The sequence below is a fragment of the Phacochoerus africanus genome, chromosome 11, assembly GCF_016906955.1.
Source record: "Phacochoerus africanus isolate WHEZ1 chromosome 11, ROS_Pafr_v1, whole genome shotgun sequence".
Classification (NCBI taxonomy): domain Eukaryota; kingdom Metazoa; phylum Chordata; class Mammalia; order Artiodactyla; family Suidae; genus Phacochoerus; species Phacochoerus africanus.
This window is the reverse complement of record NC_062554.1, coordinates 9,183,738-9,325,940: the sequence shown is the minus strand read 5'-3', so window position 1 is coordinate 9,325,940 and position 142,203 is coordinate 9,183,738. Positions and strand designations below refer to the sequence as shown.

Sequence of the window (142,203 nt, the reverse complement as noted above, 5' to 3'; positions counted from 1 at the left end):
CAAGCACCTGGTAGTTTCTCCCTTCATGTTGGTGTGCGTTAGGTTTGCCGAGGGTGGATCATGCAAGGCCAAGTTAGTAAAGCAAGAGAGATTTATTACGGCATCAGGGGGGCACAGGCAGAGCTCAAGATGGCACCAGCCCTGACCCTGAGAAGGTGCTGGGCTTATCAATGATCCGTGGCAGGAATTTATAGTGGGAATTTGTGGCAGGAACGACAAAGAAGGAGGAGGGGAAGGTCAAGGGCAGGGTAGGGGGGTCGAGTCCCAGGACCAAGGGCAGTGAATCCTTGAAAGTGGTGGTTTTCCGCAGGCCATTATTTCTTTCCGGCAGAGGGTGGGCAAAGGGGGTCTCCAAGGGGAACAGCCACGTTGGGGGGTTGGGGGTTTGTCTCCATCCTCCCAGGAACCTGTCCATGTGCTTTAGCCTCACGGCTCTCCTTCCATCCTTTCAGTTCCTTAAATACGTCCCACCCCCTCCCACCCCAGGGCCCTTACTCCTGCCGTCCCTCTGCCAGAAGTGTTCCTGCCCCAGCTTGGGGTTGCTGTCTCCTTCACGTCTTGGTTTTTTTTTTTTTTTTTTGTCTTTTCACTTTTTCTAGGGCCGCTCCCACGGCACATGGAGGTTCCCAGGCTAGGGGGGGTGAATCAGAGCTGTAGCCGATGGCCTATGCCACAGCCACAGCAATGCGGGATCCGAGCCACGTCTGTGACCTACTCCACAGCTCATGGCAACGTTGGATCCTTAACCCACTGAGCAAGGCACCAGGGATCGAACCCACAACCTCATGGTTCCTAGTGGGATTTGTTAACCACTGAGCCACAACGGGAACTCCACTCACGACTTGGTTTAAATGGCAGCTTCTCTCTGCTGTTCCCTTTCCTTCCATCCTGGACGTTTCCTCCACAGCCCTGAAGGGGCTACTTACATTGAGAGAATCTCAGTGGGTGGTGTTGAAATCAATCGTTTTTACTTTTATCTATGCCTTAGACAGTGAGGGCAAGAAACGCAGTTATCTAATTCACCAACCTGTACCTGGCACCTAGAAGGTGCGTTTATCAAATAAAGGAATGCGGAACTGAGGCTTTCTCCTCCCCGAAGGAGGTGCCTTGTCCGCTGAGGTTTCTTTCCCTTCAGGCTGAACACCCCACACCCGAGCCTGGTCTTTGTTAACACGGCCAGATTGGGCTCAGTGGAGCATTGCTGTCTTGAAAAGGTTTCTTGATGAGTTAAGGTCAGAGACTCACAGTACACAGCATTCTGAAGGCTCTGAGAAGTTCTGCTGTAAAGAGTCCATCTGCTGGGGTCTTTTTGTTGTTGTTTTGTTTTTTGTCTTTTTAGGGCCGCACCCACGGCATATGGAGGTTCCCAGGGTAGGGGTCCAGTCGGAGCTGTAGCCACTGGCCTGCACCACAGCCACAGCAATGTCAGATCTGAGCTGTGTCTGCGACCTGCACCACAGCTCATGGCAAGGCTGGATCCTTAACCCACTGAGCGAGGCCAGGGATCAAACCTGTGTCCTCATGGATGCTAGCCGGGTTCATTTCCACTGAGCCACAATGGGGACTCCTTGAGCCCATCTGCTGTAAAGAGGTCTTTTCAAACCCACTGTCCCCCACCCACCTTGTTTGCCTAAATACTGGGATACAATTTAGAAACTAGGCAACCTCTGAACTCCGGCGGAGGCCAGGTTCCACATAGAATTGCTGCAGAGTCAGCGACTGAAGTAGAAACTGAAAGCCAGGGCTTTGGACCAAAGAGGCTCCCAGGGCCTGCATGAACTCTCCATACCCTGGTGATGGGGAATGCACTGGTCCTGGTGGCAGGCTGAGAAATGACCCCCAAAGATGACCACATCCTGACTCCCGGAAATGGTGAATGCCACCTTTTATAGCAAAAGGGACTTTGCCCATGTGATTAAAGTAAGGAGTTTGCAGAGTTTTCCACTGTGGCGCAACGGGATCTGCAGCATCTCGGGAGCACTGGGATGCAGGTTCGATCCCCAGCCCGGCACAGTGGGTTAAGGATCTGGCGTTGCCACAGCTGTGGCTTAGGTCTCAACTACAGCTAGGATCTGATCCCCGGCCCGGGGACTCCATATGCTGTGGAGTGGCCAAAATATAAAAATAAATACATAAAAATAAAGGAAGGAGGGTGCTGTTATCCTGGATTGGTCTGCATTATCTGGGCAGGCTCGATGTAATTACAACAGTCCTTATGAGAGAGCTGCGGGTGGGTGAGAGGTGCAGGGGAAGGCGATGTGGGGATGGAAGCAGAGGCTGCAGTGATGAGCGCTGCACACGGAGGAAGGGGCTACAAGCCAAGGAACACAGGCAGCCACGAGAAGCTGCAAAGAGGCGTTCCCATCGTGGTGCTGCACAAACAAATCTGACTAGGAACTGTGAGGTTGTGGGTTCAATCCCTGGCCTTGCTCAGTGGGTTAAGGATCTGCTGTTGCCATGAGCCATGGTGTAGGTTGCAGACGTGGCTCAGATCTGGCATGGTTGCGCCTGTGGTGTAGGCTAGCAGCTGTAGCTCCTATTCAACCCCTAGCCTGGGAACCTCCATATGCTGTGGGTGTGGTCCTAAAAAGACAAAAAAAAAAAAAAAGAAGAAGAAGCTGAAAAGAGTAAGATAACGGATTCTCCCCTCAGCGCCTCCAGGAGGAATTAGCCTTGTGGAGGCCCCTGACTGAAGCCTAGGGAGACTGGTTTCTGACTTCTAGAACTGTAAGAGAATAGCTTTGTGTTAAGTGGATACATCTCTGGTAATTTGTTACCGTTCTGATCAGAGACCAGAGGAGACCAGTGCAGCACCTCATTGGGGTTCAGTTACATCTTCATTCCCAACTTTTTCTTTTCTCTGACTATCCCAGTCAGGCTTGGCACAACCCTTAGCCCATAGTCTGTGCTCCGAGAGCCAGCCTGCTCCTCTCTCTGCACAGAATGACTCTGTCCCTTAGGGACCTGACCCAGCCTCCCAGACCCCCTTCAGCATCCCCTCCGCTCCAGGAGGCCTGCTCTGACCCCACCAACCCACCGGATGAAGCAGAGGCCCACAGCCCTCAGAGCAGCGAACCCTGTCTTCTGGGAAGCATAGCCGCCCTCGTCCACTCTCGTGCCCCACCAAGCAGAGCATGGGAAGAGGTTTCGATGGTGGAGTGGATGGAGGGTGTTTGAGGGGGAAGCCCCTGGGGTGGAAGAGGGCTTGGCCCTATGGTCCTCCAGAGAAATCCCGGTGGTGGCAGAAGCTGGGGGCGGGGGGGGGGGGGGGGGGCCCTCAGCTTGTGCCCATTTTGTGAAGCCAACACATGACACTGCATCCCAGGGAGTTTCCCACAAGCCCCTCAAGTGTACTGGGTCTGCCTGATGCACACGGACGTCAGCGTACACCAGACCTTGCTCCTCCTGCATTGCTGCTGCCATTGGCACTGCCCCCGCCCCAATCCTGGCCTCTTCCTTCCCTCTCGCTCGCCATGTCCAGTGATTTAGAAAGTCCTGCCATGTCTGCGTCCCTCCATCCCTCAAATCCATCTTCTTTTCCCCACCTCTGCTGCCCCTCCTGCAGGCCAGACCATCAGAACACCTCTGCTGGACGCTGCTACAGCCTCCTCCCACATCTTTCTGCTCCAACTAGCCCCTTCTCCACACAGCAGCATCCAGAGGGAGCTGCTAAAACCCCCAGCTGAATATGTTGCTCTCCTGGCCCAGGCAGAGCAGATGACAGCTGAGGTGTGGGTCTCCTGTGTGTAGCCAATCAGCAGCCCTGCTCCCCGTCCTGCTCCTGTGTTTCCTAAGAGACCACACTCTGACAGCAGATGGCCCCTAGCCATGCCCCCCTCATTGAATTGAGGTACCCAGTTCCCCGGGTACCTCAATTCAGCTGTAGCCTCCTTCCTCTGTGGCCACCACTGTGACCCAAAGCGACCCTGCCCTGCAAAGCCAGCAGAGGCCTTCTAAGGCCCTCATAGGCTGGCAAGCATAGTAAACTTGTGATGACAAGCAGAATAAATGGTTCCTGCATGAAATACCATTTACTGCAGTAAAACATTTGAAAAGGAATTTTTTTTTTTTTTTTTTAGGTCCGCTCCCACAGCATACGGAGGTTCCCAGGCTAAGGGTCGAATCAGAGCTATAGCCATAAGCCTATACCACAGCCACAGCAATGCAGGATCCAAGATATGTCTGCGACCTACACCACACCCCACGGCAACGCCGGATCCTTAACCCACTAAACAAGGCCAAGGATCAAACCCGAGTCCTCATGGATGCTAGTTGGGTTTGTTACCACTGAGCCACAATGGGAACTCCTGAAAAGGATTTTTATAATTGCTACTTTTGTGAAGAATAAAGTGTTCGTTTTGTTTCATAACCTGACCTTAACTTTATTATAACCAAAGAAGAATTCGTTTGGGATGCCCATGACTCATTGGCATAATTCTGCATTTGTAGACGTTTAGTTAAACATTTCTTCATTTTGATGTTGATGTTTTTTTCTGCTCACATTTTGGAGCCAATCTGGTTTTCTTCTCAGGGCTTAAATATTTGTGTAAGCTTTTGAAAAGCTCATGGGCCCCAAGCCTTGAGGCCATAAGACTATTTAAGGTCCTTAGGTCTCTGCAGAGGCCTGGATCCCCAAAACGCTTAGGGCTGAGTGCACACCAGAGCGGGGTGGCTGGGGTGAGAGAGGTCGGGGCTTCTCCTGTGCTCAGGCATCGTAGCCGCCGCTGCTGTCCCATAGAGGATCTGGGGGTGAGGAAGGGGGAAGGAGGTTTGCATGTGGGGAGATCCTGGGCATTTTGAGCAGAGCACCCCTTCCCACCTTTACCTCACACCGCTTCTGCTTTCCCTGCCCCCTCCCACCATGTGTTGCTGGCTTAGACCTAGCTCTATTTTTTTTATTATTATTTAATCTTTTCTTTCTTTCTTTCTTTCTTTTTTTCGTCTTTTTGCCTTTTCTAGGGCTGCTCCCGCAGCACATGGAGGTTCCCAGGCTAGGGGTTGAATCAGAGCTGTAGCCGCCGGCCTATGCCAGAGCCACAGTGACACGGGATCCGAGCCGCGTCTGCAACCCACACCACAGCTCACGGCAACGCTGGATCCTTAACCCACTGAGCAAGGCCAGGGATCGAACCCCCAACCTCATGGTTCCTAGTTGGATTCGTTAACCACTGAGCCACGACAGAAATTCCTTTTCTTTTCTTTTTTATGGCCACACCTGCAGCACATGGAAGTTCCCAGGCCAGGAGTGAGATTGGAGCTGCAGCTGCCGGCCTACCCACAGCCACAGCAACATCAAATCTGAGCAGCACCTGTGACCTACACAATAGCTTGTGGCAACGCTGGCTCCTTAACCCACTGAGTGAGGCCAGGGATTGAACCCACATGCTCATGGATATTATTTGGGTTCTTAACCCACTGAGTCACAATGGGACCTCTGAGGCCCAGCTGTATTGAAGCTTGGCTCCTGCAAGAACTTAAGGCCCTGAGCCGAGTGAAGGGACCCCACCTTGGCCTCCTTCCCAGTTGGCCCACTGGTCCAACCTCACAGGGCTGTCTGATAGAAAGAGAGGAGACTTTGGGGTCAGAAAGGCCTGGCTCAGCTTTGAATTTGTTCCATGATTTGGGGCAGATCGCTTGCCTTCTCATTTCCTGATTTCCTCACTTGCAAACTGCACTACCCAATACTGACTTAGTGTAAGGATCCAGTGTGAAGCTGCTGGCACAATCCTTGGCTCTGTAGGCACTTGGTAAAGACTAGTTTCCTCCCCTCCAGCCGTTTCTGACCCCATAGCCTCACCAATCATCGAGCTTGGCACCCATATCCTGGCTTCCTGACCTTTCTAGGTGGTTCTTGCCACTAGGGCACCCGGATGCCAGTCCTACTTGAGGAAGGGGATGAGAGGTTTTTTTTGCCACATAGACGATGGGTGCTGGGCACAGTGGTCGGTGCTTCAAGTAGGTGACACTACCACTCTTTAAGCCCTGCCTGACAGAACTAGTTCTCTTTTTCCCAACAGGCTCTGCACCCCCTTCCCTGCCCTCAGTATCCCCAGTGGAATAAAAATGTGGATCCTTTTGGCAAAGTTACAAGCCACCGTCCTTCATAGTATCAAGAGGAAATTGATTCTAACTAAAAACTAGTTTTTCTGACCATTGACTCAACTGTTTAAGCTCCGCAGGAAGGCATGTCTTTTAAAGTAAAAATAATGCAATCACTTAATCCCAGCATCATCATAAAAGATTCTGAGTCAGCAAACCAGCTAAATGGATTGTAGCTAATGCATTTTTCTTATAGAAAGCAGATGGCCTATAGCCAGCCTCCATCAAAACTGCAGTTATCCTGGAGTTCCCGTTGTAGTGCAGCAGAAACAAATCCAACTAGTAACCAGGAGGTTGCAGGTTCGACTCCTGGCCCCACTCAGTGGGTTAAGGATCCGGCGCTGCCATGAGCTGTGGTGTAGGTCACAGATGTGGCTTGGATCCCACATGGCTGTGGCTCTGGCATAGGCTGGCCACAGTAGTTCTTTGGTTTTTTTGTTTGTTTGTTTGTTTGTTGGTGTAGTTATCTATTTTATTTATTTTTCTTTTTTTTTAATTACTCAGATGAATTTATCACATCTGTAGTTGTATAATGATCATAACAATCTGATTTCACAGGATTTCCATCCCACAGCCCAAGCACATCCCCCCACCCCCCCAAACTGTCTCCTCCGGAGACCATAAGTTTTTCAATGTCTGTGAGTCAGCATCTGTTCCGCAAAGAAGTTCCGTCTGTCCTTTTTTCAGATTCCACATATCAGTGAAAGCACTGGATGTTGGTGTCTCATTGTCTGGCTGACTTCACTTAGCATGATAATTTCTAGGTCCACCCACATTGCTAAAAATGCTGGTATTTCATTCTTTTTGATGGCTGAGTAATATTCCATTGTGTATATGTACCACATCTTCTGGATCCACTCCTCTGTCGATGGACATTTAGGTTGTTTCCATGTCTTGGCTATTGTAAATAGTGCTGCAATGAACATTGGAGTACATGTGTCTTTGCAAGTCATGGTTTTCTCTGGGTAGATGCCCAGGAGTGGGATTGCTGGATCAAATGGTGGTTCTATGTTTAGTTTTCTGAGGAATCTCCATATTGCTTTCCACAGTGGTTGCACCAATTTACAATCCCACCAACAGTGTACTAGGGTTCCTTTTTCTCCACACTCTCTCCAGCACTTATTGTTTGTAGACTTTTGGATGATGGCCATTCTGGCTGGTGTAAGGTGGTACCTCATCGTGGTTTTGATTTGCATTTCTGTAATAATGAGTGATGCTGAACTTCATGTGTTTCTCGGCCATCTGTATGTCTTTTTTGGAGAACTGTCTGTTTAGATCTTCCGCCCATTTTTTGATGGGGTTGTTTGTTTTTTTGGTATGGAGCTGCAGAAGTTGTTTATAAATTTTGGAGATTAATCCCTTGTCAGTTGATTCATTTGCAAAGATTTTCTCCCATTTTGTGGGTTGTCTTTTTGTGTTTAGGGTTTCCTTTGCTGTGCAGAAACTTTGAAGTTTGATTAGGTCCCATTTGTTTCTTTTTGTTTTTATTGTCAATACTCTAAGAGGTGGATCTGAGAAGATGTTGCTGTCGTTTATGTCAGAGAGTGTTTGGCCTATGTTTTCCTCTAACAGTTTGATAGTGTCTGGTCTTATATCTAGGTCTTTAATCTATTTTGAGTTTATTTTTGTGTATGGTGTTAGGGAGTGTTGTATTTTCATTCTTTTCCATGTGGCTGTCCAGTTTTCCCAGCACCACTTATTGAACAAGCTGTCCTTTCTCCATTGTATAGTCTTGCTTCTTTTGTCATAGATTAGTTGGCTGTAAGTGCATGGGTTTAATTCTGGGCTTTCTATCCTGTTCCACTGATCTATATGTCTGTCTTTGTGCCAGTACCATGTAGTTTTGACGACTGTTGCTTTGTAGTATAGTCTGAAGTCCGGGAGCCTGATTCCTCCAGCTCCATTTTTCTTTTTCAGGATGTCTTTGGCTATTCTGGGTCTTTTGTACTTCCAAACAAACTTTAAAATATTTTGTTCAAGTTCTGTGAAAAACGTCCTTGGTAATTTGATAGGGATTGCATTGAATCTGTAGATTGCCTTGGGTAGTATAGTCATTTTGATAATATTAACTCTTCCAATCCACGAGCATGGTATATCTTCCCATCTATTTGTGTCATCTTTGATTTCTTTCATCAGTGTCAAATAGTTTTCAGAGTACAGGTCTTTTGTTTCTTTAGGTAGGTTTACTCCTAGGTATTTTATGCTTTTGGATGCGATGGTAAACAGGATTGCTTCCCTAATTTCCTTTTCTGCTTTTTCATTGTTAGTATATAGAAACGCTGTCGATTTCTGTGTATTGATTTTGTATCCTGCAACTTTGCCAAATTTGTGGATAAGCTCTAACAGTTTTCTGGTAGAGTCTTTAGGATTCTCTAGGTATAGTATCATGTCATCTGCAAATAGTGATAGTTTTACTTCTTCCTTTCCAATTTGGATTCCTTTTTCTTCTCTGATTGCTGTGGCTAGGACTTCCAGAACTATATTGAAGAGTAGTGACGAGAGAGGACATCCTTGTCTTGTTCCTGATCTCAGCAGGAATTCTTTCAGCTTTTCACCATTGAGAATGATGTTCACTGTGGGTTTGTCATATATGGCCTTTATCATGTTGAGGTAGGTTCCCGTTATGCCCACTTTCTGAAGGGTTTTTATCAGAAATGGGTGCTGGATTTTGTCAAAGGCTTTTTCTGCATCTATTGAGAGGATCATATGGTTTTTATTCTTCAGTTTGTTAATGTGGTGTATCACACTGATGGATTTGCAGCTATTGAAGAACCCTTGCATCCCTGGGATAAATCCCACTTGATCATGATGTACAATCCTTTTAATGTATTGTTGGATGTGGTTTGCTAGTATTTTGTGAGGATTTTTGCATCAGTGTTCATCAGTGATATTGGCCTGTAGTTTTCTTTTTTTGTGGAGTCTTTGTCTGGTTTTGGTACCAGGGTGACAGTGGCCTCATAGAATGAGTTTGGGAGTATCCCTTCTTCTACAATTTTTTGAAATAGTTTCAGAAGGAGAGTTGTTAGCTCTTCTCTAACTGTTTGATAGAATTCGCCTGTGAAGCCATCTGGTCCTGAACTTTTGTTTGTTGGAAGTTTTTTCATCACAGTTTCAATTTCAGTTCTTGTTATGGGTCCATTCATCTTTTCTATTTCATCTTTGTATAGTCTTGGAAGATTGTACTTTTCTAAGAATTTGTCCATTTCTTCTAGATTTTCCATTTTATTGGCATATAGTTGCATATCGTCGTCTCTTATGATCCTTTGTATTTCTGTGGTGTCCATTGTTACTTCTCCTTTTTCATTTCTAATTTTATTCATTTGAGTCCTCTCTCTTTTTTGCTTGATAAGTCTGGCTAGGGGTTTATCAATTTTGTTAATCTTTTCAAAGAACCAGCTTTTCGTTTCATAGATCTTTTCTATGGTTTTCCTTGTTTCTATTTCATTGATTTCTGCTCTGATCTTTATGATTTATGTCCTTCTACTAACTTTATGTCTTGTCTGTTCCTCTCTCTAAAGCTGCTTTAGATGTAAAGTTAGCTTGTTTATTTGGACTTTTTCTTGTTTCCTGAGGTGGGCTTGTATTGCTATAAACTTTCCTCTTAGAACGGCTTTTGCTGCATCCCATAGGTTTTGCAGTGTTGTATCTTCATTGTCATTTGCTGCTAGGTATTTTTTAATTTCCTCTTTGATTTCTTCAGTGATCCATTGGTTGTTTAGTAGCATGTTGTTGAGTCTCCACGTGTTTGTGTTTTTTGCAGTTTTTTTCTTGTTGTTGATTTCTAGTCGTATAGTGTTGTGGTCGGAAAAGATGCTTGATATGATTTCAATTTTCTTAAAGTTACTGAGGTTGGATTTGTAGCCCAGGATATGGTCAATCTTAGAGAATGTTACATGTGCACTTGAGAAGAATGTGTATTCTGTTGCTTTGGATGGAATGTCCTATAAATATCTATTAAGTCCATCTGGTTTAATGCTTCATTCAGGGCCTATGTTTCCTTATTGATTTTCTGTCTGGTTGATCTGTCCATTGCTGTAAGTGGGGTGTTAACGTCCCCCACTATGATTGTGTTATTGTCGATTTCTCCTTTTAAGGTTGTTAGCAGTTGCCTTATATATTGTGGTGAACCTGTGTTGGGTGCGTAGATATTTAAAATTGTTATATCATCTACTTGGGTTGATCCTTTGACCATTATGTAATGTCCTTCTTTGTCCCTGAAAATATTCCTCATTTTAAAGTCTATTTTGTCTGATATGAGTATTGCTACTCCAGTTTTCTTTTGATCCCCGTTTGCATGAAATATTTTCTTCCATCCTCTCACTTTCAATTTGTATGTGTCCCTAGAAATGAGGTGGGTCTCTTGAAGACAGCATATATATGGATCTTGTTTTTGTATCCATTCAGCCAGCCTGGGTCTTTTGGTTGGGGCGTTTAGTCTATTCACATTTAAGGTAATTATTGATACATATGTTCTTATTGCCATTTTATTAATTACTTTGGATTTGTTTTTGCTGCTCTTTTCCCTTTCCTTCTTCTCTTGTTCTTTTCTGCGTATAGAAGTTCCTTTAGTATTTGTTGTAAGGCTGGTTTAGTGTTGCTGAATTCTCTCAGCTTTTGCTTATCTGAGAAGGTTTTGATTTCTCCTTCAAATCTGAATGAGAGCCTTGCTGGGTAGAGTAATCTTGGTTGGAGGTTTTTTCCTTTCATCACGTTGAGTATATCATGCCACTCCCTTCTGGCCTGCAGAGTTTCTGTTGAAAAATCTGCCAATAGCCTTATCGGGGTTCCCTTGTATGTTATTTGTTTCTTTTCCCTAGCTGCTTTCAAGATTTTCTCTTTGTCTTTAATTTTGGTCAGTTTGATTAGTATGTGTCTCAGGGTGTTCCTCCTTGGGTTTATTTTGTATGGCACTCGTGCTTCCTGGATTTGAGTGAGTGATTCCTTCCCCATGTTAGGGAAGTTTTCAGCTATTAGCTCTTGGAATATTTTTTCTGTCTCCTTCTCTCTCTCTCTTCTCCTTCTGGCACCCCTATAATATGGATGTTGGTGCATTTCACGTTGTCCCAGAGTTCTCTGAGACTCTCTTCATTTGTTTTCAATCTTTTTTCTCATTTCTCTTCTGCATCCATAATTTCCACTAATCTGTCCTCCACCTTGCTTATTCGTTCTTCTGCCTCCTGTATTCTGCTGTTAGCTGCTTCTAGTGAATTTTTTATTTCAGTTATTGTATTTTGCATCTCTTCTTAAGTTTTATATCTTGTATCTCTTTGCTCAGTGTTTCCTGTAAGTTATCCATCTTTGCCTCCAGTTTATTTTCAATGTCTTGTATCTTCTTCAGCATCAACAGTCTAAAGTCTTTTTCCTGGAGGCTGAGAATCTCCTCATGGCTTAGCTGTTTTTCTGGGGTTTTTTCTTTCTCCCTCATCTGAGTTATAGTTCTCTGTTTTTTCATTTTATAGGTTTTTGGTGTGGTGACCTTCTTACAGATAATGGAGTTGTAGCCTCTCTTACTTCTGATGTCTGCCCCCCTGTGGCTGAAGTTAGTATGGGGGCTTGGTTCAGGCTTCCTGATGGGAGGGGCTGATGCCTGCCCCCTGGTAGGAGGAGCCGATTCTAATCCCTCTGGTGAGTGGGGCTTAGTCTCTGGATGGGGTTAGAGGCAGCTGTGTGCCTGAGGGGTCTTTAGGCAGCCTGTTTAGTGAGGGGCGGGGCTGTGATCCCACCTGGGTTGTTATTTGCCCTGGGGCTTCTCAGTGGCTGGCTGATGGGTGGGGCCAGATTTTCCCAAAATGGCCACCTCCAGAGAAAGGCAGCTGCTGAATATTCCTGAGAGCTTTGCCTTCAATGTCCTTCCCTCACAACAAGCCACATTCACACCTGTTTTCCCAGGATGTCCTCCAAGAACTGCAGTCAGGTTTGACCCAGATTCCCTTGGAGACTTTGCTTTGCCCTGGGACTTGGTGCACGTGAAAGTCTGTGTGCGCCTTTTAAGAATAGGGTCTCCATTTCCCCCAGTCCCAGGGAGCTCTTGCGCACAAGCCCCACTGGCCTTCAATGCCAGATGCTCTAGGGCTCTTTCTTCCTGTGCCAGCTCCCCGCACGTGAGAGTTTGATGTGTGGCTCAGAACTCTCACTCCTGTAGGTGAGTCTCTGTGAACCAATTAGTTTCCAGTCTGTGGAGCTTCCCACCCAGGAGGTATGGGGTTGTTTATATCATGAAATCGCCCCTCCTACCTCTTGATGTGGCCTCCTCTTTGTCTTCTGGAGTAGGGTATCTTTTTTAAGGTTTCTGATCCATTTTGGTGAAGTGTGCTCAGTCTTTAGTTGTGAATTTCATTGTTTTTAGGAGAGAAGTTGAGCTCCAGTCCTTCTATTCCACCATCTTAATCCTCTCAAGAAGACATTTCTCCCGGCCGCTGTAGTTCTGATTCGACCCCTAGCATGAGAACCTCCATATGGCCATGGGGGCGGCCCTAGAAAGCAAAAAAACAAAACAAAACAAAAAAAACTGCAGTCATCCTGTAAAAGACCATGGCACAAAATTGGCCCACCCTCTTGCTGTCTACCTAAACCTCACGTGGCTTTCTCCTAACAAGGGGCAATGCCTGAAGAAATCCAAGATGAATACTGCCCAGTAAGCAAGAAGTCAGTTCTCCACATTGTCTTCCAGTTACCACCATGACCATCTTCATGTATCACCACCACCACCACCACCACCATCACTGTCCCATCATCACTGTCACCACCACCACCACCACCATCACTGTCCCGTCATCACTGTCACCACCACCACCACCACCATCACTGTCCCGTCATCACTGTCACCATCACCACCACCACCATCACTGTCCCGTCATCACTGTCACCATCACCACCACCACCATCACTGTCCCGTCATCACTGTCACCACCACCACCACCACCACCATCACTGTCCCGTCATCACTGTCACCACCACCACCACCACCATCACTGTCCCGTCATCACTGTCACCACCACCACCACCACCATCACTGTCCCGTCATCACTGTCACCACCACCACCACCACCATCACTGTCCCGTCATCACTGTCACCACCACCACCACCATCACTGTCCCGTCATCACTGTCACCACCACCACCACCACCATCACTGTCCCGTCATCACTGTCACCACCACCACCACTGTCACATCATCACTGTCACCACCACCACCACCACCATCACTGTCCCGTCATCACTGTCACCACCACCACCACCACCATCACTGTCCCGTCATCACTGTCACCACCACCACCACCACCACCATCACTGTCCCGTCATCACTGTCACCACCACCACCACCACCATCACTGTCCCGTCATCACTGTCACCATCACCACCACCACCATCACTGTCCCGTCATCACTGTCACCACCACCACCACCACCATCACTGTCCCGTCATCACTGTCACCACCATCACCATCACTGTCACCACCACCACCACCATCACCACCACTGTCCGCAGCAGCAGCAGCGCCATCGTTACCACTCTGACCACCACCACCACCATTCCCATCATCCAGCCACTGTCACAAGTATCCGCTAGGCACCAGCAAGATACACCCTACAACGTTGCTGTGAGGTTAGCACTGTTATCTCTGTTTTCCAGGAAGAAGACTGGGGCTCAGATGGGATCACTGATTTTTTGCTTGTGTGTCTGCCTGTCTGCTATGTGCCAAACGCCGTCTCGGGAATAGAACAGAGTACCTGAGACAGGCAAGTTTCAGGACAGCTCGAAGGAGTTAATGGTCAAAGATGGGGTGGAAAGCGGTGTAGCAAACAACAAGTAAAAAGTTAGCGAGATCATAGCAGAGCGTAATGAGTGATAGGTTAAGGAAATACACAATGATGCAGGAGAAGTGAAGGATTTCACAGCAGGTAAGATGGCCAGGGAGGGCTTGTTCGAAGTCTCCTGAAGGATGAGAATAAGCCGTTCAATAATAGAACTAAAAGAAGAACATTCCAGCAGAGGAACCAGCAAGTGCAAAGACTCTGGGCTGGACAGAGCCCAGAGTCTGTTTCAGAAACAGACAGGGGCCCAGTGGCTGGAGTGCAGTGAACAGCAGGAGACTCTGCAAGAGGAGGTTGTAAACAGACCTGGGCCAGGAAGACCATGGTTAGGAGTCAGTTATTCCAAGAGCCCGGGAAGCCGAAGGAGAGTCTCAAACGGGAATGACACGATCCCTCCGGCAGGGGGTAAGGAGCTGCCCCTCCAAGCCCCAGGTGCAGAGGCCTCGGGTGCGTTATCTCAAGTCCTTAAGAAAGGGGTAACTCCTGCGCCATTTAAACTGTTAGAGCACTTGGAAAAGCAAAGCATCCTGCTGCTTTTTGTAAAGTCATCCTAACACTGTTGGCCACTCTGACAAAGAGGTGCAGCAAAGAGAAAACAATCCAAGGTTGTTTATCAGTTTTTGGGTTTTGGGTTTTGGGTTTTTTTTGTCTTTTTTCTAGGGCCACACCCGTGGCATATGAAGGTTCCCAGGCTAGGGGTCTAATGGGAGCTGTAGCCGCCGGCCTATGCCAGAGCCACAGCAGTGCCAGAACCAAGCCACATCTCCGCCCTCACCACAGGTCACGGCAACGCCGGATCCCTAACCCACTGAGCCAGGCCAGGGATGGAACCTGCAACCTCATGATTCCTAGTAGGATTTGTTAACCACTGAGCCACGACGGGAACTCCTGTAAGTTTTTTGTTTTTGTTTTTTAACAGCAGTGTCATCCAAGCTGCATCAGATTTTTTTCAAATTGAAGTATAGTTGATTTATAATGTTACAGGTATATAGCAAAGTAATTCAGTTATATATATACATACACAAGATGTTGAGTGCAGTTCCCTGTGCTATACAGTAGGTCCTTGTTGTTTATCTGTTGTATATATAATAGTGTGTATCTGCTAATCCCAAATTCCTAATTTATCTCACTCCCCCTTTCCCTTTTGGTAAGCTTAAGGTTTGTTTTCTATGTCTGCGAGTCTATTGCTGTTCTGTAAATAAGTTTATTTGTATCACATATAAGTGAGATCATATTATATCTGTCTTTGTCTTACTTCACTGAGTGTGATACTCTCTAGGTCCATCCAGGTTGCTGCAACTGACATTATTTCCTTCTTTTTTTTTTTTTGTTGTCTTTTTGCCATTTCTTGGGCCGCTCCCTCGGCATATGGAGGTTCCCAGGCTAGGGGTCAAATCGGAGCTGTAGCCACTGGCCTATGCCAGAGCCATAGCAACGCAGGATCCGAGCCGCGTCTGCAACCTACACCACAGCTCATCGGATCGTTAACCCACTGAGCAAGGGCAGGGACCGAACCCGCAACCTCATGTTTCCTAGTCGGATTCATTAACCACTGCGCCACGACGGAAACTCCTATTTCCTTCTTTTTTATGGCTACTATAAGTATTAATACAAAAAGAGCCTTCAATTTTTAGTAAATACAATTCTGAAGCACATGGAAAGAATGACACACCACAGCCAAGTTGGCATTATACCAAAAAAGCAAGAATGATTCAATATTAAAAATCTATATTATAATTAAATATATTGAAATATAAAAATGGAAAGGACATAGTCGTCTCTGAAAAGACCATGGATAGATTCATTTTACATTCATTATCCAAGGTAAAGACATTGGATAAATTCACCACATACTCTTTTTTTGGCCTTTGTCTTTTTAGGGCCACACCCACATCATGTGGAGGTTCCCAGGCTAGGGGTCAATCGGAGCTGTAGCTGCCAGCCTACACCACAGCCACAGCAACGTAGGATCCGAGCCGCATCTTTGACCTACACCACAGCTCATGGCAACGCCAGATCCTTAACCCACTGAGCGAGGCCAGGGATCAAACCCACATTCTCATGGATACTAGTCAGGTTCATTAACCACTGAGCCACGATGGGAACTCAAAATTCACCACATACTCTCAATTTTTTAAAAAAATTGTAAATAAAATTGGAGTAAGTGGATAGTTTCTAAATATATTATGCCAAAAATCAACATCATGCTCAATGTGAAATGCTGAGAACATTTTCATCAAAGTCAAGAATAATTCTAGGGGCACATTAGGCACAGCTGGATAAGAGGAAGAAGTGAGGGGTATAAATAAGAAAGAAGGAGGCAAAACTGTCATTTTTGTGAACATTAAGTTCAAGATCATCTAGAAACTATTAAAACCAATTGGAGAATTTAGTATGGCTGCTGAATAGAGACCAATACATGCAAAAATTCAACAATTACAGTGAAAGATGTGAGTTTTTAAATACGTGATTTCAAAGAAGAGCATGAAAGTATGTTCAACATCATTAGCCCCCAGGGAAGTGGAAATTAAAATGATGATAGATAGTGGTTCCCATTGTGGTTCAGTTGTAACAAACCCAACTTGTATCCATGAGGACTCTGGTTCAATCCCTGGCCTCGCTCAGTGGGTTAATGGTCCAGTGGCATTGCTGTAAGCTGGGGTGTAGGTCACAGACATAACTCGGATCCCACATGTCTGTGGCTGTGGTGTGGGCAGGCCCCTACAGCTCCAATTCAACCCCTAGCCTGGGAATCTCCATATGCAGTGGGTTCGGGCCTAAAAAGACAAAAATAAATAAATAAATAATACTGGCGGGAGTGAAAAATGATGCAGCCACTCTGGAAAACAAATGGCAGCTGCTTAAAAAGTTAAACATACGCTCACCATATACCCTGTAAATGTACTCCTGTGCATTTATGCTAGAGAAATGAAAACACGTTCACAGAAAAACTTGTATGGGCATGCATGTTCATAGCAGCTTTGTTTGTAATCTCCCCAAACTGGAAACAACCCTTCCATGGGTGAGTGGTTAAACAAAAGGAATAATATTCACCAGTAAGAAGGAACAAACTGGGGTTCCTGCTGTGGCGCGGTGGGTTAAGGATCTGACTGCAGGAGTTCCCGTCGTGGTGCAGCAGAAACAAATCCAACTAGGAACCATGAGGACGAAGGTTCCATCCCTGGCCTCACTCAGTGGGTTAGGGATCCGGCATTGCCATGAGCTATGATGTAGGTTGCAGATGCGGCTCAGATCTGTCGTGTCAGTGGCTGTGGTATAGGCCAGTAGCTGTAGCTCCGATTCCACCCCTAGCCTGGGAACTTCCATATGCCACAGGTGCAGCCCCAAACCAGCCAAAACAACAACAACAGCAAAAACCCAACTGGTATCCATGAGGATGCAGGTTCAATCCCTGGCCTCACTCAGTGGGTTAGGATCTGGCATTGCTGTAAATGCAGTGTAGATCACAGATAGGGCTCGGATCTGGCGTCGCTGTGGCTGTGGCATAAGCTGGCAGCTGTAACTCCAATATTTTGTCTTGTTTTTGTTTTCCTTTGTGGGTAGATTTTTAACTACTGATTCAACTTGTCAAAGTATTTAAGTTTTCTATTCCTTAAATCGGTTTTAGTAAGACATACTTTGTCCTAAGAAATTTTTTTATTTCCCCTGGGCATGTTAGCTGTGTATTGCTGCATAACAAATTACTCCAATAAAACTTCAACAGTCCCAATCAAAATCCTAGCAAATTATTTTATGGATATCAATAAACTAATTCTAAAGTTTGTATGGCAAAGACCCAGAACAGCCACCACAAAAAGAACAAAGTTGGAAGATTGGCACTACTTGACTACAAGACTTACTATAAAGCTAGAATAATCACGACAGTGTCACGTTGGCAAAAGAAGAGACAGATCAATGGAACAGATTAGAGAGGCCCAAAATAGGTCCATGTAAGTAGGGTTAACTGATCCTTTGACAAAGGAACAGAGGCAATACAATGGAAAAGAGATAAGATAGCCATCTGAAAAGTGATGCTGGAACAATGGACAGCCGCATGGCAAAAAAATGAATCTAGTCATAGATTTACACCCTTTGAAAAAGTTGACCCAAAATGGATCATAGGGAGTTCCCTTCATGGCTCAGTGGTTAATTAACCCGATTAACCTAGGATCCATGAGGATTCAGGTTCAATCCCTGGCCTTGCTCGGTGGGTTAAGGATCTGGCATTGCCATGAGCTGTGGTATAGGTCACAGACTCAGCTCTGATCCCACGTTGCTGTGGCTGTGGTGTAAGCTGGCAGCTGCAGCTCCAATTTGACCCCTAGCCTGGGAATTTCCGTATGCTGCAGGTGTGGCCCTAAAAACAAAAAACAAAAAACTCTCTCTGATGGTAGTAGTGGACTTGTGTTTTTTTTTTTTTAAATTCTGTCCAGTTTTCAGTATATGTTTTAAAGCTGTATTGTTAGATACAAACTATGTCACATATTTCTGGTGAATTATTTCTTCTATTTTTATGTGATAACCCTTCATTCTTATCCCCAATAATGCTTTTTGGTTTACGATCAATTTGTCTGATATTACTATAACGGTGCTAGCTTTCTTTGGGTTTGTATTTATCCACTACACCTTTTCCCATCACTTTTTGTGCATATTTATATGTTGTTATGTTTCAGTATGTCTCCTGCAACAGGTATAGTTGCATTTTCTTTGTTTAGTATTTTTCTCCAATCTGACGTTCTCTGTCTTTTAACTGAAATGTTTTGATCATTTACCTTTACTTCAATCACTAGTATATTTGGAAATATTCCTTCCACCTTCCACTCTATTTTCTATTTGCTGTGTTTTCTTTGCTTATTTTTACCTTTTTCTGGCCTTAATAAAGTTGTCTATATTCCCTTTTCTTTCTCTCTCTCTCTCTCTTTTTTTTTTTTAAGGCCGCTCCCATGGCATATGGAGGTTCCCAGGCTAGGGGTCAAATCAGAGCTGTAGCCACTGGCCTACACCACAGCCACAGCAAAACAGGAACCAAGCCGAGTCTGTGACCTACACCACAGCTCATGGCAACGCCAAATTCTTAACCCATGGAGTGAGGCCAGGGATCGAACTTGCGTCCTCACGGATGCTAGTCAGATTGGTTTCCTCTGAGCCATGACGGGAACTCCGCCTTTTCTTTCTCTCAATGTACATCTTTAAGTGAATGAACACTTTAGGTTAATAAATCAATCAGTATATCTACTCTCCTCAAAAACAACTAAAGACATTGGAACACTTCCACTCTGATCACTCCTATCTACATGGTTTTATTTGCCAGTGTTGTAGTTCCACTGTGCTTTCATGTACCTCAAATTAGTTCACATATGGCCAGACCCCTACACTCAGATGAATAAAAGACTAAACAGAGACCCAGAGCAGTGGTTCAAACAAGACAGAAGTGTCTTCCTTCCTTCCTTCCTTCCCTCCTTCCTTCCTTCCTTCCCTCCTTCCTTCCTTCCTTCTTTCTTTTTCCTTTTTTTTGCTTTTTAGGGCCACCCCCACAGCATATGGAGGTTCCCAGGCTAGGGATCCAATCAGAGCTAAAGCTGCAGACCTACACCACAGCCATATCAAAACCAGATCCGAGCCATGTCCATAACCTACACTGCAGCTCACGGCAATGCCAGATCCTTAACCCACCGAGCGAGGCTAGGCATTGAACCCTCAACCTCATTGTTCTTAGTCAGATTCATTTCCACTGTGTCACAACGGGAACGCCAAGAAGTTTCTTTCTTTCTCACATAACAGTGGTCCAGGGCTGCTGAGGGAGCTCAATCCTAGGACGTCACCCAAGAGAGGTTTCCTCTATCTTGTTCTTTACCCTCCATACCCAGGACTAAATCCTGGCACCAGAACAATCTTACCCACCACATCATAGTCACCTTAAGCCCCAGATGATAATTCATCTCTACTATGTCCACAATCTACCACTAAGGGAAGGAGAGAGATGAAGTTGAACCCAAGCACCTTTTTTTTTTTTTTGGCCACACGCATGACATGTGGAAGTTCCTGGACCAGGGATTGATCCCAAGCCACAGCAGTGACCCAGATCACTGCAGTGACACCACCAGATCCCTAGGTGGTGCCACTAGCGAACTCCCCAAGCAACTTCCTAAAGAAGTGACTAGAAGTGCATGCTTTTGCCCTTGGCTGCAGAGAAGTTGGAAAATGTCTTCTCTGCTTGGTGACCAAGAGCCCAACTAAAACTTGGAGGCTTCTCTTCCTAAAGGGAAGAAGGAGCGAATGAGCTTGGAACAAACTGCAATCTTCCATAGACATCACCGGCATCCTGCGTTTTCTTCTGATTTTCTCTGTGTTCACCTCAACCTTAGGCAGGCAGCCTCCCCCAGGGATGGCAAAGACGGTGGCTAACACCGTTAGCCTCCTGGTCTCCCGTGGAGCAATTTGGTGAGAAGGAGAATGGATCTGATTAGGAATCCCAGCTTAAGCCTAGGATTTCCTCCAGTTGGTCCAGTGTGAATCACATGCCAATCACTTAACTAGTCACTTTGACCAGCGGGATGCAGTGCCTGGTAGACAGGTGTGGGTCACATAATCACCCCTGGAAGTTGGACTGAGTAGAGTTAACCCCACTCAAATAATGTGGACTGCAATTAGAAAAGGGGCAGTCTCCAAAAGACAAAAGATGAGGTGTTATTATGATGAGAATGGATGCTGAGCAGGCCACATAACAACCGTTAGACTTGATAATGCCATTGGATGTTTCAAGGAGTTTGTACAATTGAACTCTTATTTTTTTTTTTTTTTAAGGGCTGCACCCCAGGCATATGTAAGTTCCCAGGCTAGGGGTTGAATCAGAGATGCAGCTGCCAGACTGTGCCAAATCCGAGCCAGGTCTGAACTGCATCTGCAACCTGCACTGCAGTTTGTAGCAATACCGGATCCTTTAACCTACTGATGAGCGAGGCCAGGTTACGAACCTGCATCTTCATGGATACTAGTCAGATTCTTTTTTTGTGTCTTTTTAGGGCCCTACCCGTGGCATATGGAGGTTGCCAGTCTAGGGGTCGAATCGGAGCTGCAATTGCCGGCCTCCACCACAGCCACAGCAACACGGGATCCAAGCTGCGTCTGCTACCTACACCAAAGCTCAGGCAATGCCAGATCCTTAACCCACTGAGCAAAGACAGGGGTCGAACCCGCAGCCTAAGGTTACTAGTCTGATCGTTTCCACTTCGCCACAACAGTAACTCCACTCGTCAGATTCTTAACTGGCTGAGCCACAATGGGAATTCCGAACATTTTTTTTTAATTAAGGATTTTATTTTATTTTTTTTTATTTTGACCACGGAATTTCCGGGGCCAGGGGTCAAACCCATATCACAGCAGCAACACAAGCCACAGCCATAGCAATGCTGGATCCTTTTCCCACTGAGCCACCAGGCAACTCCCAATGGAACATGTTTTAAAATTCCAAATGCAGGACTGTGGAAGGTGATATTGAAGATGAAGTTGCTGGAGCATTCGCTCACACTTCTGCTAGGAGAGCTCCTACTCATCTGTCATTAGCCATTCATTCAGCACCTTGTGCACGAACGTCTCTTTTACTGACCTTACTGTTTGCTAATTATTTATATATCTGTCTCCCAGCCCTTCTATAACACACCCCTCTGAGTGAGGACTTCCCTGGAGCTAGAATCCATCTGTCTTTCCCAGTGCCCCAGTGCCCACTTCCACAGAGTGGGCATCTAAATTAAGGAGAGCTGAAGTCACAGTGACTCTCAATGCCCCCCCCCAACTCCAATTGCTAGCCCCTCTTTTTATCTTTGGAAATCATTATTGGAAAGACACATCAGCCGAATCCCAAGGAGTTCTGCAGAATCGGGGAGTGGAAGGGTGAGACCAGATTATTTTGTTTACAGAAATGATCTCTATAACGATAGGAACACAGTGTCAGGCATCATTTTATTTATGAAACTCAAATCAAATCACTGAGAGGCACAGACCCCAGTAGGAGGAAGTTCAGCCGATAATTGAATAATCAGAGCTGTCTTCTCATCCTGTTTGATTCTACGATTTTTAAACAGCTGTATTTTGCAATCAATTCCCAAGCTAAACACATAAATGACCTTTTCCCCCTTAAGCAACCAGGCCCCCAGCTTAACTGATGCTGAAAACCCACCTATATTGGAGAGAAACAGAGAAAACTCTGCCTACATTGGAGAGAAACTAGAGACAGGGAGTGGAAGACGGTGCCTGAGACGCAAATAGAGGGACATCAAGGAGACACTCAGAAATACAAGAGGTCTTCCTGCAAACAGTGTCTACGTTGCTGGCCTGCTTGGAAAGCTCCACATCTGGGTTTCCTGGGTGGGTCCTGTGAATACTAATAGCTACCATTTACTGAGCCATTGCTATATTCCGGATGTTGTCATAAGCACTTTCAGTGATTAGCTCATTTTAATTCTTAGAATAAGCTTGGGAGTTGAGACTGGCACCCTCATTCTTTTTTTGTCCTTTTGCCATTTCTTAGGCCGCTCCCGCGGCACATGGAGATTCCCAGGCCAGGGGTCGAATTGGAGCTGTAGCCACCGGCCTACACAAGAGCCACAGCAACGCAGGATCCGAGCCGCATCTGTGACCTACACCACAGCTCACGGCAATGCCAGATCCTTAACCCACGGAGCAAGGCCAGGGATTGAACCCGCAACCTCATGGTTCCTAGTCGGATTCGTTAACCGCTCAGCCACGACAGGAACTCCCACCCTCATTCTTAGATGAAACTAAAGGTCAGAAGGTCACAGTGATGTGCCCATGACCATGAGCTAAGGTGAGCAGAAGTCAGGATTTGGATCCTCTGGGATCTGATTTGACTCAAAGCTTCTGCTCTGAGTCCTTAACTGTTTTCACAAAATCCCTTGGATGTAGCTATTATTTCTTCCTTTCTGTAGATGAGGAGATGGGGTCCAAGGATGACCCAACTTGCCCAAGTGACACGAGTAGGAAGTCATCCGAGCCAAAGTTGGAATGTATGACTCCAAAATTTTTCTGCCTCCCAGGTAGAAGTAGAGGAAGGGTCAGGGGCCAGCAACAAGTCAGAAAGCTGCTGCATGGCAGCCCCTACCCTCTCCCAGGACTCTGTCTTCCTGTTTTCCACCCACTCCAACCTTCCCACTTAGACACCTTTCAAGAATCTTCTCACTGCTTCTCCTCCAGTGTGGCCCCCAGCATGAACAGAGGCTGGGTGGTTCTTGAGAGGCTCTAAGACATCCCCTCCCCCAAGTGTCTCCTAGCAAGGGAATAGCTAAGCTACCACCAGTCTGGGGGTTCCCATCCCCACGCATCTGTGCAAAGGCTGTGTGTAAGACTGACAAGTGCTTGTATCAGAAGCCAGCCAAAGAGGTTCAAATCCAGCCCAGAGACTTTGGCCAATAACAGAAGCTCCCTTTTTAAAAAGAATCTGTTCTGGGACAGACATTTCACTAGGGGTTTCCTCCATATTTTTAAATTGAATTCCCACCCTCTTTCCCCTATAATTGATCCTACTTCACTCACAAACACAGAAAGAGACAGAGAGAGAGAGACGGAGAGAGTGGAGCCTGAGGCTCCCAGTTGGGAAAACAGCCAGTGTAAGGACAGCAGGTCATAAGGAGCCTGCGCCTTGAACCCACCCAGGCCCCAGATTGTGCTGTTGCCTAGGAGCAGAAGAGGGAGGAGCCGCCAGATCAGGGGGAGGAGGGGAGGGAGGCCGAGCTCCCAGCAGCGCGTGCTGACGACAGCAGGTGATTTTTTTTCTGCAGCGCGCTTTCTCTCAGCATCTTCCCTGGATTCGTTTCTCCCCGCCCGCCCGCCCCCCACGCTGAGCGACAGAAAAGGGTGGGGCCGCGTCCCTGCCGCAGAGACGGCGGCGGCGGCAGCTGCAGCATCACTGGGAGCAGCGGCGGCGGCAGCAATGCTCTGTCTCCTCGAGAGGTGATCGCCTCCGAGCCCTGCTAGGTGGCCAGCTGCTACAGGACGCCGGCTGAAAGAAGAGAGAGCCTTGTCCGCAGCAACTGCGGCCACACTGCTCGGCCCTTTCTCTGCGCCATGGCTTAAACCCGCAGCCACTTCGCCTCGCGTAGCCTCGCCTGGCTGGGGTCTGCGCGCCGCCGCAGCCGCAGGGAGGGGCGAATCCCAGACGCCCTCGCCGGGAGACCCGGGACGCGGTTTCTCACGCTGCGGTGCCCGCAGCAGACCGCGCTCCCGAGACCTTTGCGGTGGCTCCTGAAGGCGTTTACAGCGGGGAATCCAGGGACTTTACGGACTTTATCTCAGCGATAGCGCTGCCCGCCCGACCTTCCCGGGTGCTCCCTGAAGGAGGAGGACGCGGTAGCTCAGGCTACCAAGGAAAACACGGTGGGAATCAGATTGGCCGCTCGAGGGCCAGGGAACTGGGAAAGATTAGGGACTTGCTTTAGAATCTAGCAAGAAGAGGGAGGGCCAGTTCTGCAGCGAGCATCATGGCGTGGCCGTGCATCACGCGTGCCTGCTGCATCGCCCGCTTCTGGAACCAGCTGGACAAGGCGGACATAGCTGTGCCGCTGGTTTTCACCAAGTACTCGGAGGCCACCGAGCACCCCGGCGCCCCGCCGCCGCTCCAGCAGCCGGCGCAGCCGGCGCCCGCGCCCCCCTCGGCGCGCGCGGTCGCCATAGAAACGCAGCCGGCCCTGGGCGACGGGGATGCGGTTGCCCGGGCAACAGGGCCTGCGCCGGGGCCTAGCGGCGAACGCGAGGCCGGGGCAGCCTTCGGCCGGAGCGGGCCAAGCCAGGGCTCTGGTTCCGGCTCCACCTCCAGTGCAGGCCCTGCGGACTCGGTGATGCGGCAGGACTACCGCGCCTGGAAGGTGCAACGGCCCGAGCCGAGCTGCCGTCCGCGCAGCGAGTACCAGCCCTCAGACGCACCCTTTGAGCGCGAGACCCAGTACCAGAAGGACTTCCGCGCCTGGCCGCTGCCGCGCCGCGGGGACCACCCGTGGATCCCCAAGCCCGTGCAGATTGCCACGTCCTCCCAGGCGGCGGCGCCGGTGCTCGGGGCGCCCCAGCGCCGGCCGCAAAGCCAGGAGCGCTGGCCTGTGCAGGCCGCCGCCGAGGCCTCGGAGCAAGAGGCTGCCCCTGGTGGAGCAGGTGGCCTTGCGGCTGGAAAGGCGTCCGGTGGGGACGAGCGCGACACACGCAGAAAGCCCGGGCCCGCCTGGATGGTGCGTCGCGCCGAGGCGCTGGGGCAGGAGCCGTCGCCGTTGCCCTTAGCCCAGGCCCTGGTCCCAGCCGCGGGCCCGGAGGTGGGAAAGGGGCGTGCGGCGGCCGACGCCCTCAACAGGCAAATCCGCGAGGAGGTGGCGAGTGCAGTGGGAAGCTCCTACAGGTGAGACGCGGCCCGCAGCTCCGGCCACCCTGCTGGTCACCCTTTCCCTCTCCCACGGATTCTCCACATCGCAGACCTCACTGTTAGCCTCCCTCTCACACCCTCTCCCCAGCTCCGGCCCGCGCCCATGGCTTTCTGGCCCTTTCTTTTGTGAAAGCTGCCAAAGTCTTTGGCTTCACCACCTCATACCCATCCCCGCCCCACCCACGTGCCTGCCTGCCCTCCCAACCGAGACCTTTGCAATTTCTTCACTGCTGCGCTTCCATTCTGCCCCACCCAGCTCACCAGCTGCGTTAGCCTGGCTGCTGCCCCTTACTGGCTCAGCTGCCGCCCAAGGGCCTCGGTGCCTTCCCGCAGGGTCCCATCCTCCTCAAGGAACAGTGACCTGCCCCCGCCCCCACCCCCTAGCCTGCTTCGCTTGGCCCTTCATTCTTTCTCAGTCCCTGGGCGACACCTAAACACCACACCCTTTTCTAGACGCCCTGCCCGGCCCTCTTCCTTCAGCCACTCAGGCTTTGAAGGCAGATTCCTTATGCCTCTTACTAGCTGTGACACATGGGGTAAGTTTCTTAAGCTTTCTAGGACTCAAGTTCTTATCTGGAAGATGTGATGGGTAATAGGTTCTTCTCTGAGATTGTTCACTCGTGTATTGATTTAATAGTAAATAAGATTTTTAAATACTTCCTATATGCTAAGCACTGTTCTAGGCATTTTGAAGAGTAAAGGAGATGATTCAGGAGGAGAATTATGCCTGGCACCTGCTTGGTAATCTGTACCTCTTGGTTCCCTTCCGAACTTCTCCGGTGCCTCTTTATTCTGATTTCCACCTCCAGCCTCCTCCCCTATTGATGCATCTCCTTTGTCCTTTTCTTTCTTGTTCTCTAGATACGGTTCTCGTTCTCTTACCACCAAGAAACCCCTCTTCAGCACACTTAAATTCCCTTTAAGTGAATGCCTTTATTTATTCTTTTTATTTATTTATTTTTGCTTTTCAGGGCCCCACCCATGGCATATGGAGGTTCTCAGGCCAGGGGTCTAATCGGAGCTGTAGCTTCTGGCCTACAACACAGCCACAGCCACAGCCACATCAGATCCGAGCTGTGTCTGTGACCTACACTGCAGCTCACGGCAACGCCGGATCTTTAATCCACTGAACAAGGCCAGGGATCAAACCCGCAACCTCATGGTTCCCGTTGGGGTTTCACTTCCGCGGCGCCATGACGGGAACTCCTTAAGTGAATGCCTTTAAACAAGAGCATAGTCATATTCCTTCCTTCTTTCCTTTCTTCATCCATTCATTCTCTCTCTCTTTCTAGAATATCCCTTCTTTGTTGCCCTTCATTCATTTAATATGTATTTCTGAATGCTTAGCGTTCAGTGGTGCCCTCATGTTTCAAACCAAAACAATGAGCTGAAGGATCACCGTTGACTCTGAATATGTAACATTGGCCTTGGGGTCTTTGGGGAAGAAGACGCGCGTGATGAGTAATTGTGCTGGAGGTGTTCAGAATGTGGCGGATGGGGTCCTTCATCGACGCCACAGCCAGTCGCCTCCTTTCTGCAGGAGGGTGTGGACAGGAGGACTGCAGCGTTAGTGTCTTTTGCCAAGACCTTATACGTGGCCTCATCAGACTGTCCTTCTCCAGCAAATAGGACAAACACTCCCTCTTACACTGAGGAAGGAATGGCATTGATAGACATGCTCTCTTATTAAGACAAAATCTGGCCCCCATGCAGGCTTTACCTCTGGAAAGAGTTTCCCAATGAAAAGGGGCAGCTAATCAATTGGCCCCATTCCTTTTTCCTGAATTCCACCTCCCACTTGGCATTTCTCTCTTGCTCTGTTGTTATAATGACCACACTGGGTCCCCCAGGGGTACACCACTTCCTTTTAAAGCTCTGGGTCAGGCAAGAACACAAATCCTTCTTGGTTCTAGCTATGAGAAGGTGGAGTTTTCACAATATCTCTATGCTGCTACTAAGGACGATCAAAAAGAAAAGAAAGGAGGAGTTCCCGTCGTGGCGCAGTGGTTAACGAATCCGACTAGGAACCAGGAGGTTGCGGGTTCGGTCCCTGCCCTTGCTCAGAGGGTTAACGATCTGGCGTTGCCGTGAGCTGTGGTGTAGGTTGCAGACGCGGCTCAGATCCTGCGTTGCTGTGGCTCTGGTGTAGGCTGGTGGCTACAGCTCCGATTGGACCCCTAGCTTGGGAACCTCCATATGCCGTGGGAGCGGCCCAAGAAATAGCAAAAAAAAAAAAAAAGAAAAGAAAAGAAAGGAAAGGAAACAAATAAGTGAGGGGAATAAAAAACAAAGCCAAGATATCGTTCTGTGATTCCGTCATGGCTTTCTAGTCTACAAGGTCCTACTTTGTCCCCGAAGAACCTTAAGGTTGACCTACCATCACGGGTTTCTGGATTGGCTCTTCATCATCCCACTCCCAATCCACTACCCTGTGCCAGGCAGAACCTTACCACCTACCAGGGCAAAATCGACCTCTCCTCACCTCCATATAGTGGATGCCAATCAAGGGAGACCCACTACTCAGTGTATGTTTCCAGGTTGGGAGGAATTGCTTTGTCCATAAATGATTGGCCAGACAGTCAGGGAGTAACTCACCTGTCAGACACAACTCTCTCCAAATATTTTGGGTTGAACCTTTGTTTTGTATAAATTCTTTCCCCAAAGCCACACCTTAAACTGTGCAGTAAGCTTGTCATGCTTCATAGTTAGAATTACACACATACTGCACGTGATTGGATAGAAGAGGAGGCTATGCTCTTGAGGCTGGTAACAATGATTTTTTTTTTAAATAGCTATCAGAATTTATCAACTTGTCAAGAAAAGTCTCTGTACACCTCAAAAAATATTTTTTATCTGATTTGGGTCTTCTGCAAAATTTAATTATGCATATGACTTTGGGGTCAGCAATTCCACTTTGCTGTATGATCAGAAGGGTTTGGAAACATTAAGAGAATAGGTATTGCTAAGAGACATCCATCAGTTTCTTTTTTTTTTTTTCCACACCAAGACATCAATTTCTTTAATGGACAATTTAAGTACGTGACAAATTTGATATGAAATATAGTATTATTTTTTTGTTCCAGAATAAAAATTAACTAATAATAGGGAAGTGCTCTTTGGGTGAAAGTAAATGTGAAGAAATAAGATAATTAAATATGCTATAAAGAAAAAAACAGCCTGGAAATTATAGGCTTATCTGGAACAATGATTTTTTTTCCCCCTTATTCTCTCACATCCTTTTCCTTGCTAGGATTCTGAATATTTCCTAAATTTAAATATGCTCCCCTGTCTTCTATAGATGAGTCATACATCACCTTAGAAGCGAAGATGGGCTCCATTTCATCAATAATTTGATTGATAACCCCTTTTCTTCTGCCACTATATATAAATCCTGATGGTTTAGGCCATAGTAACTGCTTCATTTCATGGGCTTTACAAATGATGTCTGTCACGTAATATCAGTGTGAGCAGTTTGCTCAAATAGAGAAAGGACACACAATATATCAGCTTAATATATTGATATGCAATATACAATATGCATTCAGCATCCAGAGTCAGAGACGTGCTAATTGGTTTTCCCCTGAAAACAGATAATGAGTAGATAACGTCAAATGTCCTTTGATGCTGCGGCTATTGAGAAACCTTCCCTGTTCAACAGTCCATCTAACTTACGATCTATCCACACTAGCGTGATATCTGAGGTATAGTTTAGAACTATCACATTCGTGAAATTGATTCACTTTCAGTGATTCATATTACATAAATGATGGTATAAAATTGAGAAACTTGTCTTTGTTGCCATTTCTAACGTTCGGGAAGGATTTCACTGGCAGCCATTTGTGACTTTAGACCTAGCATTCTCAATTAGAAAACAGATGAGTCATAGGAGCAGATTAAAATGCCTCTCTCAGCCAACCCCATTGCCCCAGCCATCAGTTTAATAGTGATAGATGGGGTAGCAGGTGCTCCCCATAGACATGCTAATGAGCAGCTTTTCCTGGACGGAATCAGCTGGGGCACAAAGAGGCAGAATAATACACCAGAGGCAAGAGGAGTACTTGAAAAATGAGAATGGTTAACAAGGTAATCAGAAAGAAAAGGAGGCTTTACTATCTACCCCACAGTCTTCCACAAAGGTTAGAAAAAGGCCCATCTCGGAGTTCCCGTTGTGGCTCAGCAGAAATGAATCCGACTAGGAACCAGGAGGTTGCGGGTTCAATCCCTGGCCTTGCTCAGTGGGTTAAGGATCCGGTGTTGCCGTGCGCTGTGGTGTGGGTCACAGACGTGGCTCAGATCTGGCGTGGCTGTGGCTGTGGCTGTGGTGTAGGCCGTTGGCTACAGCTCTGATTGGACCCCTGGCCTGGGAACCTCCATATGCCACGGGAGTGGCCCTACAAAAGCCAAAAAAAAAGAGAAAGGCCCATCTGACTTGACTTATGCTATATAGAACAGCCTGATGTCTACAAGGCCACTGGCTGTAACCCTAGTGTCTTCCTGAGTAAATCTCAGCAATACATACTCCAAGGCCAATATCAGATACTCGTCTCCACAACACCTTCCAGGTCTTGCCATTTAGAACTAATTTTTCTCTTAGTTCCTTTTCACATTCTGTTCACTTCTCATTGTCTGCTTGGTTGTAAGATACTTTTGCCTCCAGCTGCCGCCGCCCCCGACCAGATATGAACACATGAAGAGGAGAGCTATCTTTCTTTGTTCATCTGTGTATCTTTCACGGCCTAATATTGTGCTTAGGTACCACATAGGTTTGTTGAATCCAATGAAATTTTTAGAGTTTGGTGAAACTTCTATTCACCTATGTATTGATTCATTTCTTTTAGTTTTATGTAGTTAAATTAATTTTGGAAAATGACCACCGAGCCCCTGCTATGTATCAGACAAAAAGTGATAACCCCTGTGTAAAGAGACTGTTTTCCTTAATCAAAATCTAATAGAATTCCTGCTCCGTTAGCACTAGAAGTTAAGTATCCAAATGGGGAAGGGCAGCAAACCTTACAGACCTGACTCCAGGGGCACCTTCACCCAGGGCAGTGGTCCTCAACCTTTGCCATACAGAGGAATCATGGGAGAAGTTTAAAAATGCTGATGCCTAAGTGCCTGGCCCAGGAATTCTGATTTAATTGGTCTGGGGTGTGGCTTGCACACGTGAATCTTTTGAAACCGCCCCATGTCATTCTCAGGGGCAATTCAAAGTCATGACCTCTTTGCTTAAGGCAGAGGTTCTCAAAATTTAGTACACAAAAGAGTCATCTGGAGAGCTTTCTAAAATGCAGATTCCTGGGCCTGGCCCACAGACGTGCTGATTCAATGGCTTTAAAATGAAGCCTAAGAATCTGCATTCTAACAAGCCCTAGCCTGGGAACCTCCCTATGCCCCAAGCACGACCCTAAAAAGAAAAAGAGAAAAAAAGAAAAGAAAAAAAACGCACTCTAGGTAATTTTGATGCAGATGAACTTGAGGCTTTACTTGGGGAAACACTGCCTGGGGAGGTTTGCTGTCTTCAAGGTACTGCGTTTGGGGGTTGCTTGTCATTTATTTAAGTCTTTTATGTCCTTCACTTACATTTTTGTAATTTTCTCCACAAAAGTCACACCCACACACACGTCTTGAAGTTTTATTTTTCTATAATGAAGTCTTTAATAGTCTAATGGGATTTAACTTTATGTATGTAATGCGGTAGGGACCTAGTTTTCTTTTTGCCCGTTTGGAAAGTCATTCATCCCAATGCCTTTTTGAAAGGTCAGCTTTTCCCCACTGATATCTCCATTAATGCAGCGTCTATCACATAAGGGGCACGTGCGCATGAATATATCGGAGATCTCTGTTGTGTTTCCTTTAATCTGAGCTATCTGAGCTAATGCCGCAGTATCATCTTTTTTTTTCTGAGCTATTTTAAATTATTTTTCATTTTGTTTGAAGCATATATCTTCCTACATTTTCTAATTCGTTATTGCTCATATGTGTTAATTTTATGTTTTTCTTATATTCAGCAACTTTACCACACTCTAATTTTGTCTGCTGATTCTCTTGGACTGTCTATGGAGATAATTAATGTATGCTTTGAGCAAATGCCCGTTTACTGTCTTCATTCTGATATGTGTGTGTGTGTGTGTGTTGCTACACTGGTAAGGATATCTGATATGTTTGGGGTTCGGGGGCAGGGGTCGTTTGTTTTTTGGCCATGCCTGTGGCATGCAGAAGTTCCTGGGCCGGGAATTGAACCTGCGCCACAGCTGTGACATGCCAGATCCTTAACCACTAGCCACCAGGGAACTCTTCCAGTGTAGTTTTGATAGCAGGTGGCAGCAGACATCTTTGTCTTCAGACATGGAAATGTTTCTAAAATTCGATCATTAAGTTTGAAGTTTACTCTGTATTGTTATTAGATAGCATTGTATCAGGTTAAGAAACTCATCTTTGTACTAGTTTTCTAGGGAGTTCTAAAAATGTGGATTGAGGAGTTCCCATTGTGGCTCAGCAGTAACGAACCTGACTAGTATCCATGAGGACACAGGTTCAATCCCTGGCCTTGCTTAGAGGGTTAAGGATCTAGCATTGCCGTCAGCTGTGGTGTAGGCCAGAAGCTACAGCTCCGATTCAGCCTGGGAATTTCCATATCCTGAGGGTGTGGCCCAAACAAGACTAAATAAATAGATAAATAAATACAAATAAAAATTTAAATAATAAAAATGTGGATTGATATTGAATTTTACTAAGTTTCTTTTGCATCACCAGAGAAAGTCATATGGTATTTATTTTTAATGTTATTAGATTTTTCTGATACAGAACCATCTTTTCATTCCTAGGGTAAATCTTACTTGGATAAAAATACATCTTTATCATGCCGAATTCTTTTGCTACTTTTAATTTGAACTGTTTGCATACATGCCCGTAAGTGAAATTAGTCTAAAACGTTTTCCTTTTTTCTGTTAGTCTGGTGCAATGTTGGGAATCACGGTTGGTTGTGTCTATATAGTTAGATGAGTAGATTTTTTCTTCTTTTCAGTTGTTTGGAACAGTTCTTCTAACAAGTGCTCCTCCTTAAATATCTGATAAGATTCTCCTGTAAGGCTCTCTGTGCCTGGTGTCTTTTTCATGGACAGACTGTTTTTTTTACTACCAATTTGATGGTTTTAACAGTGATTTATTTATTCAGCTTTTATATTTCTTGAGCCAATGTCAATCATTTATATTTTTCTAGAAAATGTTACTTTTTTCTTATTTTTAAATTTATTGATATAAGATTCACTATAGCATTATATTGTGGCTTTAAAAAACCATCTCTACTTATCTACAGTTGTATCTCCTTTCATACTTAATATTAATTGGGGCCTTCCCTCCCACCCCACCCCTGTAATTGTCTTATTGAGGTTGTTTAGTTTTTTAGTCTTTTCAGAGGATCAAATTTTGGTTTTGGTGTACATATCCCTTTTCGGTAGAATTTGCTCTTATTTTTACTGCTTCTTTTTTACATTCTGAGAGGTAGTCATTTGTCACATTACACACAGTTTTATATCCCTAAGGAGTCTGGATTTTTCTAAAGAAATAGGTCGCTGAGAGAATCTAGGCAGAAGAACTACATAATAGTTTAATATGATTTACATTTTATAAGTGTCCCCTGGATGGCAACCTGGGGAGGTTAGAGAAAGGGTGGCCAACAACGAGGCTGTTGAAAGAATCCAGAGAGCATGAAAAACCTGGAACTGTGGCTGTGGGATTAGAGGTTTGTCACATAGTACATATAGTTACAGAACAATAGCTCTTAATGACCAGTTGAGATGCAAGGAAGAGGATAAGCCCAGGATAACGTTTTTCTGGTTTGGGTAACTGTGGTGCTAGTTATTGGAACAGACTTTTATCTAGACTTCTATGATGAATATTGAGGAGAAAAAAGTCTCCTGGAGAGGAAGTTGAGCTCATTTTTAGTATCTAGAATTTGAGTTGTTTATGAGCTATCTGACAAGAAGTTTCAAGGGGCAGCTGAGTAAATGGATCTGAAGTGGAGAGAGATCTGGGCTGTGAGTGAATATAGATATGAAACATCCTATGGTTATTATTAAAGCCATAGGAGGAGGCAAAATCGACCTGAGAGAAGGAGAAAATCAACCATCAGAGCCTGGAGTCCTGAGGGATACAGGTACTGGGGCTACTGACAGCAGAAGGAATAGCCACGCAAAAGATGAAGGAGTGATCAGAAGAAAGTGGGCGTAAACCAGGGGCTTACCGCAGACACCACACCAGGTGCCTAACTCAGCAAAGCCGGATGCCTCCCTGGAAATTTTTACTGAGGAATTACTGTGTGCAAAGCACTTTCCCAGATCATTGGTTGACCTTGCGCAGTTAGATATAATGTTACTGTAAGACTAACCCACAAAGAGGAGAAGAGATAACATAACACGCATTTCATTCTTGGTTGCTCTCTTGGGAAAAAAACAGCCTCTAATGCCCCCGTGAACTTGCAAGAAACAGTCCAGCCAGTGGTCGATTTAAGTCTATAATCAGGAAGGATCACTCAGTGTCCCAGATACAAAACTGAAATAACCCAACACTGTCGAGCAGGATTAAAGAGCCATCTCTGTAATCAGTGCAGCTTTGACGTTTCAGATTAGGTCAGTTGTATACACATAGAAAGGTGAGCTAATGATTCTCTGCCACATGAAGAAAACTGCAAGGAGACCTCGACCAGCAAGCTGAAAATTCTCTTGATGTTCACTAAAGATGCTAATTTTCACCATTAGAAATAAAAATAGTAGTTAATTGAGGGCCTGCTGTGTGCCTGGCAGGCTGCTAGAAACCTTAGACCTGTCTGCTCCTGCAGTCTTTCTAGCAGCCCTGCAGAAGCGGTACTACTGCTACTTCCTGGCTAGGGCTCAGGACCCACAAGGCCTCTTGTCTGCCATTAGGTTTAAGGACTGTTGAAGGCACAGACCTCGTCTAATGCTAGCTAGTCCTTTTCTATGCACAGCACCATCTCCACGTCACATTAGCATGTGTTGTCTCAGCCCCGTTTCAATCCAGTAAATGTTGATTGGTGTCTAGTCTATATCAGGCTAATTCCTAGGAAGACAAAGTCGTCCTTGCTCTTGGAAGGCTTATGTTTACTAGGCAGAGACAGATGTGCTGAAAAGTTATAGTTACTCTAATAAAGAGTCTATGTGGGGTATGCTGGGGCACAGAGGGAAAAAGAGTTAAGTCGACTTGATTTGAGGGTTATCAGGGAGAGGGTTCAGTAGAGAAGGGTCTGGTAGGCTGAATCTTCAAAGATGAGTGGGCATTCAGTGGGGAGGGATCCATCTGATTAAAAGTACAGAAGAGAAACTGTCAGCAGTTCTGAGCTGACAGAACTTAGACGTCTCATCAAATGAGAAGGGAATGGCGAGAGGTAGACCAGGTTGGTGGGCTGGGCCAGCTCCTTCATCCTGTAAGCAAAGGAAGAAGTGGGGTTAGGTTTTGGATTTTAACAAAGGTGACTTTGAGAGTTCCTGTTGTAGCTCAGCAGAAACAAACCTAACTAGTATCCGTGAGGATGTGGGTTTGATCCCTGGCCTCGCTCAGTGGGTTAACGATCTGGCATTGCTGTGGCTGTAGTGTAGGCCGCAGATGTGGCTCAGATCCCGCATTGCTTTGGCTGTGGCGTAGGTCAGCAGCTGTAGCTCTGATTTGACCCCTAGCTCCGATTTGACCCCTACCACAGGACATAAAATAAAAAATAAAAACATACAAAAAGAAAAAACCCAAAAGCACACAAAGGTGACTTTGGCAGCAGTGGAAAGGAAGGATTGGAGGGGACGAAGCTGGGAGCATGGAGTCTGGGAAGGAAACCGTAGGTGAGAGGTAATAAATACCTCCCGCCAGGAAAGGATAAAGCAAGCACTGATGGTTGGTTTTACTTTTTAACTATTACAAATAAAGCGCCTATACACATTCTTATACAGGTCTTTGCCCTCATTTGTGTTAAGCATATCCTCGAGAATGCCATTGCTGAGTCATAGGGAAAACATATGTTTCATCGGAGTATAATGCTCAAGAGTTTCATGTATGCCCTTGTGACAGCATAACAGGGCAGTGGCTAATTGAAAGTCAGCAGAAAGGAAGAGTCTAAGGAATAATCTGGGCTGTTTCCCAGATTTCATGTTTTACGTATCTCAGGAAATAATCATAGGAAACACTCTCAGGAAATAATCAGGAAAAAAAGCACGGTTTTGGACAAGTTGAATTGGAGGTGCTGTTGGAAGGAGTATACGGAGATGTTCAGTAGAAAATGAAAAACAGAAACACTGCTGGAAAGGGTGTACGAACGCTTCCGCCTCATACTCAAGGGAAACATATGTTTTCTCTATGATTCAGCAATTGCTTTCTCGAGTATGTGCTCAGGAGAAATGAGTGCAAAGACCTGCTTAAAATGTGTGTAGGAGCTTTATTCATCACAGCTAAAAAGCAAAACCAACTCGAATGCCCATCCGCCCTGGGATAGGTACCTTGGGGTAGAGTCACACAGTGGACCATCATGTGCAGGGTGTAATAACCCCCCCCACACACACACAAATGTCCACATCCTAATTCCCGGAAGCCATGAATATGTTATGTTGCGAAGCAAAAGGGACTTTGCTGATGTCGCTAAGTTGAGGGTCCTTGAGGTGCGGTGAGTATCCTGGATTATCTGTTGTAATTATAGGGACCCCCACAGTGGCGCCTTCTTAGCCAGCCATTGTTGGCTTTGAAGACAGAAGAATGCGGGCCACCTCTCAGAAACTGGAAAAGGCAAGGAAATGGATTCTCCCTAGAGCCTGCAGAAGGAACACCTTGCTTCCTGCTGGCACCATGATTCTAGCCCGTGAGACCCATTTCTGACTCCTAATGATAGAACTATAAGATGATACGTCGTGTGGTTTTAAGCCATTCTGTTTGTGGTAATTTGTTACAGCAGCTATAGGAAACTAATACATGGGGTTTCTCAATCTCGGCGCTGTTGACATCTTAGAACAGATAACTCTGTTGTGAAACTCTTCTGTGCATTATAGGATATTGGCAGCACCCCTGGCCTCTTCCCACTCATTGTCAGTAGCATTCCCACCACATCCCCCACCTCTGAGTTGTGACAGTCAGAAATGTCTCCAGACATTGCCAAAAGCCTTCCGGGGTGGGGTGAGATTGCCTCTGGTTGAGAACCACTGTTTTATGGCAATGCAAATCACTGTAATACTCACTGGTCTGGATAGATCTGCTGCCAAGGATGAGTGAAAGAAACCAGATACAAGTGCACTTACTAAATGACTCCGTATGAAATATGACATTTTTATTCAGGTGAAATGAATATGAAATTTCCAAAACAGGTAAAGGCAATTGATGGTAATGGATGTCAGAATAGCGATCAGTCTGGGGTGGGGCTGGGTGATTGGCTGAGATGTTGGAAATGTTCTGTGTCTTTGTCTTTTTTTTCTTGTCTTGTCTTTTTGTCTTTTTTAGGGCTGCACCTGCAGCATATGGAGGTTCCCAGGATAGGGGTCTAATCAGAGCTGCAGCTGCCAGCCTATGCCAGAGCCACAGCAACACGGGATCAGAGCCAAGTCTGTGACCTACGCCACAGCTCACGGCAACACTGGATCCTTAACCCACTGAGCGAGGCCTGGGATCGAACCCGCAACTTCATGCTTCCTAGTCAGATTCATTTCTGCTGCACCATGACGGGAACTCCTGTTCTGTGTCTTGATCTGGATGGTGATTCTGTGAATCTGTGCATATGAACAATTAAGATTTATGGACTTTTTTCTGTTTGTTATATCTCAACAAAAAATAAGAAACAGATTACAAACTAAGTAAATGGAGATGTAGGTTTGATGCTCAGGAGAAAAGACAGAACAGAAAAGAAAAATCTAGATATCAAGCTGTCAGTGAGGCTCAAACCCACATAGGAGTCAGTGTAGATGGGAAAAAAGAGGGCGAGGGATTCCCATTGTGGCTCAACAGGTTAAGAACCCAACTTGGTGTCCATGAGGATGTGGGTTTGATCCCTGGCCTCATTCAGTGGCTTAAGGATCCGGCATTGCCTTTAGCTGTGGTGTAGGTTGCAGGTGTGGCTTGGATCTGGTGTTGCCATGGCTGTGGTGTAGGCCTGCAGCTGCAACTCTGATTCAACCCCTAGCCTGGGAACTTCCATATGCCATGGGTGCAGCCCTAAAAGAAAAAAGAAAGAAAGAGGGTGAGAACACACTGAGTCTGGAGCCCAGCCGCCCTGACTTCACAGGGAGAAGCAGTAGAGTCAGTCAAGGAAGGAGCCCATGTGTCTGTGTTGTCCCCGTCTGAGAACGAGAGCATAGACCCACGTGTCCCAAGCTCCCACCTCCGCTGCTCTGGCCTCCTTAGTCACCCACAGGAGCCACCCGCAAGCGCAGAACATAATAGCACTGCCCTGCATCCCCCCTTCCCAGCATAGGCCATTCGGTGTGTGTTTCTTTTCAAACTGAATGCAGAGGCTTTGCGGGTCCAAGCCTGATGTAACCTCTTTTGGTGGGAAAATGGGGCCCAAGCCCCAAACCATAAAACCCACCATAAGTGCCTCCCCAGTGCTGTTCCCTGTGGTCACCGTCTGTTTCACGCAGTGACTTCAAAAAGCTGGCGCATGTTGAGGCATATCCTAAAGTACATTTTTACAATTTTCTTGGCCCCTAAGAATCATTCCCTATTAAACCATACTAATGAGCGGAAGACAGAGGCAGAAAGCAGAAGAGCAGAATGTTAGAACAGAGACATAATTGAGTTTCAGCCCCATTTGCTGCGTGCACATGGCAGTTGCTGTAACATATCTTCTTATGAGACTTCATCATGACCTTTGAAGGTAAACATCTCTTGGAAGATGAAGAATAGAGTCAGGGAGGCCTGGGGACGGAGGTCACACAGCCAGCCAGTGGCGGGGCTGGCCCAGGAGCCCAGGTCTCCTCGTTCCGGCCTGCAGCGGTGTCCTACTTGTGCAGCTCAAGCAGACTCCTGCCATGTCCCCTCGTTCCTGAGAGGGCTGCTGCCTGCCCCCCAGCCCCTTCCCTTTGTGCTGTCTTTTTGGCTCCCACCCTCCTAAGCCCACACCATCCTCCTTCACCACCTTCTGCAGTGGCAAAGGGGTGGGTGGTCTGACTGCTCCCGTCCTAAGCTGTCTATGGATCCCCTTCCCTTCCAGAGCAAGGGTCTGGCACCTCCCTTCCAGGAGCTGACCTATCTGGTGCACCCTGCATCTCCCCACTGCTACACACACACACACACACACACACACACACACACACACACACCCCTAATGCTTTTTCCTATAGAGTCTCAGTTCCGGCTGCACATTAAAATCGTGGGCACCCCAGTGGATGATTAGCCAAATCATAGGCTGAGCTGGGCCTTGACAATCCCCACACATCTCCACTGCCGGATTTCAATCGCAATTTTCCCTCCTGCCTGCCTCTTCTTTCTAAATCCTTTCTATCCTTCAGGGTGTTTAGTCCATTGTAAAAGAGGCTTACACTGTAAAAGAGGGAATTAGGTTGGATTTATTTGATTGTAATATCATCATAATAATGTTGTGGGCTTAATATCATTTTTATTCCAAGTTCAGTGCAGCATGTTAAGAGCACATAAGGCTGGGGCTTTGGGCGAGGAGGATTCAGGGTGCAAAGCACGTGATTCCCACGTGCAGGAGCTTGCCTTACAGGGGAGGTAACGTGGATGCAAGTATCCAAAGTACCAGGCAGGGCCTAGGGAGACTTAAAAGTGGGGCCAGGTTCTCTAGGGCCACAACAAGGGCTGGTTAATAATTCTGGAAGGTTCATGGAAGGGACGGTTGTATGAGTCCTGGGTGATTTCCTGGTGCCCCGTGAAGGATTTGGTGATCAGTGAAACTGGATTTAAATCGTCTCTCTCTCTAACTAAAAACCTGTTGACCTTGAGGAAGTCTTCATATTTCTCATCAGTAAGATGGAGATAAATACACAGCAGTCACTTCACAGTCATGATGACGGTGGAGGGAGATGACGCTTTTACCAGTGCAGCCCATCCATGAGCGCTGGCTGCTTGTGTTGTTATCACTGAGCGAGTAGAACAAGGTGGGTTCCCAAGAAGAGTCTTTCACTGACTCATTCGTTCAGTGTCTACCACATCTTGTATCAGGCACTATGTTAGAATCTGGGGATACAGAAATGAATGACACAGTACCTGTCCTAAAAGACTTCCCGGTCTAGTGAGAGAGACATACTAAGAAGATGATAGTAAGTGCAGTGATAGAAATATGCCCGAGGTATGGAGGGGGACTCTGACTCAGTCTGAATCAGGAACCACTTCCTGCAGAGGTGGATCCATGCAGTTTGTCAGAAGTGTGGAGTTAGTTCTACCGGGAAGGCAAAGATTAGGAACTATGAGATAAGAATGAAGAAGGCCATTTAAGAATATGACACTTACTAGTAATTTCAGCTCCTCTAAGATATCTAGCTTGATTTGGCTTTGCGTTCAAACCCTGCCTACCATTTAACCGTTTGTCAAGTTACTTACCCTCTCTGCTCTGATTTTGTTTCCTCATTGATAAAATACAACCAATAATACATCCCTTGCAAGGTGTCAAAAGACTTAACATTCCTTTAAGTCGGTGACTCGCTCACCAGTCGTATTTACCATTGCGCCCTCAGCACCAAGCTTAGTACATGGTGTTTAGGAGATGCTCCATAGGTTTTAACTGAACAAATGAATGATGTGTGTTCAGTACTTAGCCTAGTGCTTAGCCCATGGTAAGCACTCAGTCAGTGGCAGCTACCCTCACCCTCATGCTCCCCTGTGGGTTCGAGTGCCGCTTGGCTAATATAGAGGTAATTTGGACCTTCTGTGTGCACACAGTCTGAATTTCTGAGAACACAACCATGAAATGCTCAGCTAGAAGATTTTCTGTGAGTATTTTTAGTCCGACTTGAAGGCTCCGGGAAGACCTCAGAAAGGAGGGTATCATGTGAGCTGACCTTGGAAGGATCAGTCCAATTTCAGTAGAGAGAACAGTCAGGTGGGCAGGGAGGTGACACACTGCATGCTGAAGGGACAGCTGGAGCATGTAGAGCATGTGGGGGAACTCACCTCCTCAGAAATGAGAAGTGTTCCCAGTGTGAGGAATGATACGGCAGGAGGCGAGTCTGGCAGGGTCTAGACGGTGATGGGAACCCTTTGTGTAAAGGGGTAGGTAGCAGATATTTTAGGCCCTTATATATTGCATAACCAGAGAGAACAAATTTCCCAAACTTTTATTGATAAAATTCAAAATATAATCATAATCATAATTGAATATAACCTTTGGGAATATGGGTCTACAAATGAGCAAAATGGATTTTTTAGGGGAATAGCATTTGCTGAAATTGGGTCCAAAATGAATGTTCTTTTTTATCATATCGATTGCCAACATTTATCTACAAAGTCATTCTTAGCTCCTGGCTGAACAAAAACAGGTCAAGGGCCGGATTTGACTCCAGGAGCACAGTTTGCCAGTCTCTGATCTACATCATTAAGGGCAGGATACAGTGCCAACAAGTTTCAGACTCCGTAACGTGCGAATAACCTCCTGAACAGAGTGCCTGAGGATGCTTGGTTTGATCCTGCCTGATCAAGTACATCCTTTATTCCTCCCGAGTGACGTAGCCACTCTCTTGCTTCCTTACACCTGAAAAGCGATGGGGCACTGAAGTACACGTGAGGGTCTCCTTGTCTTCATATGTAATGAGTCATCAACCCATCTCGCACAGCAACCAAGGATACAAGGTACAGGAGTCACCATTATGAAATACCACCAGTCTCTGGCTGATATGACTTCCCCCAGGAGCCCTGAACAGGCTTTAAAAAAAAAAAACAAAAACAGACAAGGAAAAGGTGATGTTAAAAGTTACAGAGGTGAGTTCCCTTGTGGTGCAGTGGGTAAGGACCTGGTGTTGTCACTGCAGTGGCCTGGGTTGCTGCTGTGGCTCGGGTTCAACCCCTGGCCCAGGACCTCCCACATAATGCAATTCAATTCAGTTTATATTCAATTCGTTCATTCTATTTAATTCACTTCATACTTGTTGACTATTTCCTATATCTAAGACACCGAGCTCAGCTCTGGGGATATGACCGTGAGGCCCCCCAGTCTGGGGCATCCTTATTTACTCTGTGTCTGTTGCTACTTCACAGCAGGGAGAAGTATGATGAGGCGGATTATAGGGAGGATGATGATGGAAAGGGAAGAAGAGGCAGAAGGAGACCTTGCACTGGCGTAAGCGTGAGTGCTTTTAACCAGAAAGGTCTTTAGGGGGAAATAGAAGAGGGAAGAGCTCTGAAGAACCAGAGGAACATAAAGGAAATTAATAGTCATGGTTACCGACCTGGTAGCCAGGGTGCAGTGGACCAACCACATATCCTGGCATCAGATAAACCTCAGTTCAGATCCCAGCCTTTCCATTTACTGTTTCTGTAACTTGGTGAAGTTATGTCCAGTCTCTGAGCTTCAGTTTCCTCCGCCAGAAAATGGCCAGTCATAGGTGACACGTGTCATAGGTTGTGTGGATGTGAACGTGTTCTGTAAACCGCTAGGTCCTTGTCATTTTAAGCCTTAATACTCAGAAATAAGCATGGAATCCAAATGCACAGTAGTTGAGAGGCCAGGAGAGTAGTTAGTCGGGGGTCAGGGTTAAGTTCCTGGATTACAGCTGTGAGCAGGACAGACGTGGTTCATCACGGGTGAGCAGCACAGCGATGGGGCGTTAGGCATGCATTCCAATAACGAACGTGAATGCAGCCGTGAGGCATCTTAGGCACAGAGTGTACAAGGGGCTAACGGAGCACTTAGTGAGAGCTGTTCCTGTTCCTCACCCGGAGCAGGAATTGGAGCATCATCTGAGGAAGCAGCGTTTAAGCCAAGCCCTGCAGGAGGGGGCCGAGCTTTGACGTCTGCTCCACCTCCCACGTGACCCTGAACAAGCCTCTCCTCCTCTGGCTTCATTTTCCTCATCTGTCATTAGAGGGCTGGCCCGGTCCCCTCTCAGTCCTTCCCAGGGCTGAGAGACCAGACTCAAAGGCCCCAGCACAAGGTGCCAAAGCGCGCTTGTCATCAGCTTGCGGTAGACAACACAGGGTAGAGGAGGGAGCCATGACCGTGATCCGAAAATCCAATGACACTGAAGAGGGAGCTTGTGGCCAAGGATTTGGTTTCATCCATTTGATGCTTCTCTCCTTCCATTCTGAATAGCTGATGCTTTCTTGTCCGAGAAATCTTCAAAGCACTTTTCATTTTCTTTCTTTTTTTCTTTTTCAGAACTTGAAAAAATACTGGGAGTTCCTATTGTAGCTCAGTGGTAACAAACCCAGCTAGTGTCCATGAGGACTCAGGGTTGATCCCTGGCCTCGCTCAGAGAGTTAAGGATCTGGCATTGCTGTGCCTGTGGTGTAGACCGGCAGCTGCAGCTCCAATTTGATCCCTAGCCTGGGTACTTCCATATGCTGTAGGTACGGCCCTTAAAAGATTTAAAAAAAAAAAAAAAAACTGTACAAAGAATAGTATCATGCCCATACTGTTACTGCCTAGATTTTAAAAATTATTTTATTATATTTACTTTCAGTCTTTCTTATGCTAAACATTTTTTTTTTCATAGTAAAGGTCTTTTTGCCCACCTGGCCCTGACCCATTGGGCCTCTCCCTTGGTCCCCCAGGAGGTTACCATCATCACAACTGTGATGTCCGTACCTCTTTATCCATGAACTATGTTAGGCATAGCACTGTGTGTGTGTGTGTGTGTGTGTGTGTGTGTGTGTGTGTGTGTGTAGTTACATGACCTCCAACGCTGTGTATCGTTTTATGACTTTATTTTTGTCGCTCAGCATTATATATCTTGAATTTTAAAAAGAATGTGAATATATGGATGACTGAGTCACTTTGCTGTACAGCAGAAATTGGCACAACATTGTTAAGTATACTTCCATTTAAAAAAAGTTAAAAATGATATATTTTGAAAAAATACAAATATGCATATAAAACACCCACTCGTATACAGTTCCTTCTTTTTAATGGATGTATAATCTGCCAGCATATGAATATATCATATGTTATTATCTTTCTCTATATTTAGGTTTTCCTGATTTTTAACTGCACAAATAATGTTGCAATGAATATTCTTATATATGTATCTCTGTGAATATATTTAAGAGTAAATATGAAATTGATGGATTTTCCTGGATATTGGGAAGTTGGTGAACTCATTTATACTAATAGTATATAAAAGTAACCCTTTTTCTTATAATGCCAGAATTTTAAAATTTTGCCAGTTTTATAGTGTGGAAATAGAATATTGCTTGATTCATATTTCCCTAATTTTCAGTGAAATTAGGAAGTTTTTCAAGTGTTTTATTGTCAGAATGCTTTCCTCTTTTGTGCGCAGAATAGTCATACTCTATGGCCATTGTACTGTTAGGAAGTTATCTTTTTTTCATTGAGCTACATTGATTCTGAATATCAATCCTTTTTTCACGTTGCTTGTCTTTTACCTTTATTTACAATGTCTTTTGTCACACAAAATTTTCTTTTTTATATATAATGATTTTTATTTTTTCTCATTATAGCTAGTTTACAGTGTTCAATTTTCTACTGTACAGCATGGTGCCCCAGTTACACATACATGTATAGATTCTTTTTTCTCACATTATCATGCTCCATCATAAGTGACTAGATATAGTTCCCAGTGCTACACAGCAGGATCTCATTGCTCATCAATTCCAAAGGCAATAGTCTGTATCTATTAACCCCAAGTTCCCCAACTCCCCCTCCCCCCCGGCCCCTCCCCGGCAACCACAAGTCTATTCTCCAAGTCCATGATTTTCTTTTCTGTGGAAAGGTTCCTTTGTGCCATATATTAGATTCCAGATATAAGTGATATCATATGGTATTTGTCTTTCTCTTTCTGACTTCACTTAGTATGAGAGACTCTAGTTCCAACCATGTTGCTGCAAATGGCATTATTTTTGTTCTTTTCGATGGCTGAGTAGTGTTCCATTGTGTATATATACCACGTCTTCCTAATCCAATCATCTGTCAATGGACATTTAGGTTGTTTCCATGTCTCAGCTATTGTGAATAGTGCTGCAATGAACATACAGGTGCATGTGTCTTTTTCAAGGAAAGTTTTGTCCAGATATATGCCCAAGAGTGGGATTGCTGGGTCATATGGTAGTTCTGTGTATAGTTTTCTAAGGTACCTCCATACTGTTTTCTTTAGTGGTTGTACCAATTTACATTCCCACCAGCAGTGCAGGAGGGTTCCCTTTTCTCCACACCCTCTCCAGCATTTGATATTTGTAGACTTATTAATGATGGCCATTCTGACTGGTGTGAGGTGGTATCTCATGGTAGTTTTGATTTGCATTTCTCTAATAATCAGTGATGTTGAGCATTTTTTCATGTGCTTGTTGGCCATCTGTATATCTTCTTTGGAGAAATGTCTATTCAGGTCTTTTGCTCATGTTTCAATTGGGTTGTTGGGTTTTTTGCTGTTGAGTTGTGTAAGTTGTTTGTATATTTTAGAGATTAAGCCCTTGTCAGGTGCATCATTTGAAATTATTTTCTCCCATTCTGTAAGTTGTCTCTTTTTTTTTTTTAATGGTTTCCTTTGCCATGCAAAAGCTTGTCAGTTTAATTAGGTCCCATTGGTTTATTTTTGCTTTTATTTCTGTTGCTTTGGGAGGAAATTTTTCATTTTAATGTATTCAGCATATTTAGTCCTTGCCCTTATGATTTATGTTTTAATTCCTTTCTTTCTTTTTGCTTTTTTTTGGGGGGGGGATTTTTTTGGGCTATGCTCACGGCGTGCAGAAGTTCCTGGGCCAGGGATCAAACCTGTGCCACAACAGTGACAACACTAAATCCTAACTGGTAGGCCACCAAGGAATCCCCAGTGTTTTTATTCCTAATTGAAGAAATACTTCACTATCCCACAGAGATAGATACATTCTTTTATCTTTTCTCCTGATAGTTTCAAGGTTTATTTTCACATTGAATGCTGTAACGCATCTGGAATTAGTTCTCGGGGATAGAGTGAGATAGGGATATGTTTTCATGTTCTGTGTAGAAAGCCAGTGACCTGAATCCATGGTTTGAAGGGTCATTTTACTCCTGATTTTTAAATTTTCCTCTGGCTCATAGCAAATTCCCTCATTGGCATGGATCTGCTCTGGGCTCTCTATTTTGTTGCATAACCTGCTTGTCTATTCCTAACAAATACCACACTTTATTATATTATTGCTTTGCAAAGTGTTTTGATTTTTAACTAGGGAAATCTCCCTCTAGTTGGTCTTTTTCTTTTCTTTCTTTCTTTTTTGCTTTTTAAGGCCACACCTGCAGCATGTGGGAATCCCAGACTAGGGGTCAAATCAGAGCTGTAGCTGCTGGCCTACGCCACAGTCACAGCAATGCCAAATCCGGGCTGTGTCTTCGACCTACACCACAGCTCATAGCAATGCCACATCCTTAACCCGCTGATCTCGGCCAGTGGTTGAACCCACATCCTCATGGATACTAATGAGATTTGTAACCTTCTGAGCCACACAGGAACTCCTAGTTGGTCTTTTTCATAATTGTCTTGGCCTTTCTTAGGCATTTACCCTTTCATAGTTATTGTGGACTCAGTTTTCAGCCACCACAAACATTACTGGTGATATATTTTTTTTCTCTTTTGGCCACCTCACAGTGTATATATTTCCTGGGCCAGGATTCAGATCGAAGCTGCAGTTGCAACTTACACAGCAGCTGCAGCATCGCTGGATCCTTTAATCCACTGCGCCCGGCCAGGGATCAAACCTGCCTCCTAGCGCTACAGTGAAACCCCCAATCCTGTTGAGCCACAGCAGGAACGCCTATTGAGATTTTGATTGGATTTGGGTTAAAGTTATGGATTAATCTGAAAATTGATCTTTAATACTGAGTGTTTCTGTGAGTAAACAAGATACTGCAGATGTGGAACCTGGACATAGGGAGGGTGGATGTCTTGTACCATTTTATCTAAAGGATTTGAGCATCCACAGATTTTGGTATCTGTGGAAGTCCTGGAACCAGTCCCCTCAGATATCAGGGGACAACTGTGTGCCGTTACATTTACTCAGCTCTTTTATATCCTTCAAAAAGGTCTTTGCTCTTTGTTTTTCCTAAATGATTTCTAGATTTTATTGCTGTTGTGAATGAGATTTTTTCTGTTATCTTTTGTAACCGATTGCTGGTGATTCATAGGAATGACGTTGATTGCTGCAAGTTATCTCGTGCCTATAAACTTGCTGAATTTTCTCATCTGATTCCCTTGGATTTTTCTATTTACCATGATTTCCTTTGTTCCTTCTTTTTCAGTTTTCAGCTGCCACAAACGTTACTGGTGATATTTTTTTTCTCTTTTGGCCACCTCAGAGTGTATGTATTTCCTGGGCCATTCTGGCTTTGATGAGACAGTAGAGCACTATGAAAAACAGCATATTTGAAAAAATTAAATAGAGCTTCTAGAAATGAAATATGTTAGAAATGAAAAACTCAATGAATGAGGTGAAAATCATAGTTGTGAAAATTAGTGGCAAATTGAGAAAACTGTCCAGAATTAAGCACAAAGAGATAAGATATGTGAAAATAAGGACTTGCAACGACAAGGAGGATATACGAGAAGTAAGAGATTTTTTCTGTTATCTTTTGTATCCATTCTGGCTTTTGATCCATTCTCGCTTTTTCTGAATTGGTTAAAACTTTCTGTATTCCTTTGTATGTAGAAGTTATACATTCTACTTTTGTATTTTGTTGTTTGGGGGTGGGTTTTTTCTGGTGTTTTTTCAATCCATATATGTCAACATTTCCAATTAGTCAAATTTTCCCTCTGATCACCCCTCCCAACTTGCGTGTTCTTGTGGTCTTATATTTTAGCTTATCTTTGCTTTATAGGCCTTTTCGTTTAGAAAGAATCAACAATAAATTGTTTCTATCCACTGCTTGTTTAGACTTGCCTCAATATTCAGTAATATTTTGCTCACCATTGCGCTTTGAATATCATCCTTGCCTTCCAGAAGGATTTTTTGTCTCACGTATCTTTATCTCACCTCATCTTTAGTGAAAGGTAGCTGAGCAAAGACTCTAGGGGCATAAGAGTTTTCTCTAGTGCGTTGAAGACATCACTCCATTGTCTACTGGCCATGGTCATTGCCTGTGAGGAGTCTGCTGTGACTCTAACAGTCATTCCTTTCTCTGTGCTCTTTCCTCATTTTCATTTAAAAGTATTTGTCTGTGCTCTTCTACCACTTGCCATAATGCATCTAGGCACGGGTTTATTTTTATGCTTGAGAGTCGTTGTTTTCCTGAATTTGAAGATGCGTATTTCTTCACTTTAATGCATTTCCCTCCCTGTATCTCTGGATAGTGCCTCTCTCTATTTCCTCTGTTCTCTTCCCTGGAACTTGTGCTCTTACTTCTCGTACATCCTCCTTGTCGTTGCAAGTCCTTATTTTCACATATCTTATCTCTTTGTGCTTAATTCTGGACAGTTTTCTCAATTCGCCACTAATTTTCACAGCTATGATTTTCACCTCATCCACTGAGCTTTTCATTTCTAACATATTTCATTTCTAGAAGCTCTATTCGATTTTTTCAAATATGCTGTTTTTCATAGTGCTCTACTATCTCATGATTTCTTTTTCTTTGTGTCTTTAAGCAGTTATTAAATAGTCCCTTTCAAGTCATGATGTTATCTCAAGTTCTTAGGATACTAATCATTATGGCAAACCATTTCCTTATATGATTTTAAAGCTTTTATTGTGGGTTGTAAAAGTCACACACACACACACACACACACACACACACACACGAGCAGTTATCCACAATTAAGGACTCCAGAGCCATGGCTGGCATATTGCTTGATTGTGGCAGACTTCCTCACCTCTGCTCCACCCCCACCTATACCCTAAGGAGAAAGGGCTTCCTTGTTATGTCTCTAGGCCAGCAACTCCCTTACACTGCAAGGGCGGCCTTTGTGGACCTGCTTCATGCAGGAGTTTCAGTTTACACTCCTGAGACTCTGGAAGGCCTTGTTTGCTCCCACCACCTTACCATTAGAGCTGATATTGGGGTCACTTCTCATGCTTACTGCTATGATGTGGGGGGTGACTTTGTTTTTGGCGTCTGAGGTTTCCCATTTATTTCTTTTAGGGTCATCTCTGAGTGTTAAAAGATTTTTATTACATTTTATCCATCTTTTCTATGTGTTTTAAAGGGGAGAGGAGAACTTAGCTTGCTGTGTGAGGTGATACCTCACGGTAGTTTTAGTTTGCATTTCTCTAATAATAAATGATGTTACACCTTTTCATATGCTTTTTGCCCATCTGTCATCTTTGGAGAAATATCTATTTAGATCTTCTGACCATTTTTTAAATTGAGTTGCTTGTTTTTTGGTATAAAGCTGTATGTGATATTTGTATATTTTGGAGATTAATACCTTGTCAACTGCTTCATTTGCAAATATTTTTTCCCATTCTGAGGTGTTTTTTTGTTTGTTTTGTCAGTAGTTTTCTTTGCTGTGCAAAAGCTTTTCAGTTTAATTAGGTCTCATTTATTTTTGTTTTTATTTTCATTCCTTTAGGAAGTGATTCCAAAAAGATATTGCTGTGATTTATGTCAGAGGGTTCTATATTTTTTTCACTTTTATTTATTTATTTACTTAATTACTCAATGCATTTTATTACATTTATAGTTGTACAACGATCATCACAACTCTTTTTTTAGCATTTCCATCCCAAACCCCCAGCCCATCCCCCCACCCCCCAACTTCTTTCCTTTAGAAAACATAAGTTTTTAAAAGTCTGTGAGTCAGTATCTGTTCTAGAAAGAAGTTCATTGTGTCCTTTTTTAGATTCCACATGTAAGTGATAGCATATGATGTTGGTGTCTCACTGTCTGACTAACTTCACTTAGCATGATAATTTCTAGGTCCATCCATGTTGCTAAAAATGCCGTTATTTCCGGAGTTCCCGTCGTGGCGCAATGGTTAACGAATCCGACTGGGAACCATGAGGTTGCGGGTTCGGTCCCTGCCCTTGCTCAGTGGGTTAACGATCCGGCGTTGCCATGACCTGTGGTGTAGGTTGCAGATGAGGCTCGGATCCCACGTTGCTGTGGCTCTGGTGTAGGCCAGAGACTACAGCTCCGATTTGACCCCTAGCCTGGGAACCTCCATATGCCATGGGAGCGGCCCAAGAAATGGCCAAAAAAAAAAAAAAATGCCGTTATTTCTTTCCTTTTCAGGGCTGAGTAATATTCCATTGTGTATATATACCACATTTTCTTGATCCCCTCCTCTGTCGATGGACATTTAGGTTGTTTCCATGTCTTGGCTATTGAAAATAGTGCTGCAATGAACATTGGAGTACATGTGTTTTTTGGAGTCATGGTTTTCTCTGGTTAGATGCCTGGGAGTGGAATTGCTGGATCAAATGGTAGTTCTATTTTTAGTTTTCTGAGAAATCTCCATACTGTTTTCCACAGTGGTTGCACTAATTTACAATCCCACCAACAGTGTAGTAGGGTTCCTTTTTCTCCACACCCTCTCCAGCATTTATTGTTTGTAGACTTTTTGATGATGGCCATTCTGGATGGTGTAAGGTGGTACCTCATAGTGGTTTTGATTTGCATCTCTCTAATAATGAGTGATGTTGAACATCTTTTCATGTGTTTTTTGGCCGTCTGTATGTCTTCTCTGGAGAATTGTCTGTTTAGATCTTCTGCCCATTTTTTGATGGGATTGTTTGTTTGTTTGTTTTTTGGTATTGAGCTTTAGGAGGTGTTTATAAATTTTGGAGATTAATCCCTTGTCAGTCACTTCATTTGCAAATATTTTCTCCCATTCTGTGGGTTGTCTTTTTGTTTTGTTTAGGGTTTCCTTTGCTGTGCAGAAACTTTTAAGTTTAATTAAGTCCCATCTGTTTATTTTTTTATCGTCATTACTCTAGGAGGTGGATCTGAGAAGATATTGCTGTGGTTTATGTCAGGGAGTGTTTGGCCTATGTTTTTCTCTAAAAGTTTTATAGTATCCAGTCTTATATTTAGGTCTTTAATCCATTTGAGTTTTTTTTTTTCCTTTTGTCTTTTTGCTATTTCTTTGGGCTGCTCCCGCGGCATATGGAGGTTCCCAGGCTAGGGGTCAAATCGGAGCTGTAGCCGCTGGCCTACGCCAGAGCCACAGCAATGAGGGATCCGAGCAGCGTCTGCAACCTACACCACAGCTCACGGCAACCCCAGATCCTTAACCCACTGAGCAAGGGCAGGGACCGAACCCTCAACCTCATGGTTCCTAGTCGGATTCGTTAACCACTGTGCCGCAACGGGAACTCCTTGAGTTTATTTTTGTATATGGTGTTAGAGAGTGTTCTAATTTCATTCTTTTGCATGTAGCTGTCCAGTTTTCCCAACACCATGTATTGAAGAGACTGTCTTTTCTCCATTGTATATTCTTGCCTCCTTTTGTCATAGGTGAATTGACCATATATTCATGGGTTTAATTCTGGGCTTTCTGTCCTGTTCCACTGATCTATATGTCTGTTTTTGTACCAGTACCACACTAATCTGATGACCGCAGCTTTGTAGTATAGTCTGAAACCAGGGAGCCTGCTTCTTCCAGCTCTGTTTTTCTTTCTCACGATTGCTTTGGAAATTCATGGTCTTTTGTGTTTCCATCCAAATTTTTAAAATTTTTGTTCTAGTTCTGTGAAAAAATTCCATTGATAATTCAATAGGGGTTGCACTAAATTTGTAGACTGCCTTGGGTAGTATAGTCATTTCAATGATATTGATTTTTCCAGTCCAAGAACATTGCGTATCTTTCCATTTGTTTGTGATTTCTTTCAGTAGGGTCTTAATAGTTTTCGGAGTACAGATCTTTTGCCTCCTCAGGTAGGTTTATTTCTAGGTATTTTTTTTTTCTTTTTAGGGGCACACCTGCAACATATGGAAGTTCCTAGGCTAGAGGTCAAATTGGAGCTGCAGCTGCTGGCCTACACCACAGCCACAGCAATGCCAGATCTGAGCTACATCCGTAACCTATGCCACAGCTTGCAGCAGCACTAGATCCTTAGTCCACTGAGCAAGGCCAGGGATCAAACCCACATCCTCATAGATACTGGTCTGTTTCCTAACCCGCTGAGCCACAACAGTAACTCCTATTTTATTCTTTTAGATACAATGGTAAATGGAATACCTTCCTTAATTTCTTATTCTGATCAATTGTTTTCTTTGTCTCTATTTCATTTATTTCAATTCTGATACTTGTGATTTCTCTACTTCTACTAACTTTGGGTTTTGTTTGTTTGTTTGTTTGTTTACTAACACCCATGGCATGCAGAAGTTCCCAGGCCAGGGATTGAATCCACATCACAGCAGCAACCCCAGCCACAGCAGTGTCAATGCTGTATCCTCGACCCACCGCACCTCCAGGGAACTACTAACTTTTGATTTTGTTTGTTCTTCTTTCTCTAGTTGCTTTATGTGTAAGGTTAGTTTGTTTATTTGAGATTTTTCTTCTTTCTTGAGCTTAAGATTATATGGCTATAAACTTCCCTCTTAAAACTGCTTTTTCTGTGTCCTGTAGGTTTTGGATTGTCATGTTTTTGTTTTCACTTGTCTCTAGGTATTGTTTAATTTCCTCTTTGAGTTCTTCAGTGATCCATTGGTTGTTTAGTAGCATATTGTTTAGCCTTCACCTGCTTGTGTTTTTTACATTTTTTTTCTTATAGTTGATTTCTAATCTCAGGGCTGTAGTTGGTATGATTTCAGTTTTCTTAAATTTACTAAGGCTTAATTTGTGGCCCAAAATGTGATCTGTCCTGGAGAATGTTCCATGTGCACTTCAAAAGAAAGTATATTCTGCTGCTTTCAGATGGAATGTTCTGTAAATGTCAATTAAGTTCTTTTTTTTTTTTGCTTTTTAGGGCTGCACCAGCAGCACATGGAGATTCCTAGGCTAGTGGTTGAATCAGAGCTGTAGCTAATGGCCTATGCCACAGCCACAGCAACATCAGATCTGAGCCACATCTGTGACCTGCACCACAGCCACAGCAACACTGGATCCTTAACCCACTGAGTGAGGCCAGGGATCAATCCTGCAACCTCATGGTTCCTAGTCAGATTTGTTTCCACTGTGCCACAACAGGAACTCTGCAATTAAGTCCATTTCATGTAATGTGTCATTTAAGGCCTTTATTTCCTTATTGATTTTCTGTCTGGATGGTCTGTCCATTGATATCACTGGGGTGTTAAAGTCCCCCACTATTATCGTGTTACTGTTGATTTCTCCTTTTATGGCTGTTAGCATTTGCCTTATATATTGAGGTGCTCCTATGTTGGGTGCATCTATATTTACAATCGTTACATCTTCTTCTTGGACTGATCTCTTGATCACTATGAAGTGTCCTCCTTTGTCTCTTGTAACAGTCTTCATTTTAAAGTCTATTTTTTTCTGATATGAGTATTGCTACTCCAGCTTTGCTTTTATTTCCATTTGCATGGAATAACTTTTTCCATCCCCTCAGTTTTAGTCTGTATGTGTCCCTAGATCTGAAGCGAGTCTCTTAAAGACAGCATATAAATGGGTCTTGTTTTCATATCCATTCACCCAATCTGTGTCTTCTGATTGGAGTATTTAATCCATTTACACTCATGGTAGTTATTGGTATATATGTTCTTATTGCCATTTTGTTAATTGTTTTGAATTTGTTTTTGTCTTTTCTTCTTCCCTTCCTCCTTTGTTCTCTTCTCTTTTGGTTCGATGACTATCTTTAGCATTGTGTTTGGATTCCTTTGTGTGTATGTGTATCTTTTGCAGATTTTTGGTTTGCAGATACCATGAGACCATGAAATTTTTTATATAGCAGTGTGTTTGTGTGTGTGTGTGTGTGATTGTTTTAAGTTGCTGATCACTTAGTATCAAAAACAGCTCCAATATCTTGCATTTGTAATTCTCTTCTTCTCGTGATTGCTGGTTTTGGTATCATATTTGTGTATGGATGATTTCCTAAGTTTGCTGGATGTTTGCCTTTACCGGTAAGCTTTCCTATTCATAATTTTCTTATCTCTAGTTGAGGCCTTTTCTTTTCCACCTAGAGAAGTTTCTTTAGCATTTGTTGTACAGCTGGCTTGGTGGTGCTGAATTCTCTTAGCTTTTGCTTATGTGTAAAGATTTTGATTTTCCCATTGAATCTGAACAAGAGCCTTGCTGGGTCGAGTATTCTTGGTTATAGGTTTCTCCCTTTCATCACTCTAAATATATCATGCTACTCCCTTTTGGTCTGCAGAGTTTCTGTTGAAAAATCAACCGATAACCTTATGGGAATTCATTTTTATGTTATTTGTTGCTTTTCCCTTGTAGATTTTAATATTCTCTCATTTGTCTTTAAATTTTGTCAGTTTGATTAATATGTGTTTTTATATGTTTCTCCTTGTATTTATTCTGTGTGGGACTCTGTGCTTCCTGACTTGAATGAGTGTTTCCTTTCCCATGTTAGGGAAGTTTTCCACTATTATTCCTTCAAATATTTTTTTGGTCTTTTTTTGCTATTTTCTTGGGCCGCTCCTGTGGCATATGGAGGTTCCCAGGCTAGGGGTCTAATCGGAGCTGTAGCCGCCGGCCTACGCCAGAGCCACAGCAACGCAGGATCCGAGCCGTGTCTGCAACCTACACCACAGCTCACGGCAACGCCGGATCATTAACCCACTGAGCAAGGGCAGGGACCGAACCTGCAACCTCATGGTTCCTAGTCGGATTCGTTAACCACTGCGCCACGACGGGAACTCCCAAATATTTTTTAGGCCCTTCCTCCCTCTCTTCTCCTTCTGGGACCCCTGTAATGCAAATGTTGTTACGTTTAATATTGCCCTAGAGGTCCCTTAGACTGTTCTCATTTCTTTTCATTCTTTTCTCTTTATTCTGTTCTATAGCAGTGATTTCCACCAATCTGTCTTTCAGCTCACTTGTTCATTTTTCTGCCTCATTTGTTCTGCTAATGATTCCTTCTGGTGTATTTTTTTCATTTATAATGATTTTTCTTTTTTTCCATTGTAGCTGGTTTACAGTGTTCTGTTGGTGTATTTTTCATTTCAGTTATTGAATCACTCATCTCTGTTTGTTCTTTAAATTTTTTAACTCTTTGTTAAATATTTCTTGTATCTTCTTGTTCTATACCTCTATTCTTTTTCTGAGATCTTGGATCATCTTTAGTATCATTACCCTTAATTCTTTTTCAGGTAGATTACCTATCTCCACTTCATTTAGTTGTTCCTTCATCTGGAACATATCTCTCTGTCATCTCAATTTGTCCTACTTTATGTGTTTGTGGTCTTTGGTCTTCAGGCTGCTGGATTGTATTTCTTCTTGCTTCTAGTATCTGCCCCCTGGTGGGTGAGGTTGGTCCAGGGTCTTATGCAGGCTTCCTAGTAGGAAGGACTGGTGCCTGCCCACTGGTGGATAGAGCTGGGTCTTGTCCCTCTGGTTGGCAGGGCCATGTAAAGTGGTGTGTTTAGAGGTGGCTGTGAGCTCAGGACAACTTTAGGTGGCCTGTCTACTGATGGGTGGGTCAATGTTCCCACCCTGTTGGTTGTTCAGCCTGAAGCGTCCCACCATCGGAGCCTCCAGGCTCTTGGGTGGGGCCAGGTCTTGGTGCCAAAGTGGTGAGCTCTGGGGGAGCTCATGCCAATGACTATTCCCTGAGGCCTCTGCCATCTGTGTCCTTGCCCCCACAGTGAGCCACAGCCGACCCCTGCCTCCCCAGAAGACCTTCTAAGACCCGCAGGTAGGTCAGGCCCAGGCTCCCGTGTTCACTGCTTTGCCCTTCATCCCAGTGCATGTGAAACCTTATGTGCACCCTCCAAGAGTGGAGTGTCTCTTTCCCCCTGTCTTGCGGAGTTCCGCTCCTCAAGCCCCACTAGCCTTCAAAGCCACATGTTCTAGGGGCTCCTCCTCTTGATGCCAGATGCTTAGACTGGGAGCCTGACGTGGGGCTTAGAACTCTCACCCCTCTGCAATATAATTATTTTCTAGTTTGTTGGCCACCCACCCAGAAGGTATGGGATTTGATTATATCATGAATGTCCCCGTCATACCATCTTGTTGTGGTTTCTTCTTTGTCTTTGGATGTGGAATATCTTTTTTGGTAAGTTCCAATCTTTTTTATCAATTTGTTTCTGCAGTTAGTTATGATTTCAGTGTTTTCATGAGAGGAGGTGAGCTCAAGTCCTTCTACTCCTCCATCTTGTCCCCTCCCTCTCTTGGATTAATTTTTCCGAGTATACGTTTAAATAAATACAATTTATTTAATTGTATGTTTAGATAACTTTTAGAAAGTAATAATTTTTCAGCATAATTCCATCTTATTGTCCATACTTTTTATTGGCAGGGAAAAGTAGGTTAGTATGTTATTGAAAGAAAGCAATAAATAACATCATGCTGAAAATAATTCAAAATAGACTGTAAATACTCTGTTACACAATCAGGAAGTTCATGAAAGATTAATAGAAAAAACATTTCTATAATGGCTGTGTTCAATAACTGACTCAGGAAATCTAGCAGTCAGCTCTCTCAAGATAGTATGAGCTGGTAGCAGCACACCGCTCTCACCTGAAATAGACATGGAAATCAGAGAGGGCTTCTGAAGTAGTGATGTTTGAGCGGGATTCTGCAGATCGAGGGGACATCTGCTGGGTCAAGTGGAGGGAGGCATCTCAGGCAGAGGAAACAGAATGAATGAAGGTACATCCCCAGGCTTCTGAGGATCAAGACAGGAAGTAGGAGAAGACCTGGGCAGTAGGGCAGAGCTGATGGAAGGGTCTTGTGGACCCATTAGCCCAAAATTCTAGGGAACCATTGAAGGATATTTAAAAAGAGAGGGAGAGATTGGGTTTGCATTCTCAAGAGCCCTCTCCGGAAGCTGTGTGGTGAGAGGTTCGGAGAGGGCCAAGGCTGGGAGCAGGGCATGCCATGATGCTGTGGTGCAGTTGGCAAGGTGCCGGATGGTGGAGGTCGTGCAGTAAGAGCAGTGCCCTCCAGACACCCCATGTAGCAAGTGCAAAGACTCGAGCTGTGAGAAACCAGTCACAGGGAACAGGGACGGTGGGGGCCTGGCGGGTCTGCTGAGGGATAGCAGGGATAGATTGGAAATCTGGGCACTCTTGGCAGAGTGTCAAGGGCTCTTGTGCCAGTGGATGTGTTAGATATAGTCCTGCCCTTAGCCTGCACTGGCAGGAAGTGGGGTCAGTGTTCTGTACCCTTTTCGAACCAAATTACTGAATAATTGCTAAGTCCAATGGCTTCCCTAATTGGGCTGCTGGCGGACAAGTGCTGTGTGACTCAGCCTCTGGGAGACTAACCGTTTATGTTCTTGTTACTCAAAGTATATTACGGTGACCTCAGCATCGGCCTCACCTGGGGGCTCATCAGAAAGGCGGACTCTCAGGGACCACCCTGGACTTCCTGAGTCAGACTCCACTGTAACAGACCCCCATGGGTACTCTGAGCATCCCCGAGCGAGGGCAGGCTTTTCTCGGATGTTCCCGACCACCAGCACTGGAATCACCTGGGCGCCATCCCAGACTCCTGGTCATATGCCTGACGTTCTGAATCTGAATTTCTGAGGTTGGGCCCAGGAACCTGAAATTTCAGTATGCTTCTGAGATTATTCTTGCGCATATCAACAGTCACACTAATCTTAAAAGACTTGGTCCAGGAGTTCCTGTTGTGCCTCAGCTGTTAACAAACCCAACTGCTATCCATGAGGATGCAGGTTCAATCCCTGGCCTCGTTCAGCGGTTGAGGATCCGGCGTTGCCATGAGCTGTAGGTGTAGGTCACAGACGCGTATGTGGCATTGCTGTAGCTGTGGTGTAGGCGGGAAGCTCCAATTTGACCCCTAGCCTGGGGCTCTATATGCCGCAGGTGCAGCCCTAGAGAAAAAAAAAGACTTGGTCCAAACAGTTATGTTTGAATTGGGTCAGAAAAATTGAGCCCCTTAAACTGTTTCGGTAAATTATTTCTTTCCCTTTGTATGCAAAGCACTTCATAGGTCCATGACTGGTAGATGGTTGGTGTTCAGCAAACGTTAGCATTGTTGTTGCAGTATTTGTGATATTTGAAACCTCATGAGTTCCCTGTCAAGGCCAGAAGCAAGCAAGATCAAAGGAAAGATTGTGTGTGTGTGTGTGTGTGTGTCTGTGTCTGTGTTTCTGTGTCTGTGTCTGTGTGCAGCATTGGAAGAGGGTGAGCAGAAGGATGCAGGGTGCATCCTTGTCTCCTAGCCGGTGCCCCAGCCCAGAGCCAGTGACCATCTGCTCCGAGCAGCCGCCTGTCTGGGAGTCGAGGGTATCCATGGGAACCAGCACAGAGGTTGCCAGGAGGGCTTCAGGGCCACCAGCCAGAAGGGAGAGTGGAAATCAAGTGGAACCAAAAGTGACAGACTCCTGTGTGTTCACTGGAGTGGGAGGCCATCAGCTGTGAGAGCGAGGGTGGGCGTGAGCGCAGCCAGCCTAGCATCTGGCCCCCAGAGGAAACCCCCAGACAGCGCCGTGACTCCCACAGCTGCGCCCAGGGCATCTCTTGAGGCAGTTTGAATAATAGCCTTTCTCTCCCTCTTCCTTCCTCCCTCCTTTAATAGGAAACTTAATCTTTTAAGTACAATTCAGTAGAAAACTAAACCATGGGATTTTTAATCACCTCCATCCCTCCACTCATAATCAGGTGCTTTAACATTGGTGCTCATCCTTTTCTCGATGCATATTTTTGTAAGGTTGAAATCATGCATTTCCAGTCCTGTATTCTGCTCTCTAGAAGGTTCTTTGAGTCCGGCGTTTTTAGCTTTGAGAAAAAAGCATGGGATTTGCAGTGCGATGATGCTTCCCCACCATATTCGCCTCCCAGATCTGCCCGTTGAAAAATGAATGGTTGAAGTCAAACTGAAAAACTGATCTAAAGTGGATATTCTTACATGAACCCTCTTACGCCTTCCTGGCCTGCAATGCCCACTTTAGTCATCTTGCCCGTTTCTGAATTCGGCATTCCTTGCATGTTTAAGCAGCACTAATAAGGCCTGTGCATAAAGAAAAGCAATTTCCAAAGGGAGGAGAGGATGGAAGTGGTTTTGCTGAGCTGTTTCTGAAAAGAGCAGTGAGAATGAAATGCTGTAGTGAACCTAGAATGTGGCATAGTGGGTAAGAACAGTGTAGCTGGGGCATTTCTCCCGAATTTCAAGTACAATCACGCCCAATTATTCCCGTTACCCCAAGAGCGATGATGCCACCTGGCCAGCACTGCGTCCTCACGGAACCAGTCATGTTTGCGGGAAAGTGGCCTCACCAACAAAAATGTGCCCACTGCAGGTGAGACCACGATGCTGTTTCCATCAGAGCATTTCTCGGATTGATTCATTGTTGACAGCAGCTCTTTTCTGAGGGGTTCACCCAGTTCTGTGTGACCTCGAGCAAGACATTCTGCGGGGGTGATAACAGCCACCCCGAGATCTGTAACAAGGGCGAGCGGTGATGAGTGAGCCGAGGGTGCGTGAATAAGGTTCAGTGAGAGCCACCTGGCTGTTCGCGGGTTTTCCCAGTGCATCATCCAGATGGCTGCAGGCTCTTCCGTCGGGTGGGCAGAGCCCTTTAATTTAACCATCCTTCTCTTCCTGGACCTCCCACTTGCTTTCGGTTTTCACCCCCGTTATCTCCGAACATCACGATGGACGTCATTTTACCCTCCTCACCTCTCCCCCCACCCTTTCTTCTTGTGTTCTTTCTTTTGAAAGAACTCCATTTCAAAGCCTTTTTTTTTTTAATCCACTGGCACCTCGGTGACCAAAAGTAGTTTTTAAAGTAATCTGTCTGACCTCCCATTTACAGATGTGACAGCGGGGTTTGTGATTTGCCCAGTGGCACACAGAGGGGGGTTCAGCGCAGGGAGTTGAATCTAAGTCTTTCTGGACTCCTGGTCCAGTGCTCGCCTCTCTCTCACCAAGCAGCCTGCGGCTCTATCTTTTTGTTTTGCTTGCTCACGTCTTTCACATCCCATTGCACAGAAATACTCCTGACTGAGCCCATTTAAGACTCTGTGGATAACTGAGTTTATTTTATTGGCTATGTTTCTGCCTTTTAATATTTCTGTTCTTTTATATGTTTATTAATGAAGTCAAAATTGTCTGTTTTCATGGCAAACCAGAAAGCAGGAAATGTGTCTCTTTCGACTTAGTGGCAGTGGAAGCTGTCCTGGCATGACTGAAGGGCGCCTGTGATATTACCAGAGCAGGTTCATTTGCCGCTGTGCTCAGCAGGCCAAAACACTGAGACACCACGTTTGCAGCAGAGAGAGGGCTTATTCACAAGGCAGCCAGGCGAAGAGGTGGGAGAACACGTCTCAGATCTGCCTCCCCGAAGACAAGGGGCTCAGGGCACTTATGGAATAAAGTTAAAGAAGCAGAGCACTCTGAGGCTTGGGGAGCAAGGGGAAGGTGATCAGAAAAGGTTGAGGTGTTCCTGCTGTGGCACAGTTGGTTAAGAATCCGACTTCAGTGGCTCGGGTTGTTGGGGAGATGAAGGTTTGATCCCTGGCCCAGAGCAATGGGTTAAGGGATCCAGCATTGCTGAAGCTGCAGCGTGGATTCAATCCCTGACCCGGGAACTTCCATGTACCATGGGTACCGCCGTTAAAAAGCAAAATAAAGCCAAACAAAAGGTGCAACAATCGTCATTCTGCACACACGGAACTAAGCCCCAGGCCTCTGCACCTTCAAAAGGTTCCTGAGTGGAGCATGGACACTCATGCCTGCCCCGTTGAATGATTGGCGGTCCCGCCCAGTCTTAACCAGCTCAGCTTGAAAAAGGCACAGCTGCCTCCAAGTTCCTGGGAAACAACTCAGGCAAACATCTTATTATCTAGGCTAAGTGCCACCTGGAGGACATGCAAGTCTTAAAATGACCTTAACTAGTGAAGGCAGGTGAAATGGATTTGACCCACCGTTTCAATAACTCAACCATTCCACATGGTCTGCTGCTCACTTGTACACTTTTTTTTTTTTTGCTTGCTTTTTAGGGCCACACTCGTGGCATATGGAAGTTCCCAGGCTAGGAGTCATATCGGAGTTGCAGCTGCCGGCCTACACCAAATCCAAGCCATTGTCTGTGACCTACACTGCAGCTCACAGCGATGCCGGATCCTTAACCCACAGGGTGGGGCCAGGGATCGAACCTGCATCCTCATGGATTCTACTTGGAATTATAACCCACTGAACCACATACTTTTGCTTGAGAAAAAAAACATAAGTTTTGGAGCAGCTTAAAATTTTACTTAAAAAATTCTAACCCTTGGAGTTCCCATCGTAGCGCAGTGGTTAACGAATCTGACTAGGAACCATGAGGTTGCAGGTTCGATCCCTGGCCTTGCTCAGTGGGTTAGGGATCTGGCGTTGCCCTGAGCTGTGGAGTAGGTTGCAGACGCGGCTCGGATCCCGTGTTGCTGTGGCTCTGGTGTAGGCCGGCGGCTACAGTTCTGATTGGACTCCTAGCCTGGGAACCTCCATATGCTGTGGGAGCGGCCCTAGAAAAGGAAAAAAAAAAAAAAATTCTAACCCTCAAAGAGAACAAAGTCACTGATAGAAGGCTTCATTGAAGCGTCTCGATTAACTTTTAGAATCAATTCAGCGAATACGTTTTGACCACCCATAGTAAACAAGACACCGAGTTAATCTAATAGCGATTCGGAGAGAAACAGAGTTTGTTCTCAAGGTGCTTTTTTTTACAATGGGAGGCTGCTAGCAAATGTAGGCCTTGTTATTCAGATAGGATAAGCCACCACATCAGCAGAGGGCCGCCACTGAAAGATGGTTTATTCTCGAGGAGGGGGCGGGCCACACATGCCCGGCAGGGCCACAGGGGGAGGCGCCAGGGTCGGTCAGGAGACAGAAGGGGTGAGGGCAACTTTGGGCAAGAGCCTTTGTTGTGGGTTTCCCAGGAAGAAATGGGTGAGGCAGAGGAAGCAGGCTGCCCAGAGTCAGGCTTGGCTGGTTTGAGTAATGCCAGGGGCCCCTGGGGCATAGAGGCTGGCATAGTTGTCTGGTGCCTGGCCCTGGGATGGTTAGGGCAGGAGGGTAGTGACCCCAGAGCGAGAGCCCGGGAAAGAGGTGGCGGGGGTGGGTACTGGATTGGCTGTTTGCTTGTGCAAGGCCTGTTTGCTCTCTAGGAACGGTTGGCCCTGGAGTAGGGGTGAGAACAGACTCCCCAGGGTCAATAAGGCCCTAGATGCCAAACACCAGAAACATGCCTGGAATTCCCTGGTGGTGCAGTGGGTTAAGGATCCGGCATTGTCACTACTGTGGCTCGGGTCGCTGCGATGGTGTGGGTTCAGTCCCTGGCTCAGGAACTTCCACATGCCCAGGGCACAGCCAAAAAGATTTTTTAGGCAAGATATGCTCACCGCAGAGACAAGTCAGGTCTATATCGTTGTCGAAGGAGGGAAGCTTAGGTAATAAGAACGAAGCACACTTTGGGTGTTAAGAGGAAAAGATTATTTCGAGAATACTTGTTCTGGCCAAGAAGAAACGGCTTCCGGCAGGGCGAGCTGAGGGAGGGAGTCCCGGCCTCTCCCCGACCGGAAGTCGTCCTCCTTGGGCGGGGATCACTTCAGCCCTCTGCCGGGTGTTTATTCTGATTATATCCCCAAGCTGTTGTGCAGATCGAGTGAACACCTCAGCGTTTCTCTCGCGGTGACAGTCCCTGGGGCTGCCTCAGAACCACGTAGAGGGTCTGTTTAAAATGCAGCTTCCTTGGTACATGTACTCAAGGAACGATCACTCAGCCACAAAAAGAAGTGAAATAATGGCCTTTGCAGCAACACGGATGGACTTAGAAATTCTCATGCTCAGTGAAGTTAATCAGACAGTGAGCGACATCATGTGCTGTCGCTGACATGTGGACTCTAAAAAGAGATCAGCGAACTTCTCAGCAGAACAGATACGGACTCACAGACTTTGAAAAACTTCGTTTCCGAAGGAGACAGGTCGTGGGGGAGGGAGGGATGGCCCGGAGGTTGGGATGGACGTGCTGTCAGATTGGGTTGTGGGGGTCGTTGTACAACCATAAATATAGTAAAAATTCCTTCAGTAAAATGAATACACACATACATACACACACACATAAAATGCAGCTTCCTGGGGCCCCCAACCCCCGCCCTACTTGACTCAGGAACCCTGAAGCTGGAGACCAGCTTAGGGAAAACAAGCAGGTGCATTCTAGAATCTAAAGGTTAAGATGCTACACATATGCAGAGACCTGAAGTCCCTTCGCTGTGCTCCGGTACCTTCTACACGTCAGCTCCTAAACAGGAACTGTGTTTGGGTTGCCTGCCTCATGTAGCATCTGCTGAGCTCGGAAGTAAACGCAGGACAACAGAGATACTGCCCCAGCCCTGCTGTCTGAGGCCGGCTGCTGGGGGCGGCTGACGCTCCCTGTGCTCCCAATGCTCCGATGGCCTCAGGAAGGAACACAGCCAAGGAGCCAAGTCCCCTCCGAAGGCCAGCAGGCTCCACGCACAGCTTGGCCTCCAGTGTAGCTGGGTGACTTCAAATTCCAAGTTTATCCGTGTGGGTTTCTATTTTTACATCAGAATTTTAAAAATATGAACTGACAGACTAACTGCAAGTGATGTGGGGACTTGCAAGGGAAATACGTGGGTAAGAATTATGGACAATGCAGAGTCCTCCGGCCTTGCCTCATGGGACCTCGGCAGAAGTGCTGTGGGAACCGGTGGTCCAGGAGAGGAAGGCTCAGTGAGCAGCACTCGGTTAGCCTGGGCGTTGCCATGGCAACCCTCCTGGGAGGCCTGGGAGGTGCCTTTTCCCATGTCCTTAATGTAAGGAGGCTCAGGCAACTCAGGGGCTCATGCAGTTTCCGGGGAAGAAAGGGGTGGGGAGAGGCCAGGCGGCTGTTGGGTTGCGGTGTCCTCTTTCCCCGCCAGGCTGCCTCAGGAAGATGCTGGATGCCAGCGCCGGGTGCAAAGGCGTGCTTCCAATTAAGCACTTTACAGAACCCTGGTGATGGAGCTCTGGTTTATGCAGGAAAAACTGTAGTTACTGCCTTTCACAGAGGCCGCTCTTGTCAGATCTCAACAAGCCCGACCCTGGCTGCCGCTTTTGTTCTGTTTTCCTTGCACTCCCCTAGTAATCATGCGGTAATTATCACGCTGGTAATTACCTCATTAGGAATTTGGTGTGAGAAGCTCTGGGAGAGAATAATCAAAGGGGCGTCTCGTTAAAACCCAGGATTATTAATGACAAATGCAGTTTTCACAGCCCTTAAACCCTAAACGAAAAGGGAGAATTTCCTGCCCAATATTTTGAAAAGTATCAGCCTATCTATTAATCAATACATGTTTCTCTAAGTCTTCCTTGTGGACTGAGGCGCCCATTCCTAAGTGAGTGAAGGCCCCCTGAAAGTTCTGGAAAAGAAAAGCAGCAACAACAACGATGAGCAGCCTCACAGGCCCCACTGCCCCCCTGGCCACATAGGGAGGGGGCGTGGGGGAGGGAGGGCCTCGGCCGGCTGGAAAAGACACACATCTCCAAGGGAACTCGTATCCCGGTCATCAGTCCCCAGCGCCGGCATCTCAAAGTCCCTTCTGCTGAAAGCAGGTCAGAAGCCCCTGGAGGCCGAGCCTTTGTCCTGCCCCGCATGGCTATTGGCCTGAGGGTTGGAGGAGTGCGAGTGGGCTCCACTGTCCAGGCATCGACTGCCATGCACCCCATGGTCCCTGCCTTCAGGACCCGACGGCAGGCACACCCTGGGGTCTTTGTGGTCTTTTGCCATTTTGGCCGTGAAAAGCCCTTTGTTCCCCACCTTTGGTGAATCCTAATCCTCCAGATTCAGCTCCTGGCCTCATTGACATCTCTGCTCCCTCTCCCATAAAGTGGAATACATTTCCCTTTTTTTTTCTTTTGGTCTTTTTAGGGCCACACTCGTGGCATATGGAAGTTCCAGGCTAGGGGTCGAATCGCAGTTATAGCTGCCAGCCTACACCACAGCCACAGCAACTTGGGATCCGAGCCACGTCTGTGACCTACACCACGGCACAGCAACGCCGGATCCTTAACCCACTGAGCAAGGCCAGGGATCAAACCTTCGTCCTCATGGATGCTAGTCAGATTCGCTTCCACTGAGCCGTGATGGGAACTCCTGCATACTTGCAAAAATATGATTGTTCCTTCATCCAGCAACTCCCTCTACTCGGAGTCTCATCTGCCTGGCCTGGGGATGGGGACCCAGCTACTGTAGCCCACCCACCTGTACTGTCTTGTGGGGACTGTGGAAGTCGCCCCTCCCTGGCCTTCCTGCTTCCTCCTGGCACAAGCATTGTCTGCTCTTAACGTCCTAAACGACCAGAGACTCATGGTGCTCCGTGCTAGAGGGGGGTCTCCTCAAGCCCTACAGCGACTCCCAACTCTATGGAATAAAATCAGATCCCTGGCTCGCATGCACAAGGCCTTCCCCTTCTGCCTGTCCTTCTCTGCCCCTGCCCCACCCCTGCCCCCCTTACTCTGACCCGGACACAGGCCTTGGCTCCTCACCCACCTCTTGTCTCAGCATTTTAGCATCCTTCCTGGAGCACCCTTCCCACACACCCACAAGGTTCACCTCCTCAGGTCTCTGCCAAATGCCCCTTCATTGCAGAGGCTGCCCTCGACCCTAGGTGACACAGCACACACAGACACAGGCACATGTGACTCTCTCTCACCTTGAGTAGTCTTATTAGAACTTGGCACCACCTGACTTCTTACATAACAGCTCATTGGTTTCTTGCCCATCTCCACTCACTGGAATGTATGTCACACCCTCCACGACAGCAGGGACTTGGGCTGTTCTGGCCTCTATTGAATCCCAATCTCCTGTCCACAGAATGTAGGTTAATATATGTTGAATGAATGAATGAGTGAATGCCCAAGCATCAGTCCGTGATCCCTCAATAAATACTTACTGATGGAAAGTCCTGTTTGCTCAGAGTATCTGCCAAAGAAGGGAGATTTAATTTCTAGTTGTATGAGGATTAACCTAAAGAACAGCAAGCAGGTGGAACTTTTGGCTTCACAAGTCCTGCAGGATGGGGATTTCTGAGCAAACACCAAAGAACCTGACGAACACAAAGGGAGGGTTTCTGATGCCCTCCAAATGGAACTCGCGTGAAATCCTTCCATAAAATTACATGGCAAACTGTTAGGTTTTGTGTACATATTATCTCTTATAGTTTTAATAACAATACATATGAGCAACTTTAAAATTATCAGTCTGTCCTGGTGCAAAGCCAAACCAAAGCCTGGACTAGGACTTGGGAGGCTGCACTGCTGGCTCCATCTCTGTGGCTAATGTTATGTGACTCTGTGGAATTACCTTCCCTCTCTCCACCTGTCATTTTCCCATCTGTAAAAGTAACACAGCGGATCACATCTTCTCCAGAGCCTCCCAGCTCTAAAATCCCACCACGTTTCCCTGGTATTGACTCTCCTGAGGGTTCTGGGTTTCTTCTCCCCATTCTCTCCTAATCCAGAAGAGCCCTACTCTTTACCTGAAACTGTGTTATGTATACACCTGAGGAGTAAGCAGAAAAGAGTAGATTATAGAATCATACAGCAGAAACAATGGGGACTGAAGTATCCTTATCCTGTAAGGAAGGAAGGAAGAAGAGGATAAATATATGGACTCACATCTGAGAATTGGGGAGGAAGATAATTTCATGGAGGTTGTTTTACTTGTTACTGTCTGGTTTTGAGAGGCATTTCTTTGTATGCTTTTGCGCAAGAATTAGAGAATGACACTGACTCTTCCCTCTGGCAAATTATGATCCCAGAAGGAAGGCTATGGAGGGACCCAGGAGGTCATGTGAAAGAGATCTTGCCCACCCAACTTGGTGTCCTTGAGCAAATGCCCAGGGTTGGCGTGGGTGAGAATACAGGAGCCTGCCTGGCTTCAGTCTGCCACTCACTTGCTAGGTGACCTTGGATAAAGCACCATTTAACACCTCCTTTTCCTGGAAATAGAATAGAATTAATAGGGTTGAGGTGAGAATTAAGTAAAAAAAGGCTCAGCAAGGTAAAGTAACTTGCCTCCAAGGTCACAGAACTAATCACTGGAACCCCGAAGCTCTAGTAGCAAGTGGCTATAAAAGGAATGGAAAAACTCATAATTTTAGACTCTCTATTGATTAATGGATTTCAAGTAAAAATATCTGTATGCTGCCCAGAGAGGTCATTTTACCATTGCTAGAGATGTACTCGCACACTTGGTGTTCATTGCAGCAAAATACTCCAGAAATGCCTTGGCAGGTGGTATTTGCTGGATGGAATTGTATGATTCCATCTAGGTAACATAATTGGATACTCGGTGCCCATCTCCTGGGACAACAGAAATGATTGCTTGTCATTGATCTCCTTTTAAACCTGACCTCAGCATTCCTTCCTGTCTCCCCCTAAATACATCAAAGCGCCAAGGATGCAAGCGTTCTCTCTTCAAGGAGCATCACAGAAGCGAGCCTGTGATGGTCTAGTCACCAGCCTTTGAAGCTGCCTCTTTTTTCTGCCCTTTTTCATGTTTGATTGTGTTAGCTCAGAGCAGCCATCCCTTGTCAGAGGTGTGAAAGTGCATTTGTGCTGTGTCCTGCTGGTCCTGAGTTAAATGATCCCATCTGGGGGTGGGGCACGGTAAGGGGGTTAGCAAAGGGCAAAGGTCAGGTAAGAAAATACTTTTCCGGGGAGCTCCCTGGTAGTCTAGTGGTTAGGACGCGGCACTTTTACCGTTGTAGCCTGGGTTCAGTCCCAGGTCTGGGAACTGAGACCCCAGATCAAACCACTGCATGCTGCAGCCAACAAAGAAAAAGAAAAGAAAATACCTTTGCTGTATTTCATTATCCTGACATTACAGAACAAGGTAGATGACATTACCTGTTTTACAGATGAGGAAACTGAGGCTTAGGGCAGGTGACATTCTTGACATGACACAGCAGGTCAGTGTCATGTTTGAGGTGCCAAACCCAAGCTCCTTCTGATAAGCCAGGCTCTGTTATTGTTGGGACTGAGTGGAGATTGTGGAAGAGTGACCCGAAATACCTGGATATACCAATTGTCGGTGTATCAGATCTACCCACAACTAACTTTGCCCAGCGGCAACCCACTGCAGGGTAGTTCAGATGGCACTGAGACCAGTCACACTGGCCCCTCAGCTGTGCCCGCCCTCCCCAGATGTTGTTTCTTAATTCAGCACCTTCCATCCGTGTGGTCATGGTTATTTTATCTTATTTTATTTTTGATCATGGTTAACTTTTTTATTTTATTTTATTTTTATTTACTTTGCCTTTTTGGGCCGCACCCAGGACATATGGACATTCCCAGGCTGTGCCTTTGCCACAGCCACAGCCACAGCCACAGCAACATGGGATCTGAGCCGCGTCTGCGACCTACACAGCAGCTCATGGGGATTCTTCAACCCACTGAGCGAGGCCAGGCATCAAACCTGCATCCTTATGGATGCTGGTCAGATTGGTATCTGCTGCGCTGCGACAGGAACTCCTGGTCGTAGCAACTTTAAAGTGGTTTCTCCCAGAGCGGGTTCCTCTGACCAGCTGTGTGACAGCCCCCGAGGAGCCTGTTAAAATGCACATCCCAGGACCTCACCCAGGGCTGAGAATAGTGGAATTTTCACTGTTAACAAAGTCTCTGATAATGTTTGCCACTCAGAGTTAGAGAAAGCTTTTCTTAAAAGATAAGAAATTCTTATAATTAATACAACACTGAAAAGCACTACCTTTTTGAAGCCTTTCTGAGCTGAGCATTTTGTACATTAAATGCAATTAAGGAGTCTCCCACAGTGAGTGAGTTTAGGAAGGAGAAGGGAGAAAGCTGGAACCCAGGGTAGGCTGAGTGAATTTTCCTGGGCAGCCAGAGGAATCTGAGGGAATTTATTTTTAGGCCTGATTAGTAGGTCACAACTCAAGTCCTGGTATGGTGTGGAAAATGCCCTCCATTCTGGAGCTTTGTAATATTCTATGGTATATCGAGTAGCCTCTTTTACATATTTAAGTAAAATATTTATAATAAATTTAATCAGATAAAAAAATATAGAAAGATTCCTTTCAACTCAATATCCTTTTTTAAAATTACAAACGTTTACAGAGGTATAGTTGATTTACAATATTATGTGTTTTCTTAATTTTTAAAGACCATGCTCCATCTCTAGGTGTAAAACACAGGCTCTACACCCCACGCTGTGCAGTACACCCTGGCCGCCTCGCTTAGGCAGAGTGGCTTGTACCTCTTAACCTCCCTCCCGCATCCTGCCCCTCCCCCTCACTCTCGCCCAACTCGAAACCACTAGTTTGTTTCATGTATCTCAGTACCTTTAATGAATAGCAACTCTGTGCGAGGTATGGGTTACAAAAAAAAAAAAAAAAAAATCAGCGAACGAATTCTACCAAACATTCACAAAGAGTTAATACAATCCTTCACACACGCATCCAAAAAATAGAGGAGGAGGGAAGCTTTCACAACTCGTTCTGGAAAGCCCGCGTTAGCTGATACCCAAACCAGACAACACGTGAGATTCGCCACGGAAGGTGGGAGGTGTGTGAGCCCGAGTCACCTGCTCCTTCTCTGACTCTGACGGCCGATTTCAGGGAGCGGGTGCGACAGAAAGATCAGCTCCAAGAGGGCGATGAGGACAGTGACAATGACGGTGGTGGTGGCTATAACCACAACAGCGCGTGCACCCACCCACCCAGACACAGACCCTGTGTGTTCGTCAGGCATCTTCTCTAAGGTAGATCTTGGGCTTTGCCTTGCCGTGGGTAATTCTAATGTATTAGCAGAGGGTATTAAAATTAAATATTTATCTTACGGGCAAGGACTTACGAGGAGACGCTTGCCCCTGTGTCGGCAAGATTTACTCTCCCTGACTTTTCTCCTGCCTCCACTCAGCCCACCTTGCCCCCAGTTGTGCTCCCCTGCCGCCCATCCTGTAATGAGCTCCCCCCGCAGAACACCGCCTCACCCCTGCCGCTCTAGCTCCAGCCTTGTTTCCCAAACTTGAATTCAGATCCAGATCCAGCCTCTTTTCATTGTTTTACTTGGTTCTGACCCCTTCAGTTTATAGTAATCCTTTGACAGTCAAGCAATGAGTCTTCAGAATAAACTGCTTACTTTCCAATCCCTTTGCTCTCAAAATAAAAAATATATTTGGGTCACTTAGTATTTAGAGGCAAAGCCTTTTATCCTTAGTAGTGATGTTTTCATTGACTGGTAAGAGCAGAATAAATGTACCTGTGATTAAGGATGTCAAAGAAGCTTCCATCCAGGGAACCACTTTCTTTGGCTCAGGGGGACCAGCTGGCGTCCGGAGTAAAGGCGTGGGAGAAAGATTCCAGCATGGGTCCCCGGTGCTGTGACCTGCCAGCTCTGGGACTTTAGAGAGGGCACTTTTCTCCTCTGAACCTCCATGTTCAGAAATAATACCTTCTGGAGTTCCCGTCGTGGCTCAGCGGAAATGGATCTGATTAGCATCCATGAGGATGCAAGTTCTATCCCCAGCCTCGCTCAGTGAGTTAAGGATCCAGTGTTGCCATGAGCTGGGGTGTAGTTCGCAGACACGCCTCAGATCCCGTGTTGCTGTGGCTGTGGTGTAAGCCAGCAGCTACAGCTCAGATTCAACCCCTAGCCTGAAAACTCCCATATGCCGTGAGTGCAGCCCTAAAAAGACCAAAAAAAAAAAAAAAAGAAAGAAAGAAAAGGAAGGAAGGAAGGAAGGAAGGAAGAAGAAAGTAAACCTATCTTAAAGGATTGGTTTGAGATTAAATTAGATCAAGCATGTCAATCAACTTTTTAAAGCTTCTGGCCTGCCGTAAGTCTTACTAACTGTGACTCACTGGATGATTCTAAGGGGACTTTATTTTTGCCTCTACTGTCCCTTTAAATGTGTTTTGTGGGTCAACTTCTCCTACCACGGCATGAAATTGGGGGAAGTCCCATCACTGGTACAGCCGATTTCAGTGAATAAACGTCCTCTAGGCATTAAAAAGTCCAGTCCCACATTGTAGTGAAAATCTCAGTCTCTTTCAAGAATTTCCCCCTCCTACAGCTCCACTTGCTCCAGAGCAGAAGCCTGTTGGGGGGATGGGGGGGACTTCTACCCTCCTCCTTGTGTCTAACCTGCCCAGGGTTGGGGTTCAGGGAGCAAGAGCAGAGGGAGGGGAGCAGGAGGGTTCTTGCTGGGCTGACACCCTCACGGTGACAGGCACGCTCTGGACCGCAGGTGAGTGGGGGTCTCTGGAGGCCCCCGCCCATCACGCAGATCTCAGCCTGCAGGTCCCTTGACAGATGATGTCCAGGAACTCCCCTTGTCCCTGGCCAAGGTCGAGACACCTAACACCCTCAGCTCCTGTGTCCTCATCTGTGAAATGAGAAGGATAATAAGAGTGCTGGCCTTGGATCAGAGGGGAGAATGCGCCAAATGGGCTTCCTCCAGTCCCTGGTGCTGTAATGTGAGCTGCCTTCGCTGCCCTCCCCATTAGCATGATGAATCTCAAAGCAAGTCAGGCTCTAACTGTGGGTGCCTCTTTTCATGTCCTTTGCTGCCAGCCCTCCCTCTTCTTGCTCTTCGGCAGGAGCACATAGACGCACAGGGACATACGGACACGGAGCATGTGCAGAGTAGGCTGTTTGGGGGGTGTCTCAGTCCCTGACCCCCTTTGATGCTGGCTCTCCTGCAAAAGCACCCCAGGTGCCCCACCCCCACCCCCCAAATTCGTGTCTCTCTTACCGTGTCCTTCACGGCAACCTAATTAAGTGTGCGGGGCCGTCTGCTGCGGGACTGTCAGCCGTCTCTCTCTCTCAGGACCTCCGGGGGGCCCCCCTCATGGCCCCAGAGTTTCCTGTTGCAGAAAGGTGGGGCTCACCCCCATGTCAGGAAAACACATGCGGGGGCCTCTGTGTTAAATGATTACAGGCGTGAAGAGGATTTTGGATCTCATGCAGTGATGCTCTGCCTACTTTTCCTTCTGCTTTTAGTTGTTTCTTTTTAGGTTTTGCATAGTCTGGTTTGCTCCAAAAAGAGGCAAGAGAATTACAACTATAGATGTGATAAATTCATTTGAGTAATAACAAAAAAAAAAAAAAAGAAAGAGGCAAGAGAAGTACTAGTAAGATGATGGCCTGTTTCCAACTTGTGATGCATTTCTCCTGTCACCTGTTCCAATGAGGCCTCTTTCATCACCCCCAGGAGTGGTGAGAGGCCCTGCACTGGCCGCCCAGCCCCTGTGAGTCTCAGGTCTCAAGGCTGCTGATCTTCCTCGCCTGCCCTCACTGGATGGGAAGCGCCTTTCCTCTCTTCCCAGGGGCTGCCTGGCCCCAGCCCCTCTGAGGCCTTTGGCAGTCGCTTCACCTCTCTGTGCTTTGTGTCCTCATCCTTACAATGAAAGGAATCACGTCCATCTGAAAAGGTGGTTCCCAGGATTGAATGGTGAGTGCACAGCACCTGGCATCCCGCAGCTCTCAGCAGGGAAAGCGATCTTAGAGCTGCTGTAGGTACTCAGTCATTTGTTAACGGAGTTGACACTAAGTTTGTAGTTCTATCATCGTGAACTAAAACATACATGAATCTGCAGCCTCTAGTCTTTCCCTATCCCCAGCCTATCATTGTCCCCAAGTGGCCTGAGTCACTCAAGCCAAGTACCTCTCAGGCCACATCGTGACATCAGGCCCTGGCCACTGTGGGATCAGGGCTCCTGCTGCATCCGGAGTCAAGTCCAAGTCCAGTGCATGTTCCCACCTGACCTGCCCACCTACCTTCTCTGCCTCCACTGCCCCGTGTTTAATCCTCGGCTGTAAAACATGCCAGGTGCCTGTCCAGCTCTGCTGCTCTGTGATTCTCATGCAATTGCTTTCACTGGACAAGCCTTTTCTCAGGGTCTGCTCTGTGCCTGGCCCTGGGCTCGGCTCTGGGGATTCCTTCCCTTGGGGGCCTCCAGCTAGAGGAGGAGGATGCAGGCTCGTCCTTGAGAGACAGCAGCAGCGGAGAGGATGTGCTGCGGGGCTGGGCTGGGCGTCCCAGCCTGTCTAGGGATTAAAGGGAGACCCAGCCTGTCTGGGGATTAAGGCAGAGTGTGTTTTTGTGAAGCATGCTGCTCACTGTGGGCCCAACACACCGCTCCCCTTCCCTCCCCCTCTGTCACCAGCCTGATGACTGCACAGTGTGTCAGATAAAGGAGCCAGGGCACTGATCTGAAGGAAGTTGCTGCGAAATATTAATTGCTTCCCCAAAGATGAGGTGTTTTGAAGGGCTTTGCTGGCCCAGCTGAAACTCGTGACCTTCCATGCTGGAACCTGCCATTCCAGGCTGCTGGTGGGGGGGCGGGGAAGCAAGACGGCGCCAAGGACCCAGGCTGCATCCATGAGTCTGCGGATAAGACTGTCTTCCTACAAACAGCCCTGCACAGCTCAGAGGGAGAGGGGTGCAGGAATTTCAGTGCTTCTTTCAGAAATGCCAGTGCCTCCCCTTCTCCGAGGAGCCGTGCTCACCCTCTGAACCCCCTCAGATTCTGCAGTGGGGCTTTGGGCTCCAGAGCCCATGCCTTCCTCAGTCCCCCTTTGCCTCTGCTTTCTCGTGTTGGGCACGGGCCCCTCCCAACTGGGTGGAAAGTTCCTGAAAGACAAGTTCACACTTTATGTTACTCGGGGATGCTTCACGGGTACTTATGGGACAGAAGAGCCAGCAGAGGCTCAGAGGCAGGAAACAAGATTTGAAATCTTGTGTGAGTGTCTGCTGTGTGCAGGGTGCTGGGTTCAATCACGTTTGCTGACCAGGATATGGCCAGTCAGGGGTCAGGCAGGATCTGGTCACAGGCCTTTCCCTGAGTTATGCTGGCTTGTGTCCTACCTCTTTCTGGGCTTATGTGTAAGTTGCATCTTGACATAGTGGTTTCTCCAGTCAAAAATAGGGAGAAAAAAAATACCAGGTAAGGACAGGCCTGTGCAACACACAGAGTAATAGGAGTGTTTCAGGTTTCACAGGGCAGCTTACGGAGTTGAAATGTGGAATTGAACAGACCTGGGCTTGGATCGGGCCCTGCCTGACAGTGACACCCCGAGGAAGTTCTTGCCCCAGTCTGGGACTCGTGGGCCCTCCAGCCTTAAGGGCTGCACTAGAGGCTGAAGAGCAGATGTGTCCGTTCCTCCTGCCCCTGGAACACAGAGGGAGAAGGACAGGGCGCAGCCCCGGCCCTTCTTTGGCCTCTTAGCACCTGGCCTCTGAGAGCATCAGCCACACCAAATCACTGTCACCGTGGTCTCTGACCCAGCAAGCGACACGCAAGACCGAGTTCTGCAGCGCAGCTTCACAAGGAGATCCTCCATCCCGGGTTCGAGGAAGCCTCTCCAGATTGCGAGGCCTGAGAACAGGCTCACGCGTTCTCAGGCTGCGATCCCTCTGAAGGGGCCCCTTCCTTCCTCAGAGCTGGTGAGTTGCTGAAAGTCTTCCTGGAAGTAAATTTACAAAGTAAAAAGAAAGAATGGTATTGAAGCCATAAAAGGTTAGTCTGCCTGAGTAAAGGAAGCCCTGAATTCACACAGCAGAGCGACCACTCCGTTCCTGCCGGGCTGCGTCCCAGAGTCCCCTGACCTCGGATGAGATGGAGCCCAGGCAGCCAAAGGCAGAGTTTAAGGGGTACCCCTTCCAGTGAATCATTACCAAGAAACAGGTGGACATCACATGCATGAAAAATGACATCCTGGGGCTCACCCACTCAGTAATTTTATGCTCAGTATTACTTCACAATTTCTGAGATTTAGCCAGACCCCAACAGACTTAGACTGCGGTCCTATTTCCAAACCGAGGAATGATCTGCAGCCTTCATACAAGATGATAATCAAGAGTTTGTGACTCAGGAAAAGAAGCCGTTCTTATTCAGTTATTTCTTCATGGCAAGTTCCTAGAAATGGAATTGTTAGACCATAGGATGACCATTTTCAAGGCTTCCTTCACTAATTCACACATTCAACAAATATGAAATGATCACTTAGGCTGTTCCAGACCCTCCCCTGGGCCCTGGAGTCACAGTGGTGCCCTGCTGTGCTGGATCGGGCTGCACTTCCCCGTATCCTTGCCAAGAGTGGGTAGCGATGCCTTCTCCTTTTTGGCAGGTCATATGAAAATAGTAATATCATCCCGAAAGCTTAAGATTTAAAGGTACAAAATAAATACATAAATGCACAATGAAGAAATGATACATACTTGTGTGATTGTGACATAAAGAAGGACTTTTAAAGAATCATCTCCAGAGTAAGTAGGATAAAGGAACAGGCTGATAGATTGGGCCAGGTGCACCTTTAAAGCTTATGTCCAGATGTAGCCAGGTGCGAGGATGCCACGCCGACTCTTGTCCCTTCTCGCACCTTATGCGCACAGCTCTCCAGCGATGCTCAGAGGACTGCTGGCGGAACACTGGGGCCTCTGGTCATGGACTTGCCCAAGCACCCTGAGGCCCTGAGCAGCAGGAGCTCCAGTCCAAACAGGGGCCGTTACAAACCCCCCAAAAAGAGGAGGAATAAACAGGGGCTGTGGCAGGTCACAGTTACGTGAATTGGGATTTGTATGGACACAGGCATAGATAGAGCCATGGAGATGTAGGTTAGAAAAACTGGGAAACACAGTGGCCAAGAAGTATTATGTCTTCTTTTTGTCTCTAATACTTACAGAGATTCTTATCAGTTAATACAAAAAAGAAAAATGGGCAACTGACTGTAATTGCTCCTTGATCCTTTTACCATTAAAAAAGTAAAGACCAGGAGTTCCCGCTGCCCCGCAATGGAATCGGCAGCAATGGGACGCCCATTTCAAGCCCGATACAGTGGGTAAAGGATCTGGCGTCCCCGAAGCTGCAGCTTAGGTTGCAACTACTGCTGGGATCTGATCCCTGGCCTGGGACTCCGTATGCTGCAGGGCGGCCAAAAAAAAAAAAAAAACAGTGTAAGGACAAGAGCATTTATCTGCTTGTTCAGCAACACAAACTGAGCACATATATTGCAGCCTCCAGACCAGGCACCTGGGACACACGGGGCTTGGAAGCCCCCGCTGGCCTCCCAGGCCTCCCAGATGGGCTTGCAAACAACCAAGAACACAGTATGAGCCATCAGACAAGGAGCCAGGGGGGGAAGTCATTTAGTGACTTCAGACATTTATTTCAGCCATTCTAGTGAGTGTGTGGGGTATTTCACTGTGATTTTGTGTTTCCCTGCAAAGTCTGGTGTTGACCCTCCTCGTGTACTTATTTGCCATTTGTATATTTTCATTAGTAAAATGTCTATTAAGTAGTTTTCCCATTTTAAATCGGGTTATCTTGTCCTCTTGTCGAGTCTTAAGAGATGTTTATACATTCTGGATACAAATTTTTTAATCAGATGTATGTTTTAAATATTTTTTTCTCAGACTATTGTTGGTCTTTTTTTTTTTTTTTTTTTTTGCTTTTTAGGGCCGCACTCATTGCATATGGAGGTTCCCAGGCTAGGGGTCGAACTGGAGCTAGAGCTGTCAGCCTACACCACAGCCAAACCACACCAGATCCAAGCCGTGTCTGCGACCTACACCACAGCTCACAGCAAAACTGGATCCTTAACCCACTGAGCAAGGCCAGGGATCGAACCCTCAACCTCATGGTTCACCAGTCAGATTCGTTTCTGCTGCATCTGCATCACGACGGGAACTTCTGTCTTTTCTGTCTTAATGGTGTCTTTTGAAGGGTAAGAAGGTTTCATGTTGATGAACTGAATTTATCCCTTTTAAACTTTATTATGTTTGGTTCCATGTCATAGCTAAGATATCTTGACCTACTTCAAGGTCACAGAGATTGTCTTCCGTGTCTTATGAAGTTGTATGGTTTTAGGATTGACATTCAATGTAGGTCTGTAATTCATTTCTAATTAATTTTTGGTGGGTGGTGTAAGATAATGGTTGAGATTAGGTTTTTTTTTTTTTCCCCCACATGGACATGCAGCTCTCCCAACACCATTTGTTGAAAAGACTCTTCTTTCCCCCATTGAATTACCTTAGCACCTTTGTCAAAAATAAATTGACTTGTACACGTCAATTATGAGCAGTGGTATGATGGTAAATGTTGAAAAACTAACTCTCTTTGGAGTTCCCGCTGTGGCTCAGTGGTTTATGAACTCGACCAGTATCTGTGAGGATGATCCCTGGCCTTGCTCAGTGGGTTAGGGTCCAGCGTTGCCGTGAGCTGTGGTGTAGGTCAAAGACGCAGTTTGGATCCCGTGTTGCTGTGGCTGTGGTGTAGGCTGGCAGCTACAGCTCCGATTCGACCCCTAGCCTGGGAACCTCCATATGCCATGGGTGAGGCCCTAAACAAACAAACAAACAAATAAAATTCACTCTCTGGGAAGAAGACAGGGCTTACTGTGTAGTGTTGGCCAACTTCCTAGTACGAATACTCTCACACAGCTCATTTCAAGCTATCAGTCACTATCAGATCACCACATTCCCGAAAATTCGACAGTCAGCTCTCCGAGCCAGGATAGGGCAGCTTCAAAACACTGCTGTGTACATACTTTCATTGCTGACCTCTATTTTTTTTTCATAGTTCTCTGTATCTGTCTTTAAGCCAATAACATACGTGATTACTATAGCTTCATAATAATTTTTGAAATAAGGAAGTGTAAATCCTCAGACTTTCTCTTTCTCAAAAAAGTGTTGGCAATTGTAGATCTTCTCCATTTTAAATAAATTTTAAAATGAGCTTCTCTTTTCTACAAAAAGTTCTACTGGGATGTTGATAAGATTTTCTTGAATTTATCAATCAATTTCTAGAATTGCCATCCTGGCAATAGTGAATCTTCCAATTTATAAACCTTGTATATGTCTTCGCTTGTTTAGGTCTTCAATTCAGCAACATTATACATTATACATTATATACATTATACATTATATTTCAGTGTTCAGGCGTTGCACTTCTTTTGTTAAATCTATTACGCCATGTTTCTCTCTGACACTGTTGTGAATGGATTTTTAATTTTTTTTATTTTCTCACTCTCTGTCACTAGTCTATATAAATATAACTAGTTTTTGCATAATAATTGTGAACCCAGTAACCCTGCTAAACTCACTCTCTTGTTCTAGAACTTTTTGTAGATTTCTGAGTATTTTCTAAATGCAAGATCATGTTATATGCAAATAATGACAATTTTACTTTTCTAATCTGTATGCCTTTAATTTTTTTTTAATCTTGTTTTATTGTACTGGCCGTGACCTCCACTACAATGCTGAGTAGCAGGGATGGCAGTGGACATCCTTGCCTTGTTCTTGATCTTGGGGGGGGAAGCATTAAGTCCTTCCCCATTGAGTATGGTGGTGATTGCAGGATTTTTGTAGATGTCCTCTATCAGGTTGAGGAAGGTCCCTTCTATTCCTAGTTTGCTGAGTTTTTGGTTTTGTTTTGCAGTATCATGAAAAAGGTATTAGATTTGGTACAATGTTTTTCTATATTAAGATGATCATATCATTTGTAGTCTTCATTCTATGAAAATGACATATTACATTAATTTATTTGTGTGTGTAAAGCCAACCTTGCATTCCTAGGGTAAACCTCACTTATTCATGAAGTTTAAATTTTCTTGTATGTTGCTGTATTTGATTTGCTAACCTTTTATTAAGGGTTTAAGATCTATATAGATGAGTGATATTGGCCTGTAGTTTTCTTGTAAGATCTTTGACTGACTTGGCTTCAGGGTAATACCTGATATTACCAATCTTAAAATAAATTGAGAAATATTTACTCTCCCTCTATTTTTTATTTTTTAAAGTAGGTGTTTTTTTTTGGGGGGGGTTGTCTTTTTGCCTTTTCTAGGGCCGCTCACGTGGCATATGGAGGTTCCCAGGCTAGGGGTTGAATCGGAGCTGTAGCTGATGGCCTACACCACAGCCACAGCAACGCCAGATCCAAGCCGAGTCTGCGACCTACACCACAACTCACGGCAACGCCAGATCCTTAACCCACTGAATGAGTCCATGGATCGAACCTACAACCTCATGGTTCCTAGTTGGATTCATTAACCACTGAGACACGATGGGAACTCCTAAAGTAGTTTTTAGGATGAGTATTTTGTTTGTTTGTTCTTTAATGTTGATAGGATGCAGTAGTATGAATTTTAATCCTAATGTTTGATAGGAAATCACCTGGAGCTAGATTTTTTTGGTGGAAAGATTTAAAATTGCTAACTTAGTTTCTTTCCTTGACATACATTTATTCAGATTTTCTGTTTCTTTTTGAGCCAGTTTTTGTGATTTTCATCTTTCTCAGAGTTTGTCCATTTCATCTGTGTTGTCAAGTTTATTGACATAAAGTTGTTCCTACTCTTTCCTTATAATGGAGTTACACTTTGAAGAAGTCATACAATGATCTTATCTTTAGCATCAGTTTTATGTGTTAAAAAAAAAATATTTATCGGGGCCATCCTACCCACCGAAAAAAGAATGAGGCAAGTGGGGTTTGTCGAGCCCTCCACTGGATGGATCATACAACGTCCTTGGCTCTTCTTATAGGTCATCTCATAGGAGTCTCCTCTCAGAACTCTGGGGTCACGCAGGAGGGGGCAACACTCCTTCCCACCCTTCAGGGCAACTCTCAGGGTTCCCACTTCCTGTCTTAGGAACCATCCTCTGGGAGTAATGGATACAGGTCTTTAGGGACCAACCATCCAGAAGAGAGCAGCCTCAACCTGCTGGCCCTGTGGTCTTAGAGCACAACTCTTCCTACAACTAAGAAACCCAGACAGTGATGGGACAGTGGGGATGTGCGGACCGAGGAGGGAGTAATGATAATTTTCATGCACCCTCTCATCTAGCTCTTATTCTTTTCTACGTGAGGCGTATTTGCATGTGGACATACCTTTACCGCCACACTGCCCAACTCCTATCCTCTGCCAAGTGTCAGTTTCTCATTTGGTCCCTTTTTCTTCCCTGCAGCTCCTAGCACAGTGCCTGCTAGACACTGCAAACCTAAATTAATCTGTGTAGAATTAAATTGACTTTTAACTCTGTCTTTATAATTCTATACATACTGTGCACGTGACTTTCTCTGCGTGAGACACTGTTTCCCAGGTGCACAGAGGCCTGTGAACCCCAAGCGGCCTGTGACAGACCAAGACATCAGTTACCTGCGCAACGAACCATTCGCCTAATGAGGGGCCCACGTCCTGACCCTAACCCTAAACCTGACCCTGACCCTGACCCTGACCCTGACCCTAACCCATGCCATTGCCAGCTGAGGCCTGTGCCAGATCTTTCCGTGCAAGGGAAAGGAAGCCTCCTTTCCTCTCATTCTCTGTTCACATGAGATTAACGACAAACTTTTCTTTATATACCAGCAATCTTTTCTTCCCTAGAGTGCTTTCTCATTTCAAAAAAAACCATCATACATGGTGTACGTTGCTTATTGGATTTTGGCAGATAAGAGAGCGATCTAAACGCCGGGCATGTTGGCATTCCCCATAAGATCCCCTTTCTCCCTTTCGCACAAAAGGAGCCGAGAGATGCATGTTGCGGGCACACAGGCGTGCATCATAAAGCGCCTCTCCTGACCCGGTCCTCCCTGGTGGGAAGAGACCCTCTCCCCTCTAGAAGGAGACACATACCTCTCTAAGCTCCCTGCAGCCCTCTGGGCTCAGGGAGGATCTTTTCTTTGGAATCCCCAAGGGCTGCTTCCTTTAACCAGCAGCGTTCACTGACTGCCTCCATCAGCGGTCAGGAAGGGGCCTGCTTCCCTTCTTCTAGAACACTGTAACATGACAGGTGTAGACGCGATTTTTGAACAAAGACCTAATGTTTCCATGACAACATAGATTACGGATAAAAACCTACAGGAAGATTTTAGACTTAAAAGCATGATTTTCTCCCTTCATAAAGCAGTCAAGGACTGTCGAAACGTTTTATTGTCACGAGTATGGGGAAAGAATTCTCTTTCTCAAGGACTTAGGCACATAATAAATACATCTGGGGGCGTCTGGGTGGAGCAAGGGGATTTGTATATGGTCGTAGCTGGCAGTGATCTATTATTTGAAGACTCCGCTTCTGCCAAGAAGTGGTGTTGACATGTGTAAATATTCTTCACAGCAATAAAATGCTCCTTCTATAATTCTATTTCACTGTTTCTTGTAAACATCAGGCTTTTCCGAATGAGAGATGAAGGAGCCGCCTCTCTTCTTCTCTTTTTACAGCCCTGTTTCTCCAAGGCCAAACCCTCTCGCTCTTTTCCTGATGCCTCTCCCCTCCTGGGACCTGGCTTCAGCAGTCACCCAGCTCTCGCCTGTCTTCCATCTCTCTCCCCCTGTAATTGTTCTTTCAATATCTCCCCTCGAATCCCCACAAGAAGAGGTGCTTAAGTGGAACGGAGGTCTTAAGAAGTGAACGTCTGCTTACAGTGGGCCCTCAGCCCTGGAGAGCCCGTCCATCAGTCATGCATTGAATGCTACTTCATTTAAGTCCAAGGCAAAATGCATTCAGAAATGAACCTGGCATTGGAAGCTTCTGTGCAAACCGTGTCCACTTCAGGCACCAGAACGTTGACGGCAGTAGCCAGAAAAAAAATACAATAGCTGAACAGATATTTGACGTCTGTGTCGTTGTCTAGTCCTCCCCACTAAGTGCAAGGCCAGTGGAGGCAGGAGCGGCGTCTGGCTCTCCCACCGCGTTTCCAGCTCCGTGCCTGGAATGTGACAGATGCTGACGAATTTGTCTTGAACACTGGAAGGAAAACCGAATGCCTTCTCATCCAGTTATCCGTCACAGGCTTGTGATTCCGATGCGGATGCCCAGGGCTTCTGCCCCTAATACCTTCTCATTTAACCCCACATCCATCCTGTGAAACAGGCCTTGCGTAAATCCTTTCCAAATGAGCTCTCTGAAATTCGGAGCAGGCGAGAGACTGACTGGAGGCTTAGAGCCAGACTGGCACCCAGGTTTATCTTATTCCAGAGCCTGTGCTCTTGCCAGAGAACCACTGCCTCAGTTCTGGGCTCTGCTTGTTCCCACCTCCCTGGCCTCTGCCTGTGCCCCCGCCCCATGTACTCTGTGCGCTGAGGCATCCTTTTCTCCAGTGAGGGTCTGGGCTTCTTTGTTTTCTGCCTGTGACCTGGCGCCCAGGCAGCCACATCTCAACCAGCTTTGCCGCACAGGAGGCAGTGCTGCCCTCTGGTGAAGGCGGCAGAATGGTCCCTCGCAGCTTCTCACAAGCCCAGCCTGACCTTGTCTGTTCACATGATGCCGAACTTCCCGGCCCGGCTCACGCCAGCGCTCTCCGCCTTGCCGATGGGAAGCCTGGGTGTTTAAAGCCTCTTTCGATGGGAAGAATAATTTCCAACTGGGGTCTGTGTTAGAATCTGTTACTCCAAAATTTAGCAGCTTAAGCCAACAAACATTAACAACCTCAGGCAGTCTCTGAGGGTCAGAAATCCGGGGTGCACAGAGCTGGAGAGGTTGAGCTCAGGGTCCCTCGTGAGCGCTGAGGGCCCACTGGCCGGGGGCTGCGGGCCCACTTCTAGGAAGGTGCAGTCACAAGGCTTTTGGCAGGAGGCTCGGTTCCTTGCCAACTGGACCTCTCCACAGGGGCCGTTTGAGTGTCCTCGTGATATGCAGCATGCCGGAGTGACCCAAGAGAGGGAGAGCAGGGAAGAGGCTACAGCGCCCTCATGCGAGGTCCGGGGGGCCTCACACTGTCACTTCCACGGTTTTCTGTTGGTTGGAAGCGAGTCACTAAGTCTGATGGCATTCAAAGGGCAGGGAACTAAACTCCCCCTAGGGGAAGAGTGTCAAGGAATTTGTGGCCCTACTGCGAGAAGTGGTGCCAATGCCAGGTGCTTGGGTGGCAACTCTGTGCCCCTCCTGGGCTGTGGCAGGCCAGGGACGTCGGTTTAACTGTTCACAGGGGTGAGGGGGGCTCCGAATCCCTGCCCCGAGCACAGGCAGGATCGCGGCACAGACTCAGAAGGACAGTCCTGAGCCTCAGTGACACCCTCTCTGGGAGGGAAGGCAGCCCAGGACAAGCTGGACCTCGGCGAGCGCTCCCTGGAGGTGAAGGTCAGAGGAGGCAGGGCTGACTCCTCCGTGGGCCTGGGGGGCTTCCTAGAGGGGAGAGTGCTGGAGCCTGCACGTAAGGTCGTGCAGCATCTCTGGAGCTGGAGGTGTGGCGGGAATAGCATGCCAAGAAGGGGAACAGCACAGCAGGGAGGTGCCGTCTGTCTGGCGAAGGGTGGCGTGACGTCCTCCTGGGCAGAGTTGGTGACAGTGCTGTGGCACGCAGTTGTCGAGAGGATTGTGTGAGACGGTGCAGTCAGAGTGCAGCACTGTCCCTGGCACGCAGAAAACGCTCCCTCGGTGAGTTTGCGACAGCGGATGAGGACAGAGTCATGAGGCTGGAGCGCCCACTAGGGGCCAAGTGCAGGCAGCATATCATCCTGAGGAATCATCACGTGAGACCTGGAAGGGCCTTTAGCTGGGGCGTGGTCCTTTAGGACACAGGGCACTGCTAAGGTGTTTCTGTAGGTGCGCAGCGTGCTCACAGCCCAGCGGGAGGCAGAATCGTCCTGCAGCATGTGGATCAGAGCGCGGAGACAGGGACCAGGAGGGGTGGGGCACAGAGGCTGGACAGGAGGAGGTGAAGGCAGAATATTTGTCGACTCTTAAAAACTTCGCCTGGTCGGCAGGATCCAAAAGCCCCAATTTAGCATCTGCCCTAAACGTGACCTGCTGCCCTGGAGAGGCCCTGAGGGAGCAGCCCAGGAACAGGGACATCTTGGCCACCGCGTCTGCCTGAGAAGGCTCCCACTGGGCCTGGCTCTGCCACCCCCAGCCCAGGCTCCTCACCATGGGTTCTCCAAGGAGCCATCCGCAGGGACCTGATGCCCAGACCTGAACATGGTGACGGAGCCACTTCTCCGTGTGATCAACCCACCCGCAGAGGGACGTCACAGTCCCAAACCCCCTCTGCCCCTGCGGGGATTATTAGGACACTGGACCAGCACTAAGCCTCAAGGGACGGGGTCCAGCTGGGGCTCTGCTGCAGAGGGGTCAGTGGGCCCTTGGCAGTGCAGTTGGGTCATCCCGTCCCTCCCTTGCATTGCGATACTGGAGGAGTTGCGGCATGAGGGACATGTCTGGGGGCCGGGGCAGCAGCCTGCAGCTTCAGCTCCCCACCCACCCACCGTGTGCACAGAGCACCACAGTGGTGTGTCCCGGACAGGCTGAAGGCTAGTGCTTCTTGTGTTTGCTGCCAGGAGCCAGAGTCACCATGAGCTTGAGGTGGGTCACACACCCACCCCCAGGTGTGGGACAAGGGCTTCAAGTCAGGCAGACCGTGGTCCAGTCACTGCCTCACCTCGTGCTGGCTTGGCATCCCTCACCTTGCCCAGCTCAGTACCCACACACAGCGAGGGGTGACTAACAGTGACCCACAGGGCGTTCAAAGGCTCAAACAGGGTTAGATTCTTAAAGAGCTCAGCCTTAAAAAAAAAAAAAAAAAAAAAAAAGTAGGTATTGGAAGTTCTCGTTGTGGCTCAGTAGAAACAAACCTGACTAGTATCCATGAGGACTCGGGTTCGATCCCTGGCCTCATTCAGTGGGTTAAGGATCTAGCTGTGGTGTAGGTTGCAGACACGGCTCAGATGCCGTGTTGCTGTGGCTGTGGCTTTGGCAGTTGTAGGTCTGTTTTGACCCCTAGCCTGGGAACTTCCATATGATGCGGCTGGGGCCTTAAAAAAGCAAAAAAAAAAAAGTAGGTGTTGGGCAAGTGTTTCCGTTTTCCTGTCCTTACCTGTCCTGAGGCCCGGATCGGATGTTCCCGCTGCCCCAGCCGCAGCCCTTGCGGCCGCTTCACTCGGCGGGGGCCCTGGGTGCCTCCTGTCAGTCTAGGGAGGAGGGAGTCCACAAGAGCCTAGGTGACTTTGAATGTTTTCTTGGGTAAAGGAAACTCCTCCCAATGAGGACTCAAGACACGGGGATCATGGCTTTTAGGGGGGTGGCCCAAGCAGCCAGAGAAGCCCCACGTGGGAGCAGCTGCACAGGGACCTGTCGTAGAGCAGAGCACTGGCTGTTCTTTCAGTCTCCAGATGTTTCTTGCTCTGTGCTATGCAGGGCAGCTGGGGAACATGGAGCTCGGTCCCTGCAGAAGAGGGACTCCGGCCAGGGCAGAGGACAAGCCTGCGGGGCTCTCATCATCTCGGCGGGATCGGCAGCAGATGGAAACATGACATATTCTCCTGCCTCCATGAAAAAGCGCTGTCTCATCTGGGCAGGCGGGAAGGGTTCAGGAGGAGGCCAGGAGCGGCCCAGAGAGGAAGTCTGTTTCCCTAAATTCCCACTGAAGGCCGAACCCTTCAGCCCTGCGAGGAGCGTAGGCCGACAGGCCGCATGGCTCTGAGTGACGGCCTGAGCCAGGGAAGGGCCCTGGCGGGCAGGGCGCGGGGGTCTGACCCAGAGTCAGGTGAAGGACCACGCTAACGAGACCGGACTTTAAGGACAGTTGTGTCATGAATTTCCTATGTAGTATCTTGTCCCTCAAGAGAGACAAATGGACTCATGAAAGAACTGAAGAGTGTGAAGCTGCCAGGTACCGCAGAGGGTCCAGGAGCCAAGCGCTGTGAGACTCAGGCTGAGTAATCCAGGAGGGCTTCCTGGAAGAGGAGAGCCCTGAGCTGGGCCTTGAGGAGTGATCGGACTTGGGGGCAGCCTGAGAGGAGGAGGACACCGCCAGTGGAGGAGGAGCAGCAGTGCTGCCTCCCTCGAAGCGTTCAGCAGCTCCCAGGCCTCTTGCAAGCATCCAGGGTGGCCCTCCAGGCTCTGTACCTGCTCCCCACCCTGTCACCTCGCCACCCCTCCAGAGCCCTGCCCCCGCTCCCTGCGCAGTTGACCCTCTGAGCCCCGCTGCTGCCCGACCCTCCTCGTCCTCCTCCGTACCTGCCCCTGCCCCCAGCCCTCAGGACACAGCATCCTCTGCCCTCTTTCCGTCTGAACTATGTCCCATTCGCTTCTTTTTCCTGTTCTTAGGGTCACACGTGGACAGCTGACCCACAAAATGCTAGAGAACTCAGGCTCAGCTTCTCTCTCTCTGCGGGCCACATGCCACAGCCATGGCTGGCATCTGGCAAATGCCAAACGAATGAATAAATGATGAAGCTGAAATCTGGTTGCACAGAAAGGGGGGTCGAGGGTTACAGGACCATGTTAACTTGTGGCAAAAGGCACTGGACCTGGCTGACCTGAGCCTGTGGCCCATAGTGCTCCGGGCAGAGCATCTCAGGGCTGGAGGCACTCAGGTATCCTCTGTCCAGTCTGTGTCATGTCAGCCCTCCATGGCACCGCAGACACGGCTCAGACCCCATACAAGCACCTCCAGGGAGGGCAGCCAGCAGGCTGCAGCTCCAGCGTGTTGTCTGACTGCAGTGGGGAGGGTGTGGGGCGTGGAGTGCGGCTGATCTGGGCTGAGACCTAGCTCTGCTGTTCGCCAGCTGTGTGGCCTCATGCAAGCCACCTAACCTCTCTGAGCCTTGGTTACCCTCTTCCGTAAAATGGAAATAATACTACTTCTTTTCAAAGTGGTCGTAAGGATTATAAAGAATGTTCAAAAACAAAACAAGCTTCCAGCTTCTAACAGGTGACTAATCAAGGGTACCTAATTCTTTTTTTTATTTCATAAGATTAGTTGTTTCATGTGGCTGGGGGAGGTTTTACAGAGCGTTCAAAGAAAGTTCTAGGAGTTCCCATCATGGCTCAGTGGAAACGAATCCGACTAGGAATCATGCGGTTTCGGGTTCGATCCCTGGCCTCACTCAGTGGGTTAAGGATCCGGCGTTGCTGTGAGCTGTGGTGCAGGTCACAGACGCAGCTCCGATCTGGCGTTGCAGTGGCTGTGGCATAGGCCGGCAGCTACAGCTCTGATTCGACCCCTAGCCTGGGACCCTCCATATGCTGTGAGTGTGGCCCTAAAAAGCAAAACAAAAGGTTCCTCTCTCAGCGGGTGTCATGCCCAACCCACAAGCCCCGGTCCCTCCCTGAGCCTGGCTGCTTAACTCGCTGCCGTGTTGTGTCCCCACTGCCACTATCCTGGCTCAGGCCTCCACCTTCCTCCTGGCTCCCTGCCCGGCCTCGCGACCTCCTGCCCAGTCTCTCCTCTTCCGTGCCCGTGCACGCTGCTGCCAAGTTTCCCTTCCCCAAGACAAACCTGGCCACACTCACCCATGGCTTGAAACCCCTTGGCAGCTCCTTCAGACCTTCCTCTCGGCGTGGCCAGCAGAGTCCTCGCAATCTTCTCAGCCTCCTGCGTCCTTCCCCACCAAGCTTTGACCCAGCCACGTGCACTGCCGCAGGTTCCCCTGGAGAGCCGGGCCTCTTGGGAGCCTCTCTGCGGGTTCCTCATCCTGCTGGACCTCCTCTTCCAGCCCACGCCCTGTCAGCCTCTGTGATGCCCTCCAGAACCCGCCCCCCAATTCCCGGGCTGGCACAGGGGCTCCCCCCCACCCCCGTGCTCTCCTCTCCCCACTCCTTTGCGGCTCCTGGCTTATTGTCCGGGAGTAACCTCCAGTCCCTCTGACCCACACCTTGAGGTCAGCATCCTGCCAGGTGGACCTTGAGCCCTCAGGGTTTCGTTAAATGCACGAGTGAGTGGAATGGAGCAGCGAGGGAATCCAAGAAGAGAAGACAGTTTAGCAGGGGATGCAAGATGGTTTGGTCAGAGGGACACTGAGTTCGGGTGCCAGCTGCACGGGGAGACAAGTCTGAAGCTTGGGGAAGGGTCTCTTAAGAAGTTGTGGTCTGGGAGTTCCTGTTGTGCCACAGTGGAAATGAATCCGACTAGGAACCATGAGGTTGTGGGTTGGATCCCTGGCCTCGTTCAGTGGGTTAAGAATCTGGAGTTGCTGTGGCTGTGATGTAGGCCGGTGGCTTATAGCTCTCATTGGACCCCTAGCCTGGAAACTTCTGTATGCAGCAGGTGTGGCCCTTTAAAACAAAACAAAACAAAACGCAAAAACAGTCACAGTTCTGGAATCTCACACACAGCAACATTTGGTCATTTGTACTGAACCCATGAATGAGTGCGTGGATTGAGTTTTTTCAGCCTCATTTTAGGTGTTGAGAAAATGAGCCCCCCAAATTAGAATTGCCTGTCCATGGTGACACAGTAGGACCTGGGAGCCCAAGTTCTTTCTCCAAGGAACTACTGCTGTGGCCTCACCCTGCCTTGACTGGGCAGGAAGGGACACTTGTGCTTGCCCAGGAGGAGAGTGGCCCTGTCTTCAGCCACACTTCCACCAGCATGACAAGCCCCGATGGAGAGCTCGCTGTGTTTGCAGCCCTGTGTGAGGACGCCGCTTCCAGGCATAGGATGTCTTATCACTGAGGTTTTCTTTGATTTGCAGGAATGAATTCAGAGCATGGACGGACATCAAGCCGGTGAAACCCATAAAAGCCAAGCCCCAGTACAAGCCCCCGGATGATAAGATGGCTCACGAGACCAGCTACAGCGCCCAGTTCAAAGGGGAGGCCAATAAGCCAACTCCAGCTGACAACAAGGTCATTGATCGCAGAAGAATACGCAGCCTCTACAGCGAACCCTTCAAGGAGCCCCCAAAGGTGAGACAGATCTTGTGAGGACCCACCAACGCAGCCTGGCATAGAAGGATTAACTGCGGCAGAGATGGGGGCGGGGCTACTACCAACTCTAGCCCCGCCCCCAAGGGCTCCTTGGAAGTCCCTCCTTTCCTTCTTAGCAGGTGGAGGGGCTTCTTACCAGGAACTTTGCTCTCAAAAGGAATGTTAGAAAGGGACATTAAGGAGTTCCCACTGTGGCACAACAGGATTCGGGGAGTCTGCAGTGCCAGGATGCAGGTTCCACTTCTAGTCCAGCACAGTGGGTTAAAGGATCCAGCATTGCCACAACTATGGCATAGGTTGCAGCTCTGGCCTGGATTTAATCCCTAGGCTGGGAATGTCCATTTGCCACAAGTGCGGGGGAAAAAAGGAATATTACCTACAATGAAGACAGCTTAAAAATTGTTAGATTTCCAGAGAACTAGTTTTTTTTATTTATTTATAATGATTTTTATTTTTTCTCATTATAGCTAGTTTACAGTGTTCTGTCAATTTTCTACTGCACAGCAAGGGGACTCAGTTACACATACATGTATACATTCTTTTTTCTCACATTATCATGCTCCATCATAAGTGACTAGACATAGTCCCAGTGCTACACAGCAGGATCTCATTGCTCATCAATTCCAAAGGCAGTAGTTTGCGTGTTTTAACCCCAAGCTCCCCATCCATCCTGCTCCCTCCCCATCCCCCTTGGCAACCACAAGTCTGTTCTCCATGTCCATAATTTTTTTTTCTGTGGAAAGGTTCATATGTGCCCTATATTAGTTTCCAGATATAAGCGATATCATATGGTATTTGTCTTTCTCTTTCTGACTTACTTCACTTAGTATGAAAATCTCTAGTTCCATCTGTGTTGCTGCAAATGGCATTATTGTTCTTTTTTATGGCTGAAAAAGTATTCCATTGTGTGTAGATACCACATCGTCTTAATCCAATCATCTGTTGATGGACATTTAGGTTGTTTCCATGTCTTGGCTATTGGGAATAGTGCTGCAATGAACGTGAGGGTGCATGTGTCTTTTTCAAAGAAAATTTTGTCCAGATATATGCCCAAGAGTGGGATTGCTGGGTCATATGGTTGTTCTGTGTATAGTTTTCTAAGGTACCTCCATCCTGTTTTCTTTAGTGGTTGTACCAACTTACATTCCCACCAACAGTGCGGGAGGGTTCCCTTTTCTCCACACCCTCTCCAGCACTTGTTATTTGTGGACTTGTTGATGACGCCCATTCTGACAGGTCCGTGAGGTGGTATCTCACAGTAGTTTTGATTTGCATTTCTCTAATAATAGTGATGCTGAGCATTTTCTTCATGTGTTTGTTGGCCATCTGTATCTTCTTTGGGGAAATGTCTATTCAGATCTTTTGCCCATGTTTCAATTGGGTTGTTGGCTTTTTTGCTGTTGAGTTGTGTAAGTTGTTTGTATATTTTAAAGATTAAGCCCTTGTCAGTTGCATTGTTTGAAACTATTTTCTCCCATTCTGTAAGTTGTCTTTTTGTTGTTTTTTTGTTTGTTTGTTTGTTTTTTATGGTTTCCTTTACTGTGCAAAAGCTTGTCAGTTTGATTAGGTCCCATTGGTTTATTTTTGCTTTTATTTCTGTTGCCCTGGGAGACTGACCTGAGAAAACATTTGTAAGGTCAATATCAGAGAATGTTTTGCCTAGGTTCTCTTCTAGGAGTTGGATGGTGTCCTGTCTTACATTTAAGTCTTCAAGCCATTTTGAGTTTATTTTTGTTCATGGTGTGAGGGTGTATTCCAGTTTCATTGATTTACATGCAGCTGTTCAGTTTTCCCAGCACCACTTACTGAAAAGACTGTCTTTTTCCCATTTTATATTCTTGCCTCCTTTGTTGAAGGTTAATTGACCATGGTTATCTGGGTTTATTTCTGGGTTCTTTATTCTGTTCCATTGGTCTGTGTGTCTGTTTTGGTACCAATACCACACTGTCTTGATTACTGTAGCTTTGTAATATCGCCTGAAGTCTGGGAGATTTATGCCTCCTGCTTGGTTTCTATTGCTCAGGATTGCTTTGGCAATTCTGGGTCTTTTGTGGTTCCATATAAATTTTTGGATTGTTTGTTCTAGTTCTGTGAAAAATGTCATGGGTAATTTGATAGGGATTTCACTGAATCTGTAGGTTGCTTTGGATAGTATGGCCATTTTTACAATATTAATTTTTCCAATTCAGGAGCATGGATTATCTTTCCATTTATTTGAATCCTCTTTAATTTCCTTGATGAATGTTTTATAGTTCTCAGCATATAAGTCTTTTGCCTCCTTGGTCAGGTTTATTCCCAGGTATTTGCTTTTTTGTGGTGCAATTTTAAAAGGTATTGTAGTTTTGTATTCCTTTTCTAATATTTCACTGTTAGTATATAGAAATGTGACTGGTTTCTGAATGTTAATCTTATAACTGGCTACTTTGCTGGATTTTCTGATCAGTTCAAGTAGTTTTTGGGTTGAGTCCTTAGGGTTTTCTATATATAGTATCATGTCGTCTGCATACAGTGACAGTTTTATCTCTTCTCTTCCTATTTGGATGCCTTTTATTTCCTTTGTGTGTCTGATTGCTGTGGCTAGGACTCCCAATACTATGTTGAATAACAGTGGTGAGAGGGGGCATCCTTGTCTTGTTCCAGATTTTAGTGGGAAGGCTTTCAGCTTGTCTCCATTGAGTATTACATTTGCTGTGGGTTTGTCATAAATGGCTTTTATTATGTTAAGGTATTGTTCCCTCTCTACTCACTTTGGTAAGAGTTTTTATCCTGAATGGATGTTGGACTTTGTCCAAAGCTTTTTCTGCATCTGTTGAGATGATCATGTGGTTTTTGACTTTTCTTTTGTTAATGTGGTATACGACATTGATTGATTTGCGTATGTTGAACCATCCTTGCAAACCTGGGATGAATCCCACCTGGTTGTGGTGTATGATCTTTTTTATATGTTGTTGGATTCGGTTGGTTAAGTTTGTTGAGAATTTTTGCATCTATATTCATCAAAGATATTGAACTATAGATTTCTTTTTTGGTGGTATCTTCGTCTGGTTTTGGTATTAGCGTGGTGGTGGCATCATAGAATGTCTTTGGGAGTGTTCCTTCTTCTGAAAACTTTTGGAAAAATTTAAGGAGGATGGGTATAAGTTTCTCTTTGTATGTTTGGTAGAGCTTGCCTGTAAAGCCGTCTGGCTCGGGACTTTTATTTGTAGGGAGTGTTTTTATGTCATACTCAATTTCATTTCTAGTGATCAGTCTGTTCAGTTGATCTGTTTCTTCCAAATTCAGTTTTGACAGGCTGTAAGTCTCTAGAAAGTTGTCCATTTCTTCTAGGTTGTCAAATTTGTTGGCATAGAACAGCCCATACAACACATACCACACATACAACACATACAACAATACATATGTTTTTCATAGTATTCTCTTATGGTTTTTTTGTATTTCTGCAGTATCTGTTGTGATTTCTCCTTTTTATTTCTTATTTTGTTTATTTGGGTTTTTTCTCTCTTCTTCTTGGTGAGTCTGGCCAGAGGATTTTGAATTTTGTTTACCTTTTCAAAGAACCAGATCTTGGTTTTATTGATTTTTTCTATTGTTTTTTGAATCTCTATTTTATTGATTGCCTCTCTGATCTTTATGATTTCCTTCCTTCAGCTAACTTTAAGTTTCTTTTTTTTTTTTTGTCCTAATTCATTTAGGTGGTGGGTTAAGTTGTTAATTTGAGATTTTTATTCATTTTGAGGAAGGTCTGTATTGCTATGAACTTCCCTCTGAGCACTGCTTTTGCGGCACCCTATAGATTTTGAGTGGCTCTGTCTTCATTGTCATTTGTCTCAAGGTATTTTTTAATTTCCTTCTTGATTTCCTCGTTGCCCCATTGGTTTTTTAGTAGCATGCTGTTTAATCTCCATGTAGTCTTTTCCTATTTCTTTTCCTGTGGTTGATTTCTAGTTTCATGCTACTGTGGTCAGAGAAGATACTTGAAATAATTTCTGTACTCTGAAATTTGTTGAGGTTAGCTTTGTGCCCCAGTATGTGATTGATCCATGAGAATGTTCCATGTGTGCTTGAGAAGAATGTACATTCTGATTTTTTTGGATATAATGTCCTGAAAATGTCAATTAGGTCTAACTTTTGTATTGTGCCATTTAGGATCTCTGTTGCCTTACTGATTTGCTGTCTAGAGGATCTGTCCATGGATGTGAGTGGGGTGTTAAAGTCTCCTACTATGATTGTATTCCCATCAATTTCTCCTTTTATTTCTGTTAGTATTTGTTATAGGTCTCTGGGTGTTCCTATACTGGGGCATAGATATTGACGACTGTAATATCCTTGTCTTGAATGGATCCTTTTACCATTAAATAGTGTCCTTCTTTGTCTTTCTTTCTGGCCTCCATTTTAAAGCCTATTTTGTCTAATATGAGCATTGCAACTCCTGCTTTCCTGTCTCGCCCATTGGCAGATATCTTTTCCTATCCCCTCATTTTCAATCTCTATGTGTCCTTTGCCCTAAAGTGAGTCTCTCGTAGACAGCAGACTGTAGGTTTTTGCTTTTTTATCCAATCTACCACTCTGTTTCTTTTGATTGGAGCATTCAGTCCATTGACATTTAAGGTAATTATTGATAGATATGTATTTATTGCCATAAAGAACTAGTTTTTAATTTTGAAAAACCCAGGGGGAAAAAGGCAGAAAATCTCACCTGAGCCCTAAATCCCCTTGCCTTAAAATAACTGTTCTTGGTTGCCCCTGAAGTGCTGACCCAGCCTCAAAGGCATCCTTGCCTGACTTCCTTCCCGCCCAGCCCCGCCTCATCCTCAGCTCCAGTCATTGGATGCTTCCTTACCTCTGGAGTCCCTGAAAATCACCTGCCCTTTCTTATTCTTTCCCTCGATCCACTAGCAATTCTTAGTCTGTCACAACACATTTGTCACATCAGCTGCAAGATGTGTTCTGAGGAATTTGTTACTATAATAAGCAGTTTGTGAATGATTTTCATTTCTAAGGAATTTCCAGGGGATTCAGAGGTTGTTCCCATGACTACACTGCTTTGCTTTATTTGCATCCCAATATGCACTCACGAGCCGGAGAAGCATATTGGAGATTCAGCTGTTGAAGCGGGAATCATACATGCGTAGCTTATTCTATGATGTCAAGCCACATGAAATTGTGCAAATATCAGCTCACCTCTAATAGCAGAAAAAGTCTGAGAAGCTAAATAGCCTCTGCCCTGCTTTGCCCTGGAGTCTTGCAGTCAAGCGGAGTTTCCTATTTGGCCCGGGACTGGTTTACATACAGGTAAGGGAACTACCCAACCCAGTTTGCCTAGACTACTCCAGTTCTATATTCCATGAAAGCTCTCGGTCCTGAGCCAACCACAATGATCGATTACCTTATTTACAGGTCAGAGGTCTCTGAAAACCCCTGCACCTCACCGAGTGAATGACCCAGCCTAGGAGGCCCGACGTCATCTCTGTCCACCTCTGTGGATTAAGTGGGACCCGGGACGTGGGGTTGGCTTTGGACCAAAGAAGATGGAAGTGGAGGAAGGAGGGAGGATTGGGGGAAGTGTGTCCAGAGATGGATGGGAGCAGGGTGGCATATTGAGGGATCGTGGCCCCATGTTCTTGAGAAAGAGAAGGCAAGGTCGCCTTCTGAGAATGAGGGGGCAGCACTAGAGGAGGGGGCCTGGGCAGAACAAGTGGGCTTGAGCAGCAGCTCTTGGGGAGACCGTCCAGGGGTCCAGCCAGAGAGGACGAGGGATGGCAGGGCAGTGCGAAGTCCCCACTGGGCGCGTCTACCTGCCCAAGCCTCCCAGTGAGGACCTCACGGTTGTCCGCAGGAGACAGAAACAGAGGAAGGCTGGTTCAGGCAGTGGCGATAACCCACCAGAACCCCGGCGCCTTCCATCAGCAAAGGTTTATTTCTTATTAAGGAGGAAGGCCGCAGCTCTCCCCATCATCACCTCTTGGGTCTGGGACTCAGGCAGGGAGCAGCCTCTCTGGCAAAGGAAAGAGCTCGTGGGACACGCGAGCTGACTCCTGACCTCTGCCTGGAGGTGACCCGTCACCCCTGCTCACATTTCATTGACTAAAGCCAATCGCACACCTGCCTGAGTTGAACGCAATGGTGAGGAATGACCTTCCCAAGGGAGGGGTCACAGAGAGAGCAACACCGAACAGGCCCACCGCCTGGGGTGGCCCAGGGTGACAGCTGGCGCCCAGGAGTCAGTGTGGCCAGCAAGAGGGCGGCCAGAAGGGCTGATCCCGGGCTTCAGACGGGAGCCACCGGGTGCGGTAGAGTCTGTCTCTGGCACCAAGCTCCTCCAAATCCATGCTGCCATTCCCGTTATCCTTTCACTAATCGCACCTTCTCTCTCAATTCTCCCTCCCCCTCCCTCCCCTCTGTGTTTCTGTTTGCGTCTGTCTGTCTGCCTGTCTCTCCATGCAGGTGGAAAAACCCAGTGCCCCGAGTTCCAAACCAAAAAAGACCTCCTCGAGCCATAAGGCCCCGAGGAAGGCCAAGGACAAGCAGGTGGCGTCGGGCCGGGCCTCCAAGAAAAAGAGCGCGGAGGGCGCCAGTGCCACCCTGCCTGCCGACAAGGAGCAGAGCGCCGAGATGAACAATAAGCTGGCGGAAGCGAAAGAGTAATGCACTGCAATTCCCTTTCTTCTTCTCCTTTTGCTTTTTTTTTTTTCTCTCTTTTCACTAACCAACAAAAAAAGGCCACAAAATTGATTAGAGGCTTCCCATCTGCCTGGATCCCGAGCATTCCAGCAGCTCTTTCGTTTGGTTTCTTTGAACAGAAGGATCCTATTTCAGAGACTGGGCGGCCTGTCTCCTGTCCGGATCTAGACCAGGTCCTCGCCACGGGCCCCCGAGGCCGTGTGCAGGCCGGGACAGCCCGGGAGGGTGTGCCTGGGAGGAGGCAGGAGGGCCACGGGGAACCGTCCCGGGGGCGCTCAGACCTGAGCATGGGGCGTCCTTCTCCTCTTCCTCCCCAGGGGCTGTGCCGGGGATCAATTGTGGACTTTAGGTAAATTTGTTCTTTTCCAAATTTCAGAGTTATCACGTGCTGTACGAGCTCAACCTGGGCTTCCACAAGTGACAACATTTGTGAAAATGTTTTAAAAAACAAACAAAAGTGATTTTCGGCCTTAATGGTAGTAGAATGAGTTGTGTCTGCTACGTTTAGGTAATTTTTTCACGGACTCTTGTAGTAGGCGCAGGTGGCTACATGTAGTTCCCTATTGGTGCGCTGTCAACCGTATACCAAGCCAGAGACACGCCTCGATGACCAAAACTAGGCCAGGGCAAAACGGTGAGGTGGTGCCGGTAGCGCCCAGCCATTGTAGGAAGATGACAAAATGAAGAGATTGTTTTCCTGTTAACTCTCAGCCTGTCCAGTGCCGCCGATTTTGCAGAGCGACTGGTTACAGGGGACTGAGGAAGAAGCTTTGAGGCATAAGTATAGTGTGTTTAGAAGGTGGCTTTCTTGCTCCTGAGGAACACACAGCAGGAAGCAGCTGTAGTGGTTACTGCGACAATGTTTATCTCCTTGCCTGCATTGTCCCTGCTCTGTCCCTTGGACAGAGTGGATGATGCGGAACTTGAGGTTATGGGAAATTCCTGTGGCATAGCCTGAGGAGGAGAGTTCCCTGCTATGTGGTCAGCAAGCATTTTTGACCTCATCCATGAATAAAAGCAGCTCTCCCTGTATTGTGTGTCTTGTGTCTGTGTGGCCAGAGCTGCCAGTGTGGCAGGGCTGCCTTAGCTGTGCTAGAGTTGTGTCGTAGGCATTAGTCGGGGAGTCGTGGAAAGAGCCCACACACCTGCCGGGAAAGTTACACTTGCAAACCCTGTGGCATGTGCATTGCCCGGTACCCTTTATGACTCATGCCCTCAGATTTACGGTCGCCGGCATCCTGAGGTCACTGGGCTGCTGCGTGATGCCAGCCTCTGCTCAGGCGTACTTTTCTTTAGCAACAAAAGCGGTGAAGAATGAAGTCATCCCAGTGCCTCACCCGAAAGCCCCGTGGGTCCTTCTGGGCGAAGGAAGCAGAGCCTCCGCAAGGAGGCAAAGTCCCCGTTTGCACCATTTTATTTGCCGCCTCCAGGCCGATGGAGACGACCCTTGCAAGTTAATTGAGCCCGGGCTCCACCGGCTTTTCCTGAAGAGAACAGGTGCTGCAGGAATGAGGTGCTCAGGGGGCTGCCGCCTGGCCCCCCGTCCTCTTTCCTGTCCCGGGGAAGGAACGGAGCCGCGAGGAGGGGGATGGCTTCGGGAAGGCCGGAGCTGTTAGTGAGTCTCCGTGTTCAGGAATCACGGATTCGGAGGCCTAGTGCAACGGGAAAGGGTCGGTCTCGGTGCTGAGTCCCCTGCTTGCGCGCCGACCCCGACGAAGGCCCGCGCGCTGTCAGCACGGTCTGCCCTTTGTCCGGACGGTTTGCCAACGTGTGTTCGTTCTCTGGCCACGTGGCTTTAGCCAGACAGGTTGTTAGTCGGTTTGAGTTTCTCTGTGGAATAGGCAGCTGTTTTGTGCAGTAAAGTAGGTCAAACGTGACCACACGCAGGGGACCAGTCACTCGCAGCCACTTGCTGATGGCCTGTGTGCCCCACCCGGGCCCAGCCCGGGGCTTGGTGTGTGGAAATCCGTCTCCCCAGCCGCACCACCGCGTTCCGTGGGACTCGATCCCTGTGTCTGATTCAGGTTTGCGTTGCCCGACTTGTAGAGTCTCCCTGCCCCACGGGAGGCTCGAGCTGCCCCGGAGGCCGCCTCCTCGTCTTTTCACCCGTAGTTCCCCCATCTTTTGAGTGCCTCCAGCCGAGACAACCCAGTTGGGATTTCACTTTGACTCTTAAACGTGTCCTTCCCTGGCAAGAAGGCGCTTTGATTTCTACTGTTTACAAACAAAACTCAGCCTGTCTCGTCCCAGATCCCAGAGTGCTGACTGCATCTGATTTCAGCTGCACAAGCAGTGTTCGCTGTTGCCTTCCTGACGGTGGCCCAGCTTTGAGCGCCTCCTCCTCCCCCCACCCCCCCACTTGTCTACACTCCCCCCCCCACCCCGAACCCCGGCTCCCTGACCGCCCCCCCGCAACCCACCACCGACAGAGGAGCGAGGGCCGGAGCTTTCCCACTGTCGATTTCACTCGCCTGCAGAAACCGCCCCTAAAGCTGTGCGTCGGGTCCTTTCCGGCCTCTCATGAGCCGCTGGTGCTCCCGCTCTGCCTCTGCCTCTCTCAAGGCGGACCGGAAGCGTCTAATTACAATTTCGTGGCCTGGGTTTTGTCGCATACCACAGATTGTCTATGTATGTGTAACGCACACCTCTCCTGGTGCTACTTCATTCCTGCTGTTAGTAAGAAAATGACAAAAATATTCATGTATAGCCAATTGATTGTGACGTGCTTGTGGTCTGTGCTTGCTCAGAAACAAACGAACAAACCAACAGTTTTTCCAATTATAAATAAATGCTAAAGACGAACACCACTTTCTTGATCTTATTTCCTCGGTGAGGCCCAGCTGAGTAGGTGAAGGAACCAACCTTTGCCATTTGAGCTGCTCCCACAGATGAGCTGTGCCCTGCAGGTTCTCTGGGCTTCTCCAGAATGCAGCTTGACTCTTTTAGATACTTGCCTCTCAGATACTGAGCGCAAGCAGTCAGAGCTAAGTGTTGAGAAGGGCGACGATGGACCGGGAGACCCAGTGGCCAACAAGGTAGCGTAACATTTTGATCCACGTTGCCGGGGGTGCGTGAGCAGCACGGCCTGGCCCCACCGGGCGGCTGGGCCCTGACCTCCACCCGCTGTCCGTTGGCCCCGCAGGACTGTCTGTTCTGGCTTTTCTCCCCTCCCGGGGCGAGCCCTCACTCGTTCATTTAATCCGGTCGGCATGGGGGTTGCGGGGAGACGGTCTGGTGTGCGCCTAACACAGGGGTGTGGAAACCCCATAAGAGAAGCCAGATAAGGTAGCGACAGGCCAGCTAGCAGGGCGCTGGTGGCTCAGGAGGAGGACAGGGTTCTAACCACGGGGGTGGGATGCGGAATCAGAGGTCTCATGGGGGAAGCGTGGAGAGTGGGGGGAGGTGGATCGCGGGGCACGCAGGGGCTGGCCTGCGGGAGGAGCGCGGAAGGGTGGGCACCTCGGAGCCGGGGCCGAGGGTGCCTGTTCTGATACCCTCTGCCGAAATGGGAGACAAGGGAGCCTTTCCTTTTTTCAACCCATGTTGCTGGAATACCTGTTATGCACCAGGCAGGCATGGGGCCTGCAGCAAGGAACCAGGATGGCTGAGACCCTGCCTCTGATTGGAGTGGAGCATGAAGGAGGAGTCTGTTCTAGCAGATTCTGTGGGTCAGGAGGACCTCAGTGGATGGGCAGGTGGTGACTAGGTGCACAGAGCCGGGGATGGCCAGCATGCCAGGGAGAGGGGCGGCAGGAGCAAGGCTGGGGGTGCAAGGCCTGGGGAGTGGTTCCCTCGGGGAGGGTCAGGGTGCCCTGGACACCCTGGTGCCGGGGTGCAGGCGGATGCTTCCCGGGGTCTCCATCCACAGCCCAGCCTGCCCCCGACCCGTGCATGCTCCTGCCATCGTGCTTTCCATGCTCACCTCATACCAGCCGCCAACCCCAGTCCTCTCTTGATCTGGGCTAGGAGCTCAAGGCTGGGACTCATCCTGTTGCTGATCCCCAGTTTCCAGGCTTTGGGGAGGAGCCATGTCAGAAATCAAGGGTCACGTATATGAAAAAACTCTATGTATTTGTTTTCCAGATGAACGGCAAGCATTCCACCCACGTGCTCGCTGTTGTCTGAGGCAGAAGACACCAAATAGTGTTCAGTAAATAAAACATACACAAATGTATATTATTTAGCACTCTCTTGATCTGTTAAGAACTGTCTTGATCAAAACTAGGGATGGAGAGAGGTGGAAAGGTAGGAGAGGTGGAAAGAGAGGCAGAGAGATGAAGACACACAGGAAACACATGTCTGAAGACACTGACAGTAGCCCAGAAGGTGAGCCATACTGGGAATCAGAGAGAAGGCGATGGTGGTCAGCAGAGAAGCAGGAAGGTAGGAACCACCCAGCGGGCAGCCTCAGCCAGAGCCTCGGCTCTGCTCCCAGAAACCCAGGGGGCAAACCTCCGCCCTTGCTACCCACACCCCCCGTCCCGGGACAGCAAACCAAGTGACAACCAGCGTCTAGTTTTAAAATAGGTCCCCACTGCTACATTAGTTATAAATGCAGTTGAATTTCTCCTTGGAGTGGGTGTGTTCTTAGTGAAATCTTTCTTTTTTCACTAGGATTTTAAAGGTATAGCCTGCTTCCCATTGATTCAGGGAGTGCCAAGTCCCCCTTCCCAAAGGCGATGAACTCCCGTGGCGTGTCACTGTGGGCTCAAGGCCCTTGCCCTGCAAAAATGTCCTAGAGCAGTTTGCATCTTCAGGACCTCAGGTATAAAAAGTTTCTTTTAAGACGTAGCCCAAGGACCACCTACCGTTAAAGGGAGACCCTACCGCAGCCCCACCTGAGACCAGCAGGACAGGGACAGCAGCCGGGGCAGCCGAGGCCACCAGGGCAGGAGAGGCAGCTCTTTCAAATGAGTGGAAGCAGCCCTCCTCGGCCTCCCCTCCCGCAGGACCCAGCACGTGGTCCAGAGCGCTCCATCCCACTGCCACTGACACTTCGAGGCTCATGACGCCTGGACCACCCTAGACGCACTCTAATGACAGAGGTGCCGTCCTTGCGTGTTTCTTCCTTAGCATGTGACCACATTCACAGTGGTGGAGCCCTTAAGCCTTTAGGAGGTTCACGGATGGAGGCCAGTGCCAGTGATGCGAGGCTGGGTCATTCACTAAACTCTCTGAGCTTTGGTGTCCGCCTCTGAAAAGCAGGACACTGATGCTCACCTCGGAGGAGAAGAGTGAGAAGGAAACGACTTGATGGCTATAGGGCACCCGGAGTGGACCCGAAGTAGAACTCATTTCGGCCCTCCATCTCCCTCGTACGGTACTTGAAAGGTCTGTGTTCTCCTTCTGATCATTGATCTCTGACAATATATGAGGTTGATTGAGGCAAACACTGATAAGAACGCTTTTAAAGAATTCCAGCTGTCGAATGACCTTGAGTCCACAGACCTAAACCATAATATTCTACCAATTTATATTTATGCATTGCTTGCGAAGCCTTTCATCCCGTGGGGTCTCACTGACACCCCCCCCCCCCCCCGACGTAGTGAGCAGGTGTTTGCCCAGGTGACAGACGGGAGGGAAGCTCAGAGAGGACGGCACCTGCCAGGCAGGTCTGCCTGGCTGGGAAGGATGGAGGAAGCACAGGGCAGGTCTGCTGCCTCCCTGTGTCACCTGAGGAAGGGGGCTGGCCTGGAGGGAGGCAGGTTTCAGACAAGGTGGACTCCTAGCTAAACCCTCCCCGCAGGTGCCCCGTCTGCTCTGCACCCTACAGGCTTACCTAGGATTCCCGTTAAGTCTTGGGAACCAGACACGAAATGGGGGGAACAGAATTGGGTCAGGTCTTCACACACCACGGGCTGCAACATCTGGACCGAACTGACCAGCTGTCTCAGCCCGATATCCTTTGGGAGCTAAATTGACTGGGTGGCTAAAATGCATTGTTAGTGAATACAGAATGATCCAACCGTTTTCACCCCTAAGAAATATACTTGTGGGAGTTCCCTTGTGGTACAGCAGGTTAAGGACCCACCATTGTCACCGCAATGGCTTAGGTCACCGCTGTGGCGCAAGTTCGGTCTCTGGCCCAGGAACTTTCATATGCCACAAGGGCAGCCACAGAAAGAAAGAAAGAGAAAGAAAGAAAGGAATATATTTGGTACTGGAGATAAAACTGGAGTCCACCACCTGACACTGGCGGGATTGGCTCAGGGACCGCCATCTTGCACATTTTATGTCAAACAGTGGACTGAGCTGAACTTTCTGTCCCTTGTCCTCATGTAAGTGGCTCTCGGTTGCTAGGTAACTTGGCATTGGATGTAACAATCTCAACCCAGACATCTTATCTGGGGCCAAGAGAGCATCAGATGCTGAGATACACAAATTACTGCCACTGCGACTGGTTTAAGCTGCCGGAGGGATCTTTAGAACACACACCTCTGACCATGTCCCGCCCTGCTTTTAACCATCCGTGGGCTCCTCGCGGCCTGCAGAAGCTTGTGTCTGCTCAGCGCACCATGCGGCTTCTCATCTCCATGCTTTACCCACGCTGCCCCACCTGCTCAGATTGCCCTCCTCCTGCTCCTCCACCTGGCTAACTCATCTTTCAAGACTCCGCTCAGGGGACCGCTCCAGGAAGCCTCTCCCGCACCTCCCAGGCTGGGTAAGATGCTCCCCGTGTGTCCTCCATCGTGGACCTCAGCACGTGTGTCATCTGCCTGTGTGTGTGCGTTGTGTGTCTGTGTGTCTGTGTGTCTGTCCCCTCACTAGACTGTGCTCCCCCAGGGCAAGGACTCAGTCCTTCTGTTCATCTTTGTGGCCCTGGCTTCTGGCTCAGTGCCTACAGTTCTTCTAGGTGTTTGTTGAAAGACCAGGAAGTGAACGAATGAAAGATGCTATTCACTGTCTGCTGCCATAGGCACCGCTGAGCCTCCACAAGGCTTTATTCTGCCGAATCACTGGCTCGGCTCACGTGAGGGATGGTTTCCAGAAACGTCATGGCAATAGCAGAGCCCAGAGTCAGCAGCTGGTTTGACACCGGCCAGCCTCTGGGCCAGCCCCTCTCTGTGCTTTACATGGGCACTTTTTCTAAACAGTCCTGACGTCATAAAACCACAGCCTCTCAGTTAGAGGTCATCTGAAGAGGTTGGCTGACCCTGCCCCCTGCCCAGTGCTGTGCTCCTGAGCCCTGATATCGGAGACGTCCCTCCAGGGGCCATGGCAGAAAGAAGGGCTGGGGATTAGAGCCAAAATCCTGGTTCTAAACCCAGGCTCTGCTCGTTACTAGCTGTGTGACTTTGGCCGGGTTTCTTTCTTTGATCCTAAAGAGATAACAAGAATACAAGTATCCATCACGACCCAAGTCTCTTTGACTCCCAAATTCAAGAAGTAGGAATTTGGTGGGCAGGGGATATAGTTTGACCTGAATCTGTTTGTTTCCAGAGTGTCGGGTAGCCAGTGGAAAGTGGTCTGATCCCAGAAAATCCCATTCACGGCTCAGAGCCCTGTTACAAGGGCCCCGGGAGGATGGGCACAGGCCTCTGTGAACTGGCAGTGGGACGCCCTGGTCACAGCTCGTTTTACGGCTCATTTGCTGACCGCCACTTCCCAGTTACTCACCACCCTGGGTCCCGGTGGAGTGGTGGTACTGGAGCTACACCTGGCAAATCCACTCCCTCTGCCAGGCGTCACTTGAGTAGAGCCCCTCCAGGACTGGCTCCTGCTGCCCCCTCCCCAGCCCTTCCGGTCCCTCCTCCCGGAGAACCCGGTCAGCCTCCCGGTGCAGAATCCATGCCTGCAATGAGACCGTCATTTTCATTAATCTCCTCTGGACACATTCAAACCAGTTTTCACGTAATGACTCAAGATCCCATCCTTTGCTTCAGATGGGGGGGGGGGTCGAGAGGGGACAGGGACAGAGACTGACTTACAAGTTCCCAGCTAGACAAGCACTGGGCATCACTGTCCGGTTGCCTTAGTCCAGCACTTCACATTTTAAAAAGGGTCCCTAGTGAGATTACCAGATTCTTGACAGTTTATCGAAACAGTCAGCTATGCCCTTGACTTTGCCTTCTTGGTGTTAAAACAACCAAGGAAGCTTTTACAATATTTATTATGGGAGTTCCCATCGTGGTGCAGTGGAAACGAATCCGACTAGGAACCATGAGGTTGTGGGTTCGAACTCTGGCCTCGATCAGTGGGTTAAGGATCTGGTGTTGCCGTGAGCTGTGGTGTAGGTCACAGATGAGGCTCAGATCCAGAGTTGCTGGGGCTGTGGTGTAGGCTGGCGGCTACAGCTCTGATTCATTTCCTAGCTTGGGAATCTCCATATGCCACAGGTACGGCCCTAAAATGCAAATATATATATATATATATATTATACAACTGGAAGTATATTTAGTTCCTAGCAGATTATACCTATAGGAAGGGCACTTACAGCAAAAAGGGCACTTAGCAAAAAGGAACAAACGCAGGGCAGAAAACTGACCCTCTAGCCACCTAGCGGCTTATTTGACCTTTGCAGACTCATTCCGGCTTCATCCTCCCAGTGGGGCCGACGGTCTCTAGGCATCATCCTCATGCCCAGACACAGACACTGAGACTCGGGGATTAAATGACAAAGTCACACAACTTGTACGTGGTGAGCCAGGATTTGGAGCCAGGTTTGGGTGACAGAAACCCAGCCTTTGTCCAGTTCTTGGGACCTTCTCTAGGATCCCGGCTGTAAAGCATTTCTGAAAGGGCGGTCTCTTCATCCTGCCCCCTCTTTGCTCCGCAACCTTCAGTGACCCTAAGCATTCCCACCCTCTTTGGAGAAGGAGTCAGGCGAAGGTCACGATGCTGCCTTCAATCAGCACAGTTACTACGCCCTACCCCCCTCCAGCCTTCCACCCCCCCACCCCCCCACCCCCCACGCAGAATTAAGCCTTGTGGTGGCAGCCTTTGTTTAGGCGTTGTCCTCGCTGCTCTTCCTGTGCTGATGAGCCACATCTGGCTGGCTCTTTGTGTGGCCCCGGGCCGGCGGACCCCCTGGCAGCCACACAGGTAGGGCTTACAGGTGTGGGCGCAGGCGGGCGCTCTTAGACCAGGCTGCCGTTGCTTTCTGGGACCAGCTGCTTCGCCAGGGTCTGCTCAACCCCAGGAGATACACCAGGGAGGGCCTGTTGTAGGATGCAGCAAGGGCCAAGGCAGAGGGGCTGCTTGTTGGACCCCCGGAGGGGCAGCTCTCAGGGGGTGCTGTTGGGAGCTCAGAGCTTGGACCCTACAGAGGTCAGGGGCTCCAGCTCCCTGGACCGGGCAGAACCAGGCGGGGTCCAGACATGTGGAGACAGATGTGGAAGCTCTATGGTTAAAGACACCCAGGAGGGATCCTGGTGTAGAAAGGAAAGCCTGTCTTCCTCAGTTTATGCTCTTGACATTGCCCCAGACTCGCTGCTGACTTTGCCGAGCCTCACTTCCATCTCTGGAAAATCGGGGCGCGAGGGACCCTGCCTGGCGGGCTGACGGGCGGCTGCGAGACTACAGCGAGCTGCCTTGAACGGACAGTCCTCTTAGAGAACCGTCCAGACAGGGTACGGTCTGGGAGGACCGAAAAGGCGCTAAGGCAGGTAAAAATAGAAAAGCCTTTGTGTGTCACGTGACTGCGGTGGTTAGCATTTGATCTTGCGTGAGTTCTTTTTAAAGCTTCCCTCCTGCGTGTGCCAGCCCCGTGCCAGGGCCCTCTGGCTCCTCGCCCCATGCGGGGACCCGGCCCTGGGCAGGCATTTGTTAGATGCTTGTGGAAGGAGGAGGGAGGGAGGGAGGAGGGAGAGGAGAGAAGCAGACGCGATCTCTGCCCTCAGAGCGCCCCCATCTGGAGAGGCAGCTACAAAACAGTTGGCAGGTCACCGCTGTGATGGGACGAGGGGATGGGAGCGGGGGCGGGGCTGTGGGAAGACAGGAGAACCCATGCTAGACCCCTGGGGGTGGAGGGTCAGGGTGATTTCACTGAGCAAGTGACCCTGGAACCGAATCTTTAGTTGCTGAGGAGGGAGGGTGTTCCTAGCAGATGAAGAGGGTGGTGGTGTGTGGGCAGCACTGACGTGCCTGAGAAAATGCTGACCAGGCAAGGGCTCTATCAATGGAGGTATAGATGCCAGGGCAGAGGAGGTGTGTCCTGCACATAGGATTTTACTTTCATTCTGGTGTCACACTTTCCAAGGGAGGGGAGCCAATTGAGATCGTGGTGAGGAGGGAGGTCAGGACAGTGGGGGCTCTGAGCCAGGTCGGGCATGTGTTGCCCAGAGAAGCCAGGCATAAGGGCACAATGAGGCAGCATGCCACTCTCTGGGAAGGCGGCCCCAGAGCACAGAACTCAGATCAGGGCAAGGATGGGAGGGAGAGGGGCTGACAGAAACTCAGGCTTCTGCAACGGCTCTGGGCTCAGAGGGTGGGCTGCCTCACTGGGGCACACCCAGGGCAGCGTGGGCAGTGCTGGGCCATCTGGAAGGCAGACAGCAGCCCAAGCTCGGGAGACCCAGGAACCCTCGGGTCTGTCCCTCCAGCCTAGGTGCCTTTGAATTGGCTCTGCGGAGCTGTGCTTTCAAGGACCAGAGAGGGAGGACTTCTCCAGCTAAGTGACAGCTATACCCTCAAGGGACTTTCAGGCCTCTGGTGGGAAGAGGGCTTGGGGCCAGGGCTGAGGTCCTGGGGCACCGGTAGCTCTGCAGCGTTCCTGGTGTGCACTCCGTGCAAGGGGGTTCCTTGAGGCAGACCCCGAGGCTCATTCACACCTGTGCCCCCCGAGCAACGGGCTTAGCAGACGTTGTTCACTGAATGGATAAAAGAGAAAAAACATCAAATAGAGTCAAGAGAAAAAAGCTGTACACCAGCCATCCATTACTCACTCCCACAGATATCTGCCGGGTCCTGTGAGCCAGACGCTAGAAACTCACGATGCAGAGATGAGCATAACACAGCCCACGAGCTAGAGAGAGGCAGGTAATCACCAAACACCATGATAATTGCTAAAATAGAGGCCACGGAGTTCCGGGAGGCAGAGGGGCGGGGCGAGGGTTCTTGTTCTGAGAAGGCCTTATCTCCTGCAGTTCTTCATAGGAATAACAAGCCTTTCAAAGATGCTTTCCTGGGCACTCCCTGCCCCCCCCCCCCCCCCCCGGTGGCTGCATCTTTTATAAGGTCTTGGGTGCTTTGTCTGTATCTGGGAATTGTGGGCGCCTGTACAGGGCTCTTGGAGGCAGACAGGAGGAGACAAAGCCGTGAAATCACCCAGCCCCTCGTCTGCTCCCCCTGCAGGGCCCCTGAGGCATAGGCAGCCTGACCCCTCTCATCGCCCCCTGCCCATCTTTGCTTCCAGTGAGTTTGCGCCATCCCTTTTACCCACCCAGTGAGACTCCGAGAGGCCTGTTTTCATTCCTGGACCTGCTATTCCTTAGCTGTGTGGCTATAGGAGAGTTGCTTGCCCACTCTGGCCCGTTTCCCATCTATAGAGTGACACTGGATCAGATCACCAAGTCCTTTGGAACTAACATTTACTAAACATATCACCTCTATTCCAGGGGTTATGCCATGAGTGTCCCCATAAACTAATCCTCCCTAGTAGGTGGGTCCTGTAATTCCCACTTTATAGATTAATGAAACAGAAGCTTGCAGCCTGGATGCCTACAATGCCATCTGTGGCCAGGAGGGAGTTGAGTCAGCCTCGAACCCAGCTCTTTCGGCCCCGGGCCCAGTCAGTGCACTTTCTCCTCCAGCAAGCTGCTCTTTACCAGATGAGAAAGGGTCTAGGTTAAAATACCCAGCACTGGGCCTGGCCTGTGTTATTACTCAGAAGATCTGAGCTTCTTCCCTCCTCAGGGCTTTTTCAAGCTGTCGAAGCAGAGGGTTCAAGGACAGGGCCCACATGTCCCTGATGTCTGAGCAGGGCCCTATACCAGGAGCACTGCTTCAGCTCTGGGCTGTGGCGATGGTGTCAGGAGACAGTTTGGAATAAAAAATAAAAAATAAATTTAAAAAAAACACCACAGGTGGATTATTGGATTAGAATTGTGTTCAAGGCAAAAATCAGCGAGAGGATTGGAAGCCCTTTCTCCAGATAATCTTGAGCAGGGCTTGGTCATCCTGCTTCTAGGCTGTGATAAAGCTTGGATCCAAGGTTAGCGTGTGTGTATCCAGGAAGCATGGTCTGTTGCCATGGAAACAGGAGGACGGGCAGAAAAATAAGTTCCTAAGACTTAGGATGTCTCCTGTAAACTCAGAACATTATATTTTGCAAATAGGACAGCGCTTGGCCCAGAAAAGTCATTTACTCATTCATTCGACAAGCATTTCGTCTGGGCTTTCCCTGGGTCAGGTACTGTCTTAGGGACAATGATTTACACAATTGACGTGGTCCTGCCCTTTGAACATTTGAAGTCTAGTGGGGAAAACATTAATGGAAGAGAATGTAAGTAATTAGCTGTGACAAGGGGTAGGAAGAAAGGGTCAGGGACTAGGAGAGCCTGCAGCAGGGGCCTGGGAAAGCGAGCAGAGAGCGGGAGGATGGGGAGGAATCGGCGGGGGAAGAGGGAGCACGGGACTGTCCCAGGAGGAGACGACAGCATGTGCAGCGCTGTGGGTAAAGGGAGCAGGGCACAGGAGGAGGAGCAGAACCTGGTCCTGAGAGTCTGGGGCACAGGGAGCCGGAAGGCAGCAGGCGCAGGTGGTCAGCGAGGCGGGGCCATGGAACAGTTTTACTCTTGATTCTGGGTGCTCCCTTGTCAGCAGGGGAGGGGTTTGCCTTCTGTAGAAAGAATGGATTGGAGTTCCCGTTATGGCTCAGCAGTAAGGAACCCAACTAGTATCCATGAGGATGCGGGTTTGATCCCTGGCCCCGCTCAGTGGGTTAGGTGTCTGATGTTGCTGTGAGCTGTGGTGTCAGTCGCGGTACACGTATAGCTGCGGCTCAGATCGTGCGCTGCTGTGGCTGTGGTGTAGGCCAGCGGCTGAAGCTCCGATTCAGCCCCTAGCCCAGGAATCTCCATATGCTGCCCTTGCGGCCCTAAAAAAGCAAAAGAAAAGAAAAGGATTGGAGGAGGAGCCAAGCATACCAGTTAGGGGGCTGAGACAGTGGTCCACAGAGACAGCGATGGCACCGCGGGCAGGGGAAGGGAGGGAGGGAAGGAAATGGGAATAGTCAGGAGATAAACGTTAGCAGCCTGGACAGATGGTTGCTGACGGCCTGGGGGAGGGAGGGAGGCATCGAGGATGACCCCGAGGCTCTGGCTGGGGCCGCGGGATGGACCGTGAACCAGGCTTCCGCAAAAATAACTTGTACATCTTTCCGCCAGACCTTTGTCTCGGGTACCGTGCTGGGCGCTGGGGCTGCAGGCCGGGTGGATGAGCCTGCCTTCAGGGAGCTCACAGTCTGACGGGGGGAAGCTGACGTGCGATGAGGGCGTCTGGAAATGTGGGCAAAGACCGTAAAGCGTGCCACAGGGGAGACAGAGTCACAAGCATCTTGGCGAGATGCACCCAGGCAGACCTCGAGAGGAGGGGGGATCTGAGCAGAGCCATCGGGGGCTGACGGGGAAGTGGGTCCAAGAGGGCGGTGCAGGCAGCGGCAGCGAAGGAACCACCGGGAGTGTGGTAGAGCAGCGGGGGGCGGCCAGAGGGCAGGGCTGCCGGGCCGTCCTCCACCTCCCCTGCCTTCCGCCAGGGCTGCCGGGAGGCTCCCGGGAGCTCAAGTGCCAAGCACAGTTCTCAGGCACAGTTACGCAGTTATTCTGGTCACGGGCGTACTCCGTGATGCGCCCAAGCCCTGTCTGTGCGCCTGTCACAGATGATGGTTTCAGATCCCTGCCTAACAGGATCAGCCAGTCCTCCGTCTCGAGAGTCCCTGACAGTTGTATTTTTATTCCCATTTTACAGATGAGGAAACCGAGGTCTATCAAAGTTGAGAAATTGCCCAAGATCTGACAGGCAATAAGCAGCATAGAAGCCAAGATATAGCCAGCAGGTCGTGCTAGTTTCCCAGAGGCTGGGGAGTGGGGGGGAGCCTGTCTCCAATGCTGTCTTGAGAGGGTCTGCAGCTGGCTTAAGGTGCCAGACGCAGTCAGGCAGGTTGGGCCAGATCCCAGGGCAGCTGGGCCGAGTGGGGCTGAGCCCAGCCCATTTCTGCTCGCCAAAAGCACCCCAGCTTCCACCCTGTGAGGGCAGCTCTGCCTCATTCACAGAGGGCACTGTGGGTGGTGGGGCACTTTACAGATGGGGAGACAGGCAGGCCACCGTGGCACCAAGTGCTGACCAGTCAGTGTCAATGAGAGTTTTACGTCAGCCTTGATGGCAGTTTGTTCATAGAAAAACCAGCCAAGGCAGCTTTGGTTTTAAAAACAAATGTTTGGAGCTCCCATCATGGCGCAGTGGTTAACGAATCTGACTAGGAACCATGAGGTCTCAGGTTCGATCCCTGGCCACGCTCAGTGGGTTAAGGATCTGGCATTGCCGTGAGCTGTGGCGTACGTCACAGATGCGGCTCAGATCCTGCATTGCTGTGGCTGTGGTGTAGGCCAGCAGCTACAGCTCCGATTTGACCCCTAGCCTGGGAACCTCCATATGCCACAGGTGCAGCCCTGAAAAGCAAAACAAAACAAGCCAAAAAAATGCTTAATTTATAAAAGTAACAAACTTCAAAATTTAGTACCATTTAACATTTAAAATACTCTTGTAAAGAGGATTTTATAACTTAATTCAGTTCTCCTAAATATTTTAAATTAAATAAGTTATCTAAAACAAAGCTTAAAAATTATTGAGTGGGTAATAATAAAAGCTCCATCATTGTTTATAACATTTATAAAACTTTCTTATATCTTCTGACTTAAAATCACAGAAGAAGATATAATATCCCAAATAATTTTACACATTACAGATATTTTCAAACTAAACCTATGCGAGGAGTTTCCCGGCAGTCTAGTGAGTCAGTGCTTTCACCACTGCGGCCCCAGGAGGTTTGGTCCCTGGTCTGGGAACTGAGATCCCACATCAGGCTGATTCATGCTGTAAGAAAAAAAAAAAAATTTACACAGAGTTTTCCTAAGTTTAATACCAAAAAAAGGTAATATTCTAGATTTTACTTATTGTTTCTAATCTTAATTCTAAACCTTTCTACGATTCCAGACTCTTACTACGTAAACAAGTTTACGAACCAGAGCAATATGGGGTATACATCAGAACAAAGCTGGGGTGAGCTTGCAGCAGCCTGGTGCTCATTAAGCAGAAAAATAGGGCCGGGCCGGGAGCCAGGGCTGCAGACAGGGCTGCACCCTGTGCTCCCCATCTGGCCTTCTTTTAACTCTCCAGGCCAGCAGGGGACACTGAGTCCGTGTCCTGCCAGCGGGACAGGTTTCGCAAGCCAAGCTCCTGAGGTCAAGTTAAGGCCTAGTCACCTCTTTTGTCTCCTGTCTCAGCTTCATCACCCCTTCGGGGGGACTCCACCCAGGCTGTTCCCTACCTGGTGGGATTCATCTCATCAATTTCCTGTTGGCTTCTCTTTTGAATGAGGTTTTTATCTTTCCTCTCTGGCCAACCACCAAAGAGTAGAGGTATTTTAGTGCCATCTTTAGCTTCGGCATGCTTCTTCCAGCCTTGCCTGGATCCTTCCACAAACACGAAGGCCCTACAGATGGCAGCCAGATGTGTCATGTGACCCGAGCCGCTGTGCTCTGTGTTGTGCTGAACCAGGGAGCCACCCTGGCCCCTCTCTGCCCACCGTGATGCTCAGAGACATCAACAGGGGCTGGATAGGCAGGCCGCCTGGGGCACCGGGTACCAGACGGAGACAAGTCAGTTCCCATGTAGCTCAAGATGCTACATATTGTTAAAAAAAAAAAAAAAATGCTAGATTGGGATAACTTGTCACAATAAAAATAGTCCAAATATGTATAGCTTCTAAGTAAATTGAAAAATAATTGCTCCATATAATTTCTAAGCATCATAAATTTCTGAATAGATATCATTACACCCAATGAAATAGATGCCACACTTGAGGCCCAGAGAGACAAAGCATAAGGAGCTAAGAAAGCGTTACGGAGCAGAGGTCTGTTGGGTTCGCTTTAGATGATCAGAACCGTTAAAATGCTGCTGCGGTTTCAAGCGCGAAGGCCTGATGGGCCACAGTGTGTAACAGATAAGAGCACTCCTGTACGGAGCACGTCCTGGGCGCCGGGCACTGTAGGCGAAGAAGCACAGGCCCCAGGAGTGGAAAGACCCAGGTGCTACAGTCCAGGCAGCTTCCCTCGCTTCCCGCGTCCCTTGCCCGCTCTGGGCCTCCGTGTCTTCTTCTGTACATCATGCAGCTGAGGGCAATAAACCCTCTCTTCCAGCGTCACAGGGTGGCTGAGTTGCTGAAATGAGCTTTGAAAAAAAAATGCTTTGGAAAGTGGAATGTGCTGTAAGTGGGCAAGGGCTTGTGACACTGGCTGAGCCGGGCCTGCCAGCGTGCCCACAAATCTAGACGGGCCAGGCGGGGGCCAGGGGAGGGTCTGAATGTGGTAGTGTTTGCCCTTGGTGTTGGTGATGCCACCTGCTCTCCAGGATGTGGGCGGGCCAAGGGGCGGGGCTGGCATCCAGGGTGAGGAAGGTGGGGCAGCCGCTGAGGGTTCTGGTTAGAGGCCTGGACTCTTGGTTGCTGGGAAATCAGCCCTGGAGCAAGGGAGGGTCCAGAAAGAGAAGGAACCAGAGTGGGGACAGAGCGAGGACAGCAGGGCCCCTTCACGGCCTGAACAGAGAGTCCCCACCAGTCCCTACCAAACACGGTGCAGGCGACGAAAGAAGCTAAGAGCAATCTAAAACCAATTAATGGTCTGCTTTTTACTGTCACCCTGGCCAGCTGTTCTAAACAATATCAGTGATAAAATACTTTTCCCCTGGCAAGGGACGGGGGGGCGGGGGACATTCACACTGCCCTCTTTCTTTCCTGCGTGCCCTGGCCCCTCTGCCCCTCCCCACTCAGCCCTTAACAAGGGGGTCGGGGGGGGGGAAGGAGTCTGGGAAGGCCCTGAGAACAAGAGCACTGTGGCCTTAGGGTCATCTGAGTGGACAGCTAAGATGGGCCCCAGGGACGGAGGAAGGAAGAGCAGCCTGGTGGAGTGTGGGGTGGACAGGCTGCTGGATGCCCGCTGGGACTGCTGCTGTCCCCCGGGGGGCTGCCCTCGGTGCCGCGTGCAGGTTATAATCAATTGGCAATCACATTGAATGACCCACTCCCACGCCTGCCCCTCACCCCCACCCCCACATTCCGTACTCAGGCTTTGGAGCTCAGAGTCCCCTCCTGACTCTCCAGCAAGAGCTGCCCTGCCCATGCTCCACTAGGCCAAGACTTATCAGGCAATCTGTGTTCCGCCCCGTCCCTGCCCGAGCGCTGGCCCTCACAGTGACCGCCTTTCTCTCCTCCGCAGGAGCCAGGGGGAGCCCACCAGGGATTCACGTAAGATTCAAGGTCCTGTGGCCACAGAGCCAGGCAAGGATCAAGGTCCCATGGGCTCGGGGCCTCCTAAAGCTCAAGGTCCTGTGATCCAAGAGCCTTCAAAGGGTCAAGGCCCCTCGGTCCCAGAGCCGCTAAAGGATCTAGGTCCCAAGGCCCCTGTGCCAGTTAGGGATGAAGACCACGTGGTCCCTGAGCCTTTAAAGAATGAAGGTTCTGTGATCTCAGCACCAGTCAAGGACCAAGATTCCTTGGTCCCAGTGCCTCTAAAGAATCAAAGTCCTATGGTTCCAGCAACAGTTAAAGAGCAAAGTTTCGTGGTACCAACGCTTCTGAAGGATAAGGACTCTGTGGCCCCAGCACCCATCCAGGATCAAGGCCCTGAGGTCCAGGCCTCTGTCAAGGATCAAGGCTCTGAGGCTCAGGCACCTGACAAGGATCAAGGCCCTGTGGCCCCAGTACACATCCAGGATCAAGGCCCTGCGGTCCAGGCACCTGTCAGGGATCAAGGCTCTGAGGCCCAGGCACCTGTCAAGGATCAAGGCTCTGAGGCTCAGGCACCTGTCAAGGATCAAGGCCCTGTGGCCCCAGTACACATCCAGGATCAAGGTCCTGCGGTCCAGGCATCTGTCAGGGATCAAGGCCCTGCGGTCCAGGCACCTGTCAGGGATCAAGGTCCCGTGGTCCCAGAGCATCTGAAGGATCAAAGCGCCATGGTCACAGCACCTATGAAGAATGAAGGTCCTGTACTCTCTGAATCTGTAAAGAATCAAGGTCTGGTGATCCCAGAGCCAGTCAAGGATCGAGGTGGGGGCATCCCAGAGCTGCCGAAGGATCACAGCTCTGTGGTAGCAGCGCCTGTAAAGAATCAAGGGCCTGTGGTCCCAGCCCTAGTCAGAGATCAAGGCCCCATGATCCCAGAGCCGCCTCAGATTCAAGGTCCTGTGGTCCCTGAGCCTGTGAAGACTCCAGTTCCTATAATCCCAGTGCCTCTGAAAGATCAAGATCCTCTGGTACCATCCTCGGCAAAGGACCAGGGGCCTGTGGTCCCTGAACCTCTGAAGACTCAAGGTCCCAAGGGCCCTCAGCCCCCCCCAGTCATGATCCCAACTGTCCCCCACGCAGAATATGTTGAGACACTCACCCCTTGACATGCCAAAGAAGGAGCCGGCCGTGAAGGTGCTCCCCCAGGGGCAGCGAAGACACATATTTAATCTGCATGAAACACGTCTTGTAGAGTCTTGCTGGAATCGAATAAAACTGGTCCCTCTGGCTCAGCAGTGTCTCTCTCTGGCTCCACTGGAGGGTGTGTGTGTGTGTGTGTGTGTGTGTGTGCGCGCGTGCGCGCGCATGTGTGATGCATATTTGAGGGCGGGCATGCAGCCCTCTGTGTTCATCCTTCTGGGCCATCTGAGACATCCCCGGCTCCTGTGAGTTGCCAGCGTGACCGTGGGTGGGAGACGCTAGGAGACAGAGGACAAGACACCTCCGTGCGGGTGTGGGCAGGACACACCCAGGTTTCCCCTTGACTCTCACACACGCACCACCCTGCAATTCCAATGCCAGGCGTGTGTGTTGGGGGGGGCGGTTCCTGCCCATCAGGCAGTTAGTTATCTGACACGAGCTGGGCGTCCTACATTTACCTGACCTCTGACGCTGTCTCCCTGGAGAGACGGACCCTCAGCTGCCACACGACTGCCCCCGCCCCACCCAGCGCCCACCTCAGATGCCAACTGCACGTCCCTGGTTGTCACTTGTACTTCTGATGGACCGGCTGTAAATCAGAGTTCTCACAACCCCCTGCTTGGGTTTAGTAATCTGCCAGAATGATTGGTTCACAAAACTCAGGGAAACACTTGCTTCCGTTTGCTAATTTATCCTAAAAGGATAAAGAATACACGCAGGTGGAAGAGATGCATTAGGGGAAGGTCGAGGGGAAGGCACAGCGCCAGGCACAGCGCGCTCCCAGCACCTCTAGCAACCCCGGAGTTCTCCAAACCTTAAACTTTGGGGATTTTTATGGAGGCTTCATCATGTTGGGATAATCAATCATTTCCTCACGCTCCAGCCCCTCTCTCCTTCCCGGAGGATAGAGAGTGGGACCGAAAATTCCAGGCTTTTAATCATGACTTGGTCTTTCTGGTGACCAGCCCCCATCCCGAAGCCATCCAGGAACCCACCGAGAGTTCCTTCCTAAGACGAAAGACACGCCTATGCCCCAGGAGCTCTGTGCCAGGAACCAAGGGCAGAGACCAAGACATATCTTTTCTCTTATGTCACAAGTCAGGTCCCACAAAAGCCTGGGAACAGGTACCAAACCATGGCAGGCTGAGCCCTGGATTGGTCAGAGTTGAAACCTGCAGAGGAGACAGAGGAAGGACCCAGGCGGCGCAGGATAATTCTGGATGACAGTTGTTTGCCAAGGCTCAGTCCCGAAGCTCATTCAGAGGTCATGCTTCTTGAGAAAACCAGGCCTCTGATGGGAAGAGTCCCAGGACACTCATGAGGGCAGAGCTGAACATTGGCTGGTCCTCATTCAGTATCCAGGACGGCTCCTAAAACAATGCATGCCGTCCTCATTCATTCATGCAGGCACTTGACTTGTTCTTAGCCCCTACTCCGTGCATCACTCAGTGCTGGGCTTGGTGCATCACTCAGTCCCCCGTCTTGGAGTTCCCACTGTGGCTCAGCAGGTTAAGTAACCCAACATTGCCTCCGTGAGGGTGCGGGTTCAATCCTGGCCTGTTAATGCCAGATCCATGGGTTACAAATCTGGCACAGCTGCAAGGTGCAGCACAGGTTACGGATGCAGCTCGGATCTGGTGTTGCCCTGGCTGTGGTATAAGCCTCAGGTGCAGCTCCAATTCAACCCCCAGCCCGGGAACTTATGCCATGTGTGCGGCTGTAAAAAGAAATAAAAGTCCCCATTTTATGACAGTAAGATGTGTAGTGGTGTGGATGAGGCCCTGGGACAGCTGAAGGACCGGCTCTCAGAGGACAGCGAAGAAAGGATACAGGAAGGCTACCCGGAGGAAGTGGCCACGCGGTAGAGACATCCCAGGCAGCGGGGATAGGAAGGGGTGTCACGGATATGGTTGAGGGGCCAGGGTTAGCCCCCTCTGGAAGCCCTTGAATGAAAGAAAGTGCTTTGCACAGGGCTTGCACAAATGAATGAAAATGCTTTGCACAAGGACTGTCACCCAGGCAGGGGGAGCAGCTCTCTGAATCCCAGGACCTCGGGGAGGGAGTCAGGGGGTCCGTGTTGTAGCTGTCAGTGTGTTACTGGGGAAAAGGCTGGGGGCTGCAGGCAAGGCTCAAGTTCAGCCTTGCTCAGAGATGCGTCCCACCAGGATCCCACTGGTATGGGCCACTGTAGCCTCCCCCTTAAAACCGAGGGTCCTCAGGGGCCTAGGGGCCTTGGGAGCTGGCTCCCAAGGAACACCTCTCCCCTTTAAGACCTTAGAGACCCAGAAAGGACATTAACCCCTTGTAAAGGTCTCTCTCTCTCTCTCTTTTTTTTTCTTTCTGCCTTTTCTAGGGCCGCTCCCACGGCATATGGAGGTTCCCAGGCTAGGGGTCGAATCGGAGTTATAGCCGCCGGCCTACGCCACAACCACAGCAACTCGGGATCCGAGCCGCGTCTGCGACCTACACCACAGCTCACGGCAATGCCAGATCCTTAACCCACTGAGCAAGGCCAGGGATTGAACCAGCAACCTCATGGTTCCTAGTCGGATTCGTTAACCACTGCACCACGACAGGAACTCCTGAAGGTCCCTTTTTCACAGGGTTCTTTTTTTCTTTTTTGGCCACCCCTAGGCCTATGGAGTTCCCAGGCCAGGGATCAGATCCGAGCCACAGTTGTGACCTAAGCCACGGCTGCCACAATGCCAGATCCTTAACCTACGGTGCTGAGCTGGGGATCAAACCTGTGTCCCAGTGCTCCCAAGACGCCCCTGATCCCATTGCGCCGCAACTCAATGGATACAATTTTTATTTTTTGTCTTCTTAGGCCGGCACCAGGGGCATATGGAAGTTCTCAGGCTAGGGATCGAATCAGAGCTGTAGCCGCTGGCCTACGCCAGAGCTATAGCAACGCCAGAGCCAAGCTGCATCTGCAACCTACACCACAGCTCAGGGCAACGCCGGATCCTTAACCCACTGCACAAGGCCAGGGATTGAACCTGCGTCCTCATGGATACGAGTCAGGTTCATTTCCACTGAGCCACGACGGGAACTCTTTTTAAAGGAGCCAAGGCTTTTTAAAGAGCCAAGGCTCTTTTTAAAGGAGCTTGGCTTGTGTTGATGACTCCCAAATGGCCCAATTCTCTGAGCAGTTGGCCCCAAGCCTCCTCCTTACTCCACTCCCAACAGCCCCCACAAACCACCTCTATAAACACACACACACACATATTAGGAGGATTCTTCCTGGCCCAACAGAGGGTTTGCTGCCATATGAGTTCTAACAGGGCCCCATTAGACAAGAAAAGGCCATACTGGAGCTAAAAAGGTATCGTGTATGGAATAAGAAAGTATCGCGTATAACCACTAGCCCTTTCCTTTCAGTTCTCTCTGACTCATACACCAGGTCCCATGGCACACTCATGCCCAGGGCCAGGCAGGTGGTGCTGTCTCTGTGATGGGCAGCATCCAGGGGCTAATGCCCAGAGAGCCACTGGCTACTAGGGCTTTCCCACTGAAGACAGAGCTGCCTGGAAACAAGGATGGCTGAGCTCCCTCAGCAACAATGTCGGAGTGGAAAGAGAACTGGGCCCGGCTTAAGGCTCTGGAGATTTTTAAAGGTGAGAAGAGACGCGCAAAGGAAGCCAGAGTAAGGGCTGAGCCAGCCCTGTAAGGAGGCCCGGGGCCTGTACTGCGGGCAGATTCAATCAGGAAAGAGATACTCAGAGGGAGAGGAGTTCCCTGGTGGCCTAGAGGTTAGAGATCAGGGGTTAACACTGCTGTGGCCCGGGTCACTGCAGGTGGCTCAGCTTTGACCCCTGACCGTGGAACTTCTGCATGCTGTGGGCAAGGCCTAAAGGGGACAGAGCGCAGACGAGGACCAAGAGGGCACTGCGGGCTGTGGCAGCTTCGGCCAAGGCCCAGATCGACCGGAGCTCCAGCCCAGCGCCAGCCGCCTTTAATTTTTCCGTTTGTAAAATGGTCCTGACTGGAAGAGGAGATCCTGGGGCACAAAACCTCCAGCTCAGGGGTGAGCTGCAGCCACCGCCCCACCTGCGTCCTGCCCAGCTCCCCACTGCACAGGGAGAAGGGGCCCATGAAGGAGGTGGTCGCCTCAAGGACCCCCAACCTGGGCCGGGGCGGGAAAGATGGGATATGACCTAGAAGTTCTTGGCCCTTCCCAGATGCAGATTTCATCCTTGGCCTGGTTCTTCCCAGCTGCAGCCATTTCCCAGCCCCACCCCTACCCATCCCTCCCCTCGGCGGCGGCCTGGCGAATCCAGATTAGGACCCAGGGGCTCCACAGCTGCCCCGCCCGCGCACACACGCGGCCGCCTGGGGTAAGGGGGAGGGCGGCGCCCCCTCCCCGCTGCTCGGCCTCTGAAGTGGCTGGAATCCGAGACTTGGACCCTGAAGATGCCCAGGCTCCCCTTAAGAGCCTCGAGTACGCCTCCCGGATCGGAATCTGACCGCTGGGGACCGAGGCCGCCCCAGGGCGGTCAGGGCTGAACCCGCACACCCAGCTGCCGCCGTCCGCGCACGCGCACCCCGCCGCGCCCGCTCCGCCAGGTCAGTTTCGCTGCCCGCGCGCGGCGCCCCCTGCCCCCGCCTCGCGACAAGGAGTCGGGTCCGTGCGGAGGCGGTTCCCTGGCGAGAGCAGGCAAGAGAAGTCCAGGGGCCCGCGGGCGCGCGCCACCTGGAGAGGGGGTTGGTGTCACGGGCGAGGGGGCGCGCCCTCCAGGAGCTGGGCCGGGGCCTCGCAGGAGCCCCTGGTGGCGAATCCGGGGAAAGGCTGCGACTTGCCTCCTCTTGCGCTGTGATACCCGCCGTGAACACCTACTTAGGCCCTGCACTGCCTGCGCACTTCATGGTTTTTGTAGGGAGCAAGGAGACCGTGCAGGCGGACTCAGGGTAGGCCACAGGGCCGGTCGTTCTGCAGATTCCGTGTCTTCGTCGCGGCGAGGATGGATCCTCCAGAGGACGGGGATGGAAATGCACCCCATTCTCAATCAGAAACCTGGAATCTTTTTTTTTGCACCAATTTCCAGCCCTCCACTTCCAATCTGTCACTAAGACCTGCTCACTCTACCTGCTAAGTACATAGTGAATCTGCTCTCTTTTCTCTATCTCTGTGCCCCCTCCTGCTTCACACAGATCACGGTTTGTAATTCCATCTGTGAATTACATGATGGCACTCAGGGTGTAAGAAATGAAGCATTGGAGCTCCCTGGTGGCTCAGCAGGTTAAGGATTGTGTGATCACTGCTGTGGCTTGGGTTACTGCTGTGGCACGGGTTCAATCCCTGGCACGGGAACTTAGACATGTGGCCAAAAGAGAGAGGAAAAAAGAAAGAAAGAAAGCATTTCCTTTTTTGTGTGTGTCTTTTTTCTATTTCTTTTGGGCCACTCCCACAGCATATGGAGGTTCCCAGGCGAGGGGTTGAATCGGAGCTGTAGCCCCTGGCCGACGCCAGAGCCACAGCAACGCGGGATCCGAGCCGAGTCTGCAACCTACACCACAGCTCACAGCGACGCCGGATCCTTAACCCACTGAGCAAGGGCAGGGACCAAACCCGCAACCTCATGGTTCCTAGTCGGGTTCGTTAACCACTGCGCCACGACAGGAACTCCATTTCTTTCTTTTGATAAATCAAATTAAATCTAGTTGGAGCCCCTTCTCTCACTGCCAGGGTTGGCAGGAACTCAATATTAGTCATTTTCCTGGAGCTTCACCCCGTCCCGAGGTCCAGAGGAGACACATAGGTTGTCACAATGGCTGCCCCAGCACAGCCAGAGGGGCACTAGCCTCTCCCCCCCCCCCCCCCCCACACACACACCATGCTTGGCTGGGGAGCTCCCAAAGCCCACCCAGGTTGTGCTGTGTTCCTGCTGGTTCCCAGGCACTCTATAGCCATCCACATCTGAGCCCATCCCTCAGAAGCGCCGTAATCCAGACCCCAGCTCCCTGCCCTTCCTAAACACCCCCATTTCCCAAGTCAGGCCACTTCACCCCCTCATCCATCAAAGCACCTACAGTTTTATCCCCGCTCCATCTCAGCCCATCTGGTTTAACATACTCCGAGTATGGCAGAAACCATGGCAGTGGAAAGAGACAAACGGCACTCAGAAATGCAGAAAAGCAAGGTTTATTCAGCACTGGTGCCGGCTCAGAGGAGTCCCCTCCAGAGTCTGAGCACCAGGTCTTTGTTCTCAGCAACTTTTATACAAGACAGGGTCTTGTTTCTCCCATATAAGCAGCCCCGGACCTTCCCCTTCCCCTTCCCCCAGCAGACAGGGTTCCAGCCTAAGAAGCAGAGCAAGGTTACAGAAGCGAAACTGATCAGCAATGCTTGGAGCACCCTTAGCAGAGCTGCTGGCTTGGACACAGGGCATGTGGTTGCTACATAATTACAAGAAGGATGGTATGAAGTGGGCAGAGCTGAAAAGGCGCCGCAGCTGCCTTTTTGGGGTGGGGGTGGTATTGTGTCCCTTAGTTAGAACTCTTACTTCACAAGAGCTTAGACCTGATTCTTTTTTTTTTTTTTTTTTTTTTTAATGGTCTTTTTAGGGCCGCACCTGCAGCACTTGAAAGTTCCCAGGCTAGGGGTCGAGTTGGAGCTACAGCTGCCAACCTACACCACAGCCACAGCCATGCCAGATCCAAACCACGTCTGCGACCTACACCATAGCCAGATCCTTAACCCACTGAGCGAGGTCAGGGATCGAACCTTCGTCTTCATGGATGCTAGTCAGATTCATTTCCGCTGAGCCATGATGGGAACTCCTAGACTTGATTCTTGGAGGGTAAGGGTTATACCATCTTATATTCTCACCGGCAACATGTCAGGGTTCCAACTTCTCCACATGCCTGTCAACACTTGTTATTGTCCATCATTTTTTATCAGAGCAGTGATTTCTTCGCTTATTCCAGAATCTTCCATTTTTTTCTTACACACCTGATAGATATATGTCATAACTGTGTGTTGAGAGGATGAAGAGGAAAAGAAGGCACAGCAGGTTTGGGCAGGGGGATGGCCTTGATTTGGAGCATGTCGAATGGCAGATGGCTTTGGGACAGGGAGAGGCATCTAGGAGACTCCTGATATAGTGGCCTTGGCCTGGAACAGGGGCGTGGGAGGAGGGCAGAGATGGGGACCTCGCTAAAATGTGGGCCTCACTAGCCCTGGGAAGTTATATTGAGGCCATGAGGGAGGGAGGGAGAGTTACCCCGGGAGAGTGTGGGAAGGGGAGAAGGGTCCAAGACAGAGCCTTGGGAAACACCAGCGTTTAAGGGACAGGCAAGGAAGGGGCCCTGCATGGAGCCCCCCCACGGAGCAGCAGAGAGGCCAGAGGAGAACCAGAAAGAAACCTCACCTTGAGAAGGCATCAAAGAGGAAGGGCTCAGCGGGATCAGAGACACAAGAGCTTCCCAGGACAGGGATTTTAAAATGTCCGTTGAACAAGGTGGGTAAAGTGGCAGACACAGTGAAGGCCTGTGACAGGTACCTGGGGGTTCATCATGCTGCCCTCTCAACTCTCACACATATTTGAAATTTTCCATATTTCCAAAATCCTGTTTTAAAGACTCCACAAACAATAAAGAGATGGCTGGTGAACTTGGCAATTGCAGAGTCTCTAGAGTGGAGGGACGAAACCCAGGTCCAGTGAATGGGGGACAAAAAGGAGTGAAATCGTGTCTTCACCGACATCCCAGAGGCGATCCCTGGGCACCCCCCCCCCCACCACCAAGTGTTTCTGAGGAAAGAGAAGATGTGTGTGTGACAGTCACGAAAGACGTCAATCGGAGTTCCCCTCGTGGTGCAGCGGAAACGAATCTGTCTAGGAAGCATGAGGTTGCGGGTTCGATCCCTGGCCTTGCTCAGTGGATTAAGGATCCCGTGTTGCCGTGAGCTGTGGCGAAGGTCACAGATGCGGCTTGGGCTTGGATCTGGTGTTGCTGTGGCTGTGGTGTAGGCCGGCAGCAACAGCTGCGATTAAACCCCTAGCCTGGGAACCTCCATATGCCGCGGGTGTGGCCCTAAAAAGACAAAAAGACAAAAAAAAAAAAAGACATTGGTCACAGTTGGTGCCTCTCACACAGGGACCATTCTCAGCAGGCCCAGCAGCCAGCCAGGAGCTCTTCCTCAAAAGGAGGAAATTTGCCTGCTGAGGAGCGCCTGGCTCCGTGGCCAGCTCCCTCTCGCTCCCTTGCGGTTCTTCTCTCAGGGTTTACCGTGGGCTCAGCCATCAGCCGCGTCGGCCACAGACGCCTGAATCACCTTTGCATCTGCTGGGTCTTCAGGGCTCTGAGCAAGAGCTGCCTGCCCTTCGGCCTGGATGCCTTCACTTGCCCGGGGCTCCCCTTGAAACTGGCAGGTTTCGCCATAAATGAACCCGAGCTGCATACCCGAAGCTGATGATCCCCCCTCGCCGGCAGAAGACGCAGAAGCCCCGCAAGTGTGCATCTTTCTTACTCCAGCTGGGGGCAGAAAGCGCAGCGAGTTCTCTACACTCTGCTGGGTGTGACCCTTCAGTTTGTGTCTCAACTTGACCAGGCCACTGGGTGCCAAGATATATGGTCACGCATTCCTCCAGGTGTGCTTGCAAGAAGTGAAACCATCACTGGCTCTGCGGACAGAGTCCCGCAGACCGCCCGCCCCAGGGTGGGTGAGCCTCATCCAATCAGTTGAAGCCGAGCAAAAGGCTCTCCCTGGCTGCCTTCAGGCTGGGACATTGATCTCATCTGGCCTTCAGATTGGAGCATTACACCAGCAGCTCTCCTGCTTCTCAAACCTTCAAACTTGGACTGGAAACATATACCGTTTGCTCTTCTGGGGCTCCAGCCAGCTGACTGGAGATCTTGGGGCTTCTCAATCTCCATAATCGTGTGAGGCAATTCCTTGTAATAAACCTCCTTCTCTCCCTCCCTCTCTCCCTCTCTCTCTCTCTCTACACACACATGCATATATGTGTGTGTATATATAAATGTCTCTCTATAGGGATGTTTATACATGTAAAGTTTACATTTTATATATATTATGTATACTATATATATACATATATAAACCTCTCTATATAGAGACAGTTTTATAGAAAGATATAAAACTATACAGAGTATATACACCTCTCTATATACATAATGTATATACATATATACATCTCATATATATGGAGGAGAGTTATATATATATATATATATATATATATAACTCTATATAGAGAGTTATATGCATACATATATATATGAATGTATAAAATTCTAGTGTATCTTCTGTTGATTCTGTTTCTCTGGAGAACCCTGCCTAATTCTTCTTTCCTAGCATGATCCAGACCCCTGAACACCCAGAAACTTCACTTAGGTGGCAGGCCCCTGTGTTCTTATGGGATTTATCTCCCATTCTCAGCAGATCTGTTTCTTATCAATGCACCTACAGTACCTGCTACTTTCTAGTCTCTGGATCCTGGGAACATGATGTGAGCAATGCAGTAGATAAGTCTGGGGGTCTGTGATTTGGGGAAGATGATTAGAATCCCCCTGGGTTACATTGTAACAGAGAACCAGAGATGTGGGGGGTTTCAAGACAAGGTGAGAAAGCTGTTCTGCTGTCCCTGCCAAGAGAAAGAAAGCTGTGTCTGGGAGGTCCTGTCGTGGCGCAGAGGAAATGAATCCGACTAGGAACCTTGAGGTCGCGAGTTCGATCCCTGGACTTGCTCAGCGGGTTAAGGATTCAATGTTGTCACTGCAGTGGTTCAGGTTACTGCTGTGGCCTGGGTTCAGTGCCTGGCCGGGGAACTTTCACATGTTGTGGACGTGGCCAAAAACAACAACAACAACAAACAAACAAAAAAACAAACGCAAAAAAAAAGACCACGTCTAGAATAGCAGCCACAACTAGAATCATCATTTGAGTAGGCTTGTGATAATCTCCTGTCATTCTCCAAGACCTATGCCTTCTGCACAAAGAGGTGAGTTAAGTAGGATATAATAGAAACCACCCTGCATCTCTCAAGTCTTTGACGATGGCAGACATTTCTGATTCTCCCAGACATGCAGCATTGCTTTGGTTTACTGATTCATAAGAAGAAAAAGTTCTCGAAGCTTCTACTTGGCCCTTGTTACCACAATGGCCGTTATGGCACAGGTCCGGAGGCTCCTGTGTGACTTCTGCCTCTGTTTCAATGTGCACCCTGAAACTGAAAATAGAATGGCAGGATGAGTTCAGACACCGCGCCTGGACTTGAGTCAGAGCTCCGGTTATGACCTGACCCCCTGAGCCTTACACAGCGGCCTTCTCTGTCCTCAGGAATTAGCATTAGATAGATTCAAGGTCTGCTAATCCCTGAGAAGCCTGTGTATTTTCCTTTCACAGACCGCAGTTCTCTGGCAAGTGGCCTAGGACCTTTTGCAGAAGGTAGGCTAAGAGGAAGATTGGAGTCCCCGTTGGGGCTCAGCGGGTTAAAAACCTGACATAGTGTTGGTGAGGATGCGGGTTCGATCCCTGGCCTCACTCAGTGGGTTAAGGATTCATTATTGTCATGAGCTGCTGCGAGGCTCACAGACGTGGCTCAGATCCCATGTGGCTGTGGCTGTGGTGTAGGCCGGCCGCTGAAGTTCTGATTCGACCCCTAGCCTGGGAACATCCATGTTCTGCAGGTGGAGCCTTAAAAAGAAGGAAGGAGGCGTTCCCATTGTGGCTCAGTGGTTAATGAATCCGACTAGGAACCCTGAGGTTGCGAGTTCGGTCCCTGGCCTTGCTCAGTGGGTTGAGGATCCGGCGTTGCCGTGAGCTGTGGCGTAGGTCACAGATGTGGCTCGGATCCCGCGTTGCTGTGGCTCCAATTAGACCCCTAGCCTGGGAACCTCCATATGCTGCGGGAGCGGCCCTAGAAAAGGCAAAAAGACAAAAAAAAAAAAAGGAAGGAGGGAAGGAAGGAAGGTATGTATCTGATGTATCTGGGGCGCTATGGAAGGGTCTGCTCTGAAGGGTACGGGCCTCTCTTCCTCTCAAGGGGCTTTGGGTGAGGGACCAAGCTTCTCCGCCGAATCAGGCTTCTGCTACAAGACCCGGAGGATTTTGCTTGTGTTTTGCTTTGCTGTCTCTATTGTACAGATTAAGGAGGACTTTGAGGCTGCCTAGCTCTTTGGTCCCTTTGGTCCTAGGGGGCCCTTAAATAACCTGCCTTTGCTAAAGACCTCCGTGGTTAGAGCTTGCCGGTTACTACGTGGCGTCTAATAATCCAGGTGGCCAGCGTTGCTGCGTGTGCTCAGCTCCCCTGGGGAGCCCATCATTTCCATGAAAGTCTTGGAGTCCATTTCTGCGGCAGCGTCTTTCACTAGGATCCCTCGCCTGCAGAGAACCAGTCCTACATCCTGTGTCACAGATGCTCCCCTCCCTCTGTCTTGAGGCCGTGGTAAAGGGAGTGTGGAACCTGGCCCGGAGATGTGTTAGGTGGGTCGCACAGGGTAAATCCACTTCACCGTTTCTCCCTCCTTTAGCTTCCTCTTATTAAAGCAAGGGATTCTGGCATTTCCATGTCCATGACGCATAGGCCTCGGTTGAATCCAGGTCTCAGGGAAGCCGCTTGGCAAACAATGAAAACCATTCCAGGTGCTCAGCCTGGCAGCCTGACTCTAGAATCTTCAGTCCACGTGACTGTTTTAATACGTTCAGCCCAAGGAAAAATTCTATTCCTCCATCCATGGGCTAGCATCCACAGAAAACATTCCCACATATGTTATCCAGACTTTTTGCTGCTACGAATTAGCAAAATCGTGCAATTCTTTTGATATGTATGCTTCTTCCTCCCCGATCTGACTCTGGAACTAGTCCCCTGAGGCAGGACAGCATCTAACTCTAGTTACGGGACAGGAGACAGTGAGATTAGGGTGTGAAAGGGATTGGCTTCCCCTGGGTAGTAAATGGAAAACATGACACGAAAAGTCCCCGTTGACTGACAGGTATCCATAAGGATGCAGGTTCGATCCCTGGCCTTGCTCAGTGGGTCGGGGATCTGGGTTGCCGTGAGCCGTGGTGTAGGTCACAGACCAGCTCAGATCCCGTGCTGCCGTGGCTGTGGCATAGCCTATTTGACCCCTAGCCTGGGAACGTCCATATGTGGCCCTAAAAAAAGCAAAAAGCAAAAGAAAACATGCCCGTGATGTTTTTGTGCTCCTTCCATCCAGAGGTGGAGGTCTAGTCCTCACCCCTCGAATCCAGGCTGGCCTTGCCACTTGGCTTTGACCGAGAGAATGTGATGGAAGGGACATGATGTAAACTGCGGAGTCCAAGCCTGAGAGGCTTGGCTCCTGCCTTCGTCCTCTCAGAATCCTGAAGCCGCCTCGCCAGGGAGAAGGCAGGAATGCAGGACCACGTGAAGAGAGAGGCTCAGAGCCCAGTTTAGCCCAACGCCTGGTGGATGAGTCCCCTGCGCAAACCCAGACGAGACCCCTGGAAGGGCCGCCCAGCCAACCCACAGAACCAGGAAGAAGAATGAAGTGTCCTATTAAGCCGCTACGTATGGAGTCGTTTGTTTCTCTGCACTAAACAACTAAAACACTTTGCAGGGTTACTTCCACGACAGGGTCATTTCAAGGACTTCAGGCAGGGCAGCTGCTGCTGCGCAGGGGTTCGGCGCAGCTCGGGATGCTCCAGAACACCCAAATCCCTCCCAGATGCCCTCTGATTCCCCCCGAGATCCGTGCCCTGCCTTTCACCCACAATCTCGCCGCGCTGTGAATTCCGCTGACAGGCTGACAGTGTGATTTGTTGAGTGCAGATCAAATTCATGTCTTGATAAGTTACGTCACGTGGCCTAGCACTCCCCGGCTGAGTTTGTCACCTCTGGCTTATACCAAGAAGAGGGAAATGGGGAAATGACATGGAAAGTCAGTCTGAGAGCTGACCACTTCTCAGTTGATGTGTTTGAAGTGTCAAAACATTTTCTGATTCTTGCTGGAACAGCCAGGGGGGTCAGCTCGTGCCTGGACACGTGCCCCCTGCACGAAGGAGACCAGAGGTAGGGGTGTGGGGGTGCTGACCAGACGTGTCCATGTCACACCGAGAGAAAGGAAGAAAGGTGACAGCAAGAGGTAGTAAGGGACCGAGTCCCTCCCAAGGAAGCCGGAGGGACCACGCAGTGTGTGCTGCCCCCAGATGCCCCCACAGAGCTCTGGGAGCGTGGAGGAATTTGTGCTTTAAAAAAAAATTATTGAAATACAGTTGATTTATAATGTTTCAGATGTACAGCAAAATATTCCATTATTGGAGTTCCCGTCGTGGCTCAGTGGCTAACGAATCCAACTAGGAACCATGAGGTTGTGGGTTCAATCCCTGGCCTTGCTCAGTGGGTTAAGGATCCCCCGTTGCCGTGAGCTGTGGTGTAGGTTGCAGACACAGCTCAGATCCCGCGTTGCTATGGCAGCTCCAATTAGGCCCCTAGCCTGTGAACCTCCATATGTCGTGGGAGCGGCCCAAGAAATGGCAAAAAGACAAAAAAAAAAAAAAGTTCCCTGACCTTGGGAGTCAGCCCCCTCCTTCCAGCCTCTCTCAACCCAGGCCTCCCTCCATCTCACCCCCGCACGGGCCCCTCGCCATGTCCCAAGCTTCCAGCAGCTGCATCTCTGTTCCCGCTGTGTCTCTTCTGGAATGCCTCTTCCCCTCTTTCTCACCCAGCTCTAGCACCTCTTCTTCCAGGGAGTCTCCCCTGACCACTTCAGCTCGGCCTGGCCCCCAGGTAGGAGGGCATAAGGGAAAGAATCGGGCTTTAAAGTTGTAAGAGACACGGGTTCAATCCCAGCTCTGCGGTATGATCTTACTGATCTTCTCTAATTAAGCCCCCGGCCCAACCCTGACCTTTCCACCTCTGCACACCACCCCTCACTGCAAGGTGAGAGCACAGACCACTCCCCACCCTCCCACCTATGGCCAGATGGCATCAGGTGGCCTCAGGGCCCCCTTTCTGTCATCTGGGCAGCTCCACACTCTCAGCACAGGCTTCTTGCACTACCCATTCCCACCAGGTGGGGGAGCTGTTGCAGGCTAACTGCGAGTCCAGGAGTCCTGCATTTCCGGTCCTGTCTCCAACCCATTGCTCAGCTACACCTGCGTGGTTAGGATGACTTTGCCTAACAGGGCTGTTGTGGGGATTAAGTGGGACAACATAACACAGACCGTGAGGCCACATACCTTTATTAGTAAATCTGGCCAGTTCCTGTCCTGCCCCTCCTTTGTGGCATAGAAAAGCCTCCAGCTACCTAGGAGCAGTTAGTTCAGACCCACTGGCTGTGGAGCCTCAGGCAGGTCACTTAACCTCTCTCAGGCTCCCTTATCTCACTTGTAAAATTGGGATAATCCCTGCATGGCCAACCCGTTAGGAGCCTTGGATAAAATATATATATATTAAGTGACTGACATGGTGTTTGACACATAACAGAAACAAAGAACGAAGGTAGTACCAGTTGGTATTATTAAAATTATCCTGAGCAAGGAGTACCTGTTGTGGCTCAGCAGAAAACGAACCTGACTCCTATCCATGAGGACACGTGTTTGATCCCTGCTCAGTGGCTTAAGGATCCAGCATTGCCATGAGCTGTGGTATAGAGTAGCTTGGATCCTGCATTGCTATGGCTGTGGCATAGGCTGGCAGCTGCAGCTCTGATTCGACTCCTAGCCTGGGAACTTCCATATGCCACAGGTGTGGCCCTAAAAAGGAATAAAAAGCAAAGGGGAAAAAAAAAAAGTCATCCTGATCAGGAAATGCCTATTCATCCTTTAAGGTAGCCCACATGTCACCTCCTCCTGGGAGCCTTCCTTGGTCTCCCCATGGCAGTGATGGCTTCCACCTCTGGACCCCCAAAGCCCTGTTGCCCTTCTAACACAGCTCTTTCACTTGCGTATGAAAATGTTTTTAGCGCCTTATGTGTGCATGACACTGAATTTGAGTAAAGGACATACAGTGCTGCAACAAGGCATGGTGCCTATTCTCGTGGAGTTTCCAGTCTAGTAGTTGGAACAGACCATGAATATGTCAGTGGGAGCACTAAGGAGTCAGTAAAACAAGAAAACATAGTAAAGAAACCAATGTGGGGGAGGAGCTACTTATAATGAGTGGTTAGGGAAGAATTATGGTGAGGCTGAATTCTGGACGACAAAAAAGCAGCTGAAGATCTAGCAGGACCACTTGACAGGCAGAACAGCTAGTGCAAAGGTCCTCAGACAGGGCAACAGGCATGGCACGTATGGGAACAGACTGACCCAGGGACTGGACTGGAACACAGTGGGTACTGAGCATACTTGTCACTATCCCCAAGTCTTGGCCTCTAGATAAAGCCTCCTGAGCGGAGCGATCTAATTTACTGGGTCCACAGCACAGGACCGATCTGGAGCTCTGAACAGTCCTGTTGCGTTATGGCAAAAGTGGGGGTGACTCAGCTGGCCCTCCTGCTCCCTCTTCACATCCTGGAGGACTCTTAACTGGGCTGCCTAGACAGGTAGGGGCTCCTCTCCCTGGACCAACAACCCCCAGGGAAGAGGTGCTGGCAAGATGAAGCCAGAGAGGTGCCCAGAGAGAGGTAGTGACCTGCCCAAAGTCACACAGCCAGCAAGCAGCAGAGACCGGTCCTGATTCGTTTCCTCTGTCCCTCTGCCTCTCTGGCTACAGGTCTTCTGTCCTGTGTACCCCACGTCCCTCCCCTCCCTGAGCTGTGATGTCAGGAGCCCCAAGGACCACGAGAGGCAACCAATGTGAGGACGGTGTCAGGTCCCTTCTTCTCTCCTGCTCCAAATCCAAGCCCAGAGCAAGGATCCCACAAACTCCTCCCTCACTCCCAACAGTCCTGCCCAGCCAGGCAGCCTGAACGTGTGTGCCCTCTGGCCCTGGATGTGGACGAGGTCAGCTGGAAGTGACAGCCTTGCGGGGACCTGGGTCCTGCAGAGCAGGACAAGGACGCCCTGGGCTCCAGGTCCAGCGCTGTCATTCCAGCCCTGCAGCCACAACATCTGCAGGGCAGCCCCGAGTCAAAGCGATTCCCCAAGTCAGCGCGCCATGGGCCTGCGAGGCACGTTATCTGCAGTTACCTGCCAGCATTTCAGGGCCTGACCAGGGCTACTAGTAGCAAATGAAGCTTAACAGAAGGCGCCTTTGTCCCCAGGGAAGGATGACCTGGGAATCTCTGATCCAGTCATCTGCTGATGAAAATTGCCTCCGACAAAAGATCACTGGAAACATTTTATTGAAAAAAAAATTGTACAAATAAGTTCTTGGTTTGACAGCAACAAAGGCTCACTTTCCCCCTCCCCTCCCCATATTTGAAAATCTATAAAAGGGAAAAAAAAAGTTTATGCCCATGATGCCTGACCAGAGTCCACCCAAAAACCCCACGCCCCCCACCCTCTGACCCAGGAGCTATTTCTCGACATCCCCCCCCGCCCGGGTCAGGCCCATTGAGGGGGGTACCTGTCCCAGGGGCTGCAGCACCTAGTTTTACAGTTGAGGGGAGTTGGGAGAAGGTTGGGAGAGAGCTGGGGAGGGCGCTGAGGTGGTGGGAGGGTCAGGAAAAGAGGGGGCCCAGCCCAGGAGGGCTTGGCTGAACCCCAGCTCGATGCCGTCTCACGGAGGAGAAAGCGCCCGGCTATAAATAGGAACACTGATTGAGGCCGGATCCCAGGACGAGGGGCAGGGCCGGACGACGACTGCCCAGCTCCCACGGGACACAGGGCCTCTGGGCTCAGCATCATGGCATCGGGCCCAGCGTCTAAGCAGAAGGCTCTCCGGCGGGGAAGTTCTGCTCAGACACGCGGGAGACCCGCTCTGCCTTCCCACCCCCACCCACGGACTGGCCAAGGCCGGACCTCAGCTCCCCCGTCCCCATAGCACCCATGTGTCTCAGGAGCCTTCCGCTGCCCCCTGGCATCCCGCGCCCACCCTGGGGCCCTACAACTCGTCTCTCATCTTGTCGCCTTTGGGCCGGACCAGGCGCCCGATGAACAGCAGGGAGCCGCTCTGGGTGTCTCGAACCAGGAAGATGAAGGGGTGGTCGGCGTAGAAGAGCTTGGGGCTGCGCAGCTCCTCACGGCCATAGATGTCCTGGTCGAAGGGGTTGCCGTCCGTGTCCCACTCGAAGGCGGTGGCGTGGAACACGCTGGCCAGGTACAGGTCCTTCTTGCCCGACATGCGAGACAGGTCCGCCTTGTTCTTGTCGATGGCCTCAGTCAGACCCAGCCCGGCCAGGTGTTTCTGCAGGACCAGGTGGAGGCTGGTGAGGCCACAGTGGGCAAGGCTCCTAGCCCCTCCCCCTCCCCCATGCCACCCACTGGAGCCTCCCCCGTTTCTCAGAGAAGAGGTCACCCTCCCCCACCGGGCACCTTCTGTGTGCCAGCCATGGCTTGGGCACATCCAACCACTGCTTTCTTAATCCTCCGACAGCTCTGCAAGAGCTTCTGATCGCCACCCCACAGATGAAGAAACTAAGACTCAGGGGAAAAAGGGAGAATGCATGCCTGGCTCCGCTAAGCAATCTTGACCTGTGCTCCTCAAAGCGTGGGCAGCCAGCATGGGCGCCCCCGGGGCTTCTATGACATGCACCTTCCCTGACTCCTGCCCCGGGCCCCTGAATCACAGCCCCCCGAGCGTGGACCCGGGAACCTTTTCCAATTTTTTTGTCTTTTTGCCTTTTCTAGGGCCACTCCCACGGCATATGGAGGTTCCCAGCCTAGGGGTCTAATCGGAGCTGTAGCTGCCACCCTACACCAGAGCCACAGCAACGCGGGATCCGAGCCACATCTGTGAACTACACCACAGCTCACGGTAATGCCGGATCCTTAACCCACTGAGCAAGGCCAGGGATCGAACCCGCAACCTCATGGTTCCTAGTCGGATTCATTAACCACTGAGCCACGACGGGAACTCCCGGGAACCTTTTCAAACTAGCTCTCTAGGTAATTCTTGACACGCCCAAATTTGAGAAAGACTGATCTAAGGGCAGCTATGACCACATCAGACTGGGGCTTAAAATCTTTCCAGAATGATATGATGTCTGAGATTTGCTTGAAAAATAACCTGATCGGGGGGAGAAATGTGTGTGTAAATGAATCTTTTTTTTTTTTTTTTTTTTTTTACTTTTTAGGGCCACACCTGCAGCATATAGAAGTTCCCAGGCTAGGGGTTCAGTTGTAGCTGTAGCTGCCAGCCTACGCCACAGCCACAGCAATGCATGATCTGAGCCACATCTGTGAGCTACACCACAGCTCATGATAAAGTCACATCCTAATCTCACTGAGCGAGGCCAGGCATCAAACCCGCATCCTTATGGATGCCAGTCGGGTTCGTTAACCACTGAGCTACGACGGGAACTCCTATAAATGCATCTTGACTGGTCATAAATTGATGATGGTTGATGTTGGGTGATGGATCCATGAAGGTTCCTTCTATTAATCTATTTTTAATATATGTTTATATATTTCCATGGTAAAAATGTAAAATATACACACACACATATCCTTTCCAAGGCTCTGCACAGCCCCCAGAAGCCAAGGACAAGCTCTTTTACGTAAACTCTGCTTGCAGCACCCCTCGGCATGTCCCACCTTGCTCTGCATTTGACAGACTCCCTGAAATTGCATCCTCGATGGCATCTTGGTGGCTACCCTCTCTCTAAAGGGCTCTTTGGACACCACGTCTTCCAGGAAGCCTTCCCCATCCCACAAGGCAGGAGCCATGCCTCCCTGGGCCTCAGCGCCCCTGTCCCAGTGGCTGATCCTGTCTGTCCCTCCCATGTGGCTTAGAGCTCCCTCAGGGCAGGCCAGGGTTCAGGGCTCTCCCTGGCTCTCCATGCAGAAGAGGCAGCGTAAAGGACTGTGGGCTGAGTGACCAGAAGCCTGCGGGGCCCAGGCTTCTGCAGGGCAGTGTGCTTCCCCGGCGTGGCCAAATGGGCCTGAGACCTGGGGTCCTGAGACACGGGCTGTGCCCAGACAGGCATCCAGGCCCAGCTGTTCCGGTCCCAATGACTTTGCACATGTCACCACTTGGTATTTCCCAGCGCAACTCGATGCGGGGACTGGCAGGGACTGGGTGCCAGCAACGCACGGGAGAAAGAAGGGGAGGAGAGTCAGATGACAGCCGCTGCAGGTGACGGGGCTGGGGAAGGGTCAGGACAAGCCCAGGAGGAGGACATCACGGAAGCCCGCCGTGCTGCCCACAGGACAGGCCACGCCAGCTCCCCTCGGCTTCAGCTTAGAGCCTCAGCCCCATCGCATCTCAAGCGCTCTCATTCCACTCTCTCAGCAGCAAGGCTGAATCAAGTCGGTAGATGACTGCCTGCCAAGGAACCGATTCTGGCCTCCAAGGCAAGAATGAGATGCACGTTTTCCCTCTTGAGGAGGTAAAAACCTCTCTCTCCTGACTGACAAAAAGGCCCCGAGTTTTTACCTTGAGAACTAAGTGTAGGAGTTCCTGTTGTGGTTCAGTGGTTAACGAATCTGACTAGGAACCATGAGGTTGTGGGTTCCATCCCTGGCCTTGCTCAGTGGGTTAAGGATCCGGCGTTGCCATGAGCTGTGGTGTAGGGCAAAAACGCGGCTCGGATCCTGCGTTGCTGTGGCTGTGGTATAGGCTGGTGGCTACAGCTCCAATTAGACCCCTAGCCTGGGAACCTCTACATGCCTTGGGTGTGGCCCCAAAAAGACAAAAAAAAAAAAAAAAAAGAACTAAGTGTAGCTCCACCACTGACTAGCCAAGGTGACCTGAGAGTGTCACTGCTTCTCTTTGAGCCACTGCCCACCCCCCAGGGGGGGTCATGAGGGCAAAATGATTTGAGTGGGTCGGTTAAGTTTCCAGTCATCCCAAGTGACTCCTAGCTGAAGGCCAGTGTTAGTCTTATTATCGCATGGGGGACACAGTCCTGTTTGAACTGTCTATACAGGCATGGTCCCGCAGATATTGCGAATTCGCTTCCAGACCGCCACCAGAGTGCATGTTGCAATGAAGCGAGTGACACAAATTTTTTGGTCTTGCTGCATGTAATAGTTACGTTTGCACTCTACTGTAGTCTATTAAGCCTGTTTCGTCTTAAAAAAACAATGTACATCCCTTAACTAAAAATACTGCATTGCTAAAAAATGCTAAGCATCTCCTGAGCCTGCAGAGAGTCAAAATCTTTTTGCTGGTGGAGGGAAATACTGCAAGAATTACCAGAATGTGACACAGAGACCTGAAATGAGCAAATGCTGATAGAAAAGTAGTGCCAGCAGCCTTGGTTGAGGCAGGGTTGCCACAAACCTCCACTTTGTAAAAAACACAATAAAGCGGAGCACAATAAAACGAGGTATGCCTGCAACTGGAGGCACTTCAGACTCCAAGAGGCAACACAGCACAAATTTAAGGGCATGGCTTAGTGCTAAATGTCTGAGTTATTGGCTGTGTGACTGAATCAGTGGCTTAACCTTTCTGAGCCTCAGTTTACTCATCTGTAAGATAAGGTTGACAGTCCTACCTAATCAAGTTGTTTTGAGCATTAAGAGTTTCATACATACAAGGTGCTTAAGAAGGAGTTCCTGTCGTGGCTCAGTGGAAATGAATCTGACTAGCATCCACGAGGATGCAGGTTCGATCCCTGGCCTTGCTCTGTGGGTTAAGGATCCGGCATTGCCGTGAGCTGCTGTGGAGGTCGCAGACTCTGCTCGGATCTCGCGTTGCCTGGCATGGGACAAGTGCTCAATTCTATTTATTTACTGATGTTATTACCGTCTTCCCAAGGGGAGGGCCTACACCTCCTCCCGCAGCAGAGCCCAGGACTGCCTAGACACCCAGAGGGTTCAGGACAGACCTGCTGAGCTGGTAAATGGGTGCCCCAAGCCCCGCAGGCCCTCGATCTGGGCCACCTCTCACCTGCAAGTCATGGGTCACTTCCACCACACCCTTGGGCAGGGAAATGGCAACGGCCTTTTTCTGCATCTTCCCCATCCAGATCTTCAGCTGCTCTTTGGTCAGGAGCTTTTCAAGGCGCTCGAGGGGCTCCACGTGATGGGGCATGATGATGATGAGGCTGGAGAGCTTGTGGGCCAGGGGCATCTCCACAATTTGCAGCTTCTCCTTCTCGTCGTCATAGTAGTTGTAGAGGCCTGGGAGGAGAGCAGAGAGGCCACTGGTCACGCTGTGGGATGGGGGCGGGCCAGGCCCCAAGCACCCTCGGAGCACCCCCCACCTCCGCCGCTCTGCAAGGCACCTACCTGTCCGGTGCATCATAGTGACACCCACGGTATAGGAACGGGTCACCATGAAGCCTCGGTTGTCCACCATCTTGTGGTGGAATCGCTCATCCCAGTGCGCTGCGGCAGGAAGCAGAGCACAAGGTCAGAAACAGGGGCCCCCTCCCCGAGACACGCCCCCCCAACTGCGCACTCTGGGTGTATCCCTGCCACAGGCCTGTAATGGTCTTCGGGGCGCGGCTGCAGTCCGCCTCCCCTCTGGGCACCCGTGTTCCCTGCTGTGGGGGCGGGGGTCTGGGCCCGGGACCGTGGCTCTCTACAGTTTCCACATGACAGGGGAGGCCTTCAGGAGGCGGAGCCTCAGCTCAGCCACCGCCATGCCCACCTCGGCCCTGACCCCGGTCAGGCCTCTGGACATCTGGGCAACGTGTGCTGACCTGGACTCCCCAGCCCACCTGCTAACTGATGTCTGTGCCCCGGGCAGTGAGTGGCCCAAAACCACCCAGAATTCTCAACTGCAAGTCCTCTCTGTGGCCAAAAATATGACCCCCAAAAACCGTGCATAGGTGATGGGGACTTGAGCTCTGTCTTAGGTCACATCTAGACCTGAGTTCACATTTGGCCTCAGCCACCAACAGGCTACATGACCGTTCACTCCTCCTACCTGGATCCCCTGACTTGTAAGAGAGGGGTCACCTCATTGTCACAGCATGCCATGAGAGGAACAGTGCTACTGCCCACGCGGGAACTCAAAAATATGCATTAAGCCCAAAGTGAATCAATTCAAGATGCACCTGGACCTAAGCCCGGGCTCTGCTCCTCCTGAGCCTCGGTTTCCTCGCCTTTGAAATGGAAACACCACCACCTGCCCGCAAAGGCGCTTTGAGGACTGGGCAGGATCACAGGTGTCGGGCCCCTCTCTAGCTCATCACTGAGGCAGAACTGCTTACTGAATTTGATTCTAAGACAAGCACCAGCCCTTTGAAGTAATGAAACGCGGTAGGAGCCTATCCGTCAGCTGGGCTGGCCTCTCAGTCCCAGCCTTTTGGACACAAGGCTACGCCTCTCTGAACCTAGTTTCTCCCAATGTGAGTTCAGTCACAGTGCCTCCCCTGCAGGCACGGGTTGGTAAGGCGGCCTGAAAGAGCAACCTGGCACAGGAACAGGGATCTGACTTGCCAGAGGGCGGGGCTCCGGGGAGAAGAGGCCCCGCCCCCCGCCGCCCCGCCCCTCCGCGGCCCCGCCTCTCGGCGCTCACGCTTGAAGAACATGGCGTTGACCAGCAGCGCGCCGTCCGTGCGCTCCACGTCTTTGGTGACCTCGGGCAGCTTGCCGTCGGTGGTCTGCGCCGCCCACTCGTTGATGGACTGCAGGGCGCTGCGCTTGTCGCGGAAGTTGATCTTGGAGTGCTCACAGTTGTAGTGCTGCTTGCTGCTGCGCACGAAGTCCTCGGCGAAGCTCACCGAGCTGGGCCCGTACAGGCGGCTGCCTAGCTTCCAGGTCACGTTGCGCGCGGTGCTGTTGCTGAGCGAGCGCAGCAGCTCGCCCAGGCCCGCGTGCACCTCCTCGTCGCGCAGCTGCTCGGCGCTCAGCACCGCCTTGGCCTGCGACGCTGTGGCCGCCTTGCCGCCCAGCGACACGAGCCCCAGCGACGAGGCCACCACCACAGGCGACAGCAGGATGTTCTCCACCGCCTGGTCCTTGGCCATGGCCTGGTACAGGCTGAAGGCCAGGCCAGCGCTGCGCTCAGCTAGCGTGGCTGCCTTGGGGCTCAGCTTCTCCGCGGTGCCGGGGGCTGCTGCGGCCGCGGGTTTCTTCACCTCGGCGGCGACCAGGGCCCTGGCCAGGAGGCAGAAGGTGCTGAGGAGCAGGAGGGCACGCATGGCGGCTGGGAGGCGGGCTCGGAGCACCACGGAGGACCTGGGAGGGCAGTAGAGAGGGGACGGCCCTGAAGCCCTAGTCGTTCCTCCCCAGCAACCATCCCCAGCCCTGGTGGCCGCCACCAGGTCCCCTGGAGATGGGTGCAAGTGTGCCCAGAGCTCAGGGGAACCCAAACCTAACTCAGGGGTGCCCAGGTTGAGGGTCTCTGTCTGCCCAATCTCTCAAAGGCCTTTATTTTTCCTTTTTTTTAGGGCCGCACCTGCAGCATATGGAAGTTCCCTAGTTAAGGGTCAAATCAGCGGCAGCTGCCAGCCTACACCACAGCCACAACAATGCTGGGATCTGAACCACAAGTGCCAGATCCTTGAACAGGGATCCTCAGAGGCCTTCTTTGACTCCCTATCCAAAATGGGGTTCCTGGCAGGTCACCACCTGGGCCCTATTGATTTCTTGCACTGAACTTAACGCGTTGACTTATGCGTTTGTGTATTGCATCCATCCTAACTAGTCTGTGACCTCCAGGAGAGCAAGACACCTGGCCTGTCTGACTTCCCTCTGCATGCCTCGCACACAGCAGGCCTCAGCCATTCCTGAGTGAGCAGAACGCAGGAGCAGTGCCCCCTGGCCAGGCATGTAAGGTAAGCTCTGCTCGCATACAGCCCTGGGGCCCTTTTCCAGTGGGAAAAAAAGGGGTGGATGGGCAGAGGGTCTGCACAAATCTCTGAACAAAGAAGGTCCTGTGAACAAAGAAAGTTCTGTGGGAGGATGTACAGGCCTGCGCCTCCCCCCAGGCCTTCCATTCTTCCCTGGTATGTTAATGAGTCACCAGTTGGTTCACACATTAAAAGAGGGCGGCCCAGACGCTCTACTCTGCTGCCCCGAGGATGACCTTGAGTTTGTCTGTGTGCCTGTGTGTGTGTCCACCCCTCTCTGAGCCTCAGGGCCCCTCCTCCAAGTTGTGAGAGTCTGGGTCTCCGTGCCACAGGCTTCTGTCTTGGCTCTTGGCCAGGATTTGCCCGCCCCCCCCCTCTACCCACAGTTCCTGGAGAGGATGCGGAATCCCCAGGACAAAAGCCGGTTGGAGGAGGGGAGGTTTCCTGAGAGGAAGGATACTGGGGGAGGGGGTAAGTCACAGCTCAAAGGAACAGCGACACCCCCTCCCCTTCACCAGAGGCGGCGGCCAGGTGTGTGTTTAGTCTCCCAGGAAGCTCGGCTTCCATCCTGTCCTCCCATCTGACAGGTCACCACACAGGCCATCTGCTCCATGGCTTCGGGACGGCCCTCCGTTCCCCCCAGAACACAGTAGCAGTGGCCCCCAGGACATCCCCTCTCCCCTCTCTGGGGCCCTCCATCAGGACAGTCTGTCCACGTGGACTTCTTTCCACACTCCTCCGCTTGCAGGGCATCTCCGCCTCGCCTTCAGGCAGCGGGATGGAGGAGGAGATGACAGGGCAGAGGGAAGGGGTGGAGGAAGCTGGGATCCCGATGCTCTGGCAGGTCCCATCCTGTGGCCCTCAAGAAGACAGAAAACTCAGAATCCTGACGGGACGGACCACCCTCAGGACGTGAGCCTGCCTGGGGGAGCACTGGCTTGCTGGGAGGACTCTACCGCTGCAGGCGTCCCGGGGACTCAGGCAGGTCCCCCTCTCTAGGCTGCCACCCCCGTGGAGGTGCGGTGCAAGGGAGAAGCTGAGGGGACAGGAGCCGGAGGACCGAAGGCCACTGAGGCCCAGAGCCACCTGGGGATGAGTACCAAAGAGATCTGTAGTCTAGAGTATGGACGGCAGAAGTAAGACAGTTTTACCCTCAAGTGGATTGGCAAGGGGTATCTCAGGGCCCAGACGGCCTTGTTCCAGCCCTGGCTCCTTCCCCACCAGGCCCGGAGCTAAAGGCAGAGTAGCCATGTCATTATTGTACAAACAAGGACACTTCAGAGAGTAAAATGGGACACTACTAATTATCATGCCACTTCGACAGGCATATGGTTGTCCTATTCAAAGGACGCCTTTAGTCCAGACATCTCATGCCAGAGCTTAGACGTCTGCAGAGGCCACCGCATCCTCTAGAGAAAAAGTCTAGGAGCCCAGCTCCCGGCCTTGCCACGTGGCAGGCACTATCTTGACAGCCCCCACCCCCCAGCCAACAGAACCTCCAAGGGACTGGGAGAGGCCTTTCAGAAAAGCTCCAAATGACTAGTTTGGGATTCCTCGGGTGGCCACACAGCTGCGCTCCTGTGCTGCTCCTGCTCTGGGTGACGTGGCAGGCTGGCAACTGAAGGCTCGCCTCCTGCCTACAGAGGGGGGCTTTCAGCCTAGGAGCAGGAAGCCTAGGTTCGGGTCAGAGGGGGTGCCCCAGAAACTCCCTGGCCCTAGCTTCGAGCCAGCAAGCTCCATCTCTGCAGGCCAGTGTGCAGCTCTGGAGGAGGGCTGCCCTGTTAACTCAGCTGCAGGAACAACAGAGGAAGGCAAGTCACTGCAAGCCAGCCAGCCTCCCACAGCCCAGCCCAGCCCAGCCCAGCCCTGCCACAGGGAAATCCCAGCCCTTAGGCCAAGGTTAGCTGAGCTACAGACCCACAGAGAAAAGTACACAGTCACAGGGCTGAGGGCTGGCCAGACCCAGTCGAGACTGGGGTCCAGATTTTTATAAGAGGGAAGGGAATAGATGCTACAGCGGCCCCAGAGAGGGACTCCAACACTTGAGGGGGACTCAGGTACCTTGCAACTGTCTCAGGGGGAGGCCAAGGCCTGCCTTTTTCATTCTGAAAGAAAACAGAAGAGTGAAGAAGGATGGGATAGGGCAGAGCTGGGGTGGTGAGGAACCAACTAGAAGACCCAGCCCTGTAGACGGACCTGTCTACACTGCCCTTGGCCAAGGGAGCACTGAACCAGTCCCAGAGCTACAAGGTCAATGTCAGAGGTGGGCCCCCTCATCACACAGTGGGAGAAACGGAGCCAGGGTGGGCACGGGGCCACCTCAGTTCCCGCAGGGATCAGTGGGGATCAGGCCTCCTTCCTTCCTCCTGGAAGCACCCCCCCCAGAGCCCCTGCAGAGGGCTGGAGGCTGTGTCCTGTTCCACGACCAGTTAAAAAAAAAAAAAAAAAAAAAAGCTTCTGCTGGGCTTCCCAGGGACCAAGACACAAGGAGGAGACCGGGAGGCCTCAGGAAGGGGGGATGGGCAGAGGAACCGGCGGCCGAGGACCAGAGGGTGTGGTCACAGCCAGAGACTTAGGGGAACCAGAGCCCCCTGATTGTCCTTCGGCTCCATCCGGGCCCTGCAGACCAGAGGGACCAGCCGGAAACGTGGGAAGAGGAGGGGCCAGGCCTTCTGGCGGCGCTGGAAGTGGTTTCATTCTTCTTCTTACCCCCACTCCAGCCGCCTCAGGAATGTCCCTGAGTGGGGGCAGGGAATCTGGTCTCTGGAAGGAGCCTTAACCCTGAAGTTACTCCAGGAACCAGGTGGCAGTGGACAGAATTAGGGTGGCTGACTCCTAAAGCCTTTTAGGCAGCTCCCAGCCCCCTTCTGTGGTGGGGTACAGACCTGGTTGGCTCCTCACCCTCTTTTTGGAGGGAAGGTGGGGGGGGGATGGACTGGTGGCAGCCACGTCCCTCCTCTAGATGCCATCACCTAACCATCAGCAGGCTGCTGATGAGACATGGAGCTGCCCCTGGTGAAGCCTCCCAAACCCTGGGGACCCCAAGAGCCAGGGCCCTCCCCCAGAAGTCAAGGCTGTTTTAGCGCCTTTCCACCTCCCCACCAGGAGGCTCAGATGTCCCGCAGCAAGCCTGTGAGGAGGTGGGACCACTGGCCCCGGGCCTCAACCCCGCAACTGGAGGCACCCCAATGGCAAAGCAGGCCTGGCCTCCCTGTCCCAGCTGGAAGGGGCTCCAGACCCATCGCCACCCTCCTTGGTCCTCAGCATCCTGGCTCCCTGCCCCCCTGCTTCCCCTCTGCCCTCACCACCCCTGGCCCACACTTCTGGGGAAGCCTGCACTTTTCCCGGATCGTCTGAGGGCCCCGATTCCCCGGCCCGCTCCCATCGCCCATCTCCGCTCCCGGCTCAGGCCTCAGGCTCGCTCCACCATCACCATCCAGCCGCCCCCGCAGTCCCTATCCCGAACCCTCCAGCGGCCCCCAGAGTGCCAGAGACTCCCCTCTGCGGGCTCCGGGTTGGCTCCTAAAACCTCCTGGAGGCCGCTTGCCCCTCTCACTCCCTTGAGCACCCCCAGACCCCCACCGCTCCCGCCCCACCCGCCCCCGCCCCTCACCTGGCCAGGCTGGGTGGACGCCGGGACACAGTCAGTGTCACACTCGAGCCGAGAACGGATTCCACTCTCCACCGCGCCCCCGCCGTCCAGATCTATATATGGCGTTCCCCCACCCCACCTCCCTCCCGTCCCGAGAAACTTCTGGAAAGTTGGAAAAGCTTCCGGAGGGCGCCCCGGCTCCGCCAAAAAAAGCCAAAGACCTCCCCCAAACGTCCCGGCTCCCGCCCCCTCCCTCTGCAGGCAGCCTCCCCGCCCCTGGGTCCTACTGCCCCCCTCATCGGACAGGGTGGCGGCGCACGGGGAGCCCCCACCTTAGGTGCTGGGTGCCTGAGACCCCCTAGATGCCCTCTGGCGGGGGCATCCTTCAACCCAACTGAGACTCCACACCCTAGTGGGAATTTGGACCGCTGAGCTGGAGGGGACACGGGGCTCTAAGGCCCAGCTCCCTGCAAGGTGTCTGGTACACTCCAAGGTTCTTTGCACAAGCCAGCTCACTCCTGATGGCACCTCTCCTTCCAGCACCCCTTTCCCTGCAAGGCCTCTGCCTCCAAGTGGCTCCACTTCCCCATTTTCCACCTGAGACTTAACTGGCTCTCCCTAGGCACCCCGTCCTCGTCAGGGCCCCTCTCCTTCAGCTCAGGCTAGAAGGCTGGAGGTTGGGAGGCAGGACCAGCTCCACCTGCAGTTTGTCCTGAGCTCCTTGGCGCTCTGCCTCACTGACTGCCTTGAGTGGCCAGGCCAGTCCCAGGACTTGACCCTCCCCCAGGAAAGTCCTGGAGACACCTCGGGAACTCTGGATGGGCCTGGAGGGGTCCACTAAGTCATATGCTGTGTGACCCTAAGGAAGTTACTTTCCTTTTCTGGGCCCAGTTCCTTTGTGAAAGGTCACTCTTTGTTTCCTTCCTATCTGTCTGTCTCCTTGGTCTTTCCCCTCCCTGCCTGGTCCCCTCCCAAAGGCTCCAGGTCTCTCTATCGGATCCTCCTGCCGCACCCTCCCACAGCTGATAGCCTCTGGAGCTCTGAGCTAAGCTGGGGTATTCATTTCTGTTCTAGGTACTGAGGACACAGCCAAGAACAGGACAAAGTCCCTGCTCTTAGGATGGACCATATGAGGTGCGTATGTGCCATCTCAGTAGGGAACTCAGGAAGGCAGAAGATTCTTTCATCCCCTTTCTTCCCCCGGAGCTTTACTGTGAAATGATAGCTGACCAGTAGGCCCAGTTCAAAGAGGAAGGGACAGCGTAAAAAGGCACTTCAGGAGTTCCCGTCGTGGCGCAGTGGTTAACGAATCCGACTAGGAACCCTGAGGTTGCGGGTTCGGTCCCTGGCCTTGCTCAGTGGGTTAAGGATCCGGCGTTGCCGTGAGCTGTGGTGTAGGTTGCAGAGCAGCCCAAGAAATAGCAACAACAACAACTACAACAACAAAAAGACAAAAAAAAGACAAAAAGAAAAA

The 142,203-nt window shown here is 49.4% G+C and overlaps 2 protein-coding genes and 1 long non-coding RNA gene across 3 annotated transcripts; 2 read left to right on the top strand and 1 right to left on the bottom strand.

Annotated features, from left to right (window-relative positions):
• Positions 1 to 23,768: 23,768 nt before the first annotated feature.
• On the top strand, positions 23,769 to 113,496 carry MAP6 (microtubule associated protein 6). The gene is made up of 4 exons (XM_047753457.1): positions 23,769 to 25,308; positions 87,849 to 88,062; positions 94,528 to 94,724; positions 112,194 to 113,496. The coding sequence occupies exons 1-4, from the start codon at positions 24,407 to 24,409 to the stop codon at positions 113,368 to 113,370; spliced, it is 2,490 nt and encodes an 829-aa protein (XP_047609413.1). The 5' UTR covers positions 23,769 to 24,406; the 3' UTR covers positions 113,371 to 113,496.
• On the top strand, positions 94,782 to 95,796 carry LOC125111504 (uncharacterized). Its single transcript, XR_007130870.1, has 2 exons — positions 94,782 to 94,937; positions 95,141 to 95,796. It is a non-coding gene; the product is annotated as an uncharacterized LOC125111504 (long non-coding RNA).
• A 16,118-nt stretch (positions 113,497 to 129,614) lies between the features above and the next one.
• SERPINH1 (serpin family H member 1) lies at positions 129,615 to 140,941 on the bottom strand. The gene is made up of 5 exons (XM_047752342.1): positions 140,751 to 140,941; positions 135,862 to 136,523; positions 134,625 to 134,723; positions 134,284 to 134,516; positions 129,615 to 130,635 (listed from the first exon to the last, which is right to left on the bottom strand). Exons 2-5 carry the CDS (start codon positions 136,484 to 136,486, stop codon positions 130,333 to 130,335), a joined length of 1,260 nt encoding a protein of 419 aa, XP_047608298.1. The 5' UTR covers positions 136,487 to 136,523; positions 140,751 to 140,941; the 3' UTR covers positions 129,615 to 130,332.
• Between the last annotated feature and the right edge of the window lie 1,262 nt (positions 140,942 to 142,203).

Excerpts from the sequence above, each read along its gene's own strand:
- MAP6 (XM_047753457.1), top strand. The coding sequence starts at position 24,407 with ATGGCGTGGCCGTGCATCACGCGTGCCTGCTGCATCGCCCGCTTCTGG. Across the intron at positions 25,309-87,848 it reads GCAGTGGGAAGCTCCTACAG|GAATGAATTCAGAGCATGGA; the intron begins GTGAGACGCGGC and ends TTTGATTTGCAG. Across the intron at positions 88,063-94,527 it reads CCTTCAAGGAGCCCCCAAAG|GTGGAAAAACCCAGTGCCCC; the intron begins GTGAGACAGATC and ends CTCTCCATGCAG.
- SERPINH1 (XM_047752342.1), bottom strand. The coding sequence starts at position 136,486 with ATGCGTGCCCTCCTGCTCCTCAGCACCTTCTGCCTCCTGGCCAGGGCC. Across the intron at positions 134,724-135,861 it reads CAACGCCATGTTCTTCAAGC|CGCACTGGGATGAGCGATTC; the intron begins GTGAGCGCCGAG and ends TTCCTGCCGCAG. Across the intron at positions 130,636-134,283 it reads AAGTGACCCATGACTTGCAG|AAACACCTGGCCGGGCTGGG; the intron begins GTGAGAGGTGGC and ends CTGGTCCTGCAG.